Raw genomic sequence first — 121896 nt, 5'->3', positions numbered from 1 at the left:
TATAAACTGAAAAATTATTATTAATAATATTATTTAGTTTAAGTGATCAACAAAGAAAATATAACATCAAAATAAAAAGGAGGCTGCTATTTATCATAAAATATGGAAATAGTTAATACACTTTTAATTATCTCTTAATTAAAAAGTATCAAAAATATAACATTATATACAGAAAAAGATATTTTCGATTCTTAAATATTTTATATTTTTTAATAAATAATAATTTTTTTTATTATTTATAGCAGCATAAATTGTACTGGTATAATTTAAATATTAACTATTAACATAACAATATTATTATTAAGTAAAATAACATATCAAATAATCTGATAAAAATAAAAAGTACATAGAAGGGAGATGGGGTAAGCTTACACGGCCTGAACTGCCAAATGCCAGCCTGCATTAGATATAAAGCACAGATTATACAGACTTTTCTGTTTAACCATACAGAACCTTATCCTGACACCTGAAACAGCGTCATCTGCTAAATTCCTAAGCAAAGGATGGCAAAATGCTCAAACCGAAACGATTAAAGAATCTCGATCATAGGGCTTCTTGTCCATCAGAGATTCTGCACTTTGTAAATTGCATTCCATCCTATTCAATGAAACGCTGCCATTTCATTCACAAGTAAAGCAACAGGAAAAAAGAAACATTTTCAATGTACAAATATATCAAATGGGCAAATTCTTCAACCAGGAAGAGCTGTGCTATAACGGTCATGAAATTATATAAGAACTGGCAAACTACAATTTTCAATTTTGCAGCTCTGCAAAGAGGGAGAGAGCGAGCTTTACTTGTCTCCTGATTAGTATCGCATTGTCAAACTTGATGCTGCAGTTATCCGCTTCAAGGTACATGACTGGTGAGCATCGGCATTTCCCGAACTGGCCTCTCTCGAGCAGTAGACAGCGCCTTTGTTAAGAGTTCTGTTAAAGCGACAGGTTATATACAATCCTGTCTCTCATATCAGCTTCCGCTTCCATTGTCAAAGTTGAAAATGCTATAAATATCACTACAGATGGCCGCTGTGCTTGATGATACAGCCAATAATATCATCACCCATGACTTTAGCCTATCATTCTTTGTTGCAATACGATTCGTGTCCCTATGAAAAACAAAGCGGAGAACGAGCACCGGTTAAGACACTATAAGCAAGTTGCCAAAGAATGCCATAAGAAAATATTGGCAACTATCAAATTATACAAATTTTTGAATCACTCAAATGAGTGAGTGTATGTTGTCTCGAGTCTGGAGCACCACAAAAGTACCATAGAATATTTTTACGGAAAATTTTAGCGGAGCATGAGATTTTAAATTGTGGGAAAGATTTAGAGCCGTTGATTACATCAAAATTATGTCCCTACAAATTCTGTGTACTGAGGCTTGTATTTATGGTTGTGACTTGAGAGTTGAGACTAGTGATTTATGCGTTAGTATGATGGGATACAACCTGAGTTATGTTCCATCTAAAATCTATTGGTCATGGACACTATAATTCAACCACCAAAGAGGATCTTGACTCTGGAACCTTCTTATACTAACGTCAACTATGCTCTAAGCTCAGATCATGAGATAGAGGTAACCACTACATTCTTGCCTCAAACACTTCTTCCACAAAGAAATGGAGCTAACAATTTTATATTTTTTCAAAAAGGCAGATACTTCATCTCTGGGTATCTCACTATCCTGGTCACTGGTCAATTAACGTCATTCATGCCTAACAACCAGATAACCAGAGGAATGTTTAATCATTCAGAATTGTAGACCAGTTGGCCTCAAGTTCAAAGTTAGCAAAGCTAGTAGGATATACTGTTTTGATCATTCTCACCACTGGTCAGAAAATAGTTCATACCTGAGAGCGATGGCTGCAGGAAAGATAAAACCGACAGAGACAGTGGCTGTGGCTCCAGTAAACTGAAATGCATCCCAGATATTAGGCACAAAATTGGCTCCCAAAAATATAAAACCCATGAGAGCTACAGTATTTGAGAAGAATCTCTTGTTGTCATATGCAATGGGAATGGCATATGGAAAAAGAAGACCGTCAAGATTGAGGCGAAGGGAGAAAAACACAATTGGGAAGACAAGCATCAGGTGGACAGCATAGCTAATTCTGACTACATCATCAAGCAGAGAGCTATATGGAATTCCAAGATCACCATCAAAATTGGCAAGGATGTCATCCAGTGTTTTATCACCAAAAAGAAGAACTCCAAAAAAGCTGGTAGCGACATAAACAGATGAGCATAACGCGAGGGATGTCCGTACTATTGACTTCATTTGAGCAGGGTCTCTGAGTTCATTCTCTATTGGGTGAACTGCAAGATGCATTTGAGAATTAAACAGCCAATTAAGAAGTTAGAGGAGCGAGCAACTCTGACAATCATGTTACGTGGCAGGGTCAGGGCCTTTTGCTAGCTAAAACTACAAAAGCTCAACGTTTTGGTCAGACAAATGAGCAATAAGGCTGTGATGAGCTACATTTTGATGTTGAGTTAAAAGTCAACTCAGACTTACCAATTTCTACAACACTAATCCAACATTATGAAAAGCAATTAAGTGCTGAGACAGCAGATGAAACTTGAATAGTTTCAAACAAAATTAAGCAGAACAAATTGATAATAACCCCAACTTGAACTAACTAAACATAAAGCAGAATCAAGAATTTGTAACATACCATTGTGGTGACATATATAAGCAGTGACCAAAATTGGGACAGCAGTAAAAAGCTTCCAAAAAGATGCTTGATCATTGAGCTTAGGCATTAAACGCGGCATTCCAATACTTCCTTCCATTAATTTTACAATTGCCACTCCAGCAGTAATTGCCACAAACACAATTGCAAGCCCCACTGATAAAGCTGATGTATATCTCAATGAATCTAAAATGACCAACAACATATAACAGCAGATTATAATAGGGTACTGAGCATTCTAAAAACTGCCATGCTTAATTAATATGGAAAAAAAAAAAAGGAAACTAGTTAGAAATATTTGAACATACCAACACGCTTGAATGAAATGAGAGGGCTAAAAACAAAAAGAGTTGTAAGAAGTAGCAAGAAGGAACGGGAAGTCCACCAATGCTGACCAAACCATTCTTGCATAACACCGGAATGATAGACCTCATCGGACCATGTTCCCGCTAACACATCACCTGTCACGAAAAACGAAGATAATCAAATTTAATTAGAAAAAAGTGAAATGTTATAGAAACTAATGTTAGTACCAATTATGATTATATAGACAATGAGCATGCCAAGGTTATTAACAATAATCCCGAGCTGAAGAAGTGTGCGTCCAGCCCCACCAAACGCATCTGAAACGACACCGGAGTACGTGATGGATTTAGAAGCTTTACTGAATCTTAAAATCATGTCAATTGAGGACTCCGTTAATATTGCTCCAAAAATTATCATCAGCAGGCCTGGAATTAAACCTAATTGTTTCACGGTGGCCGGAAGTGCCATGATCCCGGCGCCGACGATGGTGGTAGAGAGATTGAAAACAGCGCCGGAATAAGAAGCGCCATCAAAGCCGACCTCCAGAGATTCGTAATCGTCATGTTTTTGTGGTAAGAAAGGATTACGAGGACTCCGCCGGAATTTTCGATCGTTGGAAGATATAACAGCCATACTGTTAGTTGTTCTTTCTACAGTTACGAGCTTGGGAATGCGTTTTGGCTGAAAAAGAATATCGTTTTTTCGGGACTAGCGTGGGAGTGATGTGTCTAGGGATGGCAATGGAAAGGGAATTCCCCAATCCCATAGGGACCCGCCTCTAATGAGGCGGGAAATCCCCACCAATTGCTTCCATAGGTACGAGGAAAGATTATTCCCCATCCACGGGATGGGGAGTGGATGGGGGATGTAGTCCTCATTTCATGGGGATTCCCATCCCGTCCCCATGGTGAGTCGATCTATTTTATATAAATTTTTATATAATTTGTAATAATGTTTAGTATATTTTACATATTTTTTAATAATTTTATTTAATTATCAGGATATTGAGTAATGACTTTTAACGATTTTTTATTTTAATTTGATTATTTTATTTTAATATTTAAAATTACTGAATATTTTAGATGATTAATTAATTTTTTAGATAATTTAATTTATTATATTTTATATTATTAATATTGAACAGTTCATATTTTTTTCTCAATTATTTCATAAAAAAAATAAAAATATTTAAATATTTATATTAAAATTATACGGGAATATGGAGATCCCATTGGAGATGGAGAATCCACAGGTATAGAAATGAGGATGGATTAATCCCCATCAAATAAATGGGAACGGGGATGGGAATTCCCCATACAAGTGGGGACGGGGACGGGAATAGCTTCCCCAGCCCTACCCGCCCCATTGCCATCCCTAGATGTGTCTTGTGTTAAACAGTAATGAACAAGCATGTGCTGACACGTAGGAAATTAGGGCGCACTTTCACGTGTGGTTATATTCTGAAGGTTTTCAAAGGCTGTTATGTCCGTTGGATTTTGTTTCTTTATAAAAGCGGACCAAAATTTATTACTCCCTCTGTCTCATTTAAAAATGGACAAATGACTTTTTCACATATATTAAGAAAGCATTAATTATTATAGTGTTTTCTTATTTTACCCCTATTTATGATAATGTTGTATATTGTGTATAGATTAATAGTCATTAATTATGGAAAGAGAAAATGGGATAAAAAAAGAAAATTCATATAAATCGGCACTAAAAACACGATATGGCCTTCTTAAGTTGGACAAATAAAAATGGGATATGTCCCTTCTTAAATGGGACGGAAGGAGTACTAAAAATTAAACGCATAATTTTCAACCCGGAAAATAAAAACGTAATTATAAAAAAATTCAAATTTAAAAACAGGTTTGCAATTTATATTATTTTTTTATAAAATTATTTCAATTCCATTATTTTACTGCAATTCTAGCCAACTTTTATCTAATCATTTTTAATAGTCCCATTTTTCAATTGAATTTATATAATGAATCCATAACGTGCAAAACTCAATTATTAAAATTTTAAAATTTTAATTTTCATTTAAAAAAAAATCAAAAATAACATTAAAATTTAATGTTATAAAATAATTGATTCAGTCCACATATGACATAATGGACTAAGTCTATCTAATTTTTTTTCAAAATTTAATTATAACTTCTTTAATTTTCAGTGGTTGAAAAAAAAATTATAGCTAAAAATGATAAATAAAGAAAGTCTAATAAATCAAATAGGTATACACTAAAGTAAAAATTGAAAAAGAATAGTTGAAATTGCAGTGAAATAATAAAAGGCTTAACCCATATAAAGGTCCCTGTACTTTATATATTTTTTTCCGTAGGTCCTTATACTTCATTTTCATATTATTTGGTCCCTGTACTTACCTATTTTTGATTTTCAGGTCCTTTATGAGTTTTTTCCGGTCCTTTTGTGTGGCTGGATGAAACAACAATTGTAAGTAGAGGGACTGGAAAAAACTCACAAAGTACTTGAAAATCAAAAATAGGTAAGTAGAGGGATCAGATAATAAAAAAATGAAGTATAAGGACCTACAGAAAAAAAAGTGTAAAGTACAAGGACCTCTATATGGGTTTGGCCATAATAAAATTAAAATTTTATTACAAAAATTAAAAAATTAAATTTAAATGGCAACTACTCGTAAAGATTTGGATGTTTTTTCACAATTACACCAACATAAAATTAGACTTTTGAGGTGTTTTTGAACACAATTTGAATGAGGCTTCAATGCTTCAAGGCTCTACACTCTAGGTTTGGTGGAATCGAGTTCAATCTAAAATTTGGTGTAAATTCCTCCACTTCAAGGTTTCAAGGCATCTCCAACCCAACTCTAAAATAAGTTGGATCCTATCATTTAGAATTAATTAACTCTAATTCAACTTCTCTAAAAAAAAAAATTCAATTCTATAAACTCATTTTTTAAAAAAGTTTTGAACAATTTTCTTATTTGTAAAATTTAACTATTCATTACGCAATAAAAATTACTTTATACTTTTTTAATTTTATAAATTACATATTTAGCCCATTAACTTTAATTTATACAATTATGTCCTATAACAAAATAGTATATTCAAATATTATAATTTTATATTTTTATTATTATATTTTTTATATGACTTCTAATAAAATTAAATAATAAAAAATCAGCATATATTATAAATTAATAATATATAATATTTAGTATGTGTGTCTATTCAAATATAGTTTTTATTTTACATATTAAAAATATTAATGTTTATTCAATTTTATTTAGTAAAAAATAATATTATATGATAAAAATATTTATTTAAATTTTATTATTTTACTCTTGATAAAAAAATTATATGTTTCTTTTCTAGGATAAATATGTAAAAAAAAATTAATTTGAATTAAATTGTTAAAATAATAAAATAGTGTAATTTTAAAATATACTTTTAGAGTTAAAGATAGAATTTGTGGTTAGAGAAAAACTTATTTAGAGTTAAAGATAGAATTTGTAATTGGAAAAAAAACTTATTGTATTTTCAAAAAATAAAGTTTCAATTTTAGAGTATGTTGGAGATTTTTTTTTATTAAAGGTGAAAATCGACTCTTTAGAGTCTTATGTTAGTTGTTAGTTACCGAGGCGTGGTTCGAACACACAACCTCTCGATGACCTAATGCTATTTCTAACGCCTTTTCACAATACCTCTATGATGCAGTGTCAATTGACTCAACTGTTAAGTTGTCAAGTTGACGAGATACTATAATAAGGCTATTTCTTTTTTAAAAAAATAAATCAATTTTAATTCTCTTTTTATTCGATATTTATAATTTTGTTTGCTTAAAAAAATAGTCTCAAACAAATATTTTCTACTATTTTTTTTGAAACCAAATATTTTCTATTTAAAAATACAATTTAATTACACATTAGAAATACATGAATATACAATAACTAGTAAAAATTATACTATAATAAAGTATTGAAATTCATACCAACCAACCAACATACATTAATGTTAATAATAGTCACAAATTCTTTAAGTAAATTTGATTCTTTTATAACCTGTAAATTTTTATTTAGATTTAATTTATGAAATAATATACTACTACAAATTTAATGATAATAGTAATAATTTAAAATAAAGGGTTAATTACATATAAAATCTTCACCTTTACACGAATTTTCAAAAATAACACAACCTTTAAAACGTGTTAATTCAGAGCATCAGCTTTCATTTCTTTTCAAAAACAACATGGGCACCTTTTTAGATAAAATTTTGCTGACTTAGACACCCTATAGCAGTGCCATGTGTCATGTCACGTCAGCAAAAACGCCACTAAAAATGTGCCCATGTTGTTTTTGAAAAGAAACAAAAAGTGTTGTCCTGAATTGCCACGTTTTAAAAATCGTGTTATTTTTGCAATTTCGTGTATAGGTGGTGATTTGATATGTAATTAACCCTAAAATAAAATATATATTTGGGAAACTTTTTTTTTGTATATACATATTAAAATTCTAGTTAAATGTGGTGGATAATATTTTCTTTAATCGTACCATTTTGGTAATATTATTTTGGTATTACCTGTTGGAGAAGAGAGGAAAGGAATATATATCAGGTTGCCCATGTGTGAATTACTAATATTCTGCACGATTCAGATACAAATAGATGGATAATTAACAATTGCAAAGGATAGTTATTAGTTTCTGCTCAAGAGCTCAAAATAAGTTTAAAAACAACAATATTTAGGCTAAGAACTCACATACAGGGCCGAGATACAGAACATTGCATCAACGTTTTCTCTTTCTCTTGGTGTCTCTAGGCATATTAGTCTTCGACTCTAAATCTGCTTTTGAAGGCAGCAATTTGGCTTGCACAGCAGAGCTCCACAATGCCCTTTCTACATCCGATGGTGTGAAGTTGTCCCCGTCTTCACTTAACTCCTGGAAGAAGAAAAATTCCAAAAGAGAGCGCAGCAACAGAGTGAGGGGAGCTTCAATTGCTTATAAGTTATAAGGTTAACTTGACAAACAATAAGCATTCAAGCAAGAATAAAAATAACATGTTAAACTAGTAAGTTCTAAAATCATCAATGGTGTTATCTTTCAGCTAATCAAAGTAGCAAGATTGTTTGATAAGGCAAATCAGCAAGTGAGAAAGTCAAGCTCTACATTATGTCTTCCATTTGTGACAAAAGCAGCCTTGAAAGGAAAAGTAAAATTCAATGCACATTCGACATTTCCAGCCATCAGGATCTAATTTATTTGAAAGGTAGCAATGTTGCATTACGATAGCATTTCATCTATCACAGTGAATTAAGCATCCCAATTCAATAATTACAGCAACAATATTTTAAGCAATAAGCATGTGCATTACTTTTCATGAAATTGTTCTTCAAAAGGTGACCTAGTTCCATCAAAATCCTTTGGAATGTAGACTCCAAAAATAATATGCCCAGCTTATTAACAGTTCACAAACTAAAACCCGAGTAAAATACATCTGGTTTAGATGCACATCAGCAATCCACGTGAAAATTGTAAATGTCATTAAAAACTTTGATGACATCTCTTATATACTAAACAACTAATTATTCTCTCATAATGTCTTGAATTAGGAATAAGGACCATCTCCAAGTACCATGTGGCTAACCATCAACTACATAAACAAACAAAAGCTGACTCTTCCAGATTTCATTTTCAGAAGTCCACATCTTAATATTCTTTATATCCTCTATTATTGAAGGGTTCATATTTTCTTGTATAAACAGTATAAAATACCTACTAAACGAGCATGTAAGGGAGATAAAATCCATCAGTATAAATCTACATTATCAAAGCCATCCTATATAAACTCATGCAAAATACAAACCGAATAAAATAGGCAGCAATTGAACAAATAGTGACAGCATAGCTCGCCAGAACAGCACCCCTAATTTCTGCAGCGCAAGTCAATTAGTTAACGACCACTTCATAAGTTGGCAAGAATTTATCTCTTAAACTTGGGTGAATTCTTCCCTCTCAATTTGAAAAGAAAAACTATTCTTGACAACATAGATATAACAACAGTAACCACCAAGTAACTGTCCAAAAATGACACATGTTGCCGGTTAGTATCCTAAAGAACAATAACCACCAAGTACTGTCCACAATTGGCTATGATAGATGTTGCCGGTTAATATCCTAAAGACCAACGATTGACAAACAACCTATCCTTGAAGCTCAATCTAGAAAACATAACTTTCAGCACACGCATAAAATATCAATCAATCAGGAAAAGAAGCCTCCTACAGAAATAAAAGGTACAAACGGATTATGCAGATAAATAAAGGGCGGGTCTTATCAAATGCAATTAATGATTCGCTTAACTTCCACAAAACAGTTACAAACAGAAAACACAAGCATGATCAGAAAAAACGATTATGTTAATAAAAGATAACATAGTGAGCATCCTAGAAACCTCCAACTTTGATATCAAATATAGCAGGAAAAATCTAATTTCAAATGGTAAGAAACAAACATTGCAAGAAGATCCAAGATGAATCATTAACCTGATATGAAAAGCCAACCTTTTCAATGAATGACATCATGGTAATAAGACAGCTACGAAAGCAACATTTTCAGGGACCTTAGCAATAAAAAAGGGAAAAGAAAAACTTCTCCATGAAAGAAAATCCAGTGGGAAAAAAGGAGATGGTTCATCACTTTCATTCCAGAAAATTACACAGCCTAGAAAAGCAGGGATTCAACTGAACTCGGGGCTACGCCGCAATTAAAACAAGGGGTAAGGTCACATAAATTCACCAAATGTACACGTTTTCTCAATTTAATCACGATTTATAAAATGTCAAAAATATATACACCAACTTTCATTCTGTGTCAAATCGACACACCGGTTCATAATCCGGTGTAATTTGCTGAGGTGGAAGTTATACTCCAGCTGCCAAGTCGACAGATTTCACCGGATTTGAAAGCGGTGTATCGATTTGAGACATGTATATCAAAATAAAGTCATTTTTATTAAATGAACGCCACAATGTAATACATAAATGAACGCCACAATGTAATCTGATGAAGCAGTATAGATATATAAGAAGCAAATTAAACTTGTTTCCTTGTCCTAAACCCTCTTAATTCCCCAAATAACCTATAAATAATGACAAAAATTGAATTACAAACACAAAACATAATTACAATTTGTACCATTATAAGAGAAATGACAGGGACTACCTTGGCCTTTTTTTGTAATATATTCACGAACGATAGGTATTGCTTCAACGTGTATTCTTTGGTGTTACCAAGAGCTGCCACCATAGCCTATTTCGCCACTAATTCTATTAAAATCAAATGACGAACTGTATCTCCTAACTAAAAAAATAAAGCAATAGGAAGAAGGATACTAGAAACATACCTCATCAGACATGAAAGGAGTAATATGAGGCGCGTAAGCAGCCAAAACGGCAGAAGCAGTTGCCGGACCGACGCCTTTCAAAACTGTAAGTTGAGTAACAGCTTTTGATACGTCAGGAAGTGATTGAAATGCTTTCTGAGAAGCTGATTTCACCAACTCTTCGTCTAAGGAAGACACGTAATCAAGCAATCGAGGCCTAAAAAAGAAGAGTCACTACATAATAAACAAGGAAGCAGTGAAATTGATGTAACTGTGATAAGTTACCTCCATTTGCCACGAGAAAGCTTCCATTGCATGAGCTTGGAGAGTTCAGGAGTTGTAATGTATGGATTAGGGCTTCGCTTATGGAGAAGAGAGGGAAGTTTTATTGTGTAGAATTCGTCGAGTGAAATGAGATTTGGCTTGTTGAGAGATTCGATTCGTGATGAATAAGAAGAGAGCGCCTCTTTCCATGCACCAACATCGGAGCTCCGGAAATCCATTTCGCTTGTAGTATTATTTACCGCCTCGCTGGGTTCCGGTACCGGAGTTCTCTAATTTCCTATTTCTTTCTCTTTTCCAATTTTTTCTCTGGTGGGCCTTTCATAAATTGGGCCTTGATAAATAAACTCATTCTTCTATTTTGGGTTTTTTACTTAAATAAGCAATATTTTAGGTTTGATTTACTTTTACGTTGACTCATGTTTGACATTTTAAAACTATCATACAAAAAAAAAATATTACTTTAATACCATTCATATAAATAAAACCCTAATAACACAAACTCTCATAATTACAATTATTTTTTCGCTCCTTAAAATTCTTTCTCCTTTCTCTCTCAACTCACCTTTCACACACTCAGATCGTCGTTCCGCTGTTCCATCTCCGTCATTTCGCCTTCGTCTCGTCGCCGTCTTTTTTTTTTTTAGATCTGAAATTTTTTGTTCTTTTTTTTATCATTTTTATATATGTAATTTGTTTATTTACCGTTTTTCACCACTAAACATGTATAAAGAGTATATTTAAAGACCTCTAATATAATTTTTTATTTATTTTATTTTTATAAATAATAATAAAAATATTAATTTAATAAACTCTCTAATATAATTTTTATTTTTTATTTATTTTTAGAATTAATAATATAAATATTAAATATTAATAATATAAATTTATTTTTATTTTTAATTAATAAAGTTTTAAATAAGTTTCTAAAAAATCGATTTTTTTTAAAGAATTCACATCATTTGGCCTAAATTTTAATACAAATGCTTGCACCAACACCAATCAATCAATGTACACGAGAAGTCAATATTACATGACAGCCACAATATTATTCTCTCCAATAACAATTGCTTTCTTAATTCTAGTAAATCCGATATGCCAACGAAATTAAGTTCATGGTGTGGAAGATTTGAGTAGGCATATATAAAATTGTATCAACTATTTTTTTTTTATTTGAAGCATAGAAAATACATTTGCGAATCTCAATATCAAATAAGAACAAAAATAATAGATTAACAAATTAACGGATCTGCTACAGCTCATTATGTTTTGCTAAATAAAACTAAAAAGCAAAAAGAATGCACTCACGTGAACAATGAAAATATGAGTCCAACGGTCTAATTAAGTTGATTAAGATTAGCAATATATAGACATAAGATTAATTCGATCTATGTTTACTTTCATGTGTTCAAAATAATTTTAAAGTGCCTGAAGACAGGCGTGAAATAAGCCAATGCCCGTTAAAAAAAATACTCCATTTAAAAAAAAATAAGCCAATGCTTGTGAAAAAAAAAAGTAAAATAAATTTTTATTGTCGACTCTGTTGAAATTTTCATATTGAAAGATAACTCATATGATTTCGTAGGCCATATAATTCGTTATCTCATTTGTATTTCATTTCATTTAACTGTAGTTTATGATAATACTAGAGTATTATTTTTGATTATTTTAAATGTTCATTATTATAAGCTTTGGTAATAGGAGTTAGACTTGATCATTCGTATCGTATAGGATGAATTAGTCTAAGCTTGTCCCTGGTGAACACTTCTTGTCGAGTTAAATATATAAATATGTAACTAGATATATACTAATAATATGATTGAAGAAAATATTAGGGTTTAATAATTTCTCAAAGTTCTCATAAAGATTAATACAGGTCGCCAAACTTTATGTGTTAATTAAACAAAATGTGCCAACCATTTCAACTGAGAGTGTCATCTTATTTATAATTAAGACAAAGTAATAATTAGCAAATAACTAGGGATATAAATTAATTTTACTCCCTAAATGTAAACTTTAACGTTTCTCACATTGTATCTTGCTTTGCATGTAAGTAAGGCGTGCAAAATTGAGCCTAAATTAATTAATTAAATCAAGTCAATAAAATTTTAATTAAAAAATTATAAAAAATATCAATTTTTCTTGTTTTAATTTTTACATCTAGAAAATTTAATTCGGTTTTAATACAAATTGAAGAAATCAATTAAAACTAAGCAAAATCAAATCTAATTACTTCGGTTTGATTAATTTTAAAATATAAAAAATTTCTAATTTATCTTATTTAATTTTAAAAATAAAAATTAATTTATATATAATTCAGTTTAAACCGAATGCAAAACTTTATATGTGAACATTAAGATTACAAGGAATAAGGAATATTATATGGGTAGGCATATACGCAAAAGAATAGCAATCACTTGTTTGTATTTTTCCTTTTTTCCTGAGTCAAATACAAATTTCTCGAGTGCCTGCATAACCAATTAATTGACCTAATAAACAAAATGTAAGTCGTAATTAATAATTGATATATTGGATATATTTGAAAGAAGTGTTGTTTTTGCTAATTACTTGACCTAATCGTTAGAAAAGGTTAGAACGATATAATTTAAAAACTGACATTTTTTCATACTGAACCAAATTTCAAGTCAAACAGTTAACAAATATATTTAGGGGGGTTTTCAAACTATCCGACTTTTTATTATTTGGTTTCTCATTTTCAATTTTATTTTTTTCAGTCCCTAATTTTTTTATTTTTTTATCGATTGGAATTTGGGTCATTAGTATCCGTCTATGGAGTTGATTTATTTAGGTTTAATGGTAACAAAACTCAAACTTTTACGACTTGTTGTAATTATATCCAAACCTTTTAATTTTTGTAATGTAATAATATCTAAATTGCATTTTTTTGTTGCAATAATATCTGAATTGTATTTTTTGTAGCAATAATAGTCAAATTGATGGTTAAACTTGTTGTTTTCAATTAGATATTATGCTATTATTATTTTTTTGATGTATAATAATATAGTAAAAGTTCCAAGAAATGGCAAAAAACTCAAAAAAAAAATCACATAAAAAGTGCAATTTGAATATTATTGCAACAAAATAATGTAATTTGGATATTATTGCAAAATTTAAAAAGTTTGGATAAAATTGCAACAATTTATAAAGGTTTGGGTGTTTTTGCCATTAAACTATTTATTTAAGATTCTTGTTGTAATATTTACCTAAACTAGATTTATTTGCAGTACTAATATTAATATTAAGGGGTCGTTTGGTTTAAGGTTGAGAATGGGAATCGGAATGAGAAGGAATGGGAATGATTGTTTTCATTTGTTGTTTGGTTCAAAATTAGTGTAGGAATGGGAATGGATAAAATTTAATAAAAATATTATTTATTATTTATTAAAAATATTTTTTTTATTTTTTTAAATAATTTTTTATATAAAAAATAAAATTTTTTAAATTTTTTTAAAAAATATTTAAAAAAATTAAAAAAATTACTTTCGAAAAAATTATAAAAAATTATTTTAAAATAAATAAAAAATTATTTAAAAAAATTAAAAAATTATTTTTAAAAAATATTTAAAAAAAGTTTTTTTATTATTTTAAATATATTTTTTAAAATAAATATTTTAAAATAGTTTTTTTAATAATTATATATTTATTATTTATTACAAAAATATTTTGTAAAATTTTGATTCTCATTCTCAAAAGTCTATTCCTATAGGGTAAGGGGGGAATGGGTAATTCCTATTGAGGAGGTAACCACATTCTCATTCCTTAGTACAATTTGACAAAACAAACACAAACAACGAGAATTATTTCCATTTCTATTCTCATTCTCTTCTTTTTTTGGGGAACCAAACGGCCCCTAAGTGTTTTTTTTATCTTATTAACTTCAATATTTTTAATTTAATACAATAGAACCTGACTGGATAAGGCTTTATTAAAACTTGTATGTTATCATTTTTTCATCTCATAGTTCAGTTCAACTGATACCATAGACTGAGACCCATTTAAGGATATGATGAACAAAAAAATTAATATTTAGAGATTAGAAAAGACAAAATTGAATATGAGAGACCATATAATTAAAAATTGTAGTATAATTTAAGAACCTCAAAATAGATTTAACCTATATTTAGTTAAATATTTTTGAAATTAAAATATCATGATCACACTCAATTACAATTTACAAGAAAGATAATTTTTTCCCTCGCGACAAAAAAACAAAAACAAAGTATACAATAATGTCCCTTTGTTTTGTGTTAGAGATAATAATAATAAAATTATTTTTACCATTATTTATTTAATAATTTAAGTTAAATGATTACTATGTTTTTATTATAATTAAAACAAATTAAATTTATCTTTCAACTATCTTCAAATGATTATTTAAAAATTTCAGATAAAACTTGAACCTGTATTTATACATACTTTAAGTGTAACGTATAGTTCTGTTAGAAATAATAATAAAATTAGTGATAGAATTTTATCTCGCAATTTAAACTATAAAATTAATAGTGAATGCTTCTTTTAAAAAAAAAATTGGTTTGCTAAAAAAATTTGATGGACATAAATATAATTTAATTCATGAACTTGTATGTTTTAACTTATTTGACATGTGGACTACTAGTTTAACCAATTACATCCATAAACTTTAAATTTAACATCTTTTTTTTTCTAAGAAAAGTATATTAAACATCTAGTTCAAGAGGGAGAAACAATCACTCTAATGTCATAAAAATAGTCCAACATGAATTAGTTTAGATGACATTTAATATGACTTAATATATTATATAACCTCTAAAGTTTTATATTCTTATCCATTCGATCGACGAAATCATTATTTTAACTTATTTCACTAATAAATTTTATTATTAGTTTATTTTTACGAGACAAATTGAAGCTGCCACTTTTAAAAAATGTAAAAAATACATTTTTTTATGTTTAAAAGCCAAATAAAATTAGCATAGCCTTACCAATGAGTTATATCTCAAATGGTATAAGCGCTAAGTAGTAAACTGCTAGGTCGTGGGTTCGTTTCCTTCCACAAGCGCTTTTCCTCCCCAAATTATCAAAAAAAAAAATTAGCATAGCCTTAAAATGAATTTACATAACCTATGGCATTCCGTTTCCTGGTTCGTCATTTTTCTCCCTCTTATACAACTCTTCAAGTCATGCTAATTGACGCTCATCACTGACCTGGTAAAGTAAGTTGTTTATTTTTGTTATAAGGTGTTTGATTTTATGTCTCAATACAATAAAAACTAATTACTGACATAATATGTTGATATGGCATGTGCCTTAGTTTAATTCAATAAAAAAAATTATTTGGATAAAAACGTGTAAGAATCATGATTTAAACCTATGTCTCTAAAAAAGGTAAAATAGCAGACATTATTGTTTCATATGTTTGCATTTTATGTATATATTTTATATGTTTTCTAATTTGTACATATACAAATACAAACATAAAATATTAATTTTTTTTTACAATAAAATAATAAATGTTAACATGTCATTATAATGTGGTCCTTTCACTTGAAATGTTATAAAATATTGAATAAAGTTCATAAGTGAAGCTGAACAAACATACAAGGGAAGGGATATAATCAGTTACAATTAGAAATTAGAGATGGCTAAGGTTAAAGTATTAAAAGTTTAGAGTTAAAAATGCATTTATTTATTTACATATTATTTTGGAAAATCATTATTTACACGTTTAAAAGTGTTTGTAAAGAATTACTATTTGTCCATGCTGGTAAGGAATGAGTCTAATTATTGAAACAACTAAAGAGACTAAAGGTTGAATTGGTCAATAATAAAAGTTTGTACGTGTAATAGGTTATATGAAATAATGGATAGTCCAGGAATTGAATATGTAAAGTTGATAAATTCAGGGGTTAAATTGTATATTAAACCAACCTCATTGGGTTAATGCCTTTGTATTGGTCTTCCACTAAAGATTTTCGAGCTAACTTATTATAATTTCATATTAAAGTCAATTACATTATGTAATATAAAATTAAAGTCTCTTTCTTTCAATGAATTATGAACCTGATGTTCGCCTTCTTGAATTCTTGACCATTTCGTTGTTGGTTGTATGATTATATTTGTCGGATTGAAAACTTTTAAATTTGATCTAAATACTATAATTTTGTTGAACCAGCATCTATTTGGTTAATTTTTAGACCATATAATTCTTGCTAGATATATATTTTGAGTAATGCTATATAATCCTCCTTTTCAACCCACCTTCTTTAACCTACTCCACGTAACAATAAAAAAATGGATGCATTGAAAATTGTTTTTTGAAAAATACATTTTTGGAGGAGAATTGAACGAATAAAATACTAACACGTAAGGAGAGACATTGAAGGTGGTACAGAATGGTGGATTAAATAGCATTTTACATATATTTTAAGCTCATAGTCATCCTTTTATTGGTAATACTAATACCTAAATAATTATAAGAAAAATATATAGAAGACTACAATAATGTATATATATGCCTATCTGGCATTTGACTATTGGATTCTCAATTTTTTTTTTTACAATTAGAAAGAGGAGCATTTTTTGAAGGAATCAAACCCACAATCTAATAATTTATTGTCTAGTACTTATAATATTTAAGTTATAACTCATTGATTAGTATCTTCAACTTTATTCTCTTCCATCATTTTTTTATATGTAACGAAAAAATTCTTCATTTTAATTTTATGCAAAACAATTTTACATATTTATAATTATGATAAAATGGATATAGGTAGATTAGGAAAAATATATCCGACAGTCTTGTCTATCAATTCTGTAAATCATAATAATTATATACAAATAGTAAATAAAAAAGAGAAAAAATCAAATTGATTAAAAAATATTTTTTTTAGTCATTTCATTTATTTTTAATTGAAGAAAAAAGTCATATAAATATTTAAGAAATTAGTTATCTAATTATATTAAGATATATTAATTATTATTTAATATTTTATTAAAAAAATTCTCATACATGAACTAATTTATTAAAAAAGTAACCTAAATACTAAATTAAATTTTATTTCTATTAATTAAACTCTTCATTTTTTTATTTGCTTTTTCGATATAATTATCATGATTTGTAAAATTTTGGCACCATACATTATTATTTTAGGATATTTTGGTCCATTTGATGGATATATAAATTTATTTTGTCTTAATTTTATTACACCAATTTTTTTACTAATTTTATTTAAAAAATTATAAATTTTAAATCACACTAAATGTCTACAATAATTATAAAATTATTTAATAATTTACTTAACGTCATGTCGCATATTAAAATCATGTGACACTATGTCGGTGACACACCGTCTATGATACCGCCATGTCATAATTTTATTATTCATATAAATGTTCTCATTGTCATGTCATCTGAAATTGATAAAAATTGAATCAAATTAACATATTAATTTTCATTTAATAAAACTAAAAAATTATTCAAATAAAAAATTAACTTTTTTTGACGAGACTAAAAAAATTAACTTGATAATAAGAGAAACATGGAAATTAAAAGTCTTTTAAAGAAAATTACCTTTAAGTATCAAATAATAGTCTTCTAAAAAAAAGTAGTATCAAATAATAGAGGAATCATGATATTTCTATATGGTGCATAATAAACCTTTGGTATTATGTGCATGCTATTTGGTAATATATTCTACATAAAAGAACCAAGATCGGGACATAATCCCGAAACTTAAGCAACCATAAAAATTCACACTAAACATATACTATAATTCTAAGCTGGCATCAAATTAATAGGGGAAAAATCAATCTAAGATAATTTTAAAACAATAAAACATTCCTTCAAAAAAATCATTAAACATATATAATATGCTTTATTCTCGACGTGAATTTAATTAAAATGGGCACTATGGCATGACCTAGCAACATGAATGCAATAATACAACTCAATCTTCAATTAGCATATTCCTCAACCCTAATTTCTTTTCAAAACCTTGAAATATATATACCAAAAAATTTAACAAAAGAAGGAGAAATTCTTAGGTAGACTCGGTCTACCACGTCATCCGTAGACCAAACCTATCACATTATGACACGTTATTAAAATAATGGCAATCTTGTAATATTACTATTTAAAGGTGTAAATAAGTAAAAAACGAATTTACAATATTGCCATCATTTTAATGACGTGTCATAATGTGATAGGTTAGTCTACGGATAACGTGGTAGACCGAGTCTACATAAGAATTTCTCCAAAAGAAGACTATTTCATTTGGCTTTAATTAATTAACAATAATATTATCACAGATCAGCCATCGAGGATGGAAACTTAAAAGCCTTATAGATGACATATATAGTTTCATATTGTGATTCATATCTTTAAAGTTGACATTTGACAATAATAGTAGCAGTGTCAACATCAAAAGTTGGTAACAATTTATTTAGGTATTAATCACGAATTTAATGTTTCTTATGTAAATTAGTATCAAGTTTAATTAATTTTAATATTCCCAATTTTGCAAGCTACTCGCTTATATTTATTTGACCATCTCCATCTCTTTTTTTAAAAAAAGTTTTTCAACAAAATAAAATTAAAAAATTTGAGGTAATTCAATTGTTACAATCAAAGATGGCATTTCAATTAATTTTCTTTACATTATTTTACTGGCAAAATTAATTTGATAATTTTGGTTGAAAATTATAACCCAGCTTAGTCAAGACCTGTTGATTTTGACACATCCTTACGACTTTTTTTTTATGATCGTTACGACTTTCACATATATGAGTACATCAACTTTGCAGTTTTTTAAATGCTTTAGTAGAATGATTAATATCTAACATCAAAAGAAAAAATAATGATTCAATGCCTCTTTAGTATATAATTTGTAAATATATATAATTTAATGAAATGTGAACCACAAGAACAGTTTTTAAATACAACTTCAACCGTTTTTAATTTAACTAGTAATTGTTCCTACATCTGACCCTTCATCATTATTGAACTTAATTTTTTTTTTCTTTGTTAAAATTTGAATAAAAAATATTAACAAAGTAAAAAAGTAGCGACGAACCACGATGATGATGATAATAAGGAAAATTATAAATACAACCGTGGCGTCATATAATTCGTGTAACAAACCAATAACGCATTATCATGTGAAATATTTAATGATAAAAAAAATTAAAAGATTTTTTATCGCAAATATTCATTGGTTTGTTATCAATACGACATGGCGCAACGGTTATATTTGATAGATTCTCTAATAATAATCTACATCCTTTAATAACACTATCAAAATATTTAGTTAAACTAAATAATAGTAACTTTTATTATTAATAAAGGTTATGGTATCAAAATTTTAAATCTTTATGCGTTTTTGTTATTTAAACCATATCTTTTGTAATACTTTTTTAATTTTTTAAAATCTATTTAATTTTTCCAACGCGATGATGTCAAGCTGGAATTTAATGTAAAATGGCTATTCTATCCATTATGTGACATCCCATTCAACAGTGTAATGGTGTCAAAAAAACTATACCCTCCGTTTCAAATTGATAAACAGTTTAGGACAAATACAAGTATTAAAAAATTTAGTAAACTTATGCAAAATGAGTAATTTTATAAAAGGCCCAATGTCTTAAAAAAAACCCGACCTTTTAGCTCCTTTTCAATCATACCCTGACGTTGAAAATTTGTCAATTTTACCCTATTTTTCATTTTTGTGTTTCAATTGTACCCTGAAAAATTAAATTAACGTCTTTTGCGTTTGGAAATTTGTTTAAAACGTTCTCCATGTCTCGCATATATTAATGGTATATTTTTAAAATTTATTTAAATTTAGTTAAATTAATTAAGAATTTAAATTAGTGTTAATTTAATTATGGTTTTTAGTTAGTTTTTAAAAATAAAGGACTTATTTGTACTTTTTTTGAATAAAAAAGAATTTAATTTCATGTTTAGACTTAATTAATTGAATGATTTCATCATTTAAGTAAAAAAATTAACAAAAATTAAAATATTGGGGTACAATTGAAAACGAAAAATTCAAAAGTGGGTAAAATTGACAAATTTTCAACGTGTGGGTGGAATTGAAAAAAGTTTAAAGGTGAAGGGTTTTTGAGCGATTAGGCCTTTATAAAAACATATCACACTTACCCTAATTTAATGCAGGTTGATTTTATTTTTTAGTGGATTTTTCGTTTTTTTAATGTAATATATTATACTTAATGAGGGCATGCATGTCATTTAAACAATACATTACTGCCTATAATTTGGGATAAAGAAATTTAAAATAGTGCCTATCAATTTGAGACGGAAGGAGTAATATTTTTAATTTTTGTAGTTTATTCAAAATTTTAGAAAATTTGTAAGTCTATTCCAATTTGATAATTTTGTTACAGTTTTATCAATATTTTTTTATCATTTTAATAAGTGTTTTAAAAAACGGACCGCACCGACCAGTCGAACCGGTTAAACTAGAAACCGGATAGTGGTCTGGTCTAAAACTGTAAAAATGGAACTTTTGGTTGGACCGGTTTAAATTGGATCGAATTAGTAAAAACCGGATATTGAACCAGTGAATCGGTAGAAAACCGGCGAACCATATTTTTTTTAAATTCATTAAATCGATTGGACCGGTCATTGAATCGGTTTAACCGGTTGAACCGAGAACCGATGACCTCACCGATTTGGCCACTAGTTCGGTTTTTAAAACACTGAATTTAATTTGAAAATCTTTCACCGCATACAATACGTGTTTACCTTATTTGGTGTTTCTGATCATTTTAGCTTCAAACTTATTTTTTTGGTTCAACCGCCGAAAGTTAGAGAATTTAGAATTAGATTTTGACATTATTTTTAATTTTTTCAGATTAATAGCTGGATTTTGAAATTATAAATAAGAATTTTTATAACTACGGAGTTAATATATATATTCAACTGAAAATTGAAACAATTAAATTGATTAATTTTTTTTGAATAGAATTGAAATGAAATTATCAATTTGGATTAAAGTTAAAAAATGTTGAAAATCTTTAATTTTTTTGGCACCATTAAACCACGTAATTAGAAGTTCTAGTGGTTATTCACTTAGAAAAAATTAAATCGATTTTGAAAAATTGAATAACATTACAACGGAAAAATAAAATTGAGATATTATTACAAAAATTAGAAAGTTTGATTAAATTGAAAAAACACGTTAGATATTTAATTAGGCTTTAAATCAAAATGGAAATGTAATAAAGTTCTACGGAATAAAGGATATAGAATTATTTATTTTATAGTTCCAGATAATTAATAATTTAAGCAAGACATAATAAAAAAAATTAATAATACAATGTATTCACATAAATAATTAATTTCGAGTGGGAAATTTATATCAATTTGATCTAATTAGTATTTTCCGGAAGAAAACAATATATGAATCGTTAAAAAAAAGGAATTCCGATTCTGAGTCAGAACTAAAAAGTGAAGCGAGTGGGTAACGATTCGTGTTTTGTCGAGTAGTGGTGGTAACATTTTCAAACTTTTACCTTATTAGTATATTTGTTTCTTTAACTAAAAAAGAAATGAACAAATAACGAGTCAAAGCGCACGTTAAGAGAGAAAACATCACAGGCGCAATTTAGCAGGAAGACGTACACGCTAGCTATATAATAGATGTGGTGGCAATGTGCAGCAACAACAATAACAACACAGCACTCTTTAAGTGAGGCCTATAAAAGGAAAAGCATCGCCTCCTGAAGATTCTCGTGCTTCATCATCCACTTCTCTTCTTAGCTAAAATTTAAACCCGTTCCAGCTAAGCTTCTCGTATCCCTTAGAAAAAGCAAAACACAGGGATATCTTTAACAAACGGTGTCGTTTTCCTCTCTGGTTCTCCATTTTTAAGAGATGAAAATGGCGGATCATTACTTGCTAGGATGGATCTTAGCTTCCATAGCAGGGATATTTGCTCTCTATTATATTGTTTATTTGGTGGTTCAGCGAGAAGAGGAAGAGATTAACAGAAAATCTCTCTTACAAGCTAGAAGGGACTCCGTCAAGACGTTATCCGCCGTTACTGATGACAATAACCGAGAATGTAGATCCGATGCTGACATCATCATTGTTGGTGCTGGCGTCGCCGGCGCTGCTCTCGCTCACACTCTCGGCAAGGTATAATTTTCTTTTCATTTTTGTTTATCTTTTGCTTTAGATTCGAAGCGTTTTTTTATCAGCTCTTTTTTTGTTCCTGCTGTAGATAATTTTTTTACGTGGTGCTATGGTAGAGTTTTTCATTTTTCTAATTTTTTAATATAATATGAATTCTCTTGAATTTGATTTTATTTTTTGTTATACGAATATGCAGTTCTTGTTATACTGGATGTATTTGAATTTTGTTTAAATTTTTGAAAAGTGATTTAGAGAAAATATGCTCTAATATTTGTTAATTCTTGATGATCCTGATCAGAGACATAGATGAAAAGATGAGTGTTATTTATGTATCCAGAATAGAATAATCTGCAGGCTTATATAAACTATGCATATGATAACTTGGTCTTTCTATCATAATTATTGAGTAACTGTCTTTTGATTCAAATTCATGTGCTTAGACTCATTATTATATATCATATGCCAATGCCAATGCAGCCGCTGGTATTTTATTTTGCCTTTTTTCTATTCTAATGAATTACAAGGCTTGTAACTAGTCATGTCTTTTTCTATAGATGTTGTTTATCCTTATTATCTCTAATTAATTAGTCGAGCCATCAGTTTGCTGATCTGGCTTTCTGATGATGAACAGAGCTTTCATCACATAATATACTATAGAATCAACTTTTGAGCTGGACAAGCTGGGATATCAAAATTATTTGGAAAACAACAACAATTATAGATTTGAATTTGTTAGTTAGTCCGCCCCACACCCTTTTGATTGTAGTTTTCTTTTGTGCTGACAAGCAAGACCGTGCACCTTTACAACTCAATACATTTTTTTGCTCCTAATAGTGGGGCTTCTTCTTCTAATAGTCCTTTTCAATTGTCTAATTAAAAAGTAGTACTTGTTTCTATGTGGATTTGACTAATTCTCATTCCTTTGGTGGATGGTCACTTGATGTATTATACCATTACATTTACTTTTTATGCGTGTTCAATAGACTGTTGTTTCATCTTTTTTTGTCTTTTCCTATTATATTTTCGTTTGATTATTTTTCTGTGTTTCATCAGATTGATTTTTTTTTTTACTTTAGAATTTTAAGAGCAAATTATCTAAATGAAAAACTGACCATATGCAATAAATTGCAGGATGGCCGTAAAGTGCATGTTATTGAAAGAGACTTGACCGAACCTGACAGAATTGTTGGTGAATTGCTACAACCAGGAGGCTACCTAAAGTTAGTTGAATTGGGACTTGAAGGTGTGTGCAGATCAAGTTTTGCAATTTTCTACAAAAATTTAGAATACTACTAGAGTTTATCGATCTTGAACTTGTTGGTTTTAATTAAATGATTAGTTTGCCTATATAACTATAATTAAATCTACAAAATTTTATTGTTTTTTTTTGCTGCAGATTGTGTGGAGGAAATTGATGCTCAGCGGGTGTTTGGTTATGCTCTTTTCATGAATGGAAAACATGCCCAACTCTCTTATCCCTTGGAAGATTTTAATTCTGATGTAGCTGGCAGGAGCTTCCATAATGGGCGTTTTATACAGAAAATGCGGGAGAAAACTTCATCCTTGCCCAAGTATGTAGTTTTTTCCAGTATAGACATTCAAATGTGCCACTGCATTTCAAAGTTTGACTTTTCCAAAATGATTGATACAATTCAATTTCAAATGTCTGTGCTTACACTATCGTTGTAAATCATTTAATTTGGTTCTCATATTTAGTTGTTCAAAGTGAACATCTTTGTAGTGTCTATTAAGATTATGAAAACTAATGTATCATACCTCGTGTTTCTTTTTTCTAGTGTTCGGTTGGAGCAAGGAACTGTCACTTCTCTAATTGAAGAAAAAGGAATAATCAAAGGAGTGGCATACAAAACAAAAGCTGGTGACGAGCTCACAGCTTTTGCTCCACTCACTATAGTTTGCGATGGCTGTTTTTCAAACTTGCGTCGCTCTCTTTGCAACCCCAAGGTGACGACTTGTGATGTGCTTACATTAATACATTTATGTTGCAATCAGTTAATGATTTGCTCGAGTGTAATTGGGTTTAGAACCTTCCTCTGTGAGACTATTACCTAAAATATTCACTGCCTTTTTATCCCCTTTGATCAAGTACTTTGCAGAATTCTCAAGTTCAATATATAATTGTTTTCTGCAGGTAGATGTGCCCTCTTGTTTTGTTGGTTTGATATTGGAGAACTGTAAACTTCCATACCAATATCATGGGCATGTTGTATTAGCAGACCCTTCCCCAATTTTATTTTATCAAATCAGTAGTACGGAAGTACGCTGCTTGGTTGATGTACCAGGACAGAAGGTTCCTTCTATTTCAAGTGGTGAAATGGAAAACTATTTGAAGAATGTGGTGGCTCCTCAGGTATGTTTTTTTTTTATTATTTAGCTACTACTTGCTGTATGCATTTCGTTATTGACACTTCGTTCATCTTTACCCTTAAAAGTTGATGTTGTTGATTGACTTGATCAAATGTATATTGCAGATTCCCCCAGAAATATATGATTCTTTTGTTGCTGCTGTCGATAAGGGAAACATTAGGACAATGCCAAACAGAAGCATGCCAGCTTCTCCCTATCCTACTCCTGGTGCATTACTCATGGGTGATGCATTCAACATGCGTCATCCTCTGACAGGGGGAGGAATGACTGTAGCACTATCTGACATTGTTGTACTACGGGATCTTCTTAAGCCTCTGCGAGACATACACGATGCACCTACTCTCTGCAGTTATCTTGAATCATTCTACACCTTGCGAAAGGTAATAACAAATGGAGTACCATCTTCTCTTGTACCTTCCTTTGCCTCTAACTGGTTCCACACATATAGAAATTTTATTCTCTTTGACTATCGATATTATTTTAATAACTCATACTTCAACTTGAAAAATGAACTTCTCTATGACAAATTAAGCGGCCTTGTTATTGTAGTCGGACTCAATTTCGTATGTTTCCATTGCAGCCTGTAGCATCTACAATCAATACGCTAGCAGGTGCCCTCTATAAGGTGTTTTCTGCTTCATCTGATGAAGCAAGGAACGAAATGCGACAGGCTTGCTTTGATTATTTGAGTCTTGGAGGTGTATTTTCAACAGGACCGGTTTCTTTGCTGTCTGGTTTAAATCCTCGTCCATTGAGCTTGGTTGTCCATTTCTTTGCTGTTGCAATTTATGGCGTTGGCCGTTTGTTATTGCCATTCCCTTCACCTAAGCGCATGTGGATTGGAGCTAGGCTGATTTCGGTGCGTAACTCTCTCCTTCATACACCATCTTTTTTATATTTTGACAACAAAATTTGAAAATTTTCAATGTTATTTATCTGAATACTAAAATATCAAAGAAACTTATTTTCAGGCTGCATCAGGAATAATCTTCCCCATAATTAAAGCAGAGGGAGTGAGGCAAATGTTCTTCCCTGCAACTGTCCCAGCATATTACAGAGCTCCTCCTGTTGAATGCAGTTAGTTTAAAATGTAGGCAAATGTTAAATTTGTGATTCGACAACCAAGTGAATATAAATTTGTATCTTTCCATGAATCACTTCTATTTTTATTTATTTATTGTTGATTAATCGTTTTGGTTTGTTCTCATCCCCTGATCAAAGTAAAAGGGAGTGGGTGAATGTCTTACTGGGAAACACTGAATTGCCATACGCGTTAGTTTGTAGGACTATATAGGATGTCCATAACTGTGACTCTGTACTCCATCTATAATAAATTTATTTATTTATACTTGTTAACATTTATTATTTGTTTGCTTGCTATTTCTTTGGATCATACATATGGCTGCTTTAATATGTTTCTTACACCATTAGATTGAAACGAAGAATATATATTTTTAATACTCACCCAATCCCAATCTAAGATTTCTATATATATCATTTTTAAAAATCAGTATATAATTTCACTTTCATATATTTTATTAATAAAAAAATATTAATTTAATATGATAAAAAAGTAAAAATTGTCAAGACAGTGAAAAGATATGTTTAAAACATTCCTCTCTATTGAGGTTAAACTTTCAATCCTCAATTTTAACTTTTAACAGTCCAACTCCAAACTACCTGCAAACTAAAAACAATCTCGTATTCCATATATAGAAGTACGGTAATCACTAATCAGTAATCACATACCTGCATGCACACCAGGTTGTAAACTGCCAAGCAAGTAAACGACAATAACATGTCTGCGCATACATCAAGCTGTAAACTGCCCAAGCAACTAAACGACAATGTTAATATATTGTATTGGTTGCAGAAAAATAGAAATGACAGAAGAACATAAACCACATGCCATATGCGGGGAATATACTCTTTCCAAGTCCGATTGCTTGTTACATTTGAGAAATATAATGAAGAAATTTTACCTTTTTACATAATTCCTGGAAGTAGGCCAAAAAGAAAATATTACAAGGGCTTTGACACAAATACATAGCTGCCCTTATTATGTAAAAAATAACCTCTTTCTCTATAATGTTAATCTTATAGTACAACATTATGTTATCCAAAAATAAATTTGTATAAGATTCTATTTTCGGCAGTGACGACATGGATAGCAATGGACTGCATCCTTCTTGGTTTGCGAAACGCCTCTAGCAATTACCAAACTCATCATTTCATGTCCTTCCTTTCCTGCTTAATAGCTTCATATGAAGTCATGACTTCTTTGAACTTTGCCTCAGCAGCCTCTGCAGTAAGTCGTGAAGATATTTTTTAAGGGACCAAATCATTGCAAAGTCAGCAGGTCATTAAAACAAAACTACTGGAAGAAACTACATGTAACCTTTATTATCTTGGTTTTGATCCGGATGAAACTCCTTTGCTTTGATCCTAAATGCATTCTGCAGGCCGTAAAGAAAATCATTTGAAATAGGCCATAAAATTACGTCCACAAACAGAAAATAGATCTATATAACAAGTCATGATCAACAAAGAACAACAAGATCTACAAAGAAAGTCAGGCTATTAAGACAGCAGCAAAGTAGCTGTTTAGGAAGAAGTTCACATGCAATCAATATCAGCTTACGAAGGGACCGTGATTTTTAACATTGACTTAAAAGAACACTGTGTATGAGTAATACCTTAATCTCAGCTTCTGTATATGGTGTTGTTCTGGACCTGTTGTACAAGAAGGGAAGTGAAAATGTCAATTAATAGCTATCATAGTGCTTGCAAAATTGCTTCAATGCAAGTTAATGGTGCATGGAAACTTAATTGTGCCTAAAACATCCTAATTACATCCAAGCACCAACTTTCCACAAGCTTAAGAACAGAAAAGCAAAAAAGGATCACACTCAGACTCCGGGTGACTTTTATATCAATTCCTATAGAGAAAACAACTTTAACAAATCAAAATAAACTCCACATAAATGCTCCATTAAGCTCTATTAGCATTAAAGTTGAGAACACAGAATCAAAAGAGAGCTTAGATGTTACAAAAAGCTGTCAGGGAGAGGCAATTTCATGCTATGGTAAAAAAGTTCTTTATCATAAGAAGTAATTCAATTTTCAATATGATTTTCAATATAATGGTCTGCCTACATAATCATGAGATTGTATTAAAGCATAGAAATTGTGGTAATTATTAAACTCTCAATGAGATTTTTTTTTGTTAAACTCTCAATAAGATTTATTCTTCTAAAAGTTAACTCTGATATTTCTATCCCAATTCACAAATATACTACTCAGTACTCACACTTGTTCCAATTAAACTAAAAACCACATTTAAAAAGTATGATTCTACCAAGTGAAATTTAAATTATCTGAATAGCTTTCATTAAAACAACTTCACAGCATGTCAATTAAACAAGAATCACAGTTTTAAATGGTTCACAATCAGTCATCAATGAGTCTTAGAATTACCTGCTAAGGCCCAAAACTAAGTAATGATGCGATAATTGATAGTTTGCACTCTCTCTTGGAGTCCGAGGGTTAGTCCTCTGATCTCTGAAGGATGTATCAGTTTTCCAATACCAATCATCACGCTGAAAATGCTGATGATATTGACCTTGACCATTTTCCCTCCAGCTCTCATAGTTTCTCTTGTACTTGTTCCTCTCTCTGTTAAACACACTTTGCATGCGTCTTATACGTTCCTACAGATAATAATGTCACATAATTTTTTGCAATCATATGAAGTCAACAAACACGCAAACTAACCAAGCATCACACCATACAAATTGTACGTTAAGATGTCAGACATCAGAATCATATTGGCTGGAAGCTAGAGCTATTGCTGACAAAGTATGTCGACTATCAGAAAGCCATTACTTTAGTATGTTGACTTTCAGAAAGCCATTACTTTAGTTAGCCATATAGGAAGAAATTTTGAGCAAAAAAAATTGTATCATTAGTAGATTAAGGACACCAAAACATTTTGACCAACCTCATCAAACCAAGCAATTATCTCAACCATCCACCACCTAGCATCAACATAAAATATCTTTAAATCAACCTACATTATCAAGTAATATCAACTATAATTTAATGGACGGTGACTTAGTTGCTCGAAAGTTTTAATCCACATGGTTAATGTTCAGCTTATTTACTCATTATGAACATCAACTCATGGGATGACTAAGTTCAAGAATTTCTTAAATTACAGTCTATATTTAATCATGCTAATAGTTATTGCACTCAAAACAAGGGGAAAAAGAACAGTGTGGTGGGAAGATGCAAGTGGAATGGCTTTAAGCAAGAGTGACACAAATTAATGCACTTTCTACACAAGAAACCAAATAACAAACGAGTGATTTTGTAAATTATGTCATACAACATATAGAGGAGTAAATCAGGAGAGATAACTCACTACTCTCTCCATTTCTTCCTCGTATTCCTCTTGCAATCGGCGTTGATACCTTTTCCACGATTCCTCCTGAAAAGCTGACCGGAAAGAGCTTCCTGTTTTACCTTTCCATGATGGCTGTGATCTCGTTAGCTGAAAGATGCATTGGAAAATATGAGTAACTTGGAATGTGACATGCAAAAAGGTAACCTGATCCATGGCATCAATGTAACCTTGTGCAAAAAACCAGTCATCATGATAGAAAGAACATTACTTAGAGTCTCAGAGATAAGAAGATAATGAAACTAAATTTTTTAATATTACGGTCCATTCAATTCCGAAATGCAGCTGGTAAAGGCCAAGAAATAAGAGACATGCATGTATACCTGAGCATAGAACCAATCAACGGTCCTCCTCAGCTGACCAACCTGCCAGATTGCTATTTCCATCAAAACTTTGCATCTAACCAAGCTGTCCCACAAATCAAATGCATATTTGTGTTTTATGTTATACTAATTAGGTCACTATTTGAACATAATATCTTAGAAAAGTGTAGACAGTGAACTGAATCCTGCAAACAAACAAAGTTTTTGTATACGTATATATTTAAAATTAACATAATTAAGGCCTAATCCAAAAATGAATACCTTTTTAGCCTATGAATCTTAAACAAGGCTAAAATCCAGCTAGTAATCCGAACCCAGTTCGATAAATGGCTTACTAATTGCACTGTCCGAAACTAACTAGCCTTGTTTAGATTTGGAATCAATCATTTAAAATTTACTTATATATAACCCTATCAGATGTTGTGTGATGTTAAATTGTCAGATTATCAAATAAATACAATATTTAGATTGCTAGTACAAATATTATGTCGCACAATTATACAGTGCCGATCAATTGCAATTTTTTCTATCCCGAAGTAATTAAATGCAAATAAAAAGAGAAATGGAACTCACAGCGAAAGTAGTGGCGGTGGCGCCGATAAGACCGAAGAGAAACACGCCCCAGAGTTTGATGTCCTCTGCTTCTGATTTCTGTTGAAAGGGTTTGTTCGGTGGCTGCCATTTCTTATCCTTATTCTGATTAATGCTATCCTCTCTACCTTCCATATTTCCTATCGATTATCTCAACAATAATAATCAAGAAATTTGGAATTTGGAATCATCAGAAACCCTAAGAACATAATTAGGGTTTTTCTCTTCAAAATTTTAGTATTGTTATTGGAAGATTCAAGCAAATTCTGGTTTTGATTTTAGTAAACCGCCTTTGTATAATTCCACAATATGTTAAGACCAGTCTTTTGCTATCCGCAGATGCACATTAGCATTTCCAAGAGTTAACGAAATTGCCAAAGAGAAGCGTGAGGTGGCAGTTAGAGACAGGGCAATTTTTTTTTTAACAGCATATTATGATATTAAGGAATTAAACCGGAATTACAACAAACTAACCGTCAAAGTATGTTGTAGAGCAAAATTATAAAAAAAAAAAATAGAACCCTATAACTGATCTACGAAAAAAAACGAAACAATAATATAAAATTAAATGTATAAATTTTACAGGTGACAATAAATAAGAAGAATTCAAGTGTTAAATGTTTTTTGACACCAATTGAATCTCTAAACTTTTATTTACCATTTGTTCCGTTGCTAATATACTTCATATGATAATATCAAAACCTTGTTTTTTTATTTAAACAAACGTTGAAAAGTTTTGAACGACTCAAGGATGCACACAAACAAAATGTAAATCGAATTAAAACCAATGTTGTGAAAAACGGACTGAACCGAGTTAATCAGGAACCGCCTGGTCCGGTTTTTTATAAAAATCGTAACACTAAAAATCGGTCAAAAACTGGATTCAACCGTAAAAATCCGATTTTCCATAAAAACCGGCCAAATCCCGTTTTTAGAAAATGAGTCGAAGAAGGTAATTTTTGTTTGACAGAAAATACACTTGTGGTTCCCTACCCATGTATCCTTGTTTTTCTCTCATCCATGTGCACTCTATTTCTCTCTCATAGTAATAATTATAATTTTTACATGTTATTCTTTTTTGGCCAAACACATATTTGGGTCTCTGCACTATTATTTTTTTCCAACTTAAGTCCCCAAACTATAAAACGTTTAAAATAAGTCCTTGCACTATCAAAAGTCTCTGATTTAAGTCCCTCCGTGCCATTCCGTTAGAGAGTGAGATACAAACGCTTGACTCTGAGATTGGTTGTAGTTAAAATTTATGAAATTAAAATTTTGAGTCCTTACACTATAATTTTTTTTACCATTTGAGTCCTTACACTATAAATCTAACTTAAATTTTTAGTTACTCAAAATTAACTAATTCAAAATAAATTAATTTAGTTAAATAAAATAAATATTTTTAAAAATATGATATTTTAAAGATTGCGAGGTAGATGAACAGTTTTAATATATTTAATTTTTTTATAAAAATAAAAAATTAATAGTATAAAATAAAACATTAATTGTATAAATAAAAAAATTATTTTTATTTAATCAAATTAATAAATTTTAAATAATCAAAATTTTAAATTTAATTGCAAAAAATTTATTAATAGTTGGAGATGATTCTAGTTTTGAAAATGCTAAAATCATTTAGTAACATTAAAAAGAAAAGAAAATAAAAATTATTATTAATATTATTTAAATTATGTGATAGAAGGACTTACAATTGATGTTTCTAATAGTGTAAGGACTCAATTTGGAAAAAAATGATAGTGCAGAGACCAAAATAGTATTTTTAATTTGTAATTGTTAACGTCATCCACATTCCGTTAACTTGCGCAATGATAGGGACTTAAAATAGATATTTTTAATAGTGCAGGAATTTATTTTAAACGTTTTATAGTTCAGGGACTCAAGTTGAAAAAGAGTGATAGTGCAGGGATTTATTTTAAACGTTTTATAGTTCAGGGACTCAAGTTGAAAAAGAATGATAGTACAGGGACCCAAATATGTGTTTGGCCTTCTTTTTTTTTCCTCTCACATCACATGGCATTTCAACTCTCATAAAAAAATATTTCCACTCAACAAAATAACTATTCTCTTTAATACTATTGCATATAGAGAAATTTAATAATTATATTTTATTTAAATGTGCTATCCTATTTTTTATTTATAAAATGTTATATTATATTTTTAATATATTGTTAATGATAATTATAACCTCATTTACTTTGAAGTATTATTTATGATTATATTTCACACAATAAATTATTTTTATATTTTAAAATAAAAATATAATGACATATTAAATTAAAAGTTAAATTTTTTGACAGCTTTTTTTTTCTTTTTTTCATACAATATAATTATTCTATATACATTTAAATATTAATTAATTATAATTGTATTTTAAACATTTAGTAATTAATTTTATTTAATTGTATAGTTTTGATTTAATAACAATTGATATGAAAATTAATTTTTTTTTCATTCAGAGTAATTATTCCATATATTTTTAAATATTAATACTTTAAAATTATATTTTATATAATAAAATTTAAAAAATATTTTATTGAAATATTTTATCATATTTTTTATTTATAATACATGTATTTTTAATTTAAATAATTTATATTTATTATAGTTAAAAAATTCGGTTGAACTCGATTGAACCGGTCGAACCATGAACCCCCGATGAAGCCGGTTTGATCTCCGGTCCGATTTTGAAAACATTGATAAAAACATACATAACACATACAAAGCTCTAACAAACAGATCAATTTATTCAGGAAAAAAATAAGAAAAACCGTAAAATAAATAAGCTAGAGGCTATAATTTCCGGCTAGAAGCGATAAATCACCGTCTCCTGCATTGGAAAACAATGAAAACCCAACTTTTTCTCTCTAAGAATTTTTTCTCTCTCTCTAGGCTAGAGAGATGAGACCACCACTTCCAAAAATAGAGAAATTCTATATAAGAGTTGATATAAAATATTACATAAAAAATGCAACCACGTTGATACTAGTTTAAGGTATTATTAAACAAAAAAAAAAAGGTTTCAGTTGCCATTTTATGTATTTTAAAAACACAAAAATAAAAATCAAATGGCCAATTATTCTCAAAAGTGTTCTCTCTTATTTTATGAAAAAAAAATACAAAACTAAATATAATTGAACTGATTTTGGAGAATTATGTTCCTTATTAAAAATATAAGTTACACTTATATGAATCCAATCCACAATTTCAAAAGCAGCCATTAAAATAAGATAATATTCATTACCTGTATATCATTTCATCATGCAATATAAGAAAATAATAAAATAAAAGGTAAAACTATTTTTAATCAATCGCGACCAAAACTTTACAATAACTCTTCTTAAAAGTTAATAAGCATTTTTTAAAATTGATCGTAACTGATAAAAAAATTAATTTTGGATATAAAAAATAAAATTTAAAGTTTTGAGAACAATTATAAATAATTTTTCAAATTGAACATAATTACAAAAATTAAAAATTTGATCGTATTTAATAAAAATATGAAATGAAAATTGGATTTAAAAATAATCGGGCCTAAAATAAACTAGATAATTTGGTACACACTCGATGCAAACTACCTTAAAGTGATACTATATGTTTTCAGGATATTATCAAACACATTGAAAGACAAAAAAAGAAAAATACTATACATTACATTCGTTAAAATGCAACCATTCTCTATAAAACAGCAACGAGCATAAAAAAATTTGAACAAACTAGTTTGTTGTGCACGTGCATTGCACGTGGTTCATGCTTTATTTATTTATCGTAATTTATGTATAAAATTGTTGAATTAAATTTGGCAAATATATATGTAACATGATTTATATTTAAAACAGTTACATTTTGTTTTTTTATATTTGTCAATTTTTATATTTTATATTAGTTAAATATAGAATTAAAAAATTAAAAATTAAACTTTAATAAAAATAAGCTAATACGTATAATCGTACAAAGAAGATAAAGTATAAAATTTCATATGATTTTTTTATATTTATTTCTTATAATTTATAAAAATTGAATTATACATATCCATGAACCTATTTGTTAGATATGCTTAATTAATATAATGTTTGATATGCTTAATTAATATTAATTAATCATTTATTATTTATATTTGAAATTATGAGTGTGAGCGTGCTTTTTTAATTTTTTAATTTTATATTTATCATAATTTACATTTGAGATTGTTGCTCGTGGTTTCCTTTTTTATATTTATCGTTATTTATATTTAATATTATCTAAATATAGAATAAAAAATTTAAATTTAAATCAATAATATAAATAACCTAATGCATATAGAAAAACTCCACATTAAGAGATTACAATATTATATGTAATTAGGATTAAAAAAGATTTATAAATGTTTGATTAGCATTAGAAAATATTTCTTTAAAGTTAGATAATTTGTATATATATAAAAGTGTTTGTGGTTGATTGGGATTATAGGAGATTTTTAACAATTATGAGATAGGGTATTTTTGTCCGTAATTGGAAGTGTTCTCCCGCATTTTATATATGTTATAGATTACTATAAGAACTCTAACATTTGTCACACTTTAATTATTTTTATTTGAAATCAAACGATATGATCCCTTATTTTTGCTTCTGTTAATGATATAGTCCTTCCGTCCATATTTGGTGTTAGTCAACCGAATTAACGAAATAATATGGTCCGTACTTTTGTTTCTCTTAACGATTCTGTCTCTCACTTTTGTTTTTGTCAACGATTTAATTTCTCATGTTCTAAAATTAATTTATCTCTAAATCCTTTGACTCCGTTAACTAACACCAAAAATAGACAGGAGAAGATAAACTGTTGACAAAAATAAAAGTGAAAAACAATATCGTTTAATTTTCAAATAAAAGGTATTAAAGTGTGAATTATGACAAAATAAGAAAAATCTTATAGTAATTTGCTAAAGAAATAACAATAGCAAAAATACATGACAGTTATTAGCTTTTATTACTTAAAATATTAAATAAATTTATCGGATCAGTAATATTAAAGTGGTGTTTGATTAAATTGAAAATTAAGCGCTGAAAAATTAAGTGTTGAATTCTAAAATTAAATATATTAATCACTGATATTTTCAAGTGCTGAGTGTTATAATCAGCTTAATAATTGTCATCACCAAAGACATTAAATTTTATCATATAATGCATTTTCATTTTCATTTTTTTTATTTTTATAATATATTGTTAAATAAATGTAAATTATATAGTATTAATACCATAATACACACACACACACACATATATATATATATATATATATATATATACACACACACATACATAAATATAAATATAAACATAAGAATATAATGGTAAATAATATTAATAAAGGATATAAAGAAAGTAAAACACATTTTATTCATTAGTATAGTAAATTACATATTCATTAAAACCTATTAAAATAATATTAAAAATAGAGTACTAACTAAAATAATATATTATGTTAAGATAACTATTAAAATTAGAGTACTAACTAAAATAAACTACTATGATGAGATAATTTTTTAGAGTACTAACTAAAATAAACTATTTAAAATATTTAATAATTACTTCTTCAATCATATAGAATTTTAAATAAGATAAACTACTTTAATTAATTTGATATTTTCTATTTAAATTTTCTATAAATATAAAATTTAATATCAATTAAAAATATTAAACTATTAATAAATTATTTAAAATATTAAATATAATAAATTATTCCTAATTAACTATCATTTTAAATATAAGTTGATAATTTGACGAGTCACACTACGAGATATGTGTGAAACACGTAAAGCGACACTATAATAAAAATAGATAATGATAAACAGTCTTTTATATTTTTAGTGTCCTGCTTTTTCAGTTTAAGCAGTAAACGACAATTTTTTTTGCAGTTTTGGCTAAAAAAACCTGAAGCTACTTAAATCCTATTAAGGGGAAATTGGCGTTATTTTGAAACTTGAAAGTTGCGTTATAAAAACGCTTGAACAAATTTAATCATTACTATGTATCAATATTTTATTTAATCAAAATTACTCAAATAACCCTACATATTGTCCTAAATAAGAGTCAATTAGGGTTACAATTGTACTAAGCAGATGTTAAATATGTTCTTACAAATAAACGAACACCGATCATGAAATTGTTTCGTGAGATAGATGGCGAGAAAGAAGGCACGGTGTGGGGCTCCTTTCGCCGCCTGCCGCCTCATAAGATCGTCCGATCTTTTAATTCTGTTTGAAACATAGCCTCTCTCACGGCGTTTCTCACATTCTCTCTTGTAAAGAAATTGTCATGGGATCTCCATAGCAGAGTAGTACCGATCGGCTATTTTTCATAAATTGTTTAAAAGAGATGGAGAGAGAATACACCGTTGAAGGTTACCGTCCCGCCGGATTTTCTGATTCTGATTGCAACGTTGTAGCCTTTCAGGTTATTTCTCTCTAATTCTCTGTTTAATGAAATTATTTACTTCATGCGACCGTCAAATATTTGATCTCATTCTAATATCATTATTTACTTGATGCGACCTTAAAACTTTGTCTCAATTTTTTCCCCGTAATTATGCAGACATTTTAATGGATTCGTTGGAAACTTTATGAAACTTTTGTCCCCTTGCAACAAGGTGTATGTTTGCCTATTTTGATGAAGAAAAAGTTGGTTTTAATCTTACAATTGTTATCTAATTTTATAAGATTTTATTAAGAGATCGTGATGTCTCCTGATATACTTGAATATTGCTGCTAGTGTCTTTTAAATATGTACCTCAAAGTTGAAATTCAAACTCGTGCCCTAATTTGGTTGATGTAACTGTAACCCTTATATTTTCTCAATATTATGTCATGTAATCATGAGATGTTTTAATAGTTGTGGGAAAACTTTATGAGATATTGAATTTTTATAGAAATTCTGTCCCGTTTGCAACCTGGTTTATGTTGCCTATTCTGATTAAACAAGTGTTGGATTTGATCTTTAAATATTTTATTAAAATTATAAAGCTTAATTAGGAGATTATGATGTGACCCGGTATGCTCGGAGTTTGTTGGCATTATCACCAAATTTTTTGTTTCAAAGTTGGAACTTCAAATTCTTGTTCCCAATATAATGTCATTATTTACTTGATGCGACATTACTCTTTGTCCCGTAATCATGCAACATTTAAATGTTTTGCAACAAGGTGTGTGTTGCCTATTCTGATGAAGAAAAAGTTGGTTTTGATATTAGAATTGTTATCTAATTCTATAAGACTTTATCAAGAGACCGTGATGTCTCCCCGTGAACTCGGACTGTGCTGCTAGTGTCATTAAAATTTGTATCTCATAGTTGAAATTTCAAACTCGTGGACTCATTTCAAGGTAATTATTTACTTGATGTAACCTTATTTTGTCTTAACATTGTCCCGTAATCATTATACATTTTTATAGTTTTTGGGAAAACATTTTGAGTTACTGTTTGCAACAAAGTTAATGTTGCCTATTCTAATTAAGAAAGAGTTGGACTTGATCTTAAATCTTCTATCGAAACTTATAAAGCCTTATTAAGAAATTTTAATGTGACCTGGTAGGCTTTGAAATTGTTGGCATTATCGCTGAATTTTTTATTTAACTTCTATCCAGTTTGCGACAAGGTTTATGTTGCCTATTCTGATGAAAGAATTGGATTTGAACTTAAGTATTTTATTAAAATATATAAAGTATCATTAAGAGATTATGATGTGACCCGGTATGCTCGAAAATTGCCGGTATTAGCGCTGAAATTATTATTTAAAAGTTGGAATTTCAAATCTTGATCCCATTTTAATGTCACTCTTTACTTAATGCGACCTTAAATTGTGTCTCAATTTTTTTGTCTCATAATCTTGCTGACATCTTAGTGTTTTTGCTGGAAACTTTATGAGTAATTAAATTTTATTGAACTTCTATACCGTCGACAACAATGTGTATGTTGGCTATTCTGATAAAGAAAAAGTTGGTTAAATTTTGATCTTAAAATAGTTATATTATTTTATATAGCTTCATTAAGAGATCGTGATGTCACCTGGTATACTCGGATATTGCTGCTAGTGTCATTAAAATTTGTATCTCAGCTGAAATTTCAAATCCGTGACCTCATTATAATGTGATAATTTACTTGATGAAATTTTATTTTTTTTCTCAATTTTTGGTCCCGTAATCATGAGAAAACGTAATAGTTTTTTATTAAACTTTTCAAGTGATTAGTTTTTTATGAAACTTTTGTTCTGTTTGCAACAAGGTTTTGGTTGCCTGTTCTGATGGAAAAATAGTTGGATTTGGTCTTAAATCTTTCATTAAAATTTATAAAACTTCATTAAGAGATAATGATGCGACCTGGTATGCTCTGAATTTGTTGGCATTATCACTGAACTTTTATTTTAAAGTTGGAACCTCAAATTCTTGATCTCATTATAATGTCATTGTTTACTTGATGAGGCATTATTTTTTGTCCATTAATCATGCGACAATTTAATGGTTTCGGTGGAAACATTGCAAAAGTTTAAATTTTATGGAACTTCTGTACCGTTCGCAAAAGGTTAAATTTTATGGACTTCTGTACCGTTGATGAAAAATAAGTTGGTTTTGATCTTAAAATTATTATCTAATTTTATAAGGCTTTATTAAGAGATCTTGATATCTCTTGGTATACTCGGATTTTCATGCTAGTACATTACAATTTGTATCTCAGAGTTGAAATTTCAAACTCGTGGACTCATTTCAAGGTAATTATTTACTTGATGTAACCTTTTTTTGTCTTAACATTGTCCCGTAATCATTATACATTTTTATAGTTTTTGGGAAAACATTTTGAGTTACTGTTTGCAACAAGGTTTATGTTGCCTATTCTAATTAAGAAAGAGTTGGACTTGATCTTAAATCTTCTATCGAAACTTATAAAGCTTTATTAAGAAATTTTAATGTGACCTGGTAGGCTTTGAAATTGTTGGCATTATCGCTGAATTTTTTATTTAACTTCTATCCAGTTTGCGACAAGGTTTATGTTGCCTATTCTGATGAAAGAATTGGATTTGAACTTAAGTATTTTATTAAAATATATAAAGTATCATTAAGAGATTATGATGTGACCCGGTATGCTCGAAAATTGCCGGTATTAGCGCTGAAATTATTATTTAAAAGTTGGAATTTCAGATCTTGATCCCATTTTAATGTCACTCTTTACTTAATGCGACCTTAAATTGTGTCTCAATTTTTTTGTCTCATAATCTTGCTGGCATCTTAGTGTTTTTGCTGGAAACTTTATGAGTAATTAAATTTTATTGAACTTCTATACCGTCGACAACAATGTGTATGTTGGCTATTCTGATAAAGAAAAAGTTGGTTAAATTTTGATCTTAAAATAGTTATATTATTTTATATAGCTTCATTAAGAGATCGTGATGTCACCTGGTATACTCGGATATTGCTGCTAGTGTCATTAAAATTTGTATCTCAGCTGAAATTTCAAATCCGTGACCTCATTATAATGTGATAATTTACTTGATGAAATTTTATTTTTTTTCTCAATTTTTGGTCCCGTAATAATGAGAAGACGTAATAGTTTTTTATTAAACTTTTCAAGTGATTAGTTTTTTATGAAACTTTTGTTCTGTTTGCAACAAGGTTTTGGTTGCCTGTTCTGATGGAAAAATAGTTGGATTTGGTCTTAAATCTTTCATTAAAATTTATAAAACTTCATTAAGAGATAATGATGCGACCTGGTATGCTCTGAATTTGTTGGCATTATCACTGAACTTTTATTTTAAAGTTGGAACCTCAAATTCTTGATCTCATTATAATGTCATTATTTACTTGATGAGGCATTATTTTTTGTCCATTAATCATGCGACAATTTAATGGTTTCGGTGGAAACATTGCAAAAGTTTAAATTTTATGGAACTTCTGTACCGTTCGCAAAAGGTTAAATTTTATGGACTTCTGTACCGTTGATGAAAAATAAGTTGATTTTGATCTTAAAATTATTATCTAATTTTATAAGGCTTTATTAAGAGATCTTGATATCTCTTGGTATACTCGGATTTTCATGCTAGTACATTACAATTTGTATCTCAGAGTTGAAATTTCAAACTCGTGGACTCATTTCAAGGTAATTATTTACTTGATGTAACCTTTTTTTGTCTTAACATTGTCCCGTAATCATTATACATTTTTATAGTTTTTGGGAAAACATTTTGAGTTACTGTTTGCAACAAGGTTTATGTTGCCTATTCTAATTAAGAAAGAGTTGGACTTGATCTTAAATCTTCTATCGAAACTTATAAAGCTTTATTAAGAAATTTTAATGTGACCTGGTAGGCTTTGAAATTGTTGGCATTATCGCTGAATTTTTTATTTAACTTCTATCCAGTTTGCGACAAGGTTTATGTTGCCTATTCTGATGAAAGAATTGGATTTGAACTTAAGTATTTTATTAAAATATATAAAGTATCATTAAGAGATTATGATGTGACCCGGTATGCTCGAAAATTGCCGGTATTAGCGCTGAAATTATTATTTATAAGTTGGAATTTCAGATCTTGATCCCATTTTAATGTCACTCTTTACTTAATGCGACCTTAAATCGTGTCTCAATTTTTTTGTCTCATAATCTTGCTGACATCTTAGTGTTTTTGCTGGAAACTTTATGAGTAATTAAATTTTATTGAACTTCTATACCGTCGACAACAATGTGTATGTTGGCTATTCTGATAAAGAAAAAGTTGGTTAAATTTTGATCTTAAAATAGTTATATTATTTTATATAGCTTCATTAAGAGATCGTGATGTCACCTGGTATACTCGGATATTGCTGCTAGTGTCATTAAAATTTGTATCTCAGCTGAAATTTCAAACCCGTGACCTCATTATAATGTGATAATTTACTTGATGAAATTTTATTTTTTTTCTCAATTTTTGGTCCCGTAATCATGAGAAGACGTAATAGTTTTTTATGAAACTTTTCAAGTGATTAGTTTTTTATGAAACTTTTGTTCTGTTTGCAACAAGGTTTTGGTTGCCTATTCTAATGGAAAAAGAGTTGGATTTGGTCTTAATTTTTTCATTAAAATTTATAAAACTTCATTAAGGGATAATGATGCGACCTGGTATGCTCTGAATTTGTTGGCATTATCACTGAACTTTTATTTTAAAGTTGGAACCTCAAATTCTTGATCTCATTATAATGTTATTATTTACTTGATGAGGCATTATTTTTTGTCCATTAATCATGCGACAATTTAATGGTTTCGGTGGAAACATTGCAAAAGGTTAAATTTTATGGAACTTCTGTACCGTTCGCAAAAGGTTAAATTTTATGGACTTCTGTACCGTTCGCAAAAGGTGTACGCTGCCTATTCTGATGAAAAATAAGTTGGTTTTGATCTTAAAATTATTATCTAATTTTATAAGGCTTTATTAAGAGATCTTGATATCTCTTGGTATACTCGGATTTTCCTGCTGGTACATTACAATTTGTATCTCAGAGTTGAAATTTCAAACTTGTGGACTCATTTCAAGGTGATTATTTACTTGATGTAACCTTATTTTATCTTAACATTGTCCCGTAATCATTATACAGTTTAATAGTTTTTGGGAAAACTTTTTGAGTTACCGTTTGCAACAAGGTTTATGTTGCCTATTCTGATTAAGAAAGAGTTGGACTTGATCTTAAATCTTCTATCAAAACTTATAAAGCTTTATTAAGAAATTTTAATGTGACCTGGTAGGCTTTGAAATTGTTGGCATTATCGCTGAAATGTTTATTTCAAAGTTGGAATTTCAAATGCTTGATGTCATTTTAATGTCATTATTTACTTGATGTGGCATTATTTTTAGTCCCGTAATCATGCGACATTTTAAATGTTTTGGTGGAAACTTTACAAATGATTAAAGTTCATGGAACTTCTGTCTCGTTTGCAACAATGTGTATGTTGGCTATTCTTATGAAGAAAAAGCTGGTTTTGATCGTCAAATTGTTATCTGATTTTATATAGCTTCATTAAGAGATCATGGATGTCTCCTTGTATACTTGGATATTGTTGCTAGTGTCATTAAAATTTGTATCTTAGCGGAAATTTCAAACTCGTGGCCTCATTATAATGCGATTATTTACTTGATGAAATTTTATTTTTCTCTCAATTTTTAGCCTCGTAATCATGAGACATTGTAATAGTTTTGGTTGGAACTTTTCGAGTGATTAATTTTCTTATGAAACTTTTGTCCCGATTGCAACAAGGTTTCAGTTGCCTATTTTGATGGAGAAAGAGTTGGATTTGGTCTTAAGTCTTTCATTAATTAAAATTTATAAAACTTCATTAAGAGTTAATGATTTGACCTGGTATGCTCTGAATTTGTTGGCATTATCATTACACTTTTATTTCGAAGTTGGAACCTCAAATTCTTGATCTCATTATAATGCCATTATTTACTTGACGAGGCATTATTTTTTGTCCTGTAATCATGCGACATTTTAATGGTTTTGGTGGAAACTTTACAAAAGATTAAATTGTATGGAACTTTTGTCCCGTTTGCAAAAGGTGTATGTTGCCTATTCTAATGAAAAATGAGTTGGTTTTGATCTTAAAATTATTTCTAATTTATAAGGCTTTATTAAGAGATCTTGATGTCTCTTGGTATGCTCGGATTTTTCTGCTAGTACATTAAAATTTATATCTCTGAGTTGAAATTTCAAACTCGTGGACTTATTTCAAGGTGATTATTTACTTGATGTAACCTTATTTTATTTCAATATTTTGTCCCGTAATCATGAGATGTTTTAATAGTTTTTATAAAAACTTTTGAGTTATTTGAGTTTATGAAATGTGTCTCGTTTGCAACAAGGTTTATGTTGCCTATTCTGATTAAGAAATATATTAAGAAAGAGTTGGATCTGATCTTAAATATTCTATCAAAATTTATAGAACTCTATTAAGAAATTTTTATGTGACATGGTATGCTTGAAAGTTGCTGGCATTATCGCTGACATTTTAATGTCATTATTTACTTGATGTGGCATTATTTGTTGTCCCGTAATCATGCGACATTTTAAAGATTTTGGTGGAAACTTTACAAATGATTAAATTTCATGGAACTTCTGTCTTATTTGCAACAATGTGTTTGTGGCTATTCTTATGAAGAAAAAACTGGTTTTGATCGTAAAATTATTATCTGATTTTATATAGCTTCATTAAGAGATCGTAGATGTCTCCTTGTATACTCAGATATTGTTACTAGTGACATTGAAATTTATATCTCAGCTGAAATTTCAAACTCGTGGCCTCGTTATAATGTGATTATTTACTTGATGAAATTTTATTTTATTTTCTCAATGTTTTGGTTGAAACTTTTCGAGTGATTAGTGTTTTATGAAACTTTTATCTCATTTGCAACAAGGTTTCAGTTGTCTATTCTGATGGAGAAAGAGTTGGATTTGGTCTTAAATCTTTCATTAAAATTTATAGAACTTCATTAAGAGATAATGATGTTACCTGGTACTGAATTTGTTGGCATTATCACTGAACTTTTATTTCAAAATTGGAACCTTAAATTCCTGATCTCATTATAATGTCATTATTTACTTGATGAGGCATTATTTTTTGTCCCGTAATCATGCGACATTTTAATGGTTTGGTGGAAACTTTGCAAAATATTAAATTTTATGGAACTTCTGTCCCGCTTGCAAAAGGTGTATGCTGCCTAGTCTGATGAAAAATAAGTTGGGGTTGATCTTAAAATTATTATCTATTTTTATAAGGCTTTATTAAGAGATCTTGATGTCTCTTGGTATACTCCGATTTTCCTGCTAATATATTAAAATTTGTATCTCAAAGTTGAAATTTCAAACTCGTGGACTCATTTTAAGGTGATTATTTACTTGATGGAACCTTATTTTATTTCAATATTTTGTATCGTAATCATGAGGCGTTTTATATATTTTGGGAAAACTTTTGAGTAATTGGAGTTTATGAAATGTCTGTCCCGTTTGCAACAAGGATTATGTTGCCTACTCTGATTAAGAAAGAGTTAGACCTGATCTTAAATCATCTATTAAATTTATAAAGCTTTATTAAAAAAAATTTAATGTGACCTGGTATGCTCGGAAATGGTTTGCATTATCGCTGAAATTTTAATTTCAAAGTTTGAATTTCAAATGCTTGATCTCATTTTAATGTCATTATTTACTTGATGTGACATTATTTTTTGTACTGTAATCATGCGACATTTTAATAAAATTTCATGGAACTTCTATCTCGTTTGCAACAATGTGGGTGTTGGCTATTCTTACGAAGAAGAAGTTGGTTTTGATCATAAAATTGTTGTCTGATTTTATATAGCTTCATTAAGAGATCATGGATGTCTCCTTGTACACTCGGATATTGCTGCTAGTGTCATTATAATTTGTATCTCCTCTGAATTTTCAAACTCCCGACCTCATTGTAATGCGATTATTTACTTGATGAAATTTTATTTTTTTCTTAACTTTTTGTCCCCTAATTATGGACGTAATAGTTTTGGTGGAAACTTTTCGAGTGATTAGTTTTTTATGAAACTTTTGTCCTGTTTGCAATAAGACTTCGGTTGCCTATTCTGATGGAGAAAGAGTTGGATTTGGTCTTAAATCTTTCATTAAAATTTATAGAAATTTATTAAGAGATAATGATGTGACCCGGACATTATCACTGAACTTTTATTTCAAAGTTGGAACCTCAAATTCTTGATATCATAATAATGTCATTATTTACTTGAGGCATTATTTTTTGTCCTGTAATCATGCGACATTTTAAAGGTTTTGGTGGAAACTTTGCAAAAGATTAAACTTTATGGAACTTCTGTCCTGTTCGCAAAAGGGGCATGCTGCCTATTCCGATGAAAATAAGTTGGTTTTGATCTTTAAATTATTATCTAATTTTATAAGGCTTTATTAAGAGATCTTGATGTCTCTTGGTGTACTTGGATTTTCCTGCTAGAACATCAAAATTTATATCTCATAGTAGAAATTTCAAACTCGTGGACTCATTTCAATGTGATTATTTATTTGATGTAACATTATTTTTTCTCAATATTTTGTCCCGTAATCATGAGATGTTTGAATAGGTTTTGTGAAAACTTTTCGAGTTATTGGAGTTTATGAAACATATGACCTGGTTAGAAAGAGTTGGACTTGATCTTAAATCTTTTTTATCAAAATTTATATAGCTTCATTAAGAGATTATAATATGACCTGGTATGCTCGGAAATTGTTATGGCTGAAATTTTTATTTCAAAGTTGGAATTTCAAATGCTTGATCTCATTTTATTGTCACTGTTTACTTGATGCAACCTTAAATTTTGTCCCGTAATCTTGCGATATCTTACTGATTTTGGTGGAAACTTTATGAATAATTAAATTTTATGAAACTTCTAAACCGTTCGCAACAATGTGTATGTTGGCTATTCTGGTGAAGAAAAACTTGGTTTTAATCTTAAAATTGTTACCTGATTTTTTCTAGCTTCATTAAGAGATCGGCGATGCGCCCCGGTCTCCTGATTTTTTGTAGCTTCATTTTTTCTACATTAAGAGATTGGGATGTGTCATGATATGCTCAGATTTTGCTGGCATGGTCATTGAAATTTGTATTTCAAAGTTGGAACTTCAAACTCATGGCCTCTTTTTAATGCGATTATCTACTTGATACGGCTTTATTCTTTTTGTCTCAATTTATTGTCCCATGATCATGAGATATACTCACGGCCTCCTTTTAATGCGACTATTTACTTGCTGCGACTTTATATTTGTCTCAATTTTTTGATCATGAGACATTTCCATGATATCCACGAAAACTTTATGAGTGGTCATATTTTATGAAACTTCTATCCCGTTTGCAATAAGTTGGAACATTTAATATTAATTACCCCTTCTAATTAAGGGAAAAGCTAAAAGAGGAAGAACCAAGTATTCTTCGCTTATGCTATTTATGCTATCAATTCTAATGAAGCGTAAAGTTGGATATGATCTTAATTTTTTTTTATTAAAATTTACAAAGATTTATTAAGAGATTGTGATCCGTCGTGGTATGCTCGGATATTATTGGCATTATCTCTGAAATTTGTATTTTAAAGTTGGAACTTTAAATTTGTTATTTGATTTTAATGCTGTTATTTACTTCATATGACCTTATTTTGTCTTAATTTTTATCCCGTAATCGTAAGATATTATAATGTTTTTGGTGGAAATTTTACGAGTGGTCAAATCTTATTAAACTTCTACCCTGTTTGCGACAAGGTTTATGTTACCTATTTTGATGAAGAAAAAGGTTGGATTTGATCTTAATTTTAATGGTTTTGGTGGAAAGTTAATGGTATGCTATGATATTACTGGTAGTGTCTCTAAAATCTGTATCTCGGAGTTGAAACTTTAAACCAGTGGCCTTGTTTTAATGCGACCTCTTTTGTCTCATTTTTTTGTCCTGCAATCATGAAACATTTCAATAGTATATGTGAAAACTCTCTTGAGCGATCAAATGTTACATTATCTATGGTAACTTTTGTTTTTTTGTTTTTAATTATGTTGCCTATTCTAAGGAACGAGAAAGTTGGATTTGATTTTAAAATTGTTATTTTTATTGCTTGTATTTTGTTGGCAGTATCGCTGAAATTTGCATTTCAAAGTTGTAATTCGTGGTCTCATTTTAATGTCATTAATTATTTACTCGTTTCTACTCAATTTGTGTCTCAATTTTTTATTTCGTTATCACGAGACATTTTAATTATTTTGGTGGAAACATTATGAGTGATCGAATTTTAAGAAATATGTGCCCCTTTTGCAAGAATTAATGTTTGATGATGAAAAAAGTAGGCTTTCGTCGTAAAATTTATCTAATTTTATAAAGCTTCATTAAGAGATTGTGATGTATCCTAGTATGCTCGGATTATGCTGGCAGTGTTACTAAAATCTGTATTTTAGTGTTGGAATTTCAAACTCTCGACCTTCTTTCAATGCGATGATTTAATTTGTTTTAACTTTTTGTCACATAAGCATGACACATTTTAATGGTTTCGGTGGAAACTTCATAAGCGATGAGATGTTATGAAACTTTTATCCCGTTTGCTAAAAGTTTATGTTGCCTATTCTGATGACCAAAAGTAGGCTTTGATCTGTAAAACTATTATCTTATTTTATACAGCTTCATGAACTCCTATTTAAGGTTATATCCTGGCTTATGGTAGTTCTCGTGTCCCATTAAATCGCAAGTTTTCTTTAGCCTTTGGGCTTCAGCATACACCTTCAATTCCAAATGAAGAGTGGGAAGAAATAGAGGTCAGCACATGTTATATATGTGGCATTTACTTTGAATTTATATTCTTTATTGTTTGATATAGATGATTGTGTTTTAAAATTTTGAAAGGAATATAATCGTTTGTGATTTTCTTAAGAAGCTTATAGAAGACATCAGAACTATCATTTTCATATAAAAAGAATTGCTTGCATTAGAGATAGTAGAGCTTTACATTAATGAGAAGTGAAAACTTATTTTCAATTTCGAATTCGAGCTTCGCCTATTTTTGGACTCAGTTGTATCTGCTTTTTTCAGGTGAGTATTATACTTTTTTAAGTGGATGAACTTTTACATTACTCGTTTCCTTACCACTGATAATTTATTTGAACTTTAAATTACAATCTTGAGTGCGCGACTACCCCTAACCGAGCTGCTATTACCAAAGTTTTATCTATATGTCAGCATCACTCTATGTTTCTGTTAGATGCTTGTTTTAGTATTAATCTTGCCGCTTATGAAGCTGCTATTACAAATTTTTTTGCTATATGTCCGCAGTATATTTACATCAAATGCTTGTGTTTGGCATTGCTTATATAAGTTCAATGACAGGTTTTGCTGCCCTTATTTAAGGCTTTTGAGATGTTTCACTTTGTTGGTTTTATTTCACCTTGAATCAAGGATGAGAAGAAGTATAACTGAGAGCTGTGGTTTGAAAAATAAATAAACTTCTTCTAGTTTTCTTTTTTAATAATTTCATTGTGAAAATATCATTTTGGTATCTATGTTTCCTGGATTGCTTTATGTTCGGGTTTTAAGTAAGTTCGATGCTCTTTTTTCTTCTACTACTTGCCTGTTGCTGTGCTCATTTGTTAGATGTGTTCATGCATCTAACTTCATGTGCTATTAATACGGAGCATACTTATGATTATACTGCAAGTTGACAGTGCTAGAATGGCACAAGCTGCATACTTTTTGGGTAGTGTATAAATTGTTCAAATACCAAGCATGGGGATTGTGGTATATTCATTTATGTGGATTCTTCTCTAGTAAGTTGCTTTATGGATGGTACTTATTTTGATTCGTCCGCCGTGTCCTTTCTTTTTATCATAGTATGATAATTGATAAACATATTTTTATGAGATAATTACTAAAAACCGGGAGCACACAAGGTTAATTAATTGGGTTTGAGCAATTTAGCATGAATGAATTATGAAGCTATCAATGGGGAAATCTTTTTGGCTCTATCGAATATACTAGCAACTATTTCAAGGAGGGCAGGAAATGAAAAGAGACCATTTTGCTTTCAAGCCAGGGTGGCTCGAGAACGTCTCTCTGGGAGTTGGCCTCATTTAGACAGACGTCAAAATGATCAAGTCTCTCTCTCACGTTAAAAATATAAAATTTCCCCTCAATATTTGATCAAATTAACTAATACCTCTTTCTACTAGTTAAATAAGTTAAATGGCTTAATTGTTAAAAATAAAGTTTAATTTAATCCCTTAATTTATTTTCCATTCATGAAAGTCTGAAAAATCATAAAAATTAAATAAAAATAATTAAAATGGTTTTATAATTAAACTTTTGAAATTATAATTTATTTATATTTATTGCAGATACTGTCACAAGAAGTAATAATGCTAGTTACTAATTGGTAAACTGGACGATAAATGGATAGAACTGAAACTTTGATTCCAACGACCCTGCAGAAGCAGCTTAGACTCAAAACAAAGTTTAATGGCTAAGAAAGATCAACAGTTCAGACTAATCCCAATTGAAATAGAGTTTAATGGCTCTCACTCTATGACATAAACTTTGTTGTACCTGCTTTCATTTGCAGCTACATTTTGACACTGTCAATAGGGGCATGTCTCAAGTTGAGAACCCAACCCAATCAGATGATCGCTCACGTAAATTTTCTATTTTCTTCAATAATGACACAGGGCAAGGATCACATTTTCATGAATCAAATCGGTTCGTATCTGCATTAGATTTTAGTTCAATAACCGAACTAAATTCAACATTTTTTCAAATCGGTTCTTTATCTAATTTTCACAAATCAAATCGGTTCGTTATTGAACAAAATAGAAAATTTTAATTCGGTTCGCAATCGAACAAAATAGACAATTTTAGTTCGGTTCGATTATGAAAAAATTAAAAAAAATTGATTTGGTTGGTTCGGTTTGTTTTTGAAAAAATAGAAAAATTTGGTTCAGTTCGCTGTAGAACAAAATAAAATTTTAATTCGATTCGATTCAGGTTTGAAAAATAGAATTTTTTAATTTCGTTCGGTTTTGAAAATAATTATTTTTCAAAAGTTCTTATATAAATCAAGCCAAAATAATCAAATCAAACCGAACTTGATTTAGTTTGATATCATCAAAATTTTAATTTCAGTTCCGTTTAGTTTTCGATATAGTTTATTTTTTAAGTTCTAAAATAGATCGAGCTAAAATAACCAACTGAATTGAAAGTCCAATGGAACCAATAATTTTGGTTCGATTTGAAAAATTAACATTCTCTTTTGTTAATTGGAGAGGGGGATCGTTTATGGGAGGATTTGAACCCACGACCTATCAGTTTGATGTCCAATGCTTATAACATTTGGGCTATATCTTATTGATAAAATACCAAATCAACATTCTTAATATCTTGGTTCACCTTGATAGGAAAAAAAAATTATTTTGGTTCGATTCGATTTGATATTTAATGAATTCATTGTTCGATTCAGATCGGTCTTGGACATCAATATTTTAAGTTAAGCTCCAATATAAAATGAACTAAAATCATCAAATTAAACAAAAAATATCGACCAAAACGACCGATTCTGTTTAATTTGGAAAAAAATAATCCTTAAAATTTTAGTTCGGTTTTACAGATATTTTTCTTAATTCACTTCGGTTTGAATCGAATGTATATTTCTATAAATGCAATCAAATTTAGTGTTTTGCATTTTTTTTCATTAATATCCAATATTAAATAAACTATAATTTTTTTATAAAATTTAATCTTCGATTTTTATTATTATTTTCTTTTGATAAATAAGTTTTTATTTATTAATTAAATATTCAATTAAACTTATTTTGATTTTATTTTTATGTAAATGAAAAGTTCATTCTCATAAATAAAGGGAAAAATGGATGATTCTCATTGAAAGACTAAACACATTTTCATACCTAAGTGAATTTTGATAAAATAATTTCAAACAATAGGGATCGTCTGCTCATTCTCTCTTATTTTTTGATGGTTTAACCCCTAAAAAGCCCCCCACCTTTCAATTCTCCTTCGTTTGTACCTTCACTTTTCAAAATTCTCAAATAGCACCCAAATTACCACCTTTGATTTTCAATTGCACTCTAAAAATATTAAATTGGCCTTTTGTCACTGGAAAAAGTTGAAATTGATACTTTATATTTTAATTTATATTTTAAATAGTTCCAAAGTTTAAATTTCAACAATAACACCATATTTCTTATAAAATATTTCCTAAATTTTTAACAACCGAAAACCGTTACCATCTTTTTTCGGCCACCAACGCGCATCCACCTCCATCCAAAAATTAAATATATATTAAAAACATTTTTTTATATTGAAATAATTATTTATTTTTAAAAAAATTAACCGGAGCGTTCAGGCTTGCAATTACAATCTATCTACAAAAAAAGTGACTGGTCTGAAAAGTTAAATTTATTTATGATTTTCATGAAATAAAAGGTTTAATTATGATTTCATTTATCTAATTATTCCTGAAAAGCACAGCTTAATATTATAATATAATTATAAATTATTCAAGAACTAATTCAAGATCAAAATCAATCAATTAAAAAAGAAGACAAAAATGGAAATTAATTAACTTAATCAAATGGAAAAAAATCTTCAAGTAAGCTGAAATAAGCAAGAAATCTAGAACTTTACTGTTCACTAAATGTTGACTTCAAAATCCGTAAGAATCAAAATAAAAACATAGAAATGGAGAAAATACAGAACCTAGCAGCTGAAGAAGAAGCAGAAGCACGGCGAGAAGAACGAACGGTCCAGATCTGCTTAGCAACTCGCCTTCCCAAGATAGCGATCCCTTGAGTACACTTCGAATTGGCGGCCATACAATTTCACAAGAAGATCAAAAAACAACTAAAAACGAAGCAAATGGATCGATCAGATCAGACTTTTTTTCAAGAAAATTAGTCGGTTGGGTTCTTAAGCAACAACACAATCTGTTCCGTCGACAACCGAATGTCGTCTTTTCTGATTAAAAAATTAATTTTTTTTAAAAAAATTAATTAAATAGTATATAAAAAATGATATATTAAATATTTTTTTTAATTTTTGACGAATTATTTTCGGACAATAGATGGATGGCGGTGATCGAAAAATGTGAGTGGCGGTTTTTAGTTGTTTAATTATTTAATGATATTTTTAACTGATTTATATTTTATGTGCAAAAAATTAACTTTTAAAATTTTAAAAAATATGATTTTATTGTTAAAATTTAAACATTAGGGACTATTTAGAATATGAATTAAAATATAAAATATCAAATTTGAACTTTTCTCTAATGAAAAAAGACTAATTTAATATTTTTAGGGTGCAATTGAAAATGAAAGGTGATAATTTGGATAAAATTGGAAATTTTAAAAAGTGAGGGTGCAAACGAAGGGGGTTGAAAGGTGGGGGGCTTTTCAGGGGATTAGCCTTTTTTGATCAACCAACCGCCCCCTAAGTTCAACTCTATATCTATTGGGTGTGTAAATTAACAATCTTATTTAACTGAATAATCAAATTGATAAATTCAGTTTCATTTGTATTTTTAAAATACTAGTTTCGCATTACGTGCTATGCACGTGGCTCGTAACGTAACACATCAATAAACGTATTAGTAAATTTATTATAATTATATCAATTTTTTATTTATAATTAATATTAAATTAGTTAAGAATTTTTGTAAAAGTAAATATAATATATTCGGTTATTAAATTTGTTCCATACTGAATTTATTCTTCTTTTGGTTTTATATAACCATAATTAAATAATTAATTTAATTTTATTAATAATATCTTTAAAAATAATAATAAGATAGAAATTTAAATAATAATATATTGACCAAATACAGTATTTTAATTTTGTAGTTCAATCAAACTTAAGGATAGGTATCCCTACTAATTTGGAGACAATTTAGTTATTTTTTACATATTAAAACTAAATTGGAGATAAGTTAGCTACCTATTCTAATTAGGACTTTAATTACAATAGTGATTAATTAAATAACTAATTAGGTAATGACTACAAAACCTTTATTTAATACTAAACTGAAAAGGATTATTCGGTAAATTTGCCTGTCCCCCCCCCCCTCCGTGCTTTTATATATAGTATAGATATATAACCATAATTAAATAATTAATTCAATTTTATTAATAATATCTTTAAAAATAATAATAAGATAGAAATTTAAATAATAATATATTGACCAAATACAATATTTTAATTTTGTAGTTCAATCAAACTAAAAGATAGGTATTCCTACTAATTTGGAGACAATTTAGTTATTTTTTACATATTAAAACTAAATTGGAGATAAGTTAGCTACCTATTCTAATTAGGACTTTAATTAAAATAGTGATTAATTAAATAACTAATTAGGTAATGACTACAAAACCTTTATTTAATACTAAACTGAAAAGGATTATTCGGTAAATTTGTCTGTCCCCCCCCCCATCCGTGCTTTTATATATAGTATAGATGAGTTTTCGATTCGGTTCTACTTCAGACAAAAACGATTTAGTTAGGTTTTGATACCAACCGAATTGAAATAACATAACCAAACCAAACCAAATCAATTAGCCAAACTAATTAGTTTGATTTGAAAATTTGTAATCTCTTGAAAAATTCAGTTCGATTTGGCTAAAAAAACAAATTTTGATCTAGTTCAATTTTCAAACTAAATGTAAACCCCTAAATATTGAACACGTACTATTTTCTATTCAGATCGGACGACAAATATATAAATATATTATTGGAATACATAGTAGATATGAATATTTCTCCGTTATAACAAGTGAGAGAGAATTGAATATGAAATTATGGTCTAATTACTAACATTTTCACAACTTTCCAAATTCTAGCAATCTAAGATCTAAAACCTGAAATTTTCATAATCTCTAGATACCCACATTCTATGATCAAAGCGTAATCATTATCAGACACGGTTTAAGAATGTAATTTTCTTACTTCTTTCACTTCTGCTATTATCAGCAAATTTAATGCTGGCTAAATGCAATCCTCGATCTTTCTCCTCAGAATTCCATTCAGACATGTAATAGTGTTCTTCTGTAGCAAATTGTGAAGATGATGGACCAAAAAACATACCGCCCCATTGTGGGAAATATATTAAACAAATTGGAAGAGTGCAACAAATGATCATTATCCCCATCAGAGTAATTCCTGTTTCTTTTGAGTATTTTGATCCTTTGAAGAATATTAATTGTGTCAGAATTGCTCCCACATTTCCTCCTCCTCCTGTCATTCCTGATATCACCCCTAATGACCTGAAAATATAAGATATCAGACTATGTTAATCTAATTATAATGATAAAAAAAATTATAAGCACTATGGATTATGATATTTCATGCTTCGCTCAGACCAATGCACGGTGGAAAAGCTCTCAACTATAAAGACGACAGCAGGAAAACTGACACTCAACTGTAAATTTCTTATAAAGACGACAACAGAAAAACTGACACTCAACTATAAATATCTTCATTGAGCGTTGACGGAAAAGCTGGCGCTCAATAAAAGCGAGACTCGAATTCAAGCCTCATCAAGCGACCATGCACATGCAATTTGCCGCTGAAACAATCAAGTTCAACTAACATGTATTTTTGCAAAACATTTTGTTTTGGAAATTATTTCTAACTAGAGAAATTATCCAATACAACGAATGTGCTCCTTCAGTATACTACATATCACGAACAGTTATAAATATTTAGTCCTATTATTGACATTTGTTTCATAAAATAATTAATCCTCTAACTAGGGCTTGAAATAGAGATAATACAAGTCTGGAGGCCTTATATATCTTCAAATTACTTGATTAACATTTGACCTATGACTAGAGTATGCAAAAACCAACTAAATTGAACTAAAAAAATTAACCAAAAGGCTAAACCCATCATAAATTTCCTATACTATTGGCTTTTATTTCATTTGATCTTTGATAAATTTTTATATTTAATTAGTCCCTTAACTATTTAATTAGTACAAAAAAACCCTTCATTTTAATTGCATGAAACGACGACGTTTTATGTCTAAAAGGACCACATGTGTACAAAATAAATAGTTAAAAGATTATTTAAATATAAAAAATTTGTCAAGAACTAAGTGAAATAAAAACAATTGTACAATAACTTCAGAATGGGTTCAGCCTAGCCAAAATGCCTAGTTTGGTTCAATTTTGCTGAACTTATTTTAAAACTTTAGAAATTTTGATTTTATTTATGAAATTTAAGTTCGGTTTTGTTCCGTTCGAACTAAATGCATAACCTCTAGTTTAAAGTTCTCTTATGTGCATGGAAATAAAAAAGCTAAAACAAAAAATATTGAAATAAAAAACAATGAAAATGCCTTTTTATCAGAATAAATTATAAAGATTAATTTTTTAAAAGCTTCCCGAAAATAAAAACGAAACTTCAAAATATATCTGTCGGAAAATTTTGGTACAACCTAAAATATCCCGCAAACAAATTTTAATCATTCAAGAGAAATGAGGAAATTACGCCTTGCATGCTTTTTCTTTTTCTTTTTGATTTTTTTAATAAAAATATACTTTGACTTTTTGTTGTTACAAAAATATCTTTTTTTTATTTTTTTTGTAAAAATACGCTCTTTTTCCAATCTACCAATGATATACCAATAATTACCAAGAGCGTATTTTTGCGAACATTTAGCTGAAAATAGAATGTTGTAAACAGCCAGACAAAAATCCTATGAAAAATAAATAATGGGATGAAAGTAGAAGAAAAATTACCTCCTTGAGACAAAAGGAACGACACCAAAAGTCATACCACAAGCAGCTTGACAGAAGAAAGAAAAAGCAATCATAACAACAATGGAAGCACTCAAAGATCCCATTCTTCCAAGAAATATACAGAACACTCCTCCTAATGTCTGTACTATCCATAAAGCCCACAACCTCCCTCTCATTCCAAATCTCTTAGCTACTGCATCAGAAATGAACCCACCCGCTGGTCTCGAAATTAAATTTGCTAACCCAAAACTTGCTGCAATAATTCCTGCTGTATGCAGTTTCAGAGTAAACCTGTCGTAATAATATTCCGCTATTATATTATCTACTGTTAATTCGACTCCGAAACAGTATCCGTAAGTAAATGCTAGAATCCATCCCCTGTAATTTGTCACTCCGTTGTAAAAAACATTTGAGAATTTATCCTTCGGTTTCTCTCCTGATTTCTGTAATTCTTTAAAGTTCCCTTCAGGAAAATCCTGACCGAATATTAGTACAGCAAAGGCTGACAGGGTTTGAAACAAAGCAGGAACGAAAAAAGCGATTCTCCAAGCTGAGAATTTCACAACTCCGATGTCTCGAATCAGGGAGAAAACAATCGGCATAATCAACTGCGTTGCTCCGCCTCCGAGATTTCCCCATCCGCCGGCAATGCCATTAGCTGTGGCGACCACGGGGGTCGAAAACATGGAGCTCATCCAGAATTGTGTGGAGACAAAAGTGGCTAAAGAAAATCCGGTGAAGAATCTTACCAGGAGAAATGAAATCGGCGAGGATACAACTGAAGTGAAGTAAACCGCCGGTGCTGTGAGAAGTATGAGTGAAGCAGAAGCGAGACGGGGTCCGAAAAGATCACAAGCGGTTCCCATGGCGATTCTTGCTAAGACTGCACCGGTAACTGAAGCGATACCGGCATTGCCTATCTCTGTGGCTGTAAGGTTCAGATTGTCGCGTATGATCGGAATTAATGGCGGCGCAGCAAAAGTTGAAACGAAACAAGAAAAGAAAGAAACCCAAGATAAATGAAAAGCTCTCATATGCGGTGGTGCTATAGAAAATAATCTGAATTCCGTCGCTTTATTCTCGGAATCCACCGGAATAGCAAATTTTTCTTCCATTTTAGCAGATTCTTCTCCCATGTTCAAAATTTCAGAAAATCAAGAAGAAGAATTTGCGGGTTTTATGTTGTATCTCTCTGTAAGAAAATAAAAAAGAGAAAATGGAGGTGACAATAGAAGTCTTTGAAAGTTAGAAATACAAGAATTTTGAGCTATATTGCACCGAAATATTAAATTTTAAAACAATTCTGAAACCAAGAAAGAGATATTAAGAGGTAATAGGATTGAAGAAGTTTCAACATAAATTTTGAAATCGATGTCTGAACATGTGAGCTCAGTTCTGTCTCTATCAATCCAATATAAATTAACCATTTTTATGGTGCAATATTTGTAATGACGGTGGCTAGACCATGGTGAAGGTTAACAAATTGAAAATGAGATGCGGAAATAAACTAAAAGTGTAGTAGCGTCATTGACTTTGGACTAACTGATAAATTCCAAAAATCTCATTCATTTTACTGCTACTAGCCATTCAATTTCATCACTACTGCCCTACTGTTCACAGTCGGCTTATGATGGAAATATTAACAAACTGTTCTTGGGAACAAAATTCATTGGCTATTCAGAGTGTCGAAATTTCCGGACGAAAACAAAAACACAAACACGAGAGTCGGTTAAAGATCTATCAAGGGCTGTTTAGTCATTTAATAGCGAACTGTGTTATTGAATATTTTAATGATTTGGGTTAGAATATTCAGTATGATTCCAGAGGGAATCTTTTCACAAAGTTGAGGTTTTGGATTATTCAAAGGCTATTTTTGATGAATTTGTTCGAATCTTTAAACTTATTTTAGGTCATTCTATATATCATTATAGGGAAATTCTTACCTAAACCCGGTCCATAAAATTTCCATACACCTATCCAATGAAGTGTTAGAAAATCAAATACATTTTTCTCTCTTTTCTTATTATTTTTTCTTTTTTCTCATTTCTCTAACACCTTATTGGATGAATCCATGAATTTTTCATAGACCGGGTGTAGGTAAGAACTTCCCATCATTATAGCCCTCATACTATTCCCTCTCGCCTCTCACAATATTTCTCTTTCTTTCTATTTCTCTCCCTTTTAAATTTATTTCTTCCTCTCTACCTCTTTTCCAATCAATTTTTCTCTTCCTCTTTTTTTTCGGTCATCTCGTTTCTTCCGTTTCACCGTCGCGTGTTTTTCGGTAAATTTTTCGTAGTAATTTTCTCGCCGTCGTGTTTTTTCGATGAATTTCTAGTCGCCGCGTTTTTTCCGATAAATTTCTCGACGTCATTTTTATTTCTTTTAGGTTCTTTTAAGTTTTTTTTTAATTTTTTTGATTTTTTGTACACAAATTATTAAAGATATATTGATATCTTGTTAATATAATTGTTCTATTGTTAATATAGTTGTTCTCTTGTTCATTCTTGATAGATACCGAATTCTATCATAAGTATAGTGGAGTCAAGTCGCACGAGATTTATCTTCCAATACAATATCGAGTCCTCACCCAAAGGGCTAAAAGCCAAATATACCGGTAACTGAATCCATGAGATACGGCTTGACCGAAGGAGTAATCCGAATTTCGAAGATAAAAAAGAATCCCTGAAGACTCGGATAAAGCGCATCGTTAAAGGGATTCGCCCAAGAATCAGATTTACGAAATATCTCTGCTATTTGGATACAAACTCAACTTAGGAAGATAAATTTATTCGGAAAGATATTCCTGAATAAGAAACCTCTTTCCTATTCATGGTCAAACCCATATTTTTTAAAAACATTTCTGACGGTAGAGGCGGTTTAAACCGCCCCTACATAGGACATGTATTTAGAGGCGATCATAACTGCGCCCCTATGTTCAGCACCAAAAAACTATATGCTACCCCGGCAGTTGGTAAAACCGCTCCTTTGTTGTAGTGGCGCGGGGAAAAACGGCGTTTTAGAGGCAGATTCAAAAACGCAGTTATAACTTGTATAACCGCCCCTACAAAAGCATAAAACCGTCCCTATATGTCTGATTTGTTGTAGTGAAAGTTTAATTGATTTTCAAAATAGATATTACAAAGCCAATTTATTAAAAGAATCAATGATAATCAATATATATATATATAGTTTTGAAATATTCAATAGTATAATATTTATTTTCTCAATGGACCAATAAAAATATTGAAGCCCCTTAGAATATATGGCTCTAGGCATAGGCCTTAGCGGCCTATGTCTAAGACTGGGCATGATAGTATCCCCAGCCATTCTGGAGGAACCGTTGGTTCAGCAAGTTTCGGGTTGGTTATTTTTTAGTCGTTCTTTTATGCGCTTTCAAAATAAAAAAAAAATATAAGAATTGATTTTAGAGAGTTATGGTCCTTAAAGACAAATTAATTAAAATATAACAAATCTCACTTATATGAATTCAATCCATAAAAAAGAAACAATTTTATGTTTTTTTTGCTCTTTCTTCTCTCTGAACAAATTCTTTTCATATTCAACTTTAGAGGATGGGAGAAGGTGTTCTTTCCGCTTTAGTTAAAAATTATCTTCTCTCCGTCCATATTATTATTTATTTTAGATTTATGCTCTTTAATTTAATAAGTGTCTAGTAGGAAGTTCATCTAATTGATTTAGATTTTTTTATCATGTTTGAATAAAAATTATATGGTCTTTTCTCGTCTTCGTGGATTTATTAGATCTCTCAAAAATCGTTAGTATTTGCTCGGGTTTTAAATTCAAAATTTTATAGATTTAAAAAGTTAAGAGGTTATAGATCTATCTTTTTAAGAATTTCATTGAAGATAAAGATATGAAAATAATAGGCTGCAGTGGATCGAGCGGATCGTCTGTGAAATCGGAAGAAGGAAAGATCGAAGTCCTGTTCAACGAAATTTTGTTCATCGTTGTGTTAATTTTACAGAATTTATGTTTAGATTTTTCTTTATTTTGATTAACTCTTTGCTAATATTTTAGGTGGTTGTTTATTATTTAGTAGTTTAAATTAAAAGTTCATATAGTTATTTCTTGTGAATTTCATTATTTGTACTCATATATATCTTGGTGGAAAAAAAATCCAACCCATAATTTCAAAGACCCCATAACCAAAATTTATCATCTAAAATAACATAAAATCCACAGCCAACTTATATCATTTAAAATAACATAAAATCCATCAACTGTATAATTACGAAAACTGTATTATAATTCTTTTTAAAAGTTGGCCAATATTTTTAAAAAATTGATTATAACTGGTAGAAAATATAAAAATGAGATCTAAAAATGTGAACACAATAGAAAAATTCACTTTTAAATTGAATATAATTATCAAAACTAAAAAAATTGATCATAATTAATAAAAGATACGAAAGTTGTATTTAAAAAATAGTTGTCCTAAAATAAACTACATTAATTAGTATACAATAGATTCAAATAAATCTAAATTGATTCTATCTTCTCTACCTCTCTTCTCTCTTTTTTTTTTAGAAACCCTAACCGTTTTTTTTTCTAAAATTTTTTTGGATGCCGTCAAGAATTTAATTATACTGTTGACGGTAGCCATCTCTTCTATTATGTTATTTTTGTTTCATAAAATATAATAAATAGCCATTACTTTTTTATTTTTTTCTTATTGGATTGATATTTATTGACGAAGCGCATATCTAATTCAATTTTCTTGAATCAAGATTTGAAGATAGATTTGAGATTTTTCAACAATAAAGATGAAGTCGTTTATGAGCTATGGTAGTTTTTTTGTTTTTTTATGTGTTTCATTTTTCTCTTTTTATAATTTTATTTTGTCCTTTGTATGTGAAAGGTTGTTGTCATTTTTATGTGAGAAAGGTGGTTGTTGCTTTCCTTTTTTATGAAGAGTTTTCTTAAATAGTGGTTGTATTTGGTATCTGTAGTTTTTGATTTCAGAAATCAGTTTGCAGGTGATGAAAAAGTTTGATTAAAAACTGCACTTTATTGGTGAAACAGTTAGATAATTTATTTATATTGTTGTAAGATTTAAGTAGATCTGCGAATTAGACAGTATGTTGTTTGGTCCATGTCAGGTCATCGGATTTTGTTTTCAAATTTTCTCGAATTTTTTTATAAAAAATAACTGTTTCATAATCAATTTAATAAAATATGATGAATTCAAAAAAAAAAGAAAATTTAAATTGATACTATTTCTTTTCAAGATTTTATCAATGCCTTAAAAGGTAAAAAAAAAATAGTTTAAAAATCAGAGTTTTGCAGGCATTTTACATTCGCCAAAACGAGATCATGCTAATTTTTTTACTTAAACCAATAAATAAATTTATTGGGTCACTTTAAATAAATAAATAAATAAGCTCAGCTAATTTCTCTAACGCACTTAAAAATTTGTATTTGGAGAGCAGCAATGCCCATCAAGTAAATAACCACAAATATGCAAAGCATGCAAATCAAAGTTGCAGGGATGGTAAATGCATAAAAAAATTTATACAAAAATTGAAGTTAATTATCAAGATTTGGGAATTAATTAGAAAAACTAATTGATGTCCTCTGCAAGAGATACAACTTACAAGGCTCTTCTCGTAAATTTCTCTAATTTGCAATGCCAAATGCTAAAGAAAACAAAAACTCTGAATTAAACCAATCAAAAGTCTCCTCTTTTTTGTTGTCTGAAAATGTACAAGTGTGTGATTTTAACCAGTAAGACCTTTCTTCTGCTAAAAAATAGAAGAACAATAAGTTAGGAGCTGCAACCTATACAACCAAATAGCTTCTTTCTTTTTCCCAAATGAAACCAACTTGAAATGATCATTTCAAATTCTTTGTTAGGATAAATTAGAGCATTTTTGCCTATTCAAGATGTTAGAGCTCCGGTTTCAAGCGCCCTGTCGAATTTAACAACATTTTAAGATCAGAAAAACAAACTATGAACTAAGGTTACACTTATGCTTTGACGTATTACCAGTTGGTCCCAGACTGTCGATGGCTGAGCTGGAATCGAATCCCATTTGGTAAAGGTTTTGGACATCACTGTCTAAGACATTCTGTACATGTATGATGAACAGTGAGAGCTTGTTTTGAACAACAAAAATATCATAGCAGCATAAACATAAAGATCGTTTGCTCACATGAGGCAAATGAGAAAATTGTGGATTTCCGTTCGGAATTAGTGATAAGTTTGGCGGAAACATTCCATGTGAATATGGGTGAGCATTCATTCCAGGATTCAAACCCATAATTGCAGCATTGACACCTCTTGAATGAAGGATCTAAAATGGAAGCAAATCAAGAACATGTACCATATAAGGAACCATAAGAAAATAAGCAAGATTTTTAACTCTTGAACAATGTGAATTTGGCTTACATCTTTCGACAGAAGTCTCTCAATGTCAATGTTTATTTCTGGATTTACGGTGGCAAGTTTCATCGATAAAAACTGCAGCAGAAAAACAGGTATTCCATTTCTTCATCAATTGGGATCATCATTTCAAATAAACTATTCAAGTAATGTTGATACTCCTATAGGCATTATTCTTATATAGAATACAATGTTGTTTCTAGAGCTATGATCAAATGAAATTGGCCAGCTTATGACATCTCAAAGTACAGCAGATAAAAACAAGAATAGCATACCTCAACCTGCTGTTGCAATGACTGCACATAGTTGATAATTTCATCGAGCATTACGGCCTTTCCAGTAATCTAAAACAGATCAATGACACTTATCAAAGGCTAAGTTGTTATGGAATTCTAGTGCAATTCATGTCAATCATTTCTTTCTTTATCTTCTTGAGTTATTAAGTTCTATGTTTCTTTCAAATTTCTAGCATCAGTGTCCCCTCATTTTCTCGAAGGAAGAGTGACTCATCAAAGAAGGGAATTTTTCATTAAATACCTTATTGCATCCTGGAACAAGTTCTTGAAGCAATCTCATCCTCTCACTGATTTTTTCTCTTCTCACCTGCAAATATGAACATTGTTTTGAATACAAAGATAAATTTGCAATGCTTTATAGTGAGGCATGTCGATAGAAGGTACCCTTTCAGCAAGACTGTGGCTATTGGTAGCCTGACCCCTTCTGGCCCTCACGTGAATGTAATTATCTTTCGGATCTTCTCCCCCACTATGAGAATTTTCTTTTGCCTGTTTAGCTGTTTGTTTACCGCGCAAATTACGCAAATTAGCAGCAGTACTTTGTTCGGCTCTTTGTTTCTTTTCATCCTGTTCTTCAGGAGCATCAGAACCATGTCCAGAAGGATCCTTTTCTATCTCTTCTTCAGCAATCTATAAGCAACAACAAATTATTTGAAAGTCAAAAATCAACACACAATCAAATGACCATAATCAATTCCATTTGCGGCAATTGTGAAATTACCTTCTTTCGATCATAAGGCGAACAAGACTCAACCGCTCTTTTTCTCTTCTTTCCGTCAGGTGAAACTCCTGTTACAGGCTCTTCTGATAGTTGATGATCCTCTTGAGATTGTGCATTATTCGTAGCAGTTTTATCATTGTTAGCCGAAGGATTCAGCGTATAATTAGGATGGCATCCAGCATTTGAAATCTGGACACAATCAGTTAGACCAAAGGAGGTAACCATTTCTGAAAAGCTCCCACTTCCATATGCATGAAACTTTGGAACCAGCTCAACAAAACTTGAATCAGATGGGTAATGGACAAGATGGGAAGAGCTACTAATTCCCTGAGTTTCCATCAGAACAGGGTAATGAGAATTGGTAAATTCACTCTGAGACACCATTGATGAACCTCCAAAATTCTCAACAACTGGATCCCAAGCAGGAGGAAAGAAAGGATTTGTATTCATTCCCGAAGATCGACAATTCGCGACACTTTCTCCCCCGCTTTGAAATGCCATACCATCATTATCGTCACCACTACCACCCATTTTCCAAACCCTAAGAGAAGAGTTAAATGTAGATGTACAACAGAAGGAACAATAGAATTTAAAGGCAAAGTGGATTTGACCAAGAATGAGGTGGTGATATCTTGCAAGACTGAACAAGGAACAAGTAATGTTTGCAGCTTTATAGAGTTGAGAGGGTGGTAAAGTAAAAGAAAAATGTCATAGCAGCATCCTATAAGACACAAAGTAAAAAGTAGAAAACACGAAGCATAAAATCTAAGGCAGCAGCAGCTACTTACCTCAAACAAATCCTAAATCAAGTCTACTGCAATGATATTCAACGAAGAAATTGAAGAATAGTTCTTCTTACAGACAAGAAAAGTGAAACCTTTCAGAGCATAAAGTGATGGCATTACCCAAATAACAGGTCACTATACCCTTAGAACAAAAAGCAGATTCCCTTTTAACTTTTGCTACAACCAGAAAGCAGCTCCTCTCATCATTTCACAGCCTAATTGAGGAGAAAGACTCAAATTATAAGCAATGAATGTGGGAATTAAGGGTGCCTAATTGTTCAAGTTTAGAATCAAAGACCCAAAAGCAGCTCGAAGAACAAAAGGAAATCACACAGAGAACAGAACCCTTTTGAGATATTCTGAGATGGGTATTTCTAAAAGAGGCCAGAAAGCATCAAATTGTAGTTGAATTATGCAAGAACAGAAATGAAACAGAGCTTCATTCACAGTCCCCTAAAATGGGTGTTTGAAAGAACCTTCAAAACAGCATCAAATGCTTGTTTAAACCAAATTCACCAATTGGGCATTTCCACAAATAGTAAGCAAGCATCAAAATTCCAACTTTTTTTGATAAATCACCCAGACAATGCAAAAAAGACCCCTATGGAACCTAGAGAGAAAATACAGGCAAAAGCATGCACAGAGAGAGAGAGAGAGAGAGAGAAACAATGGGATTATAATTGGGTTAGCTAGAGGTATGATTAATTTAAAAGAGAAGCTCTCACTAACTACTGCCCAACTGCTCTTGCTTGCTAAATTATTACAGAACCTAATCTCTTTACTCCTTCCTATTTCTTTTTCTTTTTTTACTTTTAAAACCTCTAATAAAATATTCATAAACTCAAACTCTTTCTTTTTCTTTACTATAAAAAATAATTAATCTCATATCAAACTGGAGAGGTTCTTCTCTTCAGGCCCAAGATTGCTAACTCTCTCTTTGCTTGCTTCTTTGACATAATAATAGTACTTTTATCTTATCTTTTTGCTTTGCTATTATTTTAATTTTAATTTTTAACCGACAGTGGTGCCAACTATAATAATAATAATAATAATAATACAAGTATTGTAACAGAACTCAATTTGCTGTTACACACTCATATTTGTGAGTGCCAACTAACCCAACCTCTTTTTTTTTTTTTTTTTTTTTTTAACTGCAACCTCTTTGAATTTGTTTTCTTTTGAGAAAGCCACTAATTATGCATCTCATCTCCACCACTCTTCATCATCAGTTCATTTCTTTTGGTCCCATCAAATTCCTCTCCTCCCCAACCATTCATATGTTGGTCATATTTGCCTCATTTACCAAACAACTATAGTTTTTCTTTTATGTGTATAATAAGAGAGAATCCTTATTTAGCACAAATAAATGATAAAATATTAATATGAAATTCTTGATTAAAGTCGATTGTAACACTAAATATTTAATCTATCATTTGAAAAGCCTCACCTGGTTCATGTTAAAGTAATTCCTAAAAAAATAGTAATTTTAGGAAAATTTATTTTCTGAGCAATTTATTTTAAATATATTATATTTTTTTTATTAAAAGACATAAATCTTTGTATATTTTCATATTATTAAAAAATAAACATATTTTTTCCTTTTTCTACATAAAATCAATAAAAAGATAAATTATCGTGTATCAATTTTATCTAAACACAATCTAAATTATTGCCTGGATTTTAAAAAAAATATTAAAACAATATGAATATGCATAAATATAAATATTGGTATGACGTTAATAATATAGAGATTAAATTTATTTTAAAAAATATTATAAAATAAAAAATATATCTTATGAATACAAAATAAAAAAAATTGAAAAATGTTAAAGAAATTTGACAAGAATAAATTAAGAAAATAGTTTAAAAATACTCAAAATTTCAACTTATCTGGGTTTTGTTAGAGAAGTCACTTCCTTGATTAAAAGGAAATAAAACTCTCAATTTCTCGAAAAATAAAAAACAAAGTTTACGCCGAGCAAAAAAAGATTATTATTTTCCAGAAAGTTGTATTTTTTTATCTATTTATATCAACTGCGCGAGAATTGTGTAATTCTCTAGAATATGTCTTTTAGAAAAGTTAATTATATAGAAAGTGATCGGTACTTTTGTTTTAGTTTATTCACTTCTCAAAAATTGAAGTTTATATTTAATATGTAAAAATTACATTTAAAAATATATCTTTTTAATAATTCTTTTGATTAGAAAAGTTGAATTTACTTATACCTCTCTCAAGAAATAATTTAATTAATAAAAAAAATCAGAATATTTTTTTATAAAAAAATGGGTTGTTTTCTATATATATTGAGAGTTCGGGTTCAATCTTAATTGAAACATTACTTTTTTTGTAAAATAATATTAATAAGTTCTATGTCGCTATTTAAATCGACAGCTAAATATCTATAAATTAAAATGTTGTGATTAGTTACTAAAAGAACTGTTATCTCTAATATTCAATGAATTAAAAAAAATATCAAGAAAGGAATGACTAAATTAAATTAAATTAATTACTATTATTCCCATAACACTTACCGAGTAGCCAACTTTTTAAACAATATACTTAATGAGAAGTATATAAGATTAAAATAAGTTATGAGAGAACACTTTAAAAAATGTGAAGTATTAAATAAGAATTATCTCAAATTCACTTAAACATGAGATGTCATGTTTGGTAATTCTACAATATTCACTGCAAGTAAAATGTGTATATTAATGTTTATTCTTTATCTTTTATTTACTATAAATGATATAGATTTACAGAACATGGCCTCTCATGTTCAAATAAATTTGAAACGCTTTTGACCCTAAAATATAATATGAACTGAGTAGAAAAGTTAACTATTTTTTTCATCCCAAATTGATTAATGGTTTAAGACAAATTTCGGTATTTTAGAACATAATTATTCTAAATAAACTGAAGTTAATTCACGAGGGTGTATTTTAATAGTTGTGTAAAATACTCTCTATGTTTTTTACTATTTATTTAGCTAAAGTCGTATATATTAAAAAAAGTATTAATTTTATCTCAAATTATAAGTATAAAACTAATGTAACTTTATTAGTGAATAGATGTTTTACAAATTTAATCGTGTTTTATTTAGTAGAAAGGGATATAGCTAAAAGATAATAACTAAAATTATTTTGAAATTTTAAAAAGACTAATAATTATAAGTACATATGTTTGAATTTATAATCATAGAATCGATTCAATTATCAGATTATAAATTAAAAATAACTAGATAGATAATAAAAAATAATAATAATAATAATAATAGTAATTAAGTGTCTATATCTATCAAAAAAAAATGTCTTCCTCAAAAAAAATGTCTATCAATTTAAAATAAAAAAAAAAGTACATTTTGTTTACTTTGCTAGTATATATACTCCTTTTTTTTTATATACTCCTTGTTTACTTGATCGAATTGTGATATTTAATGCCAAAATGACATTGACAACCTTAAACCTTAATTTAACATTATAAATATGCATCTGCATATTGAATAATGAAGAAGTATTATGAAACATCTAAACTAATCATATTGTCCTGCTGGGTGTGCTGGAGTACACTTGTCTGGTTATGATTAGATAACCCGAGAAGTAAACCAATTGTACAGCACACAATAGTTTTGTTTTATAAAACCGAGGTGTATAGGCAATTAAATAAAATAAAACCTGCAGCAATCTTTTTCTTTTCATTTAAATAAAATACTCCTAATAAATAAAACTTTGGAGGCTTTGTCCATGAAGAAGAACATAAGGAATAATGGAATCTAATCATCAATTTTACCTTCTTGTCCTGCTACAGTTTTCCAGCTGTAGACTAGTACTCTATGCTAGGGGTGGGCATGGACCGGTTAACCGGTCCATGAGGGTAATTTGTAAACCGGTCCATTGTAATACGGTTTTTAAAATTAAAAACCTAAACCTAAAATTTTAAACGGTTAACCGGTAAATCGGTTAACCATAAAAAACGGTTCGGTTTTCGGTTTTGCGGTTTTTAACCATATAACCATTAGAAAAAAATAAAGACAAAAAAAGATAAAATTTTAATTCTATTTAATTTTTTTAGCAAACAAAAAGAAACTATAGAAATTGAAACTATATTAAAAAAATATAAATCTATAATTTATGAGTAATATTAATGTTAGGCTTGTATTTTTTGAATTGTTTGTTGTGTTGTTCACGTCCACTTTCTACTATTTATAGACTTAAATATTTCTATTTATGTTAAGTAAGTATTTTAATAAGGAAAACAAATTTCTTACAAAATATTTTCATATATAAATTCTCCTAAAATATATAAATATTCCTAAATAAAATATATGTCATATATTCTTATGTTTAGATTTTATCATGTGTATATTATAAAATCCATATTTTTTTAAAGATTATAAAATATATTTATATATATTATATAAACCGGTTAACCACGGTTTTTAAAAATCCAAAACCTAAATCTAAACCATTAACCATAAAAATTAAAAATCAAAACCTAAACCTAAACCGTTGGACCGATTAACCATATTTTTCGGTTCGGTTTTACGGTTTCGGTTTGGTTAATCGGTTTGACCGGTTTATTTGCCCACCCCTACTCTATGCAGAAAAAAGAAAATAAAACAACCTGGTCAAACTAAATTATCCGGTCAACACAATGTCCGGTTGTGATCTTGCTGTATTTATTGATATTATTATTCCGAGATTAGCGGTTGATCATAGTTTTAAAACGATGATAATCCAGTGTGAATCACCTTACTGTAAAAGATTACTGATTTTGATTTAAGTATGATGTGGACAGGGTGGACCCCTCATGAAAGGACTGCATAGTAAAAAATCAGTATGTAGATATGATGATTGAGATGGTACACCTAACTAATCAATGTGGGGTACTCGCACCAAATCATTCTTCAGGGTACGATTCAAAAGTGGGACAGACTAGGCGAACTTAGGATAGAGACTAGAGAGAAAGATATGTTTTTTATTTCCTTCTTAGACTGAATGTTTTTTTTATTAATTCTAAATAAATCTATAAGCTTCACTTAAAATTGTAATTATATCATGTATTTTAAATTAATATTTTACTTTTAATTTTATTATATATACAACCGTTCTAATATTTGATAATTTTTTCCCTAATGTAGACAGTGGAGTTAAATTTAGATTCTATATATGAATTATGATTTATTACGTTATTTACACTAAGTTTAATTTTCCACAAACTTCAATAGCCACATTAGCTAAAGTTCTCGAATTTTAAAATGATCATAAAATTATTAAATAATATAAACGATAAACTCTTTAAATAATGTTACATGATTGCAAATTCTTATAAAATTTGTAAATTATTTATAGATAAACTTCATATGTTAATATAAAAAGGATTTATAACTATGTAAGCGTATATGTAAATATTAAATACTAATGAGCTATATCTCAAAGAATATAAACATTATACACTAAACTGGTAAGTCATTAAGTTGCGGGTTCAATTTCTCGCACAAGCACTTCTCTCTATATTTATATATACAAAAAGGGTGCAGATGTAAATGAATTCTTAAATTAATTTGCAACATTAGATTAGACTAGTAAATAAAATTCGTTGTTTGATTTGGAAAAAATACTTGCAAAGAATTGAAATAACTAAATTTTGGTGTAGAGGTCGCTATCATATCGTTATTTTGTGATTTGTCTTCTTAGATCTTGTGGATCTAAGATTTTGTAGGGTTTTTCTATCTAATCTCATAGAGTTTCATGAACAAAGATGATCTAATCGGGAATGGATCATACTCAAGACTCCCGCACACAACGGGACTTTGTTCCTATCGTTTGCGGCCCAAGATGGCAATCTTAGCGGGATCAACGGCTTGTTTCTTCTTATTTTCGCTAGTTTTCTTTGTTGTTGTATTTGTTTCCTTTTGTTGTTTATTAAATTTTTGATAGATTAAAACTTGAAACATCATATAGTTTTAATCTTGTGATATGACTTTCTAAATTGTACTTTGATCTTGTTCTATTTTTTGGGAAAAAAAAAAGGAGATTTTGAGTTTTTTTATGAAGTGAATAATGAGAATGGCTCCCCTTAAGTCCAAAATCTCCTCCATTTTTTTCAAGTCCATTTAGATTAATGACACATAAGTATATTTTAATTTAATGTAATAATCTTTTATCAATTTGCTTATGTGTTCTCATTGCTTTCAAGTTGAGGAGACAAATTGTTAATTACGTCTACAAAAGATCTATAACAAATTTAGAGAATCGTATTCAAGATGTAAGAATAAAATTTACAAATAATTCCTTGAAAACGGAAACGAAAGTAAATACAAATTTAGTCTTATACATTTGTTCTGCACATCAAGTTGTAAAACTAAAATTTTCATATGTAAATTGAAAAGGACTACCTTACATATATAGCTAGGGGTGTGCAAAACCGAACCGAAACCGAAAAACCGAACCGAACCGACAAATTCGGTTCGGTTCGGTTTGAGATTTCAAAGAAATTTCGGTTGGTCGGTTCGGTTCGGTTTTGAGTTAAAAAATATTTCAGACAGATTTCTATGTAAACCGAACCGAAATAACCGACCGAACCGACTGGTTCGGTTCGGTTCGGTTTGAATTTTTTTCTTTTCCTAAAATTTCGGTTCGGTTCGGTTTTTAAAAAAGACCAAAATTCGGTTCGGTTCGGTTCGGTTTGAACCGAATGCACACCCCTATATATAGCACACATAATTGTGATATTGAAATATTTTACAGTAATTTTATTTATAAATCTCTTAACTTTTATTTTTTATTCTACTTTAGTCCATATTATTAATTTATAAGAATATTCTCCTTTAATTTTATATCACTCAAAATTCCGTTGTTATTTTAATTTTATCGTTGTTAATTTTTTTTATAACGTGTGGGTCAACTGCAGTCTTATTTGAAAACACTAATATTATTCACATGTTTTCATGAGAAAAAAAAATATTATTCACATGTTGTGCCATATCATCCCCCCTGTTAGATGCTACATAGGCGCTACATGATTTACAATTTAAATATGGCTTAATCATTAGAAAATATTCCACGACACGAACTTTTAAATCATCAATTTCAACATATTTTTAATTTACAAAGCCAATTGTAGTTTAAATTGCAATGAAAAAATGTCGAATATTTTCCTTTATATTCAGAATTCTTGATGATAAAAACGATAAATTGGAATAATACGAAGTAATATAAAAGGTATATTGATCAAAAAAATATAAAGGGCATATTTAGACTTTTTTCACTGTAATTTGAATAAATGACAACAATTAAAATAAAAAAATTAACTAAAATTGATTATTTTAAAATCATAAACAAATAATGTATAAAATTGAAATATTTTTTGAGAATTAAGCCTTAAAAAATCAATTATCTTTGCGCAACTAAATTGTTAACCTATATTCCCATCTCTATGTCGTTGTCAATAGTGCTATTTTAAAAATTATTTCATCTCCTTCTTGATGATTATTTTGATTTTTCATTACTTTCGTTGTTTTTCTTAACAGCAATAACAATATTGAATTTCATTATTTTTTTTGTCTCATTCCATTATCAAATTTTTATTTTTCTTATGAAAGAGAAGTAATCAAAACGGAAATTATATTTTTGTATTTCTCATAATGCAAAATTAGGCATTTAATATACTAGTAGTATTTTGTATGTTTAACTGATTTAGTATTTTTACTAATAAATATAATTATATAATGCTATTTTAAATTTAATTATTAATTAAAAATTATACTAGTATAATACTAATATTTTATATTACAACAATTCCATTCTTAATTGCAACAAATCTCAATCAAAAAGACCCCACAGACACGCGCGGACACGTGTCAACCCATACATGGGCTTTGTCTTTTGGTCCACAAGATAGCGGTCCAACCTAACTCATAATGATGTGTTTAATACCTAAGAGAAAAGAATCTCACAACATTTCTATCACACCATATCTTTCCCTTTGCAATTAGAGGCACAAAAGTATTCCTTAAAACATACAAATCATTTTGCTTTACAAAGTTAATCACAGTCATAGCCCATGCTTAATGCTTAATGCTGCTCTTTTGGGGATTTATCACTTTTAAACTTTTCTCTTTATATAAAGTTTCTCCATAATACCATTATATTAATATGAGTAGTTAAGATTAATATGAAACATCCAATTCTCATACACTCATTCTACAACTCATAAAGATTACATTCATGCATAAATGAAAAATAATTATGTCGAAAGAAACAATTGTCATCCTGAGCAATTTTGTTACTACGGAAATAAATAACCTCTTCTTATCAAATTGATAATATATAATTTACACACATTGTATCAATCAATTCTGCTAGTGTACATCGATTTTTATTTGAATTGTGTGTTTAATTATTTCATACTCTTTGTGTAGATACTTTGGTGATAAATGTGTCATAATATATACAATTACTCCCGTTATGCCATCTACGAAAAACACCACGGGTAGGACATGACCATGGTGATCAAATGAGGCCCTCTTAACATGCCCATGGTCTTAACTGTGTTGTAGCGCAGGAGCAGAACGAAAATCCTAAAGCACAGCCAAGACTACGACAATGGCCACGATCATGGTCCAAACCATTGTGAAGCTCGATTGTGCGAAAATGAAGACAACGCCCAAAGTCCAAACCGTGTCGAATGAAGAAAAACGTGCAATTTTAACTGAATAGGTGAATTTCTTTAGTAAAAGTGGCATTGAATGAAAAATAAAAGAACAAATAATCGGTAAAGGAGATATGAAGAATTAAGCATAGGGAGTTCACAGTTCGACAATGAAGAAGGAAAAGAATTATAAGAGAGATATGGATTTTTTTCCTCTATATATAAAGATAAAAGAAAAATATACAGAGGCAAAAAACACATGCAATTTGTTCTTCAATAGAAGAACCTGAACCAAAAAATATCTCAAGAATGAGCTTATTCAAAAAAATTTCCTGTTCTTTTGTCTGTAGACTTGTTCGAGTTAAATATGATCATCTATATGTGATGAACTCATTGTGAATGATTGTTTTGATTTTAATGGACTAATGTTTATGATATTGCTCTTTATTTTAAGGAATCTAGAGTCTTATTTTATTTTTGATGCATTAGTAATATAGGTTCAAACATCATATACGTAGTTTTTTTTTGAATCATCATACACGTAGTTTAGTAATACAATAGTAAGCGTTTGTGATGCTAGCGACAAGTTTACAAAATTATTCTTCCTTTAATAAAATTTGTGAATATTTAATGTTTAGAGTTTATGCAGCTATAAAGGGATTTCAACCGGTATATCTTATAATTAAAACTTGTTTACATTTAAGAAAAAGGACATGTTAGGTAATGATATTTTTTCTAGTTTAAAAAATAATAGCTTTATTAATCCGTTTACATTCATGCATATGATATGAACCGACCTATATCCAAAAGCTAAACCCGTCCAAAAGTTTTTATACTATCATCTTTTATTTCATTTGGTCATTTATTAATTATTTTGCGTATAGATAGTTTCTTAACTAATAATTTTGTACTTTTGTGGTCCTTTTTGATATGAAAATACAAAACAACGATGTATTTTTGTATAATTTTATTCACATAAAGACTAGACTTGTACAAAATAAATAGTTGAAAGACTATTTAAGCATATTTTTTGTTGTTAATATCAAGTGAAATAAAAGTAAATAGTATAAGAACTTTATTAAGAATTTTATCTATTCAGGCCTCGTAAACCGGCTTTGACAACAGAATTTACCCTCTGATGTTCATACCTATATTACAGAGATATAGAAAAATGCACATATTAATCGCTAGACAAGGTAAAAATTGACCAACAAAGACCTTCTGTATGAATCACTTATGATGATATCCTAAGGTATTTTTTTTAATTCTGTTTTTGACATTCTTTCTTTCCTTTTTCTCTTCATTTCTTACCAAATACTGGTTTAAGCGTTAGAGCGAACGTCCGGAGACTCTCCTCTGACGCTTTTTCTGACCTTCGTCAAATGACATGTCTTGCATAGATCATTCCGGAAGTGTGGTGATTTATCAATTTCAGTAATTCATATATATTGTAGATAGACTGAGACTAAAATGTTGGATTTAAATTTATAAATTTATTACGAGATAAAGTTGAAGAAAATGGGGGTAGTAGAGAAAATGAAAGGACATAGAAAAGGATGTGATACATTATTGAGACTAATCGAAGCATGCGAGAAGAAAAGTAATAATAGTGCAGTTTTTCACTTTAGAACTAAAAGCAGAAAGGCTGCTGTTAAGGAAACTGAAACAAAATACTCCTCCATCATTACAACGGCACTGAATATAAAAATCTAATTCAAACAAACAACAATCATTTTCAAGCCATTGATTTTACCTCTCAGAGAAGTTTCTGTTTACAGTTGTAAAATGCCAGTTATGAAACATCAGATACGATGGAAGAGATTTGTAATCATCAAGGAACCAACTAATATTATTACGGACACTAAATTATTTATGACTTTCAAATGACTTCAAAGTTCTTTGGCCCTTTGCTTCACATTTACACATTATTTTTCATGTATAACTACTGTCACCATCGGTTGGTTCGATCACCGAATAGAATTAATCGTAATCAACTTTTTAAAATTTTGATAACCGTAACATGTATTTAAATTAAACATAACGAAATTATAACTGAACTGAAACAATTATTTGGTTCGCTTGACCGATATAATCAAATTTTATTAATATTAGTACTTATTAAAAAAATACAAATAAAGCAAAATCTAAATTTTGGTGTTAAATTTTAGTTTTACACAAATTTAGAAGACATGTTGATATTTAAATTCTATAAGAATTACAAGAGTACTTTACAAAAATAACATTACATATATGTCATTCTGTTAATTCGAAAACTTTATACTGATAACGAAATCGAATTAAATTAACTAAAATTATTAACCATAGTTGAACCAAATTAATAAAAAAATCAAATTAAATTAAAATTTCAATTTTAATTCAATGAATTAATTTTATTATACTTGAATAGTACACACCCTTTTCTTTGTAACAACAAACATTTTCAAAGTCCTTTCTCAACAGGATCCACAATTCATTTTAGTGTAGCTTATTTTGTAACATGTCATTTGTGGCTCAAAAACAATGAAGGAAGGATCAATTCACTACCTCAACTTGGCACAAAAGACCAAAGAGGTCCAAGGTAGTCATACGGGACCAAACAAACCCATAACTATGCAAAATCGGTAAAAAAAACACCAAAGAGAGTGAAAATGACCCCTCAACATAACTAAGTCTAATTTAATACTAATTAGTTCTAATTAACCCGCCTACATTCTGACTGTCATCCCCACTCCATTCCGACTGTCCGACCGCCGCCTTCCTTCCTCCACTTTGACAGCCTTCGACTCATTAAACAAATCCGTTTATCTCAGATCTGTTCGTCTGAGACGAACTGATCTTTTCGCCCAGACGAACCTTTGTTCATCTGAGAAGACAAGGTGTGTTTGAGAAGACGAGAAGATGGAACCAAAGTCGTCTTCTCATACGACTTGGCTTCGTCTTCTCAGACGAGGTTCGTCTTTGAAGGTCGTTTGAGAGGAGGCGGTCGGCGGTGACGATGGGGGATGAAAAAAGTACAATTAAATTTCTAAGTTTTTTTTTTAATTATTTAATAAAAGAATTTTTAAAATTGTCGTAATTATTTCTTTTTTGAAAATTTTCAAATACTAATTTGAAAGATTAAAAATTATTAACGATTATTTTAAACTTTTTATCATTTTTTATGAAAAGTGTGTTTCAAATACCGGTGAGAATGGCAGAGAGTGTGGAAGGGGTGTATTTGACCGATTTTTGCAACTATTTGATTTTTTACCCACTTTTACGACCTTGTGCCGCTTGAACTTTCGTGTCAAGTTGAAGGGATGAGTTGATCCTTTGTTCCAAAAATAATATTTACAATAATAGCGGTACATTCGTAGCTTCTACAATTATTTTATACAAAATAAACATTAATTTATCCATTTACTACCATTAAATAAATTAAAATCACCTTTACTCCTATTTCCGAGGGCGTTTGGAATTGATTTCTATGTGTGTATTGTTATATTTCATCTTGTTTTGGTGTTTATTTGTGTTGTCCAAGTATTGCAGGTATTTGAGTGGAAACGAGCATATCTCGGGCTTATTTGAGCATAAATGGCTATAGTGGAAGATTCGGATACCGTCAGAGTGCATTTGAAGCGGTTTTGAAGGAATTTTTGATGTCTCACTACGTGAGACATATGTTTAAAACAAGCCAAATATCGCTGAACAATGTCACGAGCACCTCACGTCCAACCTCACAACGCGAGGGCTGAAGAAACAATCCTCGCGACGCGTCGCGAGACCCTCAACCAACAAAACGCCGAAGAACCTCGCGACCTCCTCACACCAAGCTTCACGTCGCCAGCCATCAATCAATTCCCTCACGACGTGAGGCATGGGTCTCGCAACTCGAGGCTCAATTTCAGCAAGAAGTCGTTTTTACAAGTTTGCCACTGCGAGTTGTGATTCAAAGACTGAAGTCCTAGGGGCATTTTAGACATATCGAAGAGCTGGAGCTCAGGATTAGACCCTAATTGTACTTGGGTATAAATAGTTAATGATAACATTATGTAAAGGGGTGATTAATTTTCATTCTTAAACATAAACCCTAATTATAGCTTTATATATTATTGTTCTTAGTTTCGACTATTCTTGATTATTGGAATTTTCATCTTCTATTGATTACTTGATTTTTATGCGTGTAAGGTATGATTTTATTAGAGTTATCTATAATATCGTCAATTATCCAATTATGAATTCCATTTATTATATTGATGATTTCTCCTTAATCATTGAGTAGCTAAACCCTTCGTTAGGGATTATTAATTGAATTTATGTCTGTTTAAGCAAATTGGGATTATGGGTTTTGTTCTTGATACGTTTTAATCGTTATTCTTAATGCTTAGCCTCAATTGATCACTTAGTCTATGCCATGTGTTTTAGTTTTAGCTCGAGAGAGTAAAATTGAAATAGACCAACATAATTAAGAATGTAGAAGTTAATAGCGCGAGAGTGAATTAACAAGTGCATGTTCATAGGATTCACTTCAGAAGCATTTAATTAATTAGCAATTAGGTTAATCATTGTGCGAGAGTGAATAATTAACCTTTTATCAGTTAGTTTCATGTTTTTGCCTGCAATTACTTGAGAGAGAATTCTAGATGTTTTCGACTAGTCTGAACCTTATCAGAACAATCAAATCCATAACCCGAATCTAATAAACAACATAATGAAGATTAATAATCCCTGCTTTTTTCATTATTGTTAAAACTTTAATTTGATTTCAGCTATTAATTTATTTAGTTTACATTTGTTTAATTTAGCCTTTTAATTTACATAATTCAATCAAAATTATCTTTTAACTATCCAAATCGAGTCTCCTAACTGGATGTATTCACTAGCTTTCTCTGTGGGTACGATATCCAGACTTTACAGTCTATATTACGAGTTGACACTGTACGCTTGCAGTATTTTACCAACAAATATTTATTTCGTACAATTGTTGCACCACGTCATCTTTACACCAAGCCAATGAGCATTTGTGATAGATAATCTTTTAATTATTATTTTTCTATTATTCAATTTTCCACATGACGCATGGTTTATTGTACAAATGACATGGCGCAACAGTTGTGTTATATAATTTTCCTTAAAAGGTTACATCATATTTGATATGATACCTCCCTTCATTTTAAAAAATTGTCTATTTAGAAAATTCTTTTTATTTTATAATACTTATCACTTTAAAATTTTAAGAAAATATTTGTTTTTATCTTTTCATACATATCCTTTATTAAATTTAATTCATTGAAAGGATGTAAAAATATAAATAAAAAGTCATAATTATATATGTCAACAAGTTTTAAGGGGTTTATTTAGTAAAATTGTCCATAAATTTAGACATATTTATTTATTTTTAATTTGTGTGAAAATGACTAAAACGGCAACTATTTCAAAACGGAGAAAATATAACATATACTCCTTCCGTTCTCTTATATTGTCATTTTTAAAAAAAAGTTTTTTTCGGTTCAAAATATTTATCCATTACAAGTTTTAATAACAATTTATAAAAGTATTGCCATTGTTATCTTTTAATTTAGTTACGTTTATTAATATGTGCATTATTAGTATATTTATGTAAAATTATTTTAACATTTACATGAAATTTTAATGACTTCCTTAATGTATATATTTTATTAAAAATTGACTATGAAAATGGTACATAATAACTCGCTTATGCAAATCATAAATGTCCCTTAGGGCATCTCCAAGGGGAGTCACTATTTTTCCCTCACCATTTTTCAATTTGGTGAATTTTCATCAAATTTACTCCAATGGTCATCACCAAATTCTTCACCAAAAAACATACATTTTTACTTTTTAATATAATAATCATTTTTTATTCTTAACATTTTATACACTTTTTACCAATTACACCCACAAACTTATTTATACTCATATTCATCCGAATTCTAGTATTATTTATATTTAAAAAAATAAATTTCTATTAATTTTTTTAATTATGAATGTCGTAGTATGTTTCGTTTACCAGATTATTGATAGAATATGTGTTCTATTTATTTATTATGTAATGTCGTAGTATGTTTCGTTTTTAGGTTATTATTTCGTAAAATTATCTATGTAATGTTTTTATATCATTGTCTCGTAAAATTAATTATGTAATATTTTTTTAGTTGTCTCGTAAAATTATTCATGTAAGAATTTTATGTTATTATTTTATAAAATTAGTCATGTAATATTTTTATATCATTGTCTCGTTAAATTATTTAAAAAATAAATAATTAATTAAATATAACTACAAACAAATTATATGTACCAAAATATAAATTAACTATATTATTATATTCAAAAAGTGAAATGGTGAAGGAAAAATTCCTTCACCATTTTTGATGAAAGAGAGTGTGAGGAAGTCACCAAAATACATTTTGGTGACTCCCTTGAAGATGGGGAGTCATCAATTCTCATTTTGATGACTCCCCTTGGAGATGGTCTTACTAAGCATGAAATACGATTATTCTAAAGACTAATATGATATGGTATAATTGTCTTTCTATATAATCCATACACTAAATATTTATAACATGAATCATATGATATAATATGTATAAACGCATTTATTTAAATGTATTATTCGGTTAACTTATTTAACATGACATGTTTAAAATTTAAATAATTTAAATATTATGTAAAATTATTTAATACAATACGAAGAGGTATACTAATATTTATTAGTGTAATATACTTGTAATGTAAAACTAAAAAGAAAAATTACTTATTTAGTATAATTCCAAACTAAAACTATTTAATTAAAAACAACTGGTCGTATAAATGAGTGTTAAACGAGTTATATATATATATATATATATATATATATATATATATATATATATATATATAATTCATGTATAATAAATGGATTAACTGGTTTGTGACACAAATCAAAGCTTGGAACTTTGTAATCATCATTCATGGAAATTAAGCGTCCGTTCCTTTTCCTTTTTGGTTTTGTAAATTACTCTCACACTAAATATACAAACAGCTTTCTCTGATCTCAAATGTGCACACAGATCTCTCTTCCACTCCTGAAAAACGGCTTATTCACATAACATGTTTGTGCTAATGGATTATTTGTCTTGTAAATGGGGTTTACTATGAAACCTTGGCTGGACAAAAAATGGGTAACGGTTTTGAGAATTGAGAAGCGGTTTTCCGATAACCATGATGAACAGGCGAGAGAATTATTAGCGGTTACTCCTATAATCCACCGCCGTAAAACAGTAACCGCTCCTTGACGATGATGAGAGCAGTAACCGCTCCTCATCAACAGTTACCGCCGCTTGCTTCCATTGCACCCACTACCACCGCTACCGTTGTTCTTCAACAGATGATATTGGAAGCGCGGATTCTGAAAATTTCAAAGCCATTATTATCCTGCACCTATACAAAGAGAAATTGGAAACTGTCACTAGAATCGTTTCTTGTGGACTTTGATTCAATACCTCTGACACCGGCAGATAAGTATTGTATTTCCTACTGTTTTTGCATGGCTAATTGATTAGGAAGTAGAGTTTGTATTATATGTTATGGTTAATTCTATTATCCGATTAGTGGTGATATCTACCAAATATATAATGTAAATCGATATCTGGTCGTCAGATGTATGTGTTATCTTATTCTGATTGTCTGCTTCTTGGTATGTTGTGCGCTTTAGGCAAGAGCGAATAAATTATAAGGAAATTTAAATCATCTTCTACTGCTATTCAACAAATTATTATGGGTAATATTTGGCATTATCAACCCTTTTCCATTCTTCAATCCCCAACTAGCCACTGCATGCAGTTTTCAACTGCACTATGGCTTTCCGAATCTGATCATAAATTGGCTTTTCAAATCTGATCAAGTCTTGTGGATTCTTGGACACATGTGAAGATGGATTAATCATGGCCAAGCAATTTCAAACCGTGGATATATAATTGATGCCTTTTGCCTCTCACTGTACAAAATTATAAAATGTCATTGATGATAATATTTTTTAAATTTTTTTCATTCCTAGTTCCCCCTTTATGGGTGTATTTACATCACTCTAAATGTTTAAAAATAATATTTAATTTTATAAATTATAATTGCTAATATTTTTTTTGTTTATGTTTTATTTTTTAGGACATGTATTTTTAAAAAGGGACTACCAAACACTCCTTACTCCGTCGTCAATTGATGGAACGCCTCTACTATCAGGTAAGATTGAACTAAATTTTTATATTATTTTTTAATTTAAATGATCAGGTACGAGATGGTGTGTCATGTCATGAATGATCCCAACATTTCAATTCCGTATTCTACAAACTCCAGGTAATACTTATATTACTTTAATCGTTACCATCAGTAAGTAATTTTCCTTTAAAATATTATCGTTTTATATTGTTACCGTTCGTTTAGCAAATTTTTACGCATTAGTATTTTAATTTGTTAAACGAACGTGTATTTGGATGGCTCAATTAGTAGTCGCGAAGTCCACTTTTAGTTTTTTTGTTTAAGATTGGTTCATCATCTTCATGAGATGGCCTTTCTTCTTATATGTTTATATATTGTTATCTTTGGCAAAAAAAAAATGAAAGATGGTAACCGATGAACACCACTATATCACGTGTTTAATGGGCTATATCAAGTTTGTATTTGTACCAGAACTCTAACCCAATGTCAACGATGTCAAATTTGATTTTGGTTACTGTAAAAGGTCTTGAACAAATTCACGATCTGGCCCAATACAGAAATAGTCAAGCGGAAACGGGAATTAATTAGTAATTATTTTTTTAAACAAGCAAACCTGAGGAAGAATCGGGGGGTCGAATCCCTGACTTCATGCAACAATAAGGATCTGGCTATTAGGCTAAATCCTCATGTACTAAAGCATGTGTATGAATTATTAAAATAAAATGAAATTATTTTTTTCCAACAAAAATAAAAAATTTACTTCGATAATGCGTTGTAACCAGTTTGAGTTATAACAAATTTGTAACTAATCCAAACTGAATGTTGTCCAACAAATTTAGCAAATGTTTTTTATAAAAGAAATAAATGACTTTTTACAAAAGTGTATATATTTGGTAATTTCTTTTACAAAATACGTCATGCTTTTTTTCCTTATAAAAGTATACTTTTTTTTTAAAAAAAAATACGCTTTTGGTTGAATCTAAAAAGTCTACCTTTACAAGAAAAGTAATAATTAAAAAACTGTATTTTTATATTAAAAGAATCTAGTTTATAAATATTTTTTTAAAAGCATATAGAGCATAATTTTTCTAAAAATAAATTAAAATATATGAGATGTAAATTGTCTTCAATAAAATTACGAGAAAATTAGAAAAAATACTTTCTTTTTTAAAATAATATGATTTCCTATGTCAATAAAGAAAAGATAAAAAAAATACCTCACCCTTTTAATATAGTTATTTTTTTACTCTAATATATGTTTATATTATAACTATACATATTTCTTATTATTATTTTATTCTAATCATATTTCTTTTACTCTAATCATATTTTACTATATCATCTGTCATTTTTTCCCCTCTCTTTCTCTTCTCTTCTCTGCTTTCTTTTTTCTTCGCTATTTTTCTCCTTTTTCTTTATGCTTCTTTTCTTCTTCTTCGTCGTTCCCTCATCGCTCCGACGTTGTTCGGCCATCGTTTCGCCGTCGCTCCGCCTTTCTTTCATATTTGATTTTAGCGATTTTTTTCTTAATTCGTGATGATAAATACGATTTATTTTAACTTTATGATCTGAATACATTACTCTTGATTTTTTCAACTTTACATTTAAAAATCTGTATAAAAAGTGATGTTACAATGAAAAAAATAATTTTCTACACAAAAAACGATTTTCTGCAAAAAACAGCATCCGTTTATCATATTATTATCATAAACCTGAAGAAAAAAATATTTTTTTTTATAAAAAACAACGTCTTATTATTATATGAGTATCACTATATTATCATGTAGTTATCACAGCACTGCAGAAAAAAAAAGATTTTATGCAGAAAACAATGTTTGATTATCATATCGTTATCATAACATTACCATGTCGTTGTCATAAATTATCATATGATATCGAGATGATAATATTTATGGTGCCTATATGATAATGTTATGATAATATCTATGATAATGTATGATAATATAGTGTCTGATTATCATATTAATATCACTACATTATCATGTAATTATCATATCACTGTTGTAGTATGATAACTAGATTATAATGAACTATGATAAGATTATGATAATTGGATGATAACGTGCATGGAAATATAATTACAAAAAGATTCATGATACCAGTGATAACCAGATGATAATAAAATAATAAAGTTATGATAATAGTGTGATAATATGATACCTATATGGAAAAAAATTACAAAAGAAATATGATAATAAAATGATAATTGTATGATAATATAATACATGCATGAAAAATAAATTACAGATATAATTATTAAATAAAAAAATTAAATATTCTTTATACTAAATATATTCAAATATTTTATAAAATTTATTTTTTACTATTAACATCTTTTTTTAAGTAATTTAAAAATAAACTATATCAATTTTTATGAAAATATTGTGATAATATTATTATAAAATAAAATATTATTTTGAAAAGTTAAAGAGATAAAGAAAAAAAAAAGACATCAGGTAATTTAAAAAATATTTATAATTAATTTAAAGAATGAAGGAGACAAAAAAAATGAAAAAATTGAACAAATAAAAAGAAAATGTCAACAAGTAATTTAAATAAGAAAAAGTAATGCCTACAGGTAAGTTATTTAAAGAAGAGCAAAAAAGTTGATAATTAAGAAGAACAAAAGAAATATGATTTGCAAGTGTAAAGGCTGCCGCACACAGAGAGTGAGAGAGAAATGGTCTGCATATATCAAAAAAAGTATAATTATAAATATTTAGAATACGGAGAGTAAAATTCAAATAAAGCTAAAACTATGATGTATTTATGCTGACTTTTTCGTGTTAAGGTATAAAATCCTATCTTTTTTTTTATTTTAGGTAAATTTCTAAATCTCCCTAAAATCACTGTTCATACTTATGGAAACAGTCGAGAATAGGGCTCAGCCCAAGTGTAATATACGGGCTAGAAAATCTAAATGAGGAATGGGTTGAGTGATGTTAAGGCTTAAGGCCCAATTAGTTGATCAGAATTTTGGTAAGCCAGTCCAAATGTGATGATGTTGGAAGAAAAGTCACAGATTCCATCCTCAACTCCCAATAACAAACAGAGTTTTTTTTTTTTTTGATAATTGGGGAGGGGGGAGCGCTTGTGGGAGGATTTGAACCCACGACCTTGGCATTTGCTGCCCAGCGCTTATACCATTTGAGCTACAGCTCGTTGGTACAACCAGAGTTGGTTGTATGTAGTTGTAGCATTTTCAATAATTGGACTGACATAACTAAATGAAAATATCACCTGAATTCGGATATACTCTTACTCATCACATTAACTTCTATACTTTGGGACCATTTTCAATTGGGACCCCTCAACTTACCTATTTCAAATCACACCATTTTTCATTTGAGGTACCGTCCGATATTTAAAATCACTTAGCCGATTAATTTAGACCCCACGGCTCGCCGCTGTGACCACTGCCATCAATGGCCATTCAATTTTAACAAAACAAGCATGCCCCGTCCAGTCATTGTAGGCGGGACTACTCTACTAGACTCTGCAATCTTGGACGAACATTCTACTAATTAAATCGTTAATTATTTTGCTTTTTCTTCAATATATCCACACAGCAAATATTATTTCATCAATTTTGAATAAGATGTAATTCGATTTTAATTTATCTAATAATCAGTAAGCTAGGCAGTAGTGTAGGTGGTGGGTGAGGGTGTCTAGACAGAGAATCTACTCTACCGTTGAAATGAAACAAGTTTACAGACACTCAATCCGATTCTTCAGCAACGGCGGTTACGGCTGCTGCAGTAACGGTGACGGCCTTTAAATGCCACGTGTAATTACAAGAAATATAAAAATAAAGTCAACAAAAACTTGGGCCTAAAGATCCTGCATTAGATACGGGATGTTGACAGGTCCTATAGGCTGTTTATCCTATTTACTGTGCCCTCATCTAATCTAACACCACCCCTCTTCAGCTTTAGCTCACCTACTTCTACTTAGCCACCCTGTACGGTTATTTGTTGAAACCAAAAATTTAAAACTAAATATCAGTAATGCGTAATCCAAGTCCTTTCACAAAATTATTTTATTGACAAAAAATTGGAATTTACTTGTAAGTTTTGGTAAATCTTAGTACAATATTTTTAAGAAGTATTTGCAAAATAAATCATAACGTTTCACTTTTTTTACGATTTAAGTTTAACGTTTAAAACTTTGCGAAACAAATTCTAATCTTTCCAATTTTTACAAATTGTAACGCAAGCCGTTTTCCGGCCACTATTTGCTTATGTGGCAGCCATATTATTAGTATATTAAATCCCAACGTTTTAAAATTTTGCAAATAAAATCCCAATATTTTGCATTTTTGCAATTTGTAGTTTAAAAAAAAATGATAAAATTGCTGGAATTAGAACTTGGAGTACAATTTGCAAAAATTGAAAAAGTTAGGATTTGTTTCATAAAATTTCAAATATTAAGCTTAAATCGCTAAAAGGTGAAACGTTGGGATTTATTTCGCCAATACCCCTATTTTTAAACAAAGGGTCAACGCGCCCCCTGAATTTATAGCACGGGGTTATTAAATCAAATTTATATTTTTTTTGAACAACTAACTTCAAAATTCTTCAATAGATGTATAGGATCACGGCACATCAAATCCTAATTGATTTTGGATATATTTAACAAATATCAAAAGTGTAATTAATAAATATTATACGATTTTAAAAATATTGTATATATAACAAATATGCTAAAATTCTGAATAAACATAGACATTTTGCCTAATAAACATTACTAATACATATGATTTAGTGTAGGGATGAATTATCAACCGTTTCATATGAAAATTAATTTGAAAAGATAAGTTGATTATAATAAAAATAAAAAACTATGAATTTTATAGGCCTAAGGTCTCCCGTACGAATAGGACTATGGCATGAAAAAAAAGAAGAAGTATATAGATGAAACAATATTATTAAAGAGGGCGAGGCAACAAGTAGGGGGTCTCCTGAGAAGAAACAGACTCCCATAATACAAACATAAATTATCTTCTTTCCCTTTCAAGTATTGGACTATGCATTTCTGTGCGTTTATATTCATCATTTATTTACAAAATCACTGCACTCCACTCCATATTTTTGGGACCATTTTAAGATTACATTTCAACATTTATAGCCTTACATTTCTCAAACCAACACTATACCTATTCGCTTGTCTTTCTCTTTTGTTTGCAATGCTTTCATTTTTTGGACGACTCTCGTTGTGGCCTTTCATCCAATAGTTGTTGATAGTCTTTACTCTTGCACTGCCTTTTTCTGTCTGCATTAGGCCAAACCGTGCATGCAGGACCCATATCAACAGTACGATAATAAAAATCTATCAAATCCTTCACCGATTATAATTGTATTACAAAAAAAATAATTCATTTTATCCTAAATTTCACACGAAAAATCAATTAAGATTAAAGTATGGGTTTTAAATTTAATATTTCTGCTCATTTTATTCTTTGAGCTTCAAACTATCTAATAATTTGATACCAGATCAGCGTCAAAATTTTATGAGACGCTTCAATCATTTTTTGACACTTTATCTGAGGGGATAAAATGCTCATATATGTATAACATACTCCAATATATATGAGATGCTCTAATCATCTTTTGACACCTATATCATTTCCAATATATATAAAATGTTTCAATTATTTTTTAACACTTCATCTCGGAGAGTAAATCCAGCCAAAATATCGAATTTAGAATTTATGTATAAAGTAATGAAATTGGCCTTAATTGATCTTTTGTGTTGAGCAAAATAATTTTTTATATTATTTCATCTTACTGGAAATTCCATGTTAAAATGTTTTAAATTAATTATTTGCTCCCGTGTGCAAGAAAATTAATTAGATATGGATTAGCAGATTATGCTTTTCCAAAGTGTTATAAGTGAGCTGTGAATAAGAATGTAATTATAGTTATTGACTAAAATTAAAGAGGAGCATAACAAATTCAATGAGAAGTAGCTATCCACTTTGTTATGCTTTTTCTACATGAATTGCAATTTATATTTGACCATCAAATCCATCTATAGTCTTTACCATTTATGCATATTTATTTATGTTTTCTTTCATTGTCCAATCAAATCTTCTTTTTTTCTCCCACCATTTTGGCCTTTTATCTTTAAACATACTCATTTCCGTGATCACTCTCGGTAGGCCATTTTAACAGTACCATAACTTAACAATGGATTTAACTTTTTAGACCAAACCATTCGATTTAATTGGTTCGATTTGGAAACCTTAACTCTATTTAGGTCCATTCTTTTCACAAAATCTACTAAACAGTTCAATTATTTTTAACCACAATAAACTAAAAGAAGTGGCTAAACTATAAAAACCATCCAACTTTTTTATCAAAACAAATATAATGTTGCTTTTGTTACTAGTAATTATTTACTAGTTATGACCGATCAAATATTTAGTTTTTTTGATTCAATGGATAGTTTAAACTTTAAAAATAGACTTATTTCAAAAAAAAGTAATGTTATGTTGCATGGATATCTTAATTTTTTGTTTAATTTTTTAAACGATTGTTAAATTAACTAAACTATAAATCAGTGGCCATACTGTTTTTTTATTTATGTATATATAAACTGTTATATAGATACATTCATTTTTATTTTCTAGCATTTGTTGATTAAAATTAAATGTAATTGTCCGCACAAAGACATGGAATCGCTTTTACGTGCAAATTCTCCTTCTCTTTACTTCACATCATGTAGTGGAATAAGAAAAAGCAAAAGAAATTTTAACGACTTCACAAAGAAAAGTTGAAAAACTAAATATGTAATTCCAAAAATAAAAGTATTAATTTCAAGCTCAAGAATCTCTCCCACCAACTTTTATGAATAAGGTGGGAATGTCTGTTCGCCTTTGAGGAAAAAAAGTTTTGATAAGGGCAAAAAAGGGGGAATTGTAATGATGATGTTAATAAAGAATTGAAGAGATTTTGCAGTCAAAGTTATATACTTTAGCATTATTGGGATACATTAGAAAAGTAGACTTGAATAATTAACAAAAAGAGACCATCATTTCATAGAATTTAATCATTACATCCTTTAATTCCCACCAATTTTTCAATATGAATCCTAAAGGTTCATATTTTAGACAAAAGTCGGTTACAGACAGATCAAGATTCTTGCATTAATCCTCTAATTTCCTCCACTACCTACCAAAGATTACACAGAAAAAACAAGAATCCTACTTTTTTTCCTGCATGCAAAATTCAACTGCGAGGGTATTTTAGGTATCATTCCAAGCTGCAAAAACTGGCAAGTGAGACATTGAGAGCTGAGTTGCTGCTGACTGAAACCAAGGTGCACCACTAACAGCACCACCACCGGTTGGGCTAATGAACTTTGAAGCCAATGGAGGCTTAGCAAACAGCATTGTGGTTCCCGTTTTCTCAGGGCTAGCTTCTCTTGAGCTGCTCAAACTAGTCACCAACGATGATGGATTCGACGAATGATGACCCACCCTGTTGCTTGATTCATTCACCACATGTTGGCTAGAGTTAACAGAATGATCAACACCCATTAAATCTTGCATTGCCAACGGATACGACGAATTTCTATAATCTCCCATGTTCATCAACTTCTGGTCAACAGAATCACCACAAGCATTGACTTTCCAATCTGTGGCATTGTTCTCAATCTGTAAGGATTCAGCATTAGTCTGTGCTGATGGGTTGTTGTTATACTCGATCGCCACATTATTCGTCTCAGTCTCTTTGTTTCGCCTAGCCAAATCTCCGGCTAGCAACGTATTGCTAGCCATGATCCTCTCAACATCATACCTAGTTATGTCAAAGTTGGTCACAGCGTTAACACCACGAAACTTGATCGCAGCGATATCATACGCTTCTGCAGCTTCTTCTTGAGTGCCTGCAGTAATTCATTCATAATAAACATTATTTTAGAAAAAGCTAGTATAACATTCTTTTTTATTCTTCTTTTTCATATGAACTGAGAAAAAAACAGCCTTAAAAAAGTAGAGTTGTAACTGAAAATCAGAAGCATGGTATCATCAGCCTTAAAAAAGCATCGCTAGTCTTTAGTGGAGACATGCCAAGAGAGTTGTCATAAAAATGAGTCCTTTAAAAAGTTCTTTATGAACAATATTTTGAACTTGATATTAAAATGATTGAAAAGAATCTATATGTATAAATGATATATCCAACAAAAATATCAAAAAGAAGAATTTTAAATTTATGAAAGAAACTTACTGAAAGTCCCAAGATAAAGATCTTTATTTCCTGCAACTCTGCCGATCCTTGCTTGCCACCTTCCATGTTGATGATGCCTGCACAAAATTGAGAACTCAGCACAAATAATTTAAGCTTATTAGCTAAGTTTATGAGAACGTAAACCGGATAAAAGTGAAATTAATTAATACTAATTAAAAACCTTGTTACTCCTCTGTACATTGAGGCCCCTCTAGAGAACCCACTACTTTTCCTGCAACACAAATAGGTAAAAACAGTAACTAACCTATATTTATAATAATATTCATAACAAATTAGGACCACATGCACCATTTTATGTAGAATTATAAGCTATGTCCTTACCTTCGTAAATGCGCTACATATTCCTGTCGGCTCATGTTCTTCATCTCTTCAAGCTCATCTTGGTAATTTTCCAACTGAGACATTTACCAAATACGCTGACATTTTAATGGACAGATAAATACATTTTTTAAAAATTATGTAAAGTTTAGAAAATTACTGGAAAATTAATGTGAGTTGAAGGGCCCCAGTATTTAAGTGCAGCAAGATCATAAGCTCTTGCAGCTTTCTCTTCCATATCATATCCACCTATTATAGTTCAATCATATAAACTAAGATTAGCATCAGAACAAGGCTTGTTAATGAAGAGCTTATCATCAAAATTACAAAAAAACAAAAACTTACCAAGATAAACTGAAATATTTTGATAATTTGATGGGAATGGCATCCACAAAAGAATCATGAACATGACAAGTAAGAATTAAATAGCATAAGTCCAAAAATGCATTAAAAATAATCAATACTTCCAAATATATAATATTGAAAAATGTACTATTATTTTTTTTTGCTTGACTAAACCAAACTAAACCAACCTTGTCTTCCTTTTCTGGTCTGACCCTCCTTCTTGCAACTATTATCCCACAGATGAGCCTCATATCTACCTGTCCACCTATGCCTGGTGTGAAGATAAATAAATTTGACAAGAAGAACTAGAATAACTGAATGCAAAAACTAAAACAAAACTATTAAGTTAAAGGAACAGTGAAAAATGGAAACTGTTATTCTAACCTTGTTACTCCTCTGTACTGTGAAGTTCTTTGGCCAAATGTGTCAATAGATTTCCTATGAACAGGCTGCTTTTGACCCGCTTTAGCAGACCCTCTTTTCTTTGTTTCCACCAGAGCCATAGATTCTGTAGCAGTAGGTGAGATCTGGCTCGGAGCTGTTATGCAACTAGATTGAGAGCCAGGGCTCATTGACAAGCTAAGTGACTGTAAATCACCATAACCTACAGTACCAGTAGACCCAGAAGCTGCTGCTCCATTATTATTGTTATCAGCCATACTGTTAGAAATCTGCTGCTCAAATGCATTATGAGTAGGAGGTGTGGAATAATGTCGAGAGACCCAGTTTTTCAAACCAGTAATCCCATCATCAACGCCCATTTGAGGAATTCCTGAATCACAGTCAGAGAGTTGGGTATTTTTAGCTGTGGTATCATCTAACGAGGTTTGGTACATTCCATGGCATGATAGTGCTGCATAATATGGATGGTTTTGAACTGAGAAATGCTGATCTTGGTGCCTGTAAGGTTCATCATGAAGTTGAAAAGAATGTTGCCTTGAAGCTTCTTGCTCTGTGTTTTGGTGATGATAATACATACTGTCTAAACTTAAAGCCATTGTCTCTCTTTCATGGCTGCCATAATGATGTGTTTCCATTGTTGCACCACCTAAAAAATCCTCAAGTTTTGGCGATGAACTTGACACCATCCCTTGAACCAACAAAAAGAAGATTCAGTTCAGACAAGAAAAACAATTATTATAAGATGCAAGAAGAGAAAAAGAAACAGACCTTCAGGTTGTGATCTAGAGAGAGCTTCCATAATGCAAAGAGAGCCATCAGATTTGAGTGGCATAACGGACAAAGGAGAGTGAAAGGCAACATTATCACCATAACAGATTGCAGATGGGGCATTGAAGTGAGAAGTGGACAAATAGAAACTAGTTGGAACAGCCTCAGCAGCAGAAGATGGAACTTGTTGAGATTCTTGATGGTGGTACTGCTGATGATGATGTTGGGGGTCAGAAGAACCATTAACCTCCATTTTCATGTGGGGTGACAGAGAAAATCCCAACCAGTTACTATTATTATTGTTATTATTGCTACCATTGTTACTGTCATTCAAAGATTTCATCTTCTTGATATTTCTCTTCTCTCTTCCTTTTTTTTTTCTTACTAAGCAACTCACTCAATCATTGGCAAACAAATAAACTAATCATACCCCCATATCAAAGCTTGGTATTATATTTATGTTGCTGTCTAGAAAAAAGAAGTCGCTAAAGAAATGAGTTTTTTTTTGTGTTTTTTAATGATCCAAAAAAACTCTTCACTCTATGCAAGACGAACAAGAAGAAGAAGAGGAAGCAGACATAAAATTTATAGATAAAGAGAACAAAACTGGTCTCTTTAAACTAAACAAAAGGAATGAATTATAATAAACAATGCTGGGTAGCACCCCTGCATTCCATAGGGATCTGTGTTCTTTTTTTTTGTTTGAGAAAGACTACGTCTTTTGCTTTTTATAAATGGACCGAACCAAACAACCCCTTACAACCCTACATAACCAAATAACCAGATACCAAATACCCTTTTCTTCTCTGAAAATACAGATTTAATTTTATAAAACATTGAAGAGTAATATCTTTCGTAAATTTATTCAAGTTCCAAGTATGCGAAATATGTAACAATAGACATGCAAGTAAGGTATTGTTATTATTTAAGTAGTCCGTAAACTTCATTCAATCAACATTTTTGTTTCATGAAAAAGTTGAAATTTTGTGCTTCCAACGTAAAACTATATTTTTAACATAGAAAATTCTTAAATAACACCGTTTTGTCGTATCTATGTTTAAATGTCTCATTTTCATATGTGTGCCTGTATATAGATTATTATTTTTATGTTGGGGAAGCTCTCGAATTCATAGAGTTAATTTTGACAGTGTAGCTCACCGGTTGTTGGCTGAGTTGAATAAAAACAAATAGAGTCAGTTGAATCTAGTGGGTATATAGGAAGAGGCAATAAAAAGGGATTGGTGAGTTAAGCAAAACGAGTTAAGATTTTTATTATGAAATGTAAAATGAAGAGAGTAGGGAGAGCAGAGATAGACTTGACGCCTGCCCCTGCAGTCACTTCATACAGTACACTGTTTTTCTGCTCTTCCAATTTATATCTCTTGTTTTTCTTCTCAACTTAAATACTGCTCCATATTGGTTCACACCTATCAATTGAAAAAACATACTGTCACCAAATATTGCTCACAGCCTCATCACCTATACATACCTACCGTTGATCTTGATAAACCAAAGTGCTTTACATTCATTTGATGTGACCTTTTATTTATTTGACAGCTTGTCAATTGCCTGTGTTTTTCATTTCTGAAAAATACATTAATGTTTATTTATTTTTGGAAAAGATCAGATTTGAAGATTTATAGTGAAGTCGAAATTCATTTCTACTTCAATTAAATAATTCCTTACAAGTATCCCTTTTCCTCTTTAGAGTAGCCTTCGCGCCAAGCAAAACCGCCCTTGCCTCAAATTAGGATAAATACCTTATTCCGAGCGCGAAATAAAATATAAACTTTAGAGTGCTTCCTTCTACCATGCTGAGTCACAGGTAGCGCATATTGATATTTGATAGTATAAGATAAAGATTTTCAAAGATCCTCCAATTTAGAGTTATGGCCTGGAAGCTGCTCTTTTTTTTATGACGATAAAAAGAGGGAGTTGCCCATGAGCTTATAAAAGAAAACATTTATCTTAATATTTTTTGCCTTAATCATTCAAAAACATTTTATATTTTTATATTTTTTTGTTTATAGTTCAAATTTTCAAAATTGTCATTTTTAGCTAATTTTTAATTTTTAGTTTCAGGCTAATATTGGTTAAATTGTAGTGAAAAAAGTTCAAATATACTCTTCATTTTTTAAAAACTTTAATAGTGAAAAGGCAAATTGAAACAACATGAGCCATTATGAATGACATATTTGAATTTTTCTCTGCTCTAATTCGAACAAATGATTATATTTAAAATTGAAAAATACAAATTAATTAAAATTAATGATTTTAATTTTTTTAATTATAAACGAAAAATCTAAAAAATGAAATATTTTTGGATTATTAAACCATATATTTTCCTTGAAAAGCAATAAAATTGTGTTTAAGCTGAACAAATAATGGTGTAAGAAGAAAAAAAAAAGAGAAAATATGTTGGCATTTCTTTTAGAGATAAATTTTGGAATTTCCTTGGTGATGGTCATCCTTATATATTTCTTGATGGCCCATCCATCTAAAGCAAGTTGATGGGTCAAAAACAGCACATTTTGCTACTTTTATTGTTAGTTTAAAGGAAGGCATTACTATAAAGTTTTTATATTTTTAATGAAAAATTTAAGAACATTGTTTTAGAAAATGCATTAAAACTTACTCAATTTAAGAAGAGAGTTTTTTTTTATAATGAAACAATTCAATGAACTAAAAATTTAAAGAAAATAAATGAAAACCTGAATTGGTATGTCCAAGTCCCTAACTATAAGCACTTTGCTGTATATACAGCATAAATAGAAAAGATAACACAAACTAGAATTTGCTTTTTAAAGGACTTAAGTTTATGTGATTGTAGTGATGACCAGCTTCCAGACAAAAAGTGGGGAAGTGGGTCTTCAAATATTCCTGAAATGATGAGTAAAGGTCCCTCCAAAAAGATAAAGCTTTCTTTATGATCAAATGTATTTTGGTTTTGTTGATTTGAATATACTAATGATCTTTGGGATAATTGGTTTTCAGAATTATTCAACTATCGCTTTATTTTCATTTTTATTTAAAGCGAATTTTAATTAAACAAGAAATACATATGCGGCAATCGGTTTTAGCTTATTTTGGCTATCTTTTGTTAATTTATACATAAATTGCAAGTTTTTCAACAAAAATCAGGCAACAAATAATTGGCACATATGTATTTTGGCATAAAAATTTCATGTTAAAATGAAACTAAAGGTTAACCGGTAATAAAGATAAAACAAATTATTTTTTTCATCGAAATAAAATAAGACGATAATTTTAATAATTCATGGAATCAATTATCCAATGATCTTGTATAAATAAATGTGCAAAGTTAAACAACATTAGAAAAACTTTTGTGTATACAAGATTCTTTCTTTATCAGTATTAATTAATTTACTTCCGTCAATCTGAATTTGAAATAACTAAAATTAAAGAAATTTAGTGTTTTATGTCGTTAATTACTTAAGTTTTTCTGGATTAACTGGCTGACATTTTTTGTTTTAGGGCATATATAGTGTTGCAAGGATATGAATGTGCATGAAAGTCTTTTTAAAAATTTGTTTGTAATGGAGACAGATATTCAAATGTGAATGATTTGGTCTGAACCATGAAATAAAGACTGAGTTTACGAGACGGAGAAAAAGGAAATGCTGGGACTGTGAGTGCATGGGTGTTAAAGGGATTCTTTTGATTATGTAATAATGAGTATATCCAATCTTTGAGCAGACCACTCAAACTATAAATAAATCATGCCAATTTAATTCCAATTGCATACAAAAAATAATTAGAAAAAAAAAGACATTGGCTCCAATCTCTCAAATTCACTTCATTTTCACCAAACATGTTCAGTGAGAAGCAAATGCTGGTGGGGTTGAGTTCAGTACATTTTATTTTATTTTATCCTTTATTAAAATTTTAAATTTAAGTTTTATAAACAAAATTAGTTATACTATTGAGAACTGAAAAATTATAATTTAGACATGATCCATGAATTTTTCATGCACCTAACCAATAAAATATTAGATAGTCTAACTCATTTTTTTTTTCTCTTCTCATTTTTTTTCCTTTTTCTAACGTCTTATAAGATAGGTTCATGAATTTTCATGAACCAGGTCTAAATAAGAATTTTTTTTTTGAGACTTTCTCAGTTATTTTAGTTTTTTAAATCAATCCAATTTAATTTCAAATAGGTCAAAAAATTAAAATGATTTTGATATATAAAATCTGGAGCATTGATGCAATATGGCCCAGGATACATATATACAAATAAGTAATTGCCATGAAATACATAAAATAATTTTGTAGCCAACCAAGCTTCAATAACTCAAATCAATAATTTTTTTTGATAGAATCTAATCAATAAATTAGTGATAGCTTTACAGGTCGAATTATGAGGAGAATTATTAGATACAGTTATTTTAGCCTATATATTTAAATGACCTTTAGTGGTTAGTTTAGCCCTATTTGATGACTGTATTTTTACAGCTCTCATCATTTTTTCTAGAATAGTTGACTTAATATGTTGAAAAACCGTTCATATAATTTTCGTTATTATTAATGGAAATTTTAGTTTTTAAAAAAAAATTATGAAGAGAATAAGCACAAGAGTCTTAATTGACACTCTATATGTACAGTTTTAAAATAAAATAAATAAAAGAAAATAAATATATCTAATTTACGATAGCCTTAATCACCAAATTTCCGACCTTTCAGCCTCTTTTCAGTTTCACCCCGACGCTGCAATTTTGTTCAATTCACCTAAATCCGCACCTTTGATTTCCAATTCCACCCTAAAAAACTAAATTGACTCTTTTTCACTTGAAAAAAATACCGATTCGATCCTCAATTTTTAATATTATTTTTAAAAATTATTTAATGTTATTAAAAAAAGAACAAAAAACCCTCTTATCCAACAAAATTAATCTAATTAAATTTAAATTATAATTTTACATATGTTTGCTAAATATGTAATTAGTTTAAATTTTATTAAAAATAGAATAAATCAAAACCATCATTTTTATTAAAAATTATAAAAATCCTTCATTTTTATTAATATTTTAAAAAATTATTATAATATTTAAAAAGAAAATTATTAAATATTGAACTTTTAGAGAAGAGAGTTTTTTGTTTGTGTTTATAATACTAATTGCTTTTTAAAAATTATACAAAAGTGAAAGATCAAATTGGCATTTTTTTTCAAATGAAAAATGGTCAATTTAGTTTTTTAAGGTACAAATTAAAAATCAACGATGCAAATTTGGATAAATTGAACAAAATTATAATATCGAAGTGGAACTGAAAATGAGCTAAAAATTTGACCCTTTTTTTTTATAATTAAGCCTTAACAATAATACAAGAATTGTTCTCATACACAAAATTAGTACTCCGTAATTTTTTTTTATTACAAGAATAGGCCAGAGCCATGAAAACTAAGAGAGTCTATACATCCTAGGCAGAGAGACTTTGATAATGTCTTTTGAGATAAACTAAGATATGCCTGATAACATGTCTTCGCAAATGACCAATCCAAGAGAATGGGTAAAACCAAGATTAGCCATTCAATCCGTACAGCGGTTGCTTTCTCTGAAATTATGTTGGATGCGCACATTCCATTCTCTTGTTAAGGGATTACGAATGCCATTAAATTAAATAGGCTGCTGCTACTATTAATTCTTGTGTCATTACTAGCAAGCGAATAAACTGCGACCTTACTGTCCATTTCTAAGATTACATTCCTGTAATCTTTGTTCCAAGCAGTGTTAAAACCGTTAAAGGCACCCCAAAGCTCAGCCTATAACACGGAGCATTTACCAATGCATCTATTATCACCAAACAACCATTTGCCATTGCTATCCCTCGCGACACCTCCGAAAGCAGCATTGTTGAAAGGGGAACGCATAGCGCCGTCCGAGCTCCGTAATTAATTGTAGTAAAGACATGTTAAAAACGAAGAGAAATTTTTAGGTAGACTCAGTCCACCACGTCATCCATTGACTATTCCTAGCACATAATGACACGCCATTAAAATGATGGCAATCTTATAATATTACTATTCAAATGTATAAATAAGTAATAAACGAATTTACAAAATAGCCATCATTTTAATGACATGTCATTACGTGGTAGGCTTAGTCCATGAATGACGTGGACTTAGCCTACCTAAAAATTCCTCTAGAAACTAGTACTAAAAATGAACCCCAAGGCATAGATGAGTTGGTAAGGCGCTCTTCTATCTTAAGTGAGGTCGCGGGTTCGAACCGTACTCATGTATGCAACCATTTAAAATTTGGAGTCAGAGTTTGGCTCCCACAAGTGACCTATACGGCTCGAGTAAAGATTAGTTTGAATGTGGAAAGTTTAAAGGTACCGTATTATAGTTGAGATCCATTTAGAATACCTCATGTATCATGTACCAAAAAAAGGCCTAATTACTTAAAAACATCCCACGTTGATTTTTTTTTTCGTTTATACCCCGACCTAGAAAAATTTTCAATTGTACTATATTTTGGGTTTTTCGTTTTCACCTCTACCCCAACTAAGGTATAATTGACAATTTAAATAATTTAAGGATAAAAATGTTAATAACAACTAAATAGAAGGATTTTACCATATTTTTTTTATTTGGCAAATACAAACAAGCCCTTCAACTTTAAAAAATTTAAACAAGTCCACATAATAAATTATTTTTAAAAAAATTATTAAAAAAACTTTTCAATCTACCACCGTACTTCTCTGATTTAAAAACCCGCCACTAAATTTAAACAATTTTTTTTTTTAATTTTTGGGCACCTCCGACTGAGTTCTCCGGAGCCGCCAACGCCCCCCCTTCCGGAAAAGGAGGAGCAGCAGCTCCTCCTTCATGTTGCTCCTTGGATGGAGGAACACGTCGTTCCTCCTTCCATGGAAGGAGGACGGCAGCGGACGACAGTTTTGTCGAGATTTTTCAGTTTTTATGTAAATAATTATTATTAGTTGATTTTTTTTAAAGAGATGGTGTTTTTGTAAAATTAATAATATTTATGTCTAATTAGAATATAAGTTAAAAATGAAGCACTATCTTAACTTTTTTTTAGATGAAAAAAAGATTAATTTAATGTTTCAGAGTAGAGGTGAAAACAAAAAATCCGAAATAGGGTACAATTGAAATTTTCCTAGGTCGGGGTATGAACGAAAAACAAATTCAACGTGGGATGTTTTTAAGTGATTAGGCCAAAAAAAACAATTACTAATACACAAATAATACGGTTTCAAAAAAATAAAAAGCATATAATTTGAGACTGACAAGAATAAATTTATTATTATAGGACGAATTGAGTAATAAATTGTCATTTAAGTCCCTCTATTCCAATAATATTTACACACTTAAATACAACTATTTATTTATATTTAAACTCATTCTCAAAAAGAGAGAATTACTTGATAAATTTTTACATTTTTAGATTAATTAAACCAAATATTTCATATATCATAAAAAATTAAGGCCTAATGTTTTAAAAAACCCCGACCTTTTAGCCCCTTTCCAATCATACCCTGACGTTGCAAATTTGTCAATTTTACCCTATTTTGCATTTTTGTGTGTCAATTGTACCCTGAAAAATTAAATTAACGTCTTTTGCGTTTGGAAATTTGTTTAAAACATTCTACATGTCTCGCATATATTAATTGTATATTTTTAAAATTTATTTAAATTTAGTTAAATTAATTAAGAATTTAAATTAGTGTTAATTTGATTATGGTTTTTAGTTAGTTTTTAAAAATAAAGGGCTTATTTGTACTTTTTTGAATTAAAAAGAATTTAATTTCATGTTTAGACTTAATTAATTGAATGATTTCATCATTTAAGTAAAAAAAATAACAAAAATTAAAATATTGGGGTACAATTGAAAACGGAAAATTGAAAAGTGGGTAAAATTGACAAATTTTCAACGTCGGGGTAGAATTGAAAAAAAGTTTAAAGGTGAGGGGTTTTTGAGTGATTAGGCCAAAAATTAATGCTAATTTGGAAAATTTTAAATTTTAGTTAGACTAATCTTAAGATGCAATATATTAATTTATGTGTGTATATAACTTTTTTCTTGCCGAACAATGATTTTCTTTTAAAGATTCATTCTCTTGGCGTTTGTGATACAACACAAAATGCTGATTAGGAAAAAAGTATTTACATATGATGAAAAATTAAGTTTAGATATATAAATGGTCATTGTGGCATTTGAGATGTGTAAGTGACTAAACCCTTATTTAAGGGTATAAATCCACTATTAGCCTAATAATATTCTAATCATGAAACAGAAGAAGCCCGTTTGATTCTTTTTCTTTTTCCTTTATTATTTCCCTCAACAATCAACATACATAACTATTTGCCAGAAATAAAAATTAATAAACTAAATCTCAAATGGTATCCTTTTCTAATTATCAAAACATTTTTTACCCGATGACCAAAATTCTCCATAGTTAAATCATGTAATCATAAGTATAGTTTGATGTATTTTTATTTCACATATATGTCTAAGGATCCGTAAAATCCTCAATTTATGTGTTATTTATTCATTTTTACGTTTTCTATGCCAATGCTGGTGATTGGTTTTCATCTATATCAAATCTTACTATTAGAATAATAGATAAAATCATCAATGCAATAAGTTAGGTTCACATTTCGTTACTAAAAGTAGGTTGATAACCCATAATGAAAAACATTCTATCCAATAAAGCGGATACTTCGGATCCTCCTTGGACGAAACAGAAAATACTGTCAATAAATAGAAATACGTCTTATTCGTTAACATCTCAGAATTAATTCCGCTGACATATTATTAAAAACTAATAATTTATTTGGACTCTGCTAGATTTGTGATTTCTACAATATTTCTGCTTCTGTTTAACTCTTTTCAAGTACCAAAGATGAAAATTTATAAATCAGATGGATTCAAATTTTGTTCGAGAGAGAGAGAGAGAGATTGTAGGTATTTAATGTGGGCAAGAAATTCACGTGAGAACAGAAAATCCAAAGGAAATCTAAAGAAAGATTGCAGCAAGAAGTAATATGTAGCCAATTAGAAAACAGATGGGTGGGTCAGTGTTTAAGAGTAATGTTAACTCAGTAACTCAGTATAACTCAGAAAGGACAAGAGTTGCTGCTACTCGACCCTGTCCTCTTTTGCTGTTCAATTTTGCTTTTTTCCCACTTAAGACAATACTCACTTACCATTAAGTCCCTTTTGCATGCACCACCACTATTAATGAAATTAAACCCTTTTTTTTTCGAATTCCATTTGAGATTGAAACAAAGAATCAACGTACCCCTGAACTTGTAATACGGGATCAATAAATTCAATTTGTTTTATTTTTTGAATAATTAATCCTAAATTTTTTTACTTTTAGATTAAATTGTCTTATAATTATATTTTTAAAACGCGTAAAATACAAATCGGAAGTGAGAGATGCAAAAAAGAAATTACAGAATTCCCTAATTGTTGCAATAAAATTATTTTAAACCTATTTTTTGCAATAAAAATATAAATTATCGGTAATCTGACCAAAAAATAAAGAGTTTTGGGATAGTTGCTCAAAAAAGTACAAATGAGATTAAATGACCTCGTGTTAATCGATTTATTTCAATTAAATTTAGTTAGATTAATTAGTTAATGGTTTAATTATTAAAAAACATCTCACTTTTTGACTTCTTCATTTATGTTTGAACTTTCTAAATCGTCAATTTTAACTTACTTTTCAATTTTCAGTTTCAATTTTGGCCATTTATTCAAATTAGAGCGAAAACAAGTATTTCAATTTTATTTTTTTACCATTAAAAACTTCAAACATGAACATATTTAATTTTTTTTTCAATCTAATTAAAACAAAGGGGTATAATTGAATTTGAAAATTTAAAATTGATATAAAATTGACGATTTTAAAAATTTAAAACATAAACAAAAAATGTCAAACATGTATGATATTTTTCAATGATAAATTAATTAGTTAGTTAGTTCACTTTGATAAATAAAAAAATTTAATTCAATTATAATCTTAATATTTATAATATATGTACTAAATTTCGCTGAATTAACCATTAAATTTATTTGTTTCAGTTTACATTTTCTAAAATCATTTCGGTTAAATTGATTTCAGAGAAAATTAATAATTTCTTTGGTCTGAATAAAAATATAAAATAGGTTGACTTTAGTTTTTGTTAATTTGGTTAAATTAACGGACCGGTTGATGACTCGTATCAGGCTACATACTCATTTTCTCTCTTACCAAACAGTGATGACAAATCAAAATCTAGGCCGTTTGTGATGTCTCAATCACCATAGATTCACTCTATCCTTGTTTCCTCAAGGGAGGTTTCTGAATTCTTTCAATCAAACCAATTTTAGCTCCTTCTTTTAACTAAACTAGACCCAATAACCTATTAAAGATTGATTTTTTATGTAAATAATTCTCAACTGAAACACGATATGTTCTACCCTATACTCTACTAATTTCACTAAAATGGCGTCGAAGCAGTCTAGCCATGGTGGGTTCCTGCTATATCATTTACTATTTGTCAGTATGCATATATTAGTACTCACTTAGATACAAAGGTCTGGCATTAAATATTACTGATGATACAGCATTTGGCTCAGAAGCTTTTATCCATTAAAGAAAATAAAATTACTAAAGATATTACTTTTAATAGAAACAGTAGGGTTTTAAAGAATAAATTTTGTTTGGACTGACCAGGAATACGACCAACATGGAATTTCAATTTGGCTTTTTTACTGTACAGTGGTCATTGAAAACTGAGTATTAAGGATTCACTGCTTTACCCAATTTAATTTCTTTATTTTGTGGATAATTGGAATGGTAAGTAATCTAATGGTTTCATAACAAAAACCTGGATTAGGAAGCTGATCTAAGCTAGCTAGCCATGATGGTCAGTGTGGCGAGGATAAGGGTCTGCTACGGCTCGAGATTATATGACTATAAGTAGAGGCTTGGTGCGTTTTTTTGGGGTGATGGGACTTGTTAGGGATATATATCCTACGCCTCTGTTGCGACGGCTATGGTATGCGTTTATACTTTACAGTTTTTACTTATTAAGTAGCCCTTCATTTCTTAAATCAATATGTCCTATCACTTTATGCTCCATTTTAATTAATCAAAAACTTATCTTTTAGTTATTTGGCAGTCTAGACTCTAGACTAGTGCATTATTTCTCTCCCTTCTTCGAGCCGTGATCTTTTTCCTCCTAGCTAGTAACTTCAGGCAGCCACATACAACACAATTAGGGTTCTAAATGAAACCAACCAATATTGAGATGGTTATGATCCATTTATAATATAAATGAAATGTTCATATTCAACATGATTTCAGTTCGTGGTCGATCGTTTAAATATTAAATGAGCCGTGTTTCAATCCATACATTTAGATGCTAAAACATCTACAATGAATATAATAAAGGGTGTACGAAGTTAATCATTTACGAGACCGTCCAATAGTCTTTACCTTTTTAAGACAATTTTTACCGTTGCCTGTAGCTAGGCAGCAGTAACAATATTATTGAATTAGTTGCATGATATAATGAGTGCATGCATTATCATGCACAATGACCGAACATTTTTATTTGTTTTCATTTATAATATATATGGTTTTTTATTTTATAATTAATTATTTAATTTTATTAGAAGTCAATAAAAAGTATAACAATAAAAATATGAAATTACAATATTTGTGTATATAATTTTGTCATAGGACATAATTGTATAAAATAAAGTTAATGGATTAAATAAGTAATTTGTAAAGTTAAAAAAGTACAAACTAATCCTTATAGAGTAATAAATAGTGAAACTTTACATGTAGAGTAAATTGTTCAAAACTCTAAAAAAAAGTGAGTTTATACGGTTGGGTTGGAGTTGGTTAACTTTAAATGGTAGGACCCAACTCGTTTTTAGAATTGGGTAAGAGATGCCCTTAAATTTTTACTTTTTTCAGTAATTTAGGTCCTTCTCCAGTTCCTTAAAGGTACCCAATTGACTAAAAATATATATTTAGAGACTCAAGAAGATAAAATTGAAGATGAGGGATTAGATAATTTAAAATCGTATAGTTTAGAGATCTCAAAATAGGTTTAGCTAATATTTTGCTGATGCAAATAAAATTTAATACATGATATAGTTTATTTTCTTTTTTAATTTTTTAAATTTAATTTAATTTTTTATTTAATTTTTCTATATTTTTAATTGAAATGGTCAAAATGCTGTTATTATTAAATAAACTATTTTAAATTAAATAATTTAATAAATCAACTTGTATGAATTATTAAATTTTTAAATTTACAATAAATAAAAATACCAATTGTATAATTTTTTAAAATATAAAATTGGTAGATATAAAATTTGACTAGATATTATGAGACTTACTCTATATACTTTTATGAACCGGATCTAGATAATAAATTTTTTATTTTATAAAGGGATAATTTATAGTGGAAAAATGTGATGAAAGATAGAATAACAGAATGATGACGTAGCATCATTACACTTGTTTGGGTATATAACATTGTGGATGCTCTAAAAAAGTTAAACTCAAATTCATTCATTTAAAGGCTAAATGGACAAAACGTAATCTCCATATTCAAAGTCCATCAATTAACTAACTAAAAACTACATAGTTTTAGTTAAAATTATATCGTTTTACCTACATACGAGTCAACTTCACGAGTTTGTAATTGAGCTCATAACTTAGTCAGTTAATGTGTTCATATACGAATTGTTTGTGAACATAAATGAAACGTAATTATTAAGTTCAAACTCAACTCGTATAAATAAATAAATAAATATAAATTAGAGTTGTAGATTATTCATTTAAACTAATAAATGAGTTTGACGCTGAACTGCTCATGAATGGCTCTGTTTATTTACAACCCTATGCACGAGCTAGTCTTGCATTTGAAAAAAACCCGGATCTTCCTTTATTCTAAGATGACAGTCTGACTTTTTATTTTCTTGAACCAAATCAAGTTGTCCATCGAATACTGAAGCACGGCTGAATATACAACCACTATTACTCTAGGTATTTTGTATTAATTTAAAATTTGTTATATTTGTCTCATGTATTTGATTTTTTTATTATTACTATCGCGGATTAAAGAATCAGATCGGACCGATTCATTCAACTAATTGAATCATAAATCGACCAACTATTCGGTCCAATTGGTGATGGAACCAGTTGAAAAAACAGTACTAGTTTTTTTTTTATTTTTTTCAATTTTACTCAACCGAATAAACAGTGGTTGAGCCGGTTGAAACAATTAAACCTAAAGAACTAATGGTCATACTAATTCGGCCACCAATTTGATTTTTGTACACTGGTCAGAACAACAAATCTATAAAACGGATTTTTTTTTTATAATAGTAGTGGATCACAGCAAAGGGTGTTCCCACCCAGTGAATAAGCTAGTCAGAACTGAGAATAACGTTGCAACAGATCTGACCCAAAAGTAAATGGCATGTTAAGCTACGAACCAGTTTTGTCCTATTTCTTGCACAGTTCTTTCTGTGTTTTTTTCTTTGGAAAAGAATAGCCTAATAATTCTTTAATAATGAGGAGTTTGCCATTAGACAGAATGGTTCACCAACTAAGAAGGAAGATTTGAATGTAGAGAAAAATCTTGTGCTGTAAAAACAAGCAACAGATAACAAAATGCAGTCTCTTGAGCTGACCAAAAAGCAAGTGCTGTAGCGAGTGAGTACATGCATACTTCATTTCATGCATCAGACAGACACCCATTTTGGCTCAGCACCAGAAGACAATCCTTTTTTTCTTTTTTACCACAAGGGAGTTGTTCATACATTTTACATCCACGGGTCCAGAAGCCAGTGATAATACTTGACCCTGGCGGCCAAGCACAAGAAAAGTTCAACATATTTTGATTTGATTCAATTTTGTCTGGACAATACCTCAATTCAGTTTGGATACTATTTTCTAGAATTAGCAGAATTTTTATAAAATGAATATTGCGGGTGTCAAATAGTTGTTCTAAATAAAATTGTCACTAACTTCAAATCTTAAGCAATCTACGAATTTTCAATTGATTCAATCATACTCGAACGCTATACTCAACGAAAATTTGAAGTTTAAAAGAAGGTTGGTTGTATTAATTGAAAATCAAAAATAAAAGCTTAAAAGAAATTGTATTAATTGAGAATTGAACACAAAAACTTAAAAAGGCTTAAAGAATTTGTAGTAATTGAAATGAAATAAAGAAGATTAAAAACAATTTAAGTGTGTTAAACTAAGCAAATGTAAAACAATTACTAAAAAATTACTTAGTATTGAGTCCGGATAGTTTTGAGTTGGTTGTTGGTCCCTCCCTAGTCCCTTCTTCTACTGTAGTACTTATGCTTTAATATTTGGCCAAATATCGTAAAAAGACCAAACATTTCACAAAAGTTTCACAAAAGTCCCGACCTTTCAATTTTGTCGATTTTGGCCAAAAACTGATTAATTGATTTCACAAAAGTCCTGACCTTTCAATTTTGTCGATTTTAGCCAAAAATGGATTATTTGGTTTCACAAAAATCTTGACCTTTCAATATATGTGCATGCCACGTAGGCACCACATAGGCATAATTGAAATCAAATTGAGAGTTGGCCACAATTGAAACCAAATAATCTGTTTTTGGCCAAAATCGACGAAATTAAAAGGTCGGGATTTTTGTGAAACTTTTATGAAAGGTTTGACCTTTTTACGACATTTGGCCTTAATATTTTAACTAACCGTTTTTGCATGCGGGAACACCTCTTCACAGCTATTTCTAATTTTATAACTTGCACATCCAGAAGCTTCTCTACTTGAGAGAGATCGTTTGTTGATTTTGAACCCATAGCTTCCAGCTCTAGAGCTTTAAGCGGTTACAATTGAATAAATAACTCCTAGGTCTTCAAATTGAAGCAATACCAGCTGATGCACATTTATCCCTGATACTCCTAACTGACCACATAACTAAGACTCGATTTATTTTGGAATTGATAAATTAATGAGCTCGGGTTTTTATATAGAATTTTCATAATTGTAAACTATATCACAAACAAAAATTTAATATATATTTTGATTTAGTCGGGTTTTCGATCAATTTCAGACCGACCTAACCGATACACAGCCCTAGCCACAAATAAGGCAGAGACCCCTATCAGTAGGCATAATCTTACCATTTGGTTCAGCAAAAAATAACAAATGGGAAGAAAGCTTCCCGTTCATTTAGGCCTTGTAACCCATTGTAGCAATAAGACCATTCTGATAAAAGCTCTGAATTACGTTACAGAAATCATTCAAAGAAAGTGATAATGATATAGTAATAAAGAAAATATAATGATTTCATAACATTCTCTCACAAGCTCAAATCCTTGCCTCAAACACCAGCAATTCTAGAACATCGCTGTTGTACCCCAAAAGGCCTCAAAGAAATTCTATAGGAACCGATACGACTGTGATTACTTCTGGCGCATGCATTTTCAAATAGTATTTTCTATCTCTATCAGAACTTTCGTTAATCAGACTATAGCGTAAAACAGAACATGAATTCAAAAAATTAGATATGATCTTTAATTAAAGCCAACCTAAATGATCTCTTGCAGTAGTAAGAAAGCATATTCTCCTCTTTATTTCTGATTTTGGAGAAGAAAAAAAAAAACTAAACGCCAGATCCTCCTCAAAGTAGATAAAAACAAATACCGGAAAAAAAGATTCAAAGGAGGGCATAAACAAAATATCGAAATAGACAATGATCATATACAATTAGCATCTGTTCAGGATTTTTTCCATACCTTGTTACAATGGTAGCTGGTGACTACAGAGTATGAAGCCAAAACTGAAAATATTGATGCCGAGAGAAAATAATAAAGTAGATAAACATAGTTTTTACAATCACCATCTCCTCACCAATGATGTAAGCAACTGCAATCATTTGTAAATAATTCTCCATTAGGAATTGACAATCGACATACGAAGGACTAACAAATGCTTGAAAACCAACTGAATTTTGTCAATGAAAAGTTAACAAACAGAGAAATAACCTTTATTTTCAAGGAGAAAAAACACCTAATATAGTATTTAACTCTTGTCACACATTTCCAATTTAGAACTTCTACACATAATTAGAACTATCCATTTCTCAAAATAGAACAAACAAATTAAGAAATTCTGACGGCTGACACATAAAAATGAATAACTAAGTTCTCGCTCTAAAGAAATCATAGTCCAAGACTCCAAGGACTCTCCAACCAAGAAACTATACAAGCATCTATAGAATATGTCCTCGAGAAAATTGCTAATGACTTGGAATAAATATAAGATTATAAATTTGTTTGTTAAATGTGTTGATTCAGCTAATTTAGCAAAATACAGACGTAATTTGGATTCAACTAATTAAGAAAAGCACTCTCTTCAGTTTATTCTATTAAATGAATTTTTAAGCTAAAAGTCTATCAAAACCAAATTAACCACTAAATTAATCAAAGTTGAGAAAAATATAAACTAGATAACAGCATGATCTAAACTGCACCACGTTCAGGAAACGAATAGTGGAATGATTTCATAGGCCTTTAAGCCCAAAAAAGAGCATGGTACAACAATATTCACAAAGAAGCTATTGTCAACCATATAAATAAATAGAATAGCTAGTATCACTATCATGGTAAGAAAATAACATAATTATTCCCAACTAGCTTGCATGGTCAAGGAGAATATTTATACCTTCAACACTTTTATTATGAAGAAATTATATCAGAAGGAAACAAAATGAATAAAATACCTCTAATAGCTCAAAGGGGCTCCCACGACGATAATCATCATTCTTCTTACTCTGGTTAGAAGAAAGAATGCTGGATAATAGTGTTCTCCATCCAACAAGTAAAACAGCAGTGCTTCCCATTGTTACCAATACAAAAGTATATTGCGGAATGTGGCCTGACCCTACTGCCCTTATAATTATTCCTAGCTGTAGCAAGTAAACAACAACAAAGAATAGCAGCTTAGTTCATTAACAGCCATGACAGATTGCTCCAACTGTAAAAGAGAATTTTAATGAAAATCATTGCACTAAGAATAGCAAACAAAGGGAGTCATGGATAGGAAAAATTTGAACCTAAATTCATCATCGGTTTTTCTTTTACACTACAACCTAATATGTAATTATGTACAACAATAGAGGCTTTTGTTCCCTCACAAGCTAGGAAAAGGAAACTTCACGAATGCATTTCTTCTTCAGCATAACTCAAATGTTCCTCGCTCATTGCCAAAGCATCATCAAGAAAATATAACTATGCCTCCGACTTAAACAATTCAAAAAGGCAACTTGATAGAGCTTAAGAATCTAAATATGAACATAATAGCACATGATCAACTATTCATTCGGTTCAGAGTTCAGACATAACATTAGGCGCATAGTTATTATGATATTGGAATTCCCCAACCTAAGTCGTCTCAAAATGGGTTGCTAACATGCAATTAATCAACTTGTGAAAATAACAGGCAAAATGTGGAACTTACTGGGATCCCTACAGCCCAAGATTTAACAGCAGCAACAACAGCCTTGGAAACACCATTCATAGCTCGACCATCTTCCCCATAACCCCCGAGGAAGTAAGCACCCAAGAACCACCCTGCTCATATAGTTTACACACATTCACTCTCTATCAAGTATAAAAGGAAATTAAAAATAAAAATCAAGAAAGATTAATCTTTTCTTTTAAAAAAAAAAGAAGACGAAGAAGGAAAAGTTGGTACCAGCAATGAAAGGGTCAGCAGTGCGAAGTGTGTCAAAGTCAAAAACAGAAAAACCATGGCTAAATCTCCCAATTGCAGAGAATACAAGCAAAGCCAATACATCCCCACCAGAAAACAAAGCTACACGACTGCAACACATGAATCGCAATGAGGACATTAAATTTCAAAGGAAAAGCAAGAAATGAAGTTTCAAGAAAATGAAAGGAATAAAATTACCCCCATTTCTGTAAGCGTGAATTAGAAGAGGATTTATCAAACTGAATCACACCTTCCAAAGGCACATTTTCCTGACCCACAAAATCGGTTCTGAAAGTCTGAGGATTTGAAGTGTTGGTGGTGTCGTTAGAAAGGGATTGGTTTGGAGTAGCATCGACACTGCCATCAGCCTTGGCAAGAGTGAGATGAAAGCGACGAGAGGGATGATGTGTTTTATTGGAAATGAGGGTGGCGGCGGCGGGATTAGGATTGGAAAAGAAAAGAGGGGGTTTTTGGTGGGTGAATTGTGGAGGAGAAGAGTGGGTACAGGCGCATGCGCATCTTCTTGCGGATAAAGCTCCTCCTCCTGCAACTTGGCTTACTAGCAGCATTTTCTTTTCTCCTTACTTCTCAATTCCCCACCCACAAGATTTTCCAACTTGTTCTACTAAACCGGTCTGGGCTTTCTTCTGCTTCTGTTTTGACCAATACTAATACGAGAAATCTACGCTCCTTACGTTTTTTTATATATATATAAATGTGACTTTTTTTATTTTTTTTATTAAAAAAAATAAAAATTTATTTATAAGAACATACTTTTAAAACAATCTGCCAAATATTTCTCAAAATATTGTAACATCTACTAAAAGCGTATTTTTGTATTTTTATATAAAAATTAAAAACAACATAGAAATATTTTCTCTAATTTTCCGTGCTTAATATAAAAAATTCATAAGTATTAAATAATTTTTTTGAATTCTGCTATATTTAGCATCTAGTTAACTTTAACTTTAATTTTTTTAATTATATATAATTAGTTGTACTCATGAGCTTTTTTGATACAAAAATATTAGCAATAGAAAGATATGATAAATTTTTATCAAATAAAATATTTTATTAAATTATAATTACTACGAATATAACATTTTATTTCATGTACTTTATTTTAAATAAATTTTATTTTTATTTTTAAAATATTAGTATATACAATATTTATTTAATATAAAATTAAACCAAATACTATACGAGTGAGAAGGATGGAAAGCTTTTCAAAGAAGTGCAATAAATTCTTTTTAAAAAGTTAATAATTAACATCCAATTCCTTTAATAGCCAATGATTTATATTTGATTCAATAGTGACTTAAAAGTATCCTAGAATTTTCTTGGACTGACCATATGGTGATTTTACTTATCCAAAAACAGATTTATCTAGCACCATTTTAATTTAGGCCTCTTTAGATAAATACCAAAAAAAGATAAAATATTCTCAAAAATACTACCTCAATTTCTTTTTTTGAAAAATACAATATGTACTTTTTTTTTGCAAAAATAACTTTTAGTATTCTCAAAAATATTTTTTTAATCTCAGGAATACGATTTTGGTTACCCAGCGGTATACCAACATTGTTGGTTAACCAACAAAAAAAAACTATTTCAAATTCAAACCTCCATTTTTATTAAACTAGTTGAAAATTCTATTACAAACCTCTCCCCTTCATCACTGCAAGAGCAACCGTCAAATAAAACGTAAATCGTCTTTTTTAAAATCTAAAATTATTGATTCACCATTTGTTAACCAACATGGTTCTTAAAAAACAAGGTCATTGGTGTACCATTAGTACACCATTGGTTAACTAGCAACAAACATAAAATTCAGCAACTGTTTGCTAACGATTTCATTAATGATTTATTCAAAATAAAAATTACAAGTTACTTAACGATTTATCCAATGTTAACCATTGGTTACCCAACATCCAAAAATATTACAATTCTCACAAACATTTCTTCAAACACCTAGAGTGCAACATGCTGTGCAACACAAAAAAATCGAACCACAAATATTAAATTCAGCAACTGTTTACTAACGACTTCTTTAATGATATATCAAAAATAAAAATTACAGGTTACTTAACGGTTTACCCAATGTTAACCATTGGTTACCCCAAAACCTAAAAAATATTACAATTCTCACAAACATTTCTTCAAACACTTAGAGTGAAAGCAGTGCAACACCAAAAAAATCGAACCAACACCACATCACCACTGTCGTTTATAAAAGAAAACCAGTTAACTAACGATTGGTTAAATAGCAACAAAATTAAATTTCATCACGACAGATCTGCCAACTCCGGCGACGACAACCAGTTAACTAACGATTTTATTACTAATATATTCAAAATAAAATTTATTACAAAGTTACCCAACGGTTTACCCAATGGTAACCATTAGTTACCCAACACCCAAAAACATTACAATTCTCATAGGCATTTCTTCAAACACCTAGAGTGCAGGCTGTGTAGCACCAGAAAATCGAACCACAATCACATCATGACCATCGTTCACAAAAGAAAAATAAGAAATGGATTAACTAACTCCTAAAATAAGAAATCGATTTTAACCAACACCCAAAATAAGAAATGGATTAACTAACACCCAAAATAAGAAATCGATTTTAGATCTGAAAAAAATTGACTGAAACGATGGTGTGCGACGACGGCGGCAGTGGGCTTTTGGCGATGGTGTGCGATGGCGGAGGTAGTGATTGAAGACGAGGAGAGTATGAAGATGACTCGCGGCGAAAAAGAAAGACCGAAAATCGCAGTAGCAACAGCAGAAGTGGACTTGCGGCCGAGAAGAATCACCGGTGAAAGAAGGAGGTTGAGTTGGAAAAAGATAGATTTGGGTGGCTGTAGATAAAAATAAGGAAAATTAGAATGAGATGGTGAAGAAATTAGGTTTGGCTGAGAACAAAAGAAGAAGATGAAGAGATAAAGGTATTTGTCTAAAATAGAAAGCTTAAAAATGAAATTAAAAAAGAACAAATTGTAATTATCAAAAAAGAAAGATGACACCGTAATTATCTAATTAAGTTTACATATTGTAGTATTTTGTCTAATTAACTCTTTAATTTAACAAATGGCACTACACATTCCATTCTTTAAACGTTAATACCAACCAAACTTCCAGACACAACTTTTACAATTTGGTTTAGAAACTTTGTCAAATCCATAAATTCTCTTATGTAATCATATAATGATATTCAACTTAACATTTTTATATCCCACTACTTTTAAGAAGAGACAATAACAAATATAATAGCGTTACATCTGTGGAAGTTGAGACAAATAACATTTTCCTTCGTTACATCTGTGGAAGTTGAGACAAATAACATTTTCCTTTGTAGAATATGTAGTGATAAAGGCATAATCTCCTTGAAAATCCTGCAATGAAAATATTGCAAAAAGACCAGGCAATATTCTAATCCTATCTTTTAAACTGTTATCGCCAAAATCACAATATAACTGGGGGGCTAAAATCAAACTCGTAAGACAGAATAAAAATAAGATGTTTCAAACATAAGCAAATAACGGTAACACTCCAATGCTCAGCAGACTAAAAAAAATGTAACTTTCACCATTGCATACTGGAGTCATACTTCAGTTATGAACAATTGTTCACAATAAATAAGTCATCTACCACATTATTCAACAATGAGCAAAGGGTCATCGCGCTCCATGAACTTGTAAGTAAGGGTCAATTAACTCGCACTTGACCATTTTAGTCAAGTAAGGAGAATACTCTCTCTTTTTAGGTCATTTAACTTCCAAATTGTACAAAATGAAAACGGTCAGGATCGCGATGACCCAATTTAGAAGTTAATTGACCTAAAAATAGAGAGTATCGTACCTAATTAATTAAAATGGCCAAGTGTGACCTAATTGAACCCTGGCGTACAAGTACAGATGACCCTTTGTTCATTCAACTACTAACTACTTATAAAGGTGGAAAAACATATAACAATAAGATTTAATGAAATAAAAGATATAGATGTTAGGACAGGACAGACATATCTACAACGGAGAAACAATGGAAGACACACAGATAGCAACAGTTTCATGAAGTAAATTGGCCATGACAAATAGACATATGAACAACAAAGGTTAATTTGTCATGACTTAATCAGCGAAAGAATTTCCTAAGCCTCCACTGTGCAAGAGATTGTACAGAATAGTCAACTAGAACTATCTAAACAGAGAATACTTTAAGCTGCCATAAGACCGAATCACTTTGTTAGCTGGAAGCGACACCATCACTACCTTTCAAGCCTGAAGAATCAACTCCTAACTTTTTCATGCGTTCAACTAAGGGTCTTGTATCCTCAGACGACTGCTGTACATTGCCACGAGATATCTCATTCAATTTTCCACTCCCATTAGGATGGCCCATCATATTAACACCACCATTAATGTTTGTCGGATAAAGAAAAGTATTGTTGTAGGTTGAGGGAAACATTGTAGCTCCATTCCAAGGGCTCCTGAAGACAACCGGTGTAGGTCCAAAGCAAGATCTGCTGTATTCTACCACAGGATAGGTTCCGTCGATGCTTGTTCCATAAGAATACCCTCCAAAACAACTACCATTATACACATAAACAGGATAAAGACTTGGAATTTCATACCCGAAACCGTAAGAGAGGTAATTCCCAGGTTCTGAACCTTTAGTAAACGACCCTCTTACACCACCTTTTGTAATATTGTTAGTGATCCCATTAATTTCATCTTTCGGCACAGCTCTCTTAACCTCTACATTCTTACCATTCAACTCATGGAAAATTTTCTCCATAGCTTTGTCGACAGATTCTTCGGAATGAAAGGTGATAAACCCAAAGCCCCTCGGTCTGTTAGTTACAGTATCTTGCATCACAACTACGTCTACTGTCTTACCAAACTTCTCAAAGTAATTCTTAAACTGTTCTTCAGTTAAAGTAGATGATAAACCCCCAACAAAGATCTTTTTAGTTCTAAAGTAATCAATCCCATTACTACTATTGCTCAACCTACTATTCTTTTGTTGGTCGGAGAGTTGCCACTGCTGTTGGTACTGATGATAGTCGTTTCTGGGAATTGCTTTCTTCACTTCCACCTAAATTATTAATTATAGAGACAACAAAATTTGCCAATCAATTACACCCCCCAAAGTAATACAACAAATTAACTGTCTACTTAGCATCATGAATTCAAATAAATTTTTCTCCTCTACTATATTAATTACTTAAGGAAAACAACCATAAGAAGTACAATCAAACAAAAAACTATATAAACAGCAATTATCAGAAGAAAAACTTATATAATTATAGACAAAATAACAGCACTTTAATGCACTCAAAAGTGAAAAAGAAAGGGGGAAAAAGAACTGACCGTTCTACCAAGAATTACATGAGAATCATGGCGGGCTTTATCAGCAAACGAAGAATCAGAGAACCAAACAAATCCAAAACCTCTGGGATTTTTGGAAACCCTATCTCTAGCAACAAGAGAGTTTAAAACTGTGCCATACTTGCTAAAGTGAGCTCTAAGAACATCTTCACTTGTCTCTTTGGATATACCTCCCACAAATATCTTAGCCTCAACTATTTCCATCTTCAATTACCAACCCCAAATTCCTCTAAATTTTTTTAAGAAGTAAAACCCTAATTTTGAAAATCCCTAAATATTGGGGATTTAGGGATTTAGTGAAAGCTCGATTTTAGAAAGAAAACAGTGAAAACTTTAGGAAGATAAAAAAAAATACTAAATTGAAAAAAGGTGGGGAGTTTTACTTTTACCCGATAACTCATATGTAGGCTTTTAATTTTGGGCTTTTTATGCCAAATACGACATTTGGCAGATTGTTTACATTTATACAGCCCAACTCATTTCTTTACTTTTCCCACCATCTTATTTTATAAAAATAACCTAACATTTTAAAATTATCTCTTTTATACGACTTTTCCTTTCTTCTCTCAAATTAACAGTTATTTCTTCCATATTCTTCCATCCCATGTGCTCTATTTTTTTTCATGGTCGTCGCCCTTCATCAAATCTCAGTGCCGCTCTACTGCCGCCTTCGTTGTGCCGCCGCCGTTCTCTTATTTTTGTGTTTTCTTTTCAGATCTGAATCGGACTTTATTGTCGGAGGTTTTTAACGATTTTAAAAAGTTTTTTAAAGGCATATGATCAGATTTTGAGACAAAAAGATCACCGTTCTTCTTCTTCTTTTTCATTTTCAGATGTAGAAATTGTTTTATTAACTGTTTTTAAGTCACAATAATTTTTTTACCATTAAACATGTGTAAAGATTATATTTAAGGAATGTAATACCAATTTTCATGTACATAAAATAATTTTATGATTTTATGGAATGAAAATATGTTATTTCTGCAGTTTTACTTTGTTTGGTTATATTTCTGCGTTTTTTTTATTCTGCAGCACGATTTGTTGATGATGGTAGATTGATAAAATTATTATAATGTTTCAGTGTTGTTGATTTTATGTTAATTTTATGTTGATAATCAGTTGATATTTATTGATTTTAACATTGACAAATAAGATAATGATGTCCGTTAAATAAACTAAAAAAATAAAAATTTAACTGAGACTAGATAATGATATGTTAGCATTGGGAAAGAAGACAAATAAAGATGTTGAATTATTATAATGTTACAATGTTGAAATTGTGTTGATTTTCAGTTAATATTTTGTTGATTTTAACAATGGTGAAAAATACAATAATGATATTGAATTATTATAATGTTACAATGTTGATCTTGTGTTGGTATTGTGTTGATGTTATGTTGATATTAACATTAATAAAAATATCAACATTACAATAATTTAGTAATCAATCAAAAATTAACGTATCATTTTTTCTATTTCAATTTAATTTTCATTATTTTAGTGTATTTCATAGACAATATCGTTTTCTTCGACAATGTTAAAATCAACCAGATAGCAACACAAAATCAACATAATACCAACATAAAATCAACACTATACTATTATAATAATTTAACATCGTTATTTATATTTTCAGCAATGCTAAAATCAACACTGTAATATTATAATAATTATATATATTTTTCAATTTAATTTTTATTTTTTTAGTTTATTTCACGGACAATATTATTCTATTTGCCAATGTTAAAATCAAGAAAAAATTCAATTGATTATAAACACAATATTAACATAAAATCAACATGAAATCAACAGTACTGAAACATAACAATAATTCAGCAATCAACCATCATCAACAAATCGTACTGCGGAATATAAAAAATGCAGAAATACAACCAAACACATAAAAGATACAGAAATAACCGAATTTTATTCGATAAACTCACAAAATATTTTACATAATATGAAAAGATAATCTTTATACATTAATCATGAATATATAAAAACAGTAAACAAAAAAGAAAAAAAAATGTAGATCTAAAGAAAAGAAGAAGAAGAATAATAAAAAGAATAATGAATTAGATCTGAAATCAAAATAGAAAAACGATAATAAGAAGTAACATAAGAACAACAACAAAAAGTCATTTTACAATATCAAAAACAATGCTTTTCCTCGCCGGAATCTTATGCGGATCTTCAGCTCCAACAATGGTGAAAAGAATAACAATACGGACAAAACTTGTAGCGATGTTGGACGGCGACGTTGAGAAATATGAATGAGGACATCAGATCTGAGAGAGTTTGAAGAGTTTGTGAGATCTGAGAGAGATTAGAGAAATGAGTTGAGAGAGATGAGAGAAACCGATAATGATGAGAGAGAAAATAACTTTATTTTTGAGGGTTGGTTTGAGAAGAGGAGTATATATATGTCCGTATAAAAGTTATAATTTACAGAGTGTATGGTAGTTTTGATAATAAAAACATGTGTCCGTATAAAAGTAATAATATGATAAATGTTGGTTGTTTGTGAAAAAAGCCCTTTAATTTTAAACTTAAAGAGTCCAATTCGACTAAATACTTCTCATAGTTTCAGATTGTCAGATTTATACGGTCCAATAATAATAATTTTCCTTCTTCTCTATTTTTTCGTTTTTCTCATTCCTATCACATCGAATCATCGATCATTTTGTATTATCAACAACATATTTGTTTTTTTATTTGGCTAAATCCATTTTAAAATTCTTAAATTTTCATTTTTTGGTTCATCAAATCCTTCAACTTTTATTCGGCTTTCTCAAATCCTTAAATTTTCATTTTTTGGTTCATCAGGTCCCTCAACTTCTATTTGACTTTCTTATGTCCTTAAACTTTTGTTTTTTAATTCATTAGGTCCTTAAACGAAGATCCGTTTAAGGACCCAATGAACCAAAAAATAAACAATTAGAAATTTGAGAAAGGCAAATAAAATTTGAAGGACTTGATGAACCAAAAAATGAAAATTTAATGACCCGAAAAAGACAAATAGAAGTTAAGGGATCTAATGAACTGAAAATATATAGTTTAAGGACCTCAAAATAGATTTAGTCTTTTTTTTATCATTTTTTTTTATCATTCAAGGAGAAGAAATCTGAACGTTTATGGAGTATTTGATCTCACAACATTAAAAAAAAAATATAATACCATTTGATCGTGTCGTATTATAACAAAAAACATGTACATCGTAAGAGGATCGTGCCACAAATTCATTAATTTTATGTGTTATTTTTTTCATTTTAGGGAATTAAAGGTTTTTTTTACTTCATAAATAGTCATGCTAAACAACTTTTCTGTATATATTTAATTGCTTCGAAGAGAATAATTATTAATATGCTTTAAAACTCGAAGAGAATAAGTATTAAATAACAGATAAACAAGTTTACTCTTCATTATATTATGCAAACAAGATATAGGTGCAAATTTTGTAACGACTTTCGTTCGAAATGCAAATTTTCCAAGAACAACACCATCAAAAATAGGTTCGAGAATTATTAAAATATCACGGTCGGAGAAATAAAATCATCAAAAGAGCATCGGCGGAATAAAGTTGTCGAATGAACGGTACCACAAGAGGTGAAAGGCTATTGTCGGACTAGCCATGACTAGTGACTACCGTTATTTCTCATAAAATTACTATGTAATATAATTTAACATATCTATATTTTTATCATAATGACAAATATATTTTAAAATATTATGACAGCTTAGACTTCAATTTAATGATTTGTGAAAAATATATTCAACGTTCAACTTGAGTTTATACTCGGAAATATAATACTGATTTTTTTTTATAATATGGAAGCGCTTGTGAGATGATCTTGGCATTATTGCCTAGCGTACTACTGATATTGAATTGATATAATTTTTAAAAATTGAAATAAAAGATCATTTGTAATAAGGATTGAATCATCAACTCTAATAATTATTATCAATCAAATATAATTCAAATAGTATAAGCGTTTGGCAGCAAACTGATATGTTGTGAGTTCAATTCCCCTATAAAACTTCTTTTCTTTTCAATTATAAAAAAAGCTCTAACAATTATTTTTTTTAAAAATGAATATAATTTTATGACAGATTAAATATATTTTTTATTTTATTTAAATATATAAAATTATAAAATTATTTTGTCAAATAATTACAGTAAGTATTATCTGTTTGGACAAAAAAAAAATAGTGTGATAAAAAGATATAGCAATTATTATTATTAGAAATATAAATAGTATATAACTAATTTTTTGGTGTTATAATAGTAAAGAGTTTTTTTTTTAAAAAAAAGAATTTTTTTTTAGTAAATGACGTGTTTTATAAATTTCACAATAAATTTTGGAACAACCTTGCAAATTAACTAGCCTATATATCTTCAAAAAAAAAAAAAAAACTAGCCTATATATGATGGGCTGCCGTGCGCATTTAGCTAGTACTGTGCAGCTAATTTAGCCCAATTCGAAATGGATAAGCTCTTTCAGAGGCCGAAACATAAAAGCCTGTAAACATTGATAGACCTGTCTTCCAATTTCCACGGTTGATATTATTTAAGCGATAATTACGATTTACCTCCTCAAATTAGGTCGTAATTTCTAGTTCCCCATAACTTTTTAAAAGTCAATTGTTTCTCATGACGATTGATCAGAATTCAGTAATACCCCTTCCGCTAATTAAAATATCTTTTTATCAAGACTATAGTTTAATAAGACACATAAATTTATAGAGAAAATCACAATATTACCACAAAAGAATGTTTGGTTTTCACACATTACAAGATAATTTGACTTTGTTACACCACTACCATAATCTTTTCACTAATACTATCTTACACAACGCATGCTGACATCAGCACAAAGTTGGTGCACTAGTATTTCTTATTGACCCGCGCATGACCAGATCAATTTTGAATCCATATTTTTTTTGTTTTTGTTTTAATAAAACAAATAACTTATTTATATACTCATTAATCTTAATTATAAAAATAATCCTTTCAACAAAATTAAAATTAAAAATATATTAAATTTTAAAAATATAAAAATACAAAAATAATACAATTTCTGAATGTATAATTTTATGAATTATTTATTAGATACATTGTTGATATACACCAAATACGGATCTGATGCATAAATTAAATATAACTTATATATTATGTACACATTATTTGTATCTGAAATGTATAAATATATAAATGAACCCATCAAATTAGACGGTTGATTCAATTAAATCGATAAAAATAAAAGTTAACAATTTAAAAAAATCCACCGTACATAATTTATACACAATAGATGCATTTTTAAATGTATTTAATAGATATATCTCTGATACATAATTTATATATGATAAATATATATATTTTTTGGTGAAAACAACCAAAAAAGCTTATTTAATAAAAATTAAACAAGAGAAAACACAGCAAAACTAAAGCCAAACTCTGAACAGCAAACACAGAGGGTTAAAAAAACAAGGCAAGGAGAAGAAGCTTTGTTACAAAAGCCTCAAAGCAATCTGCTCCTGCCCAAGAACAAATCCAAGCCACCCTATTACAAAAGCCTCAGGGGACTCTGATCAGCAAACAAATATATTTTAATACGTCTGTAATATTTGATACATTTTCGATACATATTTGATACATTTTCGATACATATTTAACACATTTCTGATATATATTTTTTATATCTCCGACATATTGATACATAATAGATACACTTTTTGTTTTTGAGTTGCATATAATGTATAACAAAAATGTATTTTTGATAGATCTCCGATACATTTTTAATACATATTTGATACATATTAGATATAGATACGTATTAGATAAAAATAACAAAGTGTCATCCACAAATTGAATTATATTATGTATTTGTCATGTATAAATTATATATCAAAAATGTATCAAATATATATTAAAATATGAATCGAATATGTATCGGAATTCTATCAAATATGTATCCAAGATGTATCCAATATGTATAAAATTATATCAAAAATGTGTTCATAGTATAAAATTTTGACAATCATCAATTTATAACATAAATTACAAAACTAATAATAAATGTATCAGAGATGTATCACATATGTATTAGAGAAAGTTTATCTATTATATTAATATAATAAAAGATAACAATTTAAAAAAAAACCATTGTGTACAAATTATATATATCAGAGATGTATCAAATATGTATCGGAGGTATATCGAATATGTATCAGAAATTTATCAAACTTTGTATCAAATATGTGTCGAAAATTTCACTATAGTTGTAAAATAATAAAAGTGAAAAATGTATCTATTTAAACAAATTAAATAACATCACCATTCTCATATTCACTAGAAAATATATATATCATATTTAAATTAGTACCAGGAATATTTTAATGTATCAAATATGTATCTATCATGTATAAATTGTGTATCAGAAATATTTTTTATTGATATAATTAGGAAGATGACCTTTTATGACAAAAATGGAGCTTAATTTTAATGTTTATACCATTTGAACTATAATTTATTAGTGTACTTTAAATATTTTTAATTAAACATTGTAAATGAATGGCATGATACTGTTTGTCCATTTGAAAATTATTTGTTATGTTATTTAATCTTTTAATAATGATTTCAATTTGCTTATTAGGCCATCAGATAAGATTGGTTTACTATTCAATGGACTTATTATACTGTATTTTAGAAAAAATGAGGTCATGTTTTATTATATATGTTATAGAGAAATTGAGGTCAAAGTGAATGGTATAAACAAAGTGGAATATAATTATCGAATTGAACATATATTATATTTAATTAAGGTTAGTAAATTTTGTGTGGAAAGGATTATGATCAACCTCAAAATTCCAACCATTTTTTGAATCTGATAAACCCAACTAGTTTTCCTAAAATTATAATTTCTCATCTTCAAAAACATGCAGCAGCAAATAACGAAAGAATGTCCTATTACTGTCAAGCTACTTTATTCTCTTTTTATTCTCCTATTAATACCATTATGTTGTTGATTTTAACGAGACTCCGCTCATCTCTTCTTCTTAGCCTTGTTTATAACGAGATCGGCGATGCAGAATTGAAACGGGATGGACGGCGGCGAGAAAGGTGGCTGGGTTGCTGCGGCTGGATGGGTTGCTGCGAAGAGTTTGAGAGTGGCGGTGGTGGAGAGTTTGAGAGTGGCGATGGTGGAGAATGATGGTGGATAATGATGGGAATGGAGAAGAGTAAAGAAATTATGAAGAAAAATGATAAATAAAAAGTGTTACACATGTGATGGACACATGTAAACTAGAGAAGAAAGTGGTGGTGGTTGAAAATAAATGAGGAAAGATGGTGATTATGTAAATTAAATGGTAACAATGGAAACAAGATTATTAAAATTGTATTGTGTGAAAATAAAAGCACTTTTTCTTGTTTTCTTGTTATTTTCTCAAATTTATATACTTTTCAAAAAAATAATTATAAATTCATAAAATAAAATCTAAATAAGTTTATATAATTTATTTATAGTGATTTGATAATGAAAAAAATATTATATGATTATTCTAAAATGTTTTTAATAAAAAATTGAAATTAAATTCAACTATTTTTTGAAAATGAATTAGACATGATGTGTTTTAGTTTGATTCTATTTAAAAATTATATAAAATATATTTATGATATGACTTGATTTTAATTCATATAATTTTAAA

General features: G+C 29.6%; 9 protein-coding genes and 1 long non-coding RNA gene across 16 annotated transcripts; 2 read left to right on the top strand and 8 right to left on the bottom strand.

Annotated features, from left to right (window-relative positions):
* Nucleotides 1–273: 273 nt before the first annotated feature.
* On the bottom strand, nucleotides 274–3786 carry LOC126655720 (amino acid transporter AVT6A-like). The gene is made up of 5 exons (XM_050349989.2): nucleotides 3232–3786; nucleotides 3007–3159; nucleotides 2681–2884; nucleotides 1856–2321; nucleotides 274–1108 (listed from the first exon to the last, which is right to left on the bottom strand). Exons 1-5 carry the CDS (start codon nucleotides 3635–3637, stop codon nucleotides 970–972), a joined length of 1368 nt encoding a protein of 455 aa, XP_050205946.1. The 5' UTR covers nucleotides 3638–3786; the 3' UTR covers nucleotides 274–969.
* A 3281-nt stretch (nucleotides 3787–7067) lies between these two features.
* Nucleotides 7068–10957, bottom strand: LOC126655727 (uncharacterized). 4 transcript variants are annotated; one of them, XM_050350011.2, is made up of 5 exons: nucleotides 10654–10957; nucleotides 10390–10585; nucleotides 10182–10295; nucleotides 7745–7925; nucleotides 7068–7627 (listed from the first exon to the last, which is right to left on the bottom strand). In XM_050350011.2, the coding sequence occupies exons 1-4, from the start codon at nucleotides 10869–10871 to the stop codon at nucleotides 7773–7775; spliced, it is 681 nt and encodes a 226-aa protein (XP_050205968.1). In that variant the 5' UTR covers nucleotides 10872–10957; the 3' UTR covers nucleotides 7068–7627; nucleotides 7745–7772. The 4 variants fall into 4 exon arrangements, with proteins under 4 accessions (XP_050205968.1, XP_050205976.1, XP_050205959.1 ...); XM_050350019.2 differs by having other exon boundaries at nucleotides 7749–7925; XM_050350002.2 differs by lacking the exon at nucleotides 7068–7627 and having other exon boundaries at nucleotides 7636–7925.
* Nucleotides 10958–22332: 11375 nt separating this feature from the next.
* Nucleotides 22333–26548, top strand: LOC126664393 (squalene monooxygenase SE1-like). Its single transcript, XM_050356761.2, has 8 exons — nucleotides 22333–22807; nucleotides 23936–24047; nucleotides 24201–24375; nucleotides 24601–24769; nucleotides 24957–25175; nucleotides 25297–25572; nucleotides 25773–26051; nucleotides 26164–26548. The coding sequence occupies exons 1-8, from the start codon at nucleotides 22544–22546 to the stop codon at nucleotides 26272–26274; spliced, it is 1605 nt and encodes a 534-aa protein (XP_050212718.1). The 5' UTR covers nucleotides 22333–22543; the 3' UTR covers nucleotides 26275–26548.
* Nucleotides 26549–27084: 536 nt separating this feature from the next.
* LOC126665821 (uncharacterized) lies at nucleotides 27085–30964 on the bottom strand. Of its 2 annotated transcripts, XM_050358747.2 has the most exons (7): nucleotides 30551–30962; nucleotides 29978–30019; nucleotides 29616–29744; nucleotides 28670–28902; nucleotides 27889–27925; nucleotides 27591–27648; nucleotides 27085–27495 (listed from the first exon to the last, which is right to left on the bottom strand). In XM_050358747.2, the coding sequence occupies exons 1-7, from the start codon at nucleotides 30701–30703 to the stop codon at nucleotides 27419–27421; spliced, it is 729 nt and encodes a 242-aa protein (XP_050214704.1). In that variant the 5' UTR covers nucleotides 30704–30962; the 3' UTR covers nucleotides 27085–27418. The 2 variants fall into 2 exon arrangements, with proteins under 2 accessions (XP_050214704.1, XP_050214705.1); XM_050358748.2 differs by lacking the exon at nucleotides 29978–30019 and having other exon boundaries at nucleotides 30551–30964.
* A 5605-nt stretch (nucleotides 30965–36569) lies between these two features.
* On the top strand, nucleotides 36570–49838 carry LOC126676463 (uncharacterized). 3 transcript variants are annotated; one of them, XR_008789804.1, is made up of 3 exons: nucleotides 36609–47892; nucleotides 48461–48666; nucleotides 49465–49838. It is a non-coding gene; the product is annotated as an uncharacterized LOC126676463 (long non-coding RNA). The 3 variants fall into 3 exon arrangements; XR_007640319.2 differs by lacking the exon at nucleotides 48461–48666 and having other exon boundaries at nucleotides 36570–47892; XR_008789803.1 differs by lacking the exon at nucleotides 49465–49838 and having other exon boundaries at nucleotides 36570–47892; nucleotides 48461–48931.
* Nucleotides 49839–53802: 3964 nt separating this feature from the next.
* On the bottom strand, nucleotides 53803–57277 carry LOC126676376 (high affinity nitrate transporter 2.5-like). The gene is made up of 2 exons (XM_050370600.2): nucleotides 55870–57277; nucleotides 53803–54390 (listed from the first exon to the last, which is right to left on the bottom strand). The coding sequence occupies exons 1-2, from the start codon at nucleotides 57003–57005 to the stop codon at nucleotides 54042–54044; spliced, it is 1485 nt and encodes a 494-aa protein (XP_050226557.1). The 5' UTR covers nucleotides 57006–57277; the 3' UTR covers nucleotides 53803–54041.
* Nucleotides 57278–61413: 4136 nt separating this feature from the next.
* On the bottom strand, nucleotides 61414–65041 carry LOC126664229 (transcription factor bHLH74). Its single transcript, XM_050356512.2, has 8 exons — nucleotides 63293–65041; nucleotides 62956–63201; nucleotides 62813–62878; nucleotides 62551–62619; nucleotides 62282–62353; nucleotides 62046–62186; nucleotides 61880–61961; nucleotides 61414–61802 (listed from the first exon to the last, which is right to left on the bottom strand). Exons 1-8 carry the CDS (start codon nucleotides 63821–63823, stop codon nucleotides 61780–61782), a joined length of 1230 nt encoding a protein of 409 aa, XP_050212469.1. The 5' UTR covers nucleotides 63824–65041; the 3' UTR covers nucleotides 61414–61779.
* A 22915-nt stretch (nucleotides 65042–87956) lies between these two features.
* LOC126664590 (AP2-like ethylene-responsive transcription factor ANT) lies at nucleotides 87957–91731 on the bottom strand. Its single transcript, XM_050357062.2, has 9 exons — nucleotides 91024–91731; nucleotides 90238–90943; nucleotides 90042–90124; nucleotides 89854–89862; nucleotides 89669–89757; nucleotides 89512–89585; nucleotides 89351–89401; nucleotides 89170–89246; nucleotides 87957–88828 (listed from the first exon to the last, which is right to left on the bottom strand). Exons 1-9 carry the CDS (start codon nucleotides 91364–91366, stop codon nucleotides 88188–88190), a joined length of 2073 nt encoding a protein of 690 aa, XP_050213019.1. The 5' UTR covers nucleotides 91367–91731; the 3' UTR covers nucleotides 87957–88187.
* A 15030-nt stretch (nucleotides 91732–106761) lies between these two features.
* LOC126665945 (uncharacterized) lies at nucleotides 106762–109438 on the bottom strand. The gene is made up of 5 exons (XM_050358886.1): nucleotides 108995–109438; nucleotides 108779–108906; nucleotides 108542–108654; nucleotides 107805–107990; nucleotides 106762–106948 (listed from the first exon to the last, which is right to left on the bottom strand). Exons 1-5 carry the CDS (start codon nucleotides 109363–109365, stop codon nucleotides 106919–106921), a joined length of 828 nt encoding a protein of 275 aa, XP_050214843.1. The 5' UTR covers nucleotides 109366–109438; the 3' UTR covers nucleotides 106762–106918.
* A 3330-nt stretch (nucleotides 109439–112768) lies between these two features.
* On the bottom strand, nucleotides 112769–114591 carry LOC126666105 (RNA-binding protein 1-like). Its single transcript, XM_050359062.2, has 2 exons — nucleotides 114172–114591; nucleotides 112769–113896 (listed from the first exon to the last, which is right to left on the bottom strand). The coding sequence occupies exons 1-2, from the start codon at nucleotides 114391–114393 to the stop codon at nucleotides 113045–113047; spliced, it is 1074 nt and encodes a 357-aa protein (XP_050215019.1). The 5' UTR covers nucleotides 114394–114591; the 3' UTR covers nucleotides 112769–113044.
* Between the last annotated feature and the right edge of the window lie 7305 nt (nucleotides 114592–121896).

This window comes from Mercurialis annua, linkage group LG1-X (genome assembly GCF_937616625.2).
Source record: "Mercurialis annua linkage group LG1-X, ddMerAnnu1.2, whole genome shotgun sequence".
Classification (NCBI taxonomy): Eukaryota; Viridiplantae; Streptophyta; class Magnoliopsida; order Malpighiales; family Euphorbiaceae; genus Mercurialis; species Mercurialis annua.
This window is presented reverse-complemented; position numbering and strand designations above follow the sequence as displayed.

Excerpts from the sequence above, each read along its gene's own strand:
- LOC126655720 (XM_050349989.2), bottom strand. The coding sequence starts at position 3,637 with ATGGCTGTTATATCTTCCAACGATCGAAAATTCCGGCGGAGTCCTCGT. Across the intron at positions 3,160-3,231 it reads TGTCTATATAATCATAATTG|GTGATGTGTTAGCGGGAACA; the intron begins GTACTAACATTA and ends TTTTCGTGACAG. Across the intron at positions 2,322-2,680 it reads TTATATATGTCACCACAATG|TTCACCCAATAGAGAATGAA; the intron begins GTATGTTACAAA and ends TGCATCTTGCAG.
- LOC126655727 (XM_050350011.2), bottom strand. The coding sequence starts at position 10,871 with ATGGATTTCCGGAGCTCCGATGTTGGTGCATGGAAAGAGGCGCTCTCT. Across the intron at positions 10,296-10,389 it reads CTCCTTTCATGTCTGATGAG|GCTATGGTGGCAGCTCTTGG; the intron begins GTATGTTTCTAG and ends GTGGCGAAATAG. Across the intron at positions 7,926-10,181 it reads CTGTCATTTCTCTTATAATG|GAGTTAAGTGAAGACGGGGA; the intron begins GTACAAATTGTA and ends TTCTTCTTCCAG.
- LOC126664393 (XM_050356761.2), top strand. The coding sequence starts at position 22,544 with ATGAAAATGGCGGATCATTACTTGCTAGGATGGATCTTAGCTTCCATA. Across the intron at positions 24,376-24,600 it reads AAAACTTCATCCTTGCCCAA|TGTTCGGTTGGAGCAAGGAA; the intron begins GTATGTAGTTTT and ends TCTTTTTTCTAG. Across the intron at positions 24,770-24,956 it reads GCTCTCTTTGCAACCCCAAG|GTAGATGTGCCCTCTTGTTT; the intron begins GTGACGACTTGT and ends TGTTTTCTGCAG.
- LOC126665821 (XM_050358747.2), bottom strand. The coding sequence starts at position 30,703 with ATGGAAGGTAGAGAGGATAGCATTAATCAGAATAAGGATAAGAAATGG. Across the intron at positions 29,745-29,977 it reads TTGATTGGTTCTATGCTCAG|CTAACGAGATCACAGCCATC; the intron begins GTATACATGCAT and ends TGCATCTTTCAG. Across the intron at positions 27,649-27,888 it reads ATACAGAAGCTGAGATTAAG|AATGCATTTAGGATCAAAGC; the intron begins GTATTACTCATA and ends TACGGCCTGCAG.
- LOC126676376 (XM_050370600.2), bottom strand. The coding sequence starts at position 57,005 with ATGGGAGAAGAATCTGCTAAAATGGAAGAAAAATTTGCTATTCCGGTG. Across the intron at positions 54,391-55,869 it reads GTTCCTTTTGTCTCAAGGAG|GTCATTAGGGGTGATATCAG; the intron begins GTAATTTTTCTT and ends TTATATTTTCAG.
- LOC126664229 (XM_050356512.2), bottom strand. The coding sequence starts at position 63,823 with ATGGGTGGTAGTGGTGACGATAATGATGGTATGGCATTTCAAAGCGGG. Across the intron at positions 62,879-62,955 it reads GCCACAGTCTTGCTGAAAGG|GTGAGAAGAGAAAAAATCAG; the intron begins GTACCTTCTATC and ends TCATATTTGCAG. Across the intron at positions 62,187-62,281 it reads AGAGACTTCTGTCGAAAGAT|ATCCTTCATTCAAGAGGTGT; the intron begins GTAAGCCAAATT and ends CTTCCATTTTAG.
- LOC126664590 (XM_050357062.2), bottom strand. The coding sequence starts at position 91,366 with ATGAAATCTTTGAATGACAGTAACAATGGTAGCAATAATAACAATAAT. Across the intron at positions 90,944-91,023 it reads CTCTAGATCACAACCTGAAG|GGATGGTGTCAAGTTCATCG; the intron begins GTCTGTTTCTTT and ends TGTTGGTTCAAG. Across the intron at positions 88,829-89,169 it reads TCTTTATCTTGGGACTTTCA|GCACTCAAGAAGAAGCTGCA; the intron begins GTAAGTTTCTTT and ends GAATTACTGCAG.
- LOC126665945 (XM_050358886.1), bottom strand. The coding sequence starts at position 109,365 with ATGCTGCTAGTAAGCCAAGTTGCAGGAGGAGGAGCTTTATCCGCAAGA. Across the intron at positions 108,655-108,778 it reads TGCTGACCCTTTCATTGCTG|GGTGGTTCTTGGGTGCTTAC; the intron begins GTACCAACTTTT and ends CTATATGAGCAG. Across the intron at positions 106,949-107,804 it reads GCCCCTTTGAGCTATTAGAG|TTGCTTACATCATTGGTGAG; the intron begins GTATTTTATTCA and ends AAATGATTGCAG.
- LOC126666105 (XM_050359062.2), bottom strand. The coding sequence starts at position 114,393 with ATGGAAATAGTTGAGGCTAAGATATTTGTGGGAGGTATATCCAAAGAG. Across the intron at positions 113,897-114,171 it reads ATGTAATTCTTGGTAGAACG|GTGGAAGTGAAGAAAGCAAT; the intron begins GTCAGTTCTTTT and ends TTAATAATTTAG.